This window comes from Atractosteus spatula, chromosome 6, assembly GCF_055471065.1.
Source record: "Atractosteus spatula isolate fAtrSpa1 chromosome 6, fAtrSpa1.hap1, whole genome shotgun sequence".
Classification (NCBI taxonomy): domain Eukaryota; kingdom Metazoa; phylum Chordata; class Actinopteri; order Semionotiformes; family Lepisosteidae; genus Atractosteus; species Atractosteus spatula.
The window spans coordinates 35,201,184-35,312,423 of NC_142711.1; the positions used below are offsets into that span (position 1 = coordinate 35,201,184).

General features: G+C 40.2%; 4 protein-coding genes across 4 annotated transcripts; 1 reads left to right on the plus strand and 3 right to left on the minus strand.

Annotated features, from left to right (window-relative positions):
* Positions 1 to 2,784: 2,784 nt before the first annotated feature.
* On the minus strand, positions 2,785 to 15,869 carry LOC148832823 (antigen WC1.1-like). Its single transcript, XM_088918149.1, has 6 exons — positions 15,476 to 15,869; positions 14,818 to 15,132; positions 14,322 to 14,378; positions 12,382 to 12,693; positions 4,399 to 4,497; positions 2,785 to 2,855 (listed from the first exon to the last, which is right to left on the minus strand). The coding sequence occupies exons 1-6, from the start codon at positions 15,867 to 15,869 to the stop codon at positions 2,785 to 2,787; spliced, it is 1,248 nt and encodes a 415-aa protein (XP_088774275.1).
* Positions 15,870 to 16,466: 597 nt separating this feature from the next.
* Positions 16,467 to 19,832, minus strand: LOC148832824 (uncharacterized). The gene is made up of 6 exons (XM_088918150.1): positions 18,920 to 19,832; positions 18,603 to 18,670; positions 18,179 to 18,301; positions 17,934 to 18,047; positions 17,020 to 17,212; positions 16,467 to 16,603 (listed from the first exon to the last, which is right to left on the minus strand). Exons 1-6 carry the CDS (start codon positions 19,830 to 19,832, stop codon positions 16,467 to 16,469), a joined length of 1,548 nt encoding a protein of 515 aa, XP_088774276.1.
* A 962-nt stretch (positions 19,833 to 20,794) lies between these two features.
* Positions 20,795 to 47,356, minus strand: LOC148832825 (CD5 antigen-like). Its single transcript, XM_088918151.1, has 7 exons — positions 47,246 to 47,356; positions 46,857 to 47,016; positions 33,109 to 33,417; positions 22,497 to 22,811; positions 21,956 to 22,267; positions 21,412 to 21,726; positions 20,795 to 20,991 (listed from the first exon to the last, which is right to left on the minus strand). Exons 1-7 carry the CDS (start codon positions 47,354 to 47,356, stop codon positions 20,795 to 20,797), a joined length of 1,719 nt encoding a protein of 572 aa, XP_088774277.1.
* Positions 47,357 to 48,375: 1,019 nt separating this feature from the next.
* On the plus strand, positions 48,376 to 96,027 carry LOC148832826 (scavenger receptor cysteine-rich type 1 protein M130-like). Its single transcript, XM_088918152.1, has 8 exons — positions 48,376 to 48,628; positions 75,932 to 76,240; positions 80,517 to 80,831; positions 81,039 to 81,350; positions 81,561 to 81,875; positions 82,086 to 82,385; positions 82,740 to 83,054; positions 95,921 to 96,027. The coding sequence occupies exons 1-8, from the start codon at positions 48,376 to 48,378 to the stop codon at positions 96,025 to 96,027; spliced, it is 2,226 nt and encodes a 741-aa protein (XP_088774278.1).
* The last annotated feature ends 15,213 nt before the right edge of the window (positions 96,028 to 111,240 follow it).

The window sequence follows — 111,240 nt, forward strand, 5'->3', positions numbered from 1 at the left end:
TTGATTGTTATTTTCTTTTCTTTGGCACCGCTCTAGTTCCCTACCCATGTGTGTTATTGTGTCTATTTACGTACCAGTTATTTATTCACCTTAAAATAATCACTTTTTGCACCAACCCTTGTTGTCATGCTTCCTAAGTCCCTCAACAGAACCCACCTGCATCCAAAAATTATCCTAAATGTTACACCCCTTTACCCCTAGACACTTGGGTCATAACAATGACAAACAAACATCACCAAAAGGGAAGAGAATACAGTAGTGTTACAGGAGAGACAAGAGACAAGGTAGTTACTTTCCATTGTTTAAGAGTGTAATTGCAGTGGGAATCTAGATTGAAGTCTTTTCTAGAAGGGAGACAACGGTTGAGATCTAAGGGCCCAGAGGAGTTAGTGAGGGTTAATATGGAGTTCGCTGAAGGTCTGTCTGACTGCAAGAGGTCTTCTTTCCTGGCTTGTTATGCCCAAGTGATTGGAAGTGTGTGTGAATGTGAAAAGGAAGGTGTGCTGTGTGGTTGTGCAGTGGTGACTAAGCTGGCAGGGCTGCCCAGTGTATTAATAAAGCCGTGGCTGTGGGATCAGAGACTGAAAGAATCCTGACTCTGCACCCTGACTCTGCAACTAGGAGTGTTACTGACAGTGCAAATTTATTGGGACTCAGGCTGGTTGGACATGTCAGCAGTTGAGGGCTGTGAATGGTTTTTAAAAAGAACAAAATAGTGAGAATATTAATTCTTGGTTAGACTGAAAAAGAAAATATACAGAGTATCATATAATGGGTTAAAAAAATATACACAGACAGATACTCAACATGTTCAACCAGCAGGGTAGGCTCTATTCTGTTGCAAACAGTTACAAAGTAAAGGAGGCCATAGAGTCGGTGAACTTTATGGGTGTTTCGGCAGTTGTTGATCATTAAAGAAGGCTGCACAGCCGAAACATTGTTTTTCTTTTCTTCTCTTTTCAGCATGGAATAAACCTTTACTTGTACCTTTGAAGCCTTTGTACCTTTGTAGCAGCTACCTGCTTGAACTTCATGGGTGTTACCTGGCTGAGGTGATCAGCAATAACTCCCCTTAATAATGAAGATACCAAAATAAATGAAAGAGAGTTCATAACACCAATGCAGAATGTTCTAGAAACTACAAATAGAGTAAAAAACAAGGACAGGAGGTTATCAGTCTGAATGTATGAGAGGTTTATGAAGGATCCAAAGGAAGCTTAGTAACATTTCCAAATTGACCAGAGAGAAAAGAGTCAGCATCAAGCTCCTCTGAGGAAAAGTTTTTTGATTGAAGTTGAGGAAGGAAGTAAATGAGAAGCCTGTAACACTGATAGAAAATCATTAATTGCATAAAACGACGAGAATCAGGTTTAGAGACTCAATAATATTAGTCGACAAGTATATGGGATTTAATTACTTCAATGGGGGTTCCTCAATGGGCAGTGAAGGATGTTGCTCCAATGTGAAGCTCTGAAGCCCATTTAGTGTTTCTTGGAAGTAGTGTAGAAACCAATAAATTAATTATTGATGAGTAGTAGGTTGAATTTGGTGGCAATCTGAGATGAGTATCATCAGTGGTTGGGATAGGTAGTGGACTCCCCAATGAGATTAAAAAGGATTTCATTTGACCAGCTTATTTGAACATCCATGCGAAAAGATTTCTGAGAGACAGCAGCAGAATAGATGGTAGATGTAGCAACACAGGTAGGAGCACTGTCCACATAAGAGAAATGTGAGAAACCATCTCATGAGTTTGTTTTTTCTTTCAAATCTGTTGGAGCTCTGTGATTCTATGAATAGCTAAGGACAGTGCTGCAATCCAAAGGTGCTGAAGTCAAGTTACTGTTTCATGTAGGTCTTGTGGAACCAGTGCCAAGTTGATGAGTAGTAGGTAGGATAGACTAGTTATGAGAAGAGCATAATACCTTATATCTGCCGTGGGAATTTACATCTGTTATTATCATCGCCGTCTACATCCCCCCTGACGCTAATGGCAAAGAAGCACTAGAGGTACTGTACACTGCCATAAAAAAACAGGAATCTGCACATCCTGACGCAACCTTTATCGTCGCAGGTGTCTTTAATCAAACAAATCTCAAATCCGTTCTCGCAAAATACCATCAGCATGTCTCCTTCCCAACGAGAGGAGAAAACACTCTGGACCACGTTTACACCAAGATTCAGAACGCTTACAACGCTTACAGACCACATCACTCTGTTTCTCCTCCCGGCATACAGACAGCTGCACAGGCGAGTGAAACCAGTGGTCAGAACAATGAAAGTGTGGCCTGAAGGAGCTGAATCAGTCCTGCAGAACTTTTTTGAATGCACTGACTGGGATGTGTTTAAAGAGGCTGCCACACAGGGATCATAAACCGACATACAGGAATATGCATCACCAGTCACTAGCTACATCAAGAAAATATGCTGAAGATGTTACACTTACAAAAGAAATAAGAACTTTTCCTAACCAGAAACCATGGATGAACAGTGAGGTTTGCATCCTAATCAAAGCAAGGGATGCAGCATTCAAATCGGGCAATAAATCAGAGCTAAGGTCAGCCAGGATCAATCTAAACAATGGTATTAAACATGCAGAAAACACACTCAAACAGGAATTAGAGGAACACTTCACCACTAATGACCCAAGGCGCATGTGGCAAGGTATACAGGCCCTCACAGACAACAAGAGGAAGAACATCTGTGCATCTGCCCATGATGCCTCCCTGCCTAACGAGCTCAACACCTTCTATGCTCGGTTTGAAGCCAGCAACAGAGAACCAGTCAACAGAGCTGCACCCTCTGCAGCTGACCAGGTGCTCTCACTGTCTGCAGATGAGGTGAGGAGATCTCTGCTAAAAATGAACACACACAAGGCTGCAGGACCCAACGGCATACACAGTCGCTTCCTCAGAGCCTGCGCCAATCAACTGGCAGGTGTATGACTGGCTGGTCATGAAGCACATTAAGGACACCATTCCAAACACACTGGACCTGTACCAATTTGCCTACTGGCCCAACAGATCCACAGATGACGCAATCTCCATTGTCATACACACTGCCCTATCCCATCTGGATAAAAAGAACACATATGCAAGACTAATATTCATCGACTTCAGCTCAGCTTTTAACACTCAGTGCACTCAAGAAACTCAGTGCACTGGGTCTCAACACCACCCTCTGCAACTGGATTCGGGACTTTCTGACAGGCAGACCTCAGCCTGTCAGGCTTGGAAACCACACTTCCAGCACACTAACTCTGAACACTGGGGTCCCCAGGGGTGTGTGCTTAGTCCATTACTCTACTCCCTCTACACCCACGACTGAAAGGCCAAACATAACACCAACTCCATCATCAAGGTTGCCGATGACACCACAGTTGTAGGTCTGATCACAGACAATGATGAGAGGGCCTATAGGGAGGAGGTCAATCTCTTTACAATGTGATGTGAAGACAACAACATCACCCTCAACGTCAGCAAAACCAAGGAGCTGATCGTTGATTTCAGGAGACTTCAAAACGGACATGCCCCTATCCACATCAACGGGACTGAAGTGCAAAGGGTCAGTAACTTTAAATTCCTTGGGGTCCATATCACCGAGGACCTCACATGGTCTCTCAATGCCACCTGTCTGATCAAGAAAGCGCAACAGCGCCTGTACTTCCTAAAACAGTTGAAGAAGGCTAAGATATGTCCCCAGATCCTCACTAACTTTTACAGATGCACTACGGAAAGCACACTGACAGGTTGCATCACAGTGTGGTATGGCAACTGCAGTATTGCTGACTGCAAAGCCCTACAGCGGGTGGTGAAAACTGCCCAGTCCATCACTGGGGTTGCCCTCCCATCTATACAGGACATTAATGACAGACGGTGCTTGAGGAAAGCTCTAAGCATCATCAAAGACCCCACACACCCCACCTACAGACTGTATGACCCTCTACCATCTAGAAAACGGTACTGGAGCATTCGGGCCCAGACTACCAGACTCAGAGTCAGTTTTTACCCCCGCACTATCAAACTATTAAACTCCCAGCCTCTCTCACCTACAATCTGAACCTCACAGTGCCTTCTTTCTTACCAAAAACTCAAACACGCATTGAAATCTACAATCTACCTCACATGTCAAAAAGCTCACTCCCCATAATTTTCTATCCTTTATTTCATTCTGTTGATGTATGTTTTTGCACATCTAATGTTGTTTTGCACATTACCTGTTACAGTACCTTTTGTTGTTTTGCACATTGCCTGTTGTTGTTTTGCACACTCCCTGTTGTTTGTCTTTCTTTTATTATACAATTGTATTGTTGGTTTTTTTTTGTACTACTAAGCAGTTAATCTGGTCCAAACGGTACAGAAAGTTCCATTATCTGTCAAGAAAACAAGATTCACTCACCACTATCCCCTTCTTCATTGACATGGTCATGTTCTTCAACATCATCATAATCCGGATCTTTCTCTCGAGAGTCACAGCCAACATCATCATATCCAGTTTCTGGAAGATCAAGTTACAGCACAATGAACATTAGAGCTGTTAATCATTTTTTTAATAAAATTAGTGAAATACAAACAATTTGTTAATGAAATCTATTTATAACTGCTTGAAATTTGTTATAACAAATGTATTGTTTGGTTCAGTTTATCAATGGAATAAGCAAAGGAAACAGACCAGCTCATCCCCACGAATGATACATTGTTTGATTTTGGTAATCTTGAAAGCAACAATAAATCAAAGTCAGTCTGGGATTAGAAGACAGGGACAAGCATGTGCCAATAGTGACATACAGTTAGTCATATACAGTACTGCCAGAGTAGAGAAGACTGTCCTCAGTGTACAGTCCAACAGTGATCCCTGGGACAAGCAGTGTATTCTGGGACAAGCAGAAAACTTGCCCTGTTGTCACAGAGAAACACCTCACTCCTCCACGAATACTAACCGTTCTTTAACTGCCCATCAAATACCAACCAGCTCGTGAGTATTATAGGAGACCCCGCACAGTTTTCATTCATCTGGTGCTCGTGCAGGGGTTGAAGTGGCAAGATGAACTGATTAACAACAGGTGATAAACAAACTGAGTGTTAAAAGGAAATAAATATATTCTTACCAGGCTTTATACTATCAGCTACATCATCATATCTGTCTTCTGAAAAAGAAAGTAAAAAATAAAGAAAAAAATCCTTAAGAACAGCATGTGCAATGATTGAACAAAAAGCTATAGAACTTAAAGACTTAAACATTTCTTTTGTTGGACTAGAAGTCTGTGTAAAAACTAATTTAGTGAAGTAAAAAATCAGACAAAACTGACAAATAATTAAAGTTAAGGAATGTAGAATCAGTTACTATAATTTACTATAGTCACTGTTAAAGTGACAGTCTTTAAGAAGTCAAAAACCTTGCAGTCTCACAGAGCCTTTATGTGTTTCACATGCAACAGCATCTGAATCTCATACTGCTCTAATATTATACAACAGGTGCTGACTTTATGACATTATTGCCACTATTAACCATCCATCCATTTCCTAACTGCTTCTTCCGATTTGGGATTGCGGGGGAGGAGAAGCCTATCCCGGCAAGCTACGGATACAAGGCAGGGTACATTCTAGATGGGGCACCAGTTCATCACAGGACAGACATGCATACACTCTCACATAATGTATGACCAATTTTCCCAGAAGCCAATCAACCAGTCAGTATGTTTTTTATACTGTGTGGGGGGAAACCAGAGGAAACCTATATGAACATGGTGAGAACATTCACACTCCACACAGATAACATGGATTGAATTCAGGACACGAGCACTATGAGCCTGCAATGCTAACCACCGCACTACAGTACCACCCATGACTATAGTAATAAATCGGTAAAGCTTTATTTAAATGTTGCTCCATAATAGCTTCATAATCCCTTCATAACTGCTACATAAGACATTATAAACACAAGCATTTTGTTTTGTAGGTCAAGTGCCAATGACTTAATGTGTGCGGAGGTAAAACAGTAGCATTTTGTTTAGCATTCTATGTGTCAAGCATATAAATGATAATAAAACACATCATGAGCTTGATATCAATTACTCACCTAATTTCATTTTTACAGAATTAAAGAACTATTTTACCTGGATCTAATAATCCAGATCTGTCTGGTCCTGGTTCAGATTTATCAGCTGCACTTTTCTTTGTTTCAGAGTGAGAGACTGGTTCATCATACTGTACTTCTAGGAAATGGAAATGAATTAATTGTAAAACATCAGAGTGAATGCAGAAGCTCTCTGTTTAGTGATGAAGGTAAATGAAGTTACTATGTATTTTTATAGCATAACAAACATATTTTAATTGTTTTAGATTACTGAATAAAGTTAGTTTTAGCTGTTTTAACCTGAAAACTATTAAAAGTCTTAGTTGCACCAATCAGCAAAAGGACACAGAACTGGTGTTGCAGAAAATTGAGATGAATGTGAGGAAAAGTATCAAAGAAGCATTTATGAAAAACTTCATATTATTTTAAGAGATCTGAAAATTAATACACATATTTAAGAATTATATAATAAGAAATATATCATGTTTAACACAGCTTTCTAATGACAGGCTGCAGAGCTGTGTCATCCAAATGGGAATGACTGAGAGTTCCCATGGCAACTACCATCAAGGGACCAGTGTGTGAGACAGCTGTCCATTCTCTGACACCCTGTGTCCAGGAGTGAGGTGCCAGGGGTATGGGCAGTGTTAAACTTAACCTGCAAGAGGTAAAAACTGGTGCATGGGACACTGAGCCTGGCATACCACGAGTGAAGGGCTTGTGTATTTCGATCTTGAGCATGATATCAGAGGGGATAATAAAAACTAGTGCTGAGGCATTAAGAAGAGGTATGTCATGTCTCCAAGGGTGGTGAAGCTTGGAGAACTGATTTCTGGGCCTGGGTAACTGCAAACAAGGGGCACAGATATACCCAGTCCAGCTATTTTCCAGATGGAGCATGGAAAAAGAAATTAACTGGAGGCACATCAGTTAAAACACGTGACACCTAGTATCTAGAGTTTAATCCGGAAGGGTGCCAAAGGAGAGTATGTGAAAAGGCAATATTAGCTGATATTTGAACAATAAATTTGCTCAGCAGTTTGTGGCAGGTCTGCTAACGGCTTGAACCTGCCTGTATCAATGCCCCAATTGTGAGAAGCATGTTTGGAAAGAAAAAGGAAACAATAATGACAAATTATGATAAATATAATTTCCTTCTGATAATATTATGTCTTATTGGGAAGTGCAAAGAGGTGACAATATGAAAATATGTTCACAGGAAAGTGAACCTGCGAGGTGCCTAATAGTTTACAAACCTGAAGTGTACATTTTGTGTGATCTATCCAGATGCAGCCGCTGATCAATTTCTTCATATACAGCTTCATATGTATTAGACAAACCTGTAGATGGAGTTATTCAGAACACCAGTAATTAATGTCTCTTAGTAATGTTGTTTATTTGAGTAAAGAACTGAAGTCAACTAGTTTTTACATTAATCATTGTTCAATAATTTTTTTTGTCATGCTAATATTTCTGTTCCTTTTGTGTATTAAAGATTGTACCATTGAATATTAATATTGAATAGTATCTAGAAAAACATCTCCCACTATTTTAAAAGGCAAGACATCCCTGTTTTAAAATCGATCTTAAGTACTTATTGAAATCTAGCAGCTGACAGCAGTTGGAAATATCAGCCTACCTTTATGTTTTCTGTATTTATTTCTTTTAATGAAAAAAGCAGTTGACACTGCACATAAAGGCACGCCCAGCATCAAACAAGTGAAAGTCAAACCGAGAATCCAGTTTCCTGTCTTTACACCTGAAAACAAAATGATTCATTTTAAGACTAAAGCACAAATCTTGAAATATTCTTGTGTGAAAAAAAGCTTTCAGACAAGGCTGTTCCATTACACGAAGGATAATCACCACTGGAATATTGGCTTTTCTCTCATTTTAATCAACAGAACATCATCACAGTATGTTTTTTCTATCCATCAATTTCTAACCCTTTGAACAATTCAGGGTCACAGGGGAGATAGAGCCTATCCTGGCCAGCAATGGGTGTGTATTGTATATACTGTACATTAGAAGAATTATTTAAAGTTATTCATTTTTTATTCCAAAGTCACTTTAACAAATACAGGGTCACAAAGAAGCCAGAGCCTGTCCTAGTAAGCAAATGAAGCATGGACTGGACTGTGAGAGAGCACTGTAACACCTGGAACAATCTTTTTTTATAGGCATGATATTTTCTCTGACACTATATTTTAAAACAGACAGGACTATCCATCCATGCATTATATTCCAGTCCAATCAATATACTGTAGAGAACATGAAGAAGTGCATTAAGTTAGTACCTTGAAGAAGATTTAGAGTTTTGCTTTGTTTTTGGTGGTTTAGTTTCCTGCACTATAAATAAATAGAACCCTTTGTTTTGTACCTTACTGCTGTGTTTGTATCTGTTTTCCAAGGCCTGCTGTATCACAATATCAAAAATATTTTAATTTTCTATACATAAATGTGAATTTCTTTATGTGTTTTTGAAAATGTAAATTTTAGTTATGTATCTTAGTTAAATTCTGATTACTGCAAATGACAAAATTCAATGTTATAAGGTACTGTACATAATGTTTTAATATTTGACGTTAACTCTCCTGCCTGAGGAAGTGACAGCCCTGGCTGTAAGGTAGAGGCTGACAAAAACTATCCAATGAATGAACAAGGGAGGAGGCTGCGAGAGAGAACATGTGGAGGAGAAAGGTTACATACGTACATAGAATGCTCAGCAGGTGAGAGATTTATGCATTAGAAAGGGGAATATTGAGATCACAAGGCCACCTTCTTCTGAATTTCAGTATAAAAACTCTTTTAAACACAAAAATGAAGGTCTTACAGTCAAGACAGTAGTCTTCAGATTGAATAAAATTAATATGATATTCAATCTAAGGCATGAACATCAATACACTCTTTATAACCAACAAATGTTAGACTGAAATCTGAAGTTATACCTTCCTGTTGATTAGTGTCAGGCAGAGGTGAGACAGTGGTATCAGGGCCTGTAAAACACATGATGATATTTCAAAAGCAGACAATGACTTTTGGATATTTAAAAGTACATCTACAAGCACAATATGCAGATGGAATACATTAATAGGGCACGTATCCTTGTGTGTGCTGTGTAAACGTTTACTTCTTGTTAGTTAAAGTACAGAGCCACATTTAAGCAAAGGTATCAGCCTATAGAGCTTTGTCATGATGCTGTTGTAGGGACAAGGCCTATTATTATACTTAGAATTAATGTTTTCTAATACTCTTTGTGCCGCCTTTACCAAGCAGCCTGGTGTCTTTCTGTGAAAGTGCACAGGAATGTGCTAATAGGCCACTCTGATAAGAAATATTTACAATGTAGCTGTATCAAAGCTGAACAGTGTGATGATATATTGTATATCACAGATCAAATCAATTTTTTTTTCCAAAACTGCAGGTTCAAAGTCACTGGTCATCACCTAAAGGAATATCCACCAATGAGTGATGAGCAAGGTGGGTACCAGAACTATATCTTATAACATTCTGGTCAATCACCAAGTTGTGATATTGTGTCTTAAAAGAAAGAACCCAACTAATTTTCATTGGTTACTCTACTGGCTCCTCATGTCTCCAAATGAACTGACAATCTGACTTTTCCAACTGCGTGATTGGAAGCAGTCTGAGTCAGAATATAAACTTTTCTCCAAGCTGCCAGGCCATTATCGTGAGACAGTAAAGTTCAGAATTCTGTCAAAGACATCATTTCTGCAACAGAAGAAATCTTGTGCTCCCAAACCGGCAGTTATTTTACCCTGATTTACCTAATAACCTTATCTTTTTACAGGTTGATATTGAATAACCCAGTATATTTAGAACCAAGCTACAGCCGGGATGAACCGAATGTTACTCATCTGTTATGTTGCGATACAGGAGTACTAAGAATTCACTTGCTGAGCAAGTACATGGCCAAGTTATGGAGCCTGCAAACAGCACACAGGGAATGCCCAGAGCTGTGTGTTACTGAAAACTGAGGGAGCGGGGAACACATACTCTGGGATTGGGGAGAAGACTGTTTACAGGATGGAGAAACAGAGTCTGGTACAGGCAAACACAGTCCAGATTTGCAGACCAAGTCAAGCAAAGTTTTGTAACCGGGAAGAGACTGTAACAGATAAAGCAATGGCAAATCTAGGAGACAACACGTACTTTCAAAATTAAGGTTGCAATAGAAGATACAGTACTTGTATTGTAAACAATGTTTTTAACTGGGCTAAGTGATGTTTTTAACTGGGAAGAGGTGTTAGTGGGGCCAGCAGGGGGTGCTCACCCTGCAGCATATGTGAGTCCTAATGTCCCAGTATAATGACGGGGACACTATACTGTAAAAAGGCGCCGTCCTTTGGATGAGATGTAAAACTGAGGTCCTGACTCTGTGGTCATTAAAAATCCCAGGGCGTTTCTTGAAAAGAATGGGGGTGTAACCCCAGCATCCTGGCCAAATTCCCCGGTGGCCCTTACCAATCATGGACTCCTAATAATCCCCATCTGTGAATTGGCTTCATCACTCTGTTCTCCTCCTCACTAATAGGTGATGTGTGGTGAGCATTCTGGCGCACTATAGCTGCCGTCGCATCATCCAGGTGGATGCTGAACATTGGTGGTGGTGGAGGGGAGTCCCCATTGCCTGCAAAGCGCTTTGGTGGAGTGTCCAGAAAAGCACTATATAAGTGTAAGGAACTATTATTATTATTATATAGATTGAATCAGTAATGTCCACACCTCTGTATGCAGTGAGTACAGAAATCAGCAGGAGGCAATGTAAATGTGTGAAAAAAAAAATAAATATGGCAACAACCTTAATGATTTACTAGGTATATTTATCAGTTAGGATTAACAATTATTTCTCATTTTGATATATTGTGATCTGAATCATTGTGCATATGCAGTAGAAAAATACTTTTATATTTTCTAGAGTGGACTGTGTTTTTTCTGCTTATGAAGTAAATAAATTATTTTGCCTATTGTCTGACTTCCTTTTTCTATGGAAGCCCGTTTCCGCCAGGGAGTAAAAAAAAATGCGCTATGGTATCTCACAATTGCGACTTGGTATCTCAGAATTCCGACTTTATATCTCACAATTGCGACTTCGAAATAGCCCACATTTGATTGCCCATCCTTTTGTTACTGTAACTGATTCGGGTTCTAGGGCTTGTGCCCTCGCTGCTCCCACCCTAGTTCGTGCTTCACTGCATTGGCTCAAACCCAGGTCTTGCCAGTTGAGCTAAAGAACACTTTCTTTAGCCCCGGCGGCCAGCATCCCTGTTATGCGCAGGAGAGGGCGGTGCTGTCACCACACTGCAACCAGATCGTACAACCTGTATGTCGGCCATTCCATTACACTATATTCATAAATCGTACAGGATCATAGGATCTATAGGCCTGAAGACTTGTCTTGTACAGTTCCCTGATAAAAATCAAATTAATTACACTAATTTTTAAGGAATCCCATTTCCGCCAGTGAGGCTTCCATAGTACCCGGATGGAATAGTGGACGGTGGGCTTTTTAAAATAGTTTTTATTTAAAAAACAGAAATACAAAAACGGAGACAATATGAAAAAAGATACAGAAATAGACACTTCACATCCAGAGGAATTCACAGTTATAAAAGCTGAAATGTATACATTTTTACTTATTTCCATTGTATGTCCTTTTTTACTTAAAAAAGGTTTTCTTTAGCTCAGCTAGCAAGACCTGGGTTTGAGCCAATGCAGTGGGGCATGAACTAGGGTGGGAGTGGTGAGGACACAAGCACTAGAACCCGAATCCGTCACAAGAACAAAAGGACAGACAATGAAATGTGGGCTATTTCGAAGTCGCAATTGTGAGATATAAAGTTTTTAAGTCTGAATTCTGAGATACAAAGTCGCAATTGCGAGATACCATAGTACGTTTTTTTGTTACTCCCTGGCGGAAATGGGCTTCCATATTTTTCAGTCTGTAACAGATCATAAAATGCTCTTTTGGTTACAATGTTAATGATAAGATTTGTTCAGTATCATAAAAAATTGGTTTGAGTGGAGAGCTGGTTCAATGTGTTTTGGTTGCAAAGGAAAAAGCAAAAGGTTAATTTCATGCTAAAGGTGTCTATGTGAAGACACGACAATTGAAGCAATGTGTTTCTTCTTTTCAACATTAATATTAGACAGGCTGTGGAAAAGCCTCTATGGGATTTTATTCCAACTAGGCCTGTGTTGTTGTCATTCTAATCACAACAATGACATGGGTACTGCAGTAACATTCATAATTTGGTGAATGGCAGTAAAAACTCCAGTCTGTACCTGAACAGATGACGGCAGCATCTTCTTTGTGTGTGCAGTCATGAATCCCTGGCGGTGAGGAACAGCACTCCAGAAGGGACCTCTCTGTGCCTCTGCAGTTCACCTCATCCAGCCACACTGTCCCATTACCTTCTCCAAAATGAGCTTCCTGCAGTGCAGAGAGGCCCACTCCACAGCCCAGCTCTCTGCAGATCACATGAGCTTCCTGGATATCCCAAGAGTCATCACACACTGTCCCCCAGGCTCCCCTCTGACACACTTCCACCCTGCCAGAGCACGACCCCTCTGCCCCAACAAGTCTCACCAGCGGCCCTGGATGCAATGGAGCGAAGAAGGACGGCACTGAGTTGTCATATAAATACTTATCCTTAGGTAGTATGCTTTGAAGAGTTAAGAGTGAACACATGCCAAGATCATTTTTGTTGATATAACTTTACATTTTTTAAACAGCAGGAGAAATCTACTCATGGTGAAGATGAATATCAGCATTAACTTTTCCCCTTTATTTTCAGGGTGGTGAGTGAACCGTGGTATAACAGTATACACAGCTTGTCAGGTAAAAGGATGAAAAGCAGCCTAAAGAGTGCAGCCATTCTGTGTTGTTTTGAGCCTGGGACACTAGAATCCTCAAAATCTCAATGGAGTTCTCATGCTTCCATACCTGGAAACCCAACCTTTCGCATCATATTGATTTTCTGCCTTTGGAGCATCATTGTATTTTGTCTCATTTATACCACATACTGATCAAAAACCTTGAGACTTTTCACATCCATACCAGAGAACGTGCACATTGAACCTCCAAAAAGAACAAAAAACACAAACACCCACAAGTCACCTTGCCTATACGATGTTAAACTACTGTGTCATTTCCACAGAGATCTGAAGCAAATTCGAGTCCACAAAGAACACCTAGATTTAGCTTGCCTTAATCCTGACTTTTCCTCCAGGTAAAAGACCACTGTAGTAAGTCTTCTCTCACAGGGATAGACAAAGTCAAATGGCACTTCCACGCAGCAGAGGTGAAGCAGAACAGGTTTCACTATAGCAAAGTGATGATCAATCTATTGGCTGCTCACCAGTACCTGTGCTGTCTCCTTTGATATTACTATAAGGAGGTACATTGTCCCCTTAGGTTGCATACCTTCACAAATGACTGGCTGCCAGTTCTGCTCTGCACCCTTGTCTGCTCTAGTGTTTTTCCTTGAGAAGATTCACCTTGAGGAAGCCCAAATACTGGCACTTTTCTGATCTGTTCTGTTTTCACAAACACTTTTCTGATCCAAATAAATATGACTTCTCCCACTGCTTCAGCTCCTGCTGAATCAATGAAGGGAGCTACCAATATGACAGGATCTCCTTGTCCAGCTGAATGTATGGAACCATTATCCACCCACATTACAGTTGTGTCCCTCCTATTACAGCACAGTATTCACACAAATAGTGCTGTGCTTGGGGATGGTCTCTCTTTGCTTCCTGTTCTACAACTATTTATTTTTTGTATGACATTTTGGAAGAGTGAAAGGACATCCACTCTGAAGATTTACATGGCTCTGATGTGGCCAACATGGGTCAGACAGGAACTGGTTGTTTCTCAGGGTTTGAGCTTTGCTAAGAAAAAGCATTATGCAAGCTTGTCTCCTGGTATCCATGATGAAGATCCTAACTGTACCTTTTCACTACTATAGATCTTCAATTTTGAACAATAAAGGCACCTTCCCTGAAAGCATCTCCATCAGTTTCAGCTCAAAACTAGTAAACTGAGGAACGTAAGATAAACTTCTCTGTGCAGCGCACCTTTATTCTATTTTTCTCTTAACAGGTTTGGAAGTCCTAGTGCATTCTGGATTTTCAGTGCATTCAGTAGAGGATGATCTCCTGACAACATCACTGTAAAAAGAATTTACTCTTTTTGCATTGTTCATTAATGAAATAATACTCACCTGTGCAAACATTGTCTTCAGGGTCATTTGTTATTGTTTCAGGCTTCTTTCTATATCCTGTGAAATACAAAAATAAGAACCCAATATACTGCATTGCTTGAATTCACCAAATAGGCAGTGGCACTGTGGCTAAGGATCTGTGCCTGTGGCTGGAGGGTTGCTGGTTCAAATCTCGCAGCCAGCCAAGGAATCCTACTCCTTAACCCCAGCTGTTCCAGGGGTGCTGTACAATGGCTGACCCTGTGCTCTGACTCCAAGCTTCTCTCTCTGTCTGTGTGTCTGTGTCTCGTGGAGTGCAAGCAAGCAATGTGAAAAGATGAATTCCTAATGCAATAAATTGTATATGGCTAATAAAGTTATCTTATAGGCTACTGTATAAGCCTTGAAAGTGACAGAAATGTCCAATGTTAATTCTATATACAGTATATATATATATTGCACATCCAATCATCAGGGCAACTAAAAGCCCCAAGACTAATACAAAGTCAAATCTCACCTGAACATTGAATCTCTGCCTCTTCAGAATCCTGGCACTCATTCTGCCCCCAAGGTGAAGAAGAGCACTGCCACAGGACAGACTCTTGTCCAAGACACTTCATATTGTCTAACCACTTGGGACCAGAGCCTGATTCATACTGTTGTCCATCCTGCAGAGTACCACTGTCTCCACACTGCAGCTGCTTACAGATCAAGTCAACAGTGAAGGAGTCCATTCCATTGGAACACACACTGCCCCAGGTGCCATTGTAGAGCACCTCCAGCCTGCCAGCACAGTTATACTCAGCACTGACCAGTCGCAGCTGCTTGTGCTCTGCAGAATGAAGACACAACCATTATCAGAGTAAAATCTCCACTGAGATCCTAGTATGTAATAGAAATTGATGTAATACAGTATATTGGGTTCTAATAATTTAGGTTGATAATAGATTAATGTAAGTTATGAGTTATTTTAATTACAGGATATACTGTATGTACAGTACCATAACATAATTTGCTAGACGAACTGCAGGATACAGAAACAGGAGCTATATATTTCAGAACTGTAAAAGAGTAAAGTGCATTATCAGGAAAAAATACAACTTAAGTTTTCTATTACATAAAAAACAAAAGGAATTTCTACTGTGATCTTTCTCACAGTGCCATGTACATCTTACCAGAACATACCACTCCAGCATCCTCTTTGTGTCTGCAGTTTCCTTTCTCCAATGATTCTCTGGGGCAGTTCCAGAGTGCAGATTCATTTCCTTCACATTTGACATCATCCATCCAGACAGGTCCAGAGCCCTCGCCAAACTCAGCTGATACTGCAGCTCTCAGCGCATGGCCACAGCCCAGCTGTCTGCACACCACACTGGCATCGACCAGGTCCCAGAAATCATCACACACTGAGCCCCAGGCACCATGATGATACACCTCCACTCTCCCTGCACACAGACTGCCCACGCCAGCCAGTCTCACTTGCCAGTGCTCTGTCAACAGAGACACCCAGCAAATTAATATTGTAATCTCATTCCAGCCTTTCCATAATAATTTATTTTCATTTTTCATTGTGTACAATATTTAAGGTCCTGGTGTTTGCTTAATATTTTTACTGAATTACTGACTGTTTTTCAACATTTAGTGAGAATATTGTAACGCCCTCGCCTGGTGGTGAGGAGGAAGCGCCCCTAGGCGCTCGTAGTACCGCTGGGCATGCTGGGAGTGGTAGCCGGGGAGAGTCTGAGGGTCAGCACGATGACCAGCGGCTGACCCTACCTGTGTAAATAATGTCCTAGTAATTCTAGTGCCCTGTGTAGTCCTGTAAAAGTGTAGTGTGTTGTTAGGTAATTACCACCCTAAAGTTGTGTACGTGTTCCGTCAGTCTCCTCATGTGTGCGTAGATCCTGTGTTTGGTTTTGTGTGGGAAAACGAATAAAGCTAATGCTTGTTTGTTAATTGCGTCTCCACTCGTCCTTGTTCTGAAAAGAACCTGCAAACGCTACATTAGTGTCAGAAGCGGGCAGAATGGACAACTCGTGGCAGACAGTACCCGATTCTATTAAACGCTGGCTGATGCTGGAAGAAACAGAACCCATCGGCAGCGCACATAGGGAGCCTGAGCAACTCCTGGGTGCGACAGGTGGCCACAGCCCTTACCAGGGCTATTCAATAGTGGTCCCGCCGGTAGAATTGGGGCGACCGGCCACTACTCCTGGTCAGCGAGCACCCCAGATAGAGGATACTCTCCCTGCCGGAGCCGATCAGCGATTCCCACACCCATCGGCGCGGGTGAGACCAGGTCGCTACAATGGGGAAGCGCCGTGGGAAATCTACGAGGCGCAGTTCCAGCTCGCGGCCCGGACGAATGGCTGGAGCCGGGCGGAGATGGTCGGCCACCTGGCGGCGGTGCTGGAAGGAGCGGCCTGCCAGGCGCTCCTGGACGTCCCGGAGGAGGACAGAGGCGAATACACGGCGCTGGCAGCGGCTCTCCAGCTGCGCTTCGGTGTGGAGGAGGCGCCGGACTTGATGCGGGAGAGGCTGGCCCTGCGGCGGCGCCAACCAGGAGAGCGACTGGGCCCGGTTGCCGCTGATGTCGCGTTCCTCGCCCGCCAAGGATACCCAACTTTCCCCCGGGAGGCGCAGCGGGAGATGGCTCTCCAGGCTTTTCTCAAGGCCCTCTCACCCGAGGAGCTGCGGCGCCACGTGCAGCTGGCCGCGCCAACATCGCTGGAGCAGGCCTTGGTCCTTGCTACACGGGCTGAGGCCATGTTCGGGGTGGCTGGAAGCGCCAGCAGACACAGTGCGCCCTGCCGCCTGACCGAGACGGCAACGGAGGGATCCAGCAAGGGGGAAGAGGAGCCAGCCCGGGCAGCGACCCCCGCGGAACAGCCCCGCACGCTGATTTGCAACCGCTGCGGGAAGAGGGGACACCGAGCCCGGTTCTGCCGGGCACCCGAACCTCGCACTCCTCAATCGGCGTCGGGAAACGGGAACGGGGTGGCTCAGCGTGGGGAAGGCCGCCCCTCGAACACCTCAACCCCCATTCCGGAGAGCGCTGTTAAGACCGGCGCCCCTCACGTCACCGTGGGGCGAGTCGGCTGTAGCCGGGGCCTGTACCTCCACTGCAAAATCGAGGACCAACCCTGCCTGGCCCTACTCGACACCGGTTCATCGGTAACCCTACTCCGGCCGGGCGTCCTCCCGGACACCGAGGGCACCAACCCCCCAGGATGGGAGGCCTCCAGCCTGCGGCTAAGGACCGTGACGGGACAGCTCGCTGCAGTCCGGGGGAAACAGGTGCTTGCCTTCCGTCTAGGTGCAGCGACGGTGCGCCACCCCTGCTACCTCGCACCCATCCAGGAGGACTGCATTCTGGGGCTGGACGTACTGCAGCGAGTGGGGGCCAGTTTGGACTTGAGCCGGCAGGAGTTGGTGTGGCAGGGGGAGCGACTTCACCTGGTGGAGGGCAGGCCCGGCGAAGGCCGAGGGACGCGGGCTTGCCGGAGCCGGGAGAAAAAGAGGCAGTGGCGGTGGCGGCGGCGGCGGCAGCGGCAGTCGCCGGGGCAGACCAGGCCTGTGAGCCGGGGAGCGAGCGTGCCGGATCCTGCTCCCGAGTCAGCCGGGGAGCCAGACAAGGCGGCGGCGGCGGGGGCCGAGCGTTGCGTGGAAGCGAGGCGCGCCGTTGAGGATCTCTACCAGCGGAGCTGCGAGGGCCTCGATCAGGACCAGCGGCAGCGGCTCCAGGAGCTACTCGCCCAGAACGAGGATCTCTTTGCGGCGAGAGATGAGGACTGCACCCGCACTGCCCTGGTCCAACACGAGATCAACACCAGCGACACTCGGCCCATCCGCATCCCACCGGGACGCATGATTCACGCCAAGCGGACCGCCGCCGAGGAAAAGATCCGGGAGATGGCCGCAGCGGGGGTGATTGAGCCCTCCGCGAGCCCGTGGTCGGCGCCAGCTGTACTGGTCAAAAAAAAAGACGGCTCGTGGAGGTTCTGCGTCAATTACCGCAAGCTGAACGAGGTCACCCGGAAAGATTCCTACCCCCTGCCGAGGATAGATGACGCCCTAGACTACATCACCGGGTCGACCTGGTTCAGCTCCCTGGACCTCCGCTGCGGCTACTGGCAGGTACCGCTTGCTCCCGATGCTCGCCCGAAGACGGCCTTTTCTATCGGCCAGGGCCTCTGGCAGTTTACTGTCATGCCTTTTGGCCTGTGCAATGCCCCTGCGACGTTCGAGAGGCTGATGGAGAGGGTGCTGGCATCTGTCCCGCGGAACCAGTGTGTGCTTTACCTGGACGATCTGCTGGTTCATGCCTGGGGCTTCGACCAGGCCTTGACAAACCTCCAGGCGGTGCTGGCCTGCATCCGCCGTGCTGGCCTGAGGCTCAACCCCCGCAAGTGCGAGCTCCTGCGGCGGGAGGTGACCTTCCTGGGACATGTTGTTGGACCGCGAGGGGTGGCTACGGACCCAGGTAAGGTCGCCGCAGTGAGGGGCTGGCCGACTCCACGCACCGTCGCGGAGCTGCGCAGCTTTCTGGGGTTGGCCTCGTACTACCGGAGGTTCGTCCGGGACTTTGCCAGCATCGCTGCCCCGCTGCACCGCCTCACCGACAAGGGCCGCCGTTTTGACTGGGACTCGGGCTGTGAGACTGCCTTTGGCCGGTTGCGTGAAGCTCTGGTGGGGGCCCCCGTGCTGGCCTACCCCGACCCGCGGTTGCTGTATGTTCTCGATACCGAAGCGAGTGACTCGGGGGTGGGAGCGGTGTTGGCGCAGGAGGGGCCGGATGGGGAGCGCGTAGTGGCATACTATAGTCGGGCTTTGACTAGGCCTGAGCGGAACTACTGCGTGACCCGTCGCGAGCTGCTGGCGGTGATGGCGGCGGTCCACCACTTCAGGCCGTACCTGTTCGGGACCCGGTTCCGGCTGAGGACCGACCATGCGTCCCTCACCTGGCTGCTCCACTTTAAGGAGCCGGAGGGGCAGATGGCGCGATGGATAGAGATCCTGCAGGAGTACGACTTCACTGTCGTGCACCGTGCGGGGTCTCGCCATCTCAATGCTGATGCTCTCTCGCGGCGCCCCTGCGAGGCCGCGGACTGCCACCACTGCGCCCGGCGGGAGCAGCGTGAGGAGGCTGTCCGCACCGTGGCGGGGGTGAGCACCGCGGCCACGGCCCGGGAGGGGCCGCTGGGGGTGAGCCTGCCAGACCTGGCGCAGCGTCAGGCAGCTGATCCTGACGTGGGGCCGGTGCTCCGCTGGAGGGCAGCAGGAGTGCGGCCTACGCGAGAGGAGCTCGCCCCGCACCCAAAGTCCGTCAAGGCCCTCTGCGCCCTGTGGGAGGCCTTGGAGGTAAAGGACGGGGTGCTGCGCCGGGGGTGGCGGGTACCCTCCAGTGGCGAGGTACGGTGGCAGCTGGTGGTGCCTCGGTCGCTCCGCGGGGCGGTGCTCCGAGCGGTGCACGGCCAGCCGGGCGTGGGGCACTTCGGCGGTAAAAAAACCCTGCAGTGTCTCTGAGGCCATTTTTATTGGGGTCTTTGCCACCGGGACGTGGAGCGGTACTGCCGAAAGTGTGCGGTGTGCGTGGCGCAGAAGGGTCCCCCCGAGCGCTCCCGGGCCCCCCTCCAACAACACCAGGTGGGGGCTCCTATGGAGCGGGTGGGGGTGGACGTTTTGGGCCCGTTTCTGCGCACCGAGGCCGGGAACCGCTACGTCTTGGTGGCCATGGATTATTTTACGAAGTGGCCGGAGGCCTACGCCCTCCCGGACCAGAGTGCCCCCACGGTGGCCGATGCACTGCTGCAGGGGATGTTTGCCAGGCTGGGGGTGCCGGAGGAGTTACACAGTGACCAGGGGCGTAACTTCGAGTCCCAGGTCTTCGCCAGAGTGTGCCAGCGCCTGGGGATCACTAAGACGCGGACCACACCGCTGCATCCCCAGAGCGACGGGTTGGTGGAGCAGTTTAATCGGACGCTCGCCACCCAGCTGGCCACCCTGGTGTCCCGGCACCAACGGGACTGGGACCGCCACCTCCCCCTCGCGCTCTGGGCGTACAGGACCGCGGTCCAGGAATCCACCGGGTGCACCCCGGCCTCGCTCATGCTGGGCCGGGAAATGCGAACACCGGTGGACCTGGTCTTCGGCCCGCCGCCCGGAGACGGGTCGGCACCGCCGGCTGGACCGGACTACGAGTGGGACCTGCGGCAGCGGATGCAGCGGGTGCACAGCTTTGCACGGACCCACCTGACACAGGCGGGGGTCCGGCAGAAGCGGTACTACGACCTGCGGTGCAGGGGGCCTGTCTTCCAGCCCGGGGACTCGGTTTGGGTGTACAACCCGCGCCGCCGCAAAGGCCTCAGCCCTAAGCTGGCGCCGTCGTGGGAGGGGCCCGCTGAGGTACTCGGGGTGGTGGGCGAGGTCTGCTACCGTGTCCGGTTGCGAACACGGGGGAGAGTGGTGGTCCTGCACCGAGACCGCCTGGCCCCCTACCGGGCCCGGGAGGAGGAGCTGTGTGGGGAGGCTCTAGAGGAGCAGCCGGGGCTGGAGCCGGCCGATAGTGGGGCGTCCGTGGGTCGCCAGCCGTCACCGCGGCGCAGTGGCCGCTCACGCAGGGTTCCGCAGCAGTTGGCCGAATACGAGTACAGCCTGAGGGGGGTGTTCGACGTCAGCGAGACGCCAGACGCTTCAGGTGGGGGCAGTGTAACGCCCTCGCCTGGTGGTGAGGAGGAAGCGCCCCTAGGCGCTCGTAGTACCGCTGGGCATGCTGGGAGTGGTAGCCGGGGAGAGTCTGAGGGTCAGCACGATGACCAGCGGCTGACCCTACCTGTGTAAATAATGTCCTAGTAATTCTAGTGCCCTGTGTAGTCCTGTAAAAGTGTAGTGTGTTGTTAGGTAATTACCACCCTAAAGTTGTGTACGTGTTCCGTCAGTCTCCTCATGTGTGCGTAGGTTTTGTGTGGGAAAACGAATAAAGCTAATGCTTGTTTGTTAATTGCGTCTCCACTCGTCCTTGTTCTGAAAAGAACCTGCAAACGCTACAATATATAGCAACACCCAAATGTCCCACCGTACTTGAATCTTTCAGAAACATTTGAAAACCCACCTGAGCAGAGCACCCCCACACCCCCACTGGTGTTGACTGATCCAGAGCTCAGTGTGAAGGAGCAGTTCTGTAGCACAGATTCATTTCCTTTACAGTCCACTTCAGTTAACAGCACAGGCCCATTTCCATCACCATACATAGTAGAAATGTAGGCCATCAGAGCGCCTCCACAGCTCAAGCTCCTGCAGACACTGTTGGCATCCTGTAAATCCCAGTCTGAGTCTAAAACTCTTCCCCACAAGCCGCTCATGAGAATCTCCACCCTTCCCTCACAACGACTGTGTGTACCCTGCAGACGCACCAGCCAGTCTTCATCTGGAAAGACAAGGAGCACAACTGACTCCTTCCTCACAGTAATTATTACACATCTGCTCTTCCTGAATTCCCCAGAAGTCTGTCTGTTCATCAGTAAGCAAATACTACTGATTGATCAAATACATCAGTTGAATGTTTTAATCAAATATTGGCTCAAATATTAATACATCCAGTTTTATAGTTGTCCAGTGCTGGTCAATATTCTTCAGACAGTGACAGTGGACTTTACCTGAGCAGACCACGCTGGCGACGCTGACCTGCTCACACTCCTCCTTGCCCCAGGACACAGGGCAGTCCCCCAGGCGCCCTTCTCTCCCACTGCACTGGTATCTGTCCTTCCACAGGGGGACACTTCCCACTCCATAGGGGGCTCCTCTGGGGGTGGCCTTGACTCCCCCACATTGGAGGTGTCTACAAATTACCTCAGCAGTTTGCCACTCCAGGTCGCGCTCACAGAGTGAACCCCACTGTGATCCATGGAGCACCTCCACTCGACCAGCACAGTGGCTCTCTCCCCCCACCAACATGGGACCTTCCTGTCCTGGGAACATTACAATGTGACACTGTTACACAGAAATATTCATATAATATAATATTATATAATATTCAACTGAAGCTATGGAAATGTGATATATGAAAAATAATGTCTTCTTTTCAGTTTTATTTGCAGTTCTTCTATATGGAAATGAAAGATGATTTAGTGTTTAATTTTGATTTTAAGATAATTCTCACATTGCTTTTTATAAAAAGAGCTTCATTTATATTCAAACCTGAACAGACAACACTGGCGTAGTTTCTGTGGGAGCAGTTTTGTGTTTTCTCAGTGGACACTGGACACTCGAACACAATGGACTCATTTCCCTGACAGTCAAGCTGCTTGTCCCACACAGGGCCCTTCCCTTCCCCATAGCGAGCCCCTCCAGGAATGGCCACTGCCTCTCCACACTGCAGCTGTCTGCACACCACACTGGCGTCCTGCAGGTCCCAGCCTGAGTCACACAGTGTCCCCCACTCATTTCCAAACTGCACCTCCACTCGCCCAGAGCAGGGATCCTCACCCCCCACAATCCGGGGCTCCCGGTGATCTGGGAGAAAGGGATGGACACTGGATCAGTTTACCAGTTAAGGCTTCACTCCCTAAACCCAACTGTAACCATTGAACACCAGGAGTGATGTGAAGTGACAGAGCACTTACAGTCCATGGATTATTGTGTCAGGCAATATGAATAATGTCAAGCAACATACAGTACTAGAATCAATTCCATTTGTAGAATACAAAAATACTGATCACTTAATTCTCCTCCATGCTGTGTTCCTCTGAAATATTGCATATGCCCTGTTTGTTATGGTGAAGGGTTTTCACTCCTTTAACCCCTACACAACTGATATTTAACTGGTGTGGGTTTGGCTTTCAACACTTTTTGCCCCAAGCAAGCACAGCTGATATCTAGTGGTGGTTTGCTGGACTCAATTCCATCAAACCACAGCAAGCTGTAAATCACTACCCAATCCTTCCTTTTGCATCAGGGCACTTAGCCTCAGTAACAAGGTTGCAGGTTGTTACAGTGTCTTCTGATGTCCACCGTAGAGTTCAAATCTCATGCAGGACCACTTCTAGTCCAGCCATCTGTTCACTGACTTGTGTTCCATCACTTGCATTACACATGTACTGTATCTGTTGCAGGATGTGGGCCATTGAGGCAGTAACAGGCTGGGATTGATTGGGTTATGTTGATTAGTGTCGCAGGATGTGGGTCATTGAGGCAGTTACAGGCTGTGATTGATTGGGTTATGTTGATTTCCAGGATGGTGTCAATGTTGCCTGCAGTTGTTCTAATGAATACAGTCTAGCAGGAACAGTCAGTAACAACGGTCACACCCAAGTCGCTCAGGAAGCAATTAGGTATCGATACTTGGAGGTGTGAGGAGTCGCTGAGCTAGTTTTAGCCTGTCCAAGGGAGGAAGAGGGAGAGCCAGAGAGTGAACAAAGAAGTGATAAGGGCCCATAACATCTAGCTCGGCACTCCCATACCCCAAACAACACAAGCTTCCTCCTGGAAAAATACTGGGCAAACCCGATGCTGACAGGGACAGTGGAAAAGCCCCTGAGAGGGATTGGCTAAAGGGAGGAATAAAAACAGCTGGATGGAACACAGTGTGCTCCCGATTCCCACAAGACCCTGGAGACAACACAGGCAGCACAAGGGAAACTGCATAGTACGAGACCACGGAGGCAAGGACCTATTGATCCAGGAATTGACGACTATGGGAGACATTGGCATTGGAACGGAGGTACTATACAGAGACTTTTAATAACTGAAGGCAAAGGACAAAGAACCCTGCCCGGCTAGCCGATACAAGCTGTGGGGAATGTAGTACAGCCAGTGGGAGGATTTCTAGTGTAACCTGAACGGAGACCAGGAAATTGAACTGGGTGATACCACCCTCCTTAAAGTGGCTGTTCGTGTCTAAGCCATCAACGACTTTCACCGATATTAAGAAGTAATGTTTTAGCGGCCTCTCTTCAGTGCTTTACAGAAAAGACTGCTGTCTCTCAGGATTGTGCCCTTTGGAACTATTTTTTTGTTGCTGTGGATGTTCTTTTTTTTTTGCTTCTTAGAAAATAGATTATGTTTTTTTACAGTGACTAGGAGCATATTTTGCACACATCTATGTATTTATTTTATATTTATTCTGTATTACTGTACGTATTTTAATTTTTCGTCTATTCTGATGTCTGTTTTTGCTCGTCTTGGGCTGGGCTGCTGTAACACCTCAATTTACCTTCGGGATCAATAAAGTCTTATTACTGTATCTATCATTCCTCACCCAAAGGGTTCACCTTTGGGTGACATATCTAATTCACTTAATTCCATATCAGTGTTCCTCTAAAACATTGCATATTCAAATCTACTTGATCTAAGAAAGCTCAAGCCACTATCACATGTTCTATTTACTTTTTCCACACTACAAGCACATTCTGCTTTGTCCCTGCAAATCATTACAGGCAATCTAACTCTCCCTTTCCAAAGAAGTCTGCATCAGTATTTTGAAAAATCCTTTTGGGGTTGGACAGAGCAGATATTTGACCAGTGTTGTCATTTTCTGAGCCAGGTGACTTAATGCCAAGGTATTAAGTATGCTCTTTCTTTGTATTTGTTAATTCATTTTGTTATTAGAATTTGACTAAAATACTGGGGGTAGATCAAATTTTAATCTCACACTTTCACTTTCCTACAGTACATATAAATAATTACTGGCTGCCCATAACTGCACAAATCTTTTCTAGCACGCCACTTGACACCATAACTTCTCATTTGCAGCTGCCTTCCTGGTTCATCCCCCATAAATGATTGTATCCATTCATTTTCACCAGCTCATTTCTTCGTTATTAGAATTGCACAGAACTGAACTACTAAATAACTACCACAGAACTACTGAATTAAAAATACATTTAGAATATTTTAGACATTATGAATTGATTTTCAGAAAAATAAAGACAAACTGCAGGTGAATGCAGTTTCATACTTCAAACAAGAGCAGTTCTTAATATGATGTAAAGTACAACTGCAATGGGGATAGAAGATGATTGATTCTTTATACTTTTATCGGGTTACAGTGTTTTGTTAACATCTCAAATTTTGTATTTATTCCTTATACAAATATAAGGTTTTACAATTACCAAAAAGTCAAATTCAATCTTCAAGCTTCACATTAATAAACACAAACAATAACTTTCTGAATTTAAAATGAAGCATTCTGTATGAAGGTGACAAGATGGAAATAGTATCTGTATTTCTTATTTGTAGGATGATTTAGATTTAGATTTAACACTATCAAATGGATAGTGAGTGATTTTCATTTTTCATTCATGAATATATTTTCAAAAATTTAATTAATAACTAATTTTTCAGAAACTGCTTCTGAGTTTGCAAACAAGTAATAAACCTCCCCATAAAAATAAAGGGAACTTACAACAGCTGGTTACTTACCAAAACATACAAGACCTGCGTAGCTGGATTTATCAAGTGTTGCCTGGCGTGGTACAAATAGTGCATGACAATGCCAGAAAGAAGATTCATTCCCATTACACCTAATAGGAAAATACCACAGGCCACTAGCCACTTCTCCGTAGTGAGCTTGTTTATTTACTGAGGCACTAGATCCACATCTAAGCTCCTTACAGAGAACATGAGCCACATTTGTATCCATGTACTCATCAGGAAATGATAAGATGCCTAGTTCACCCTTCAGTTCTAATCGTCCAGCACAAGGACTATTCCCATTTTGCAAGGAGAAATTCAGTGCACCTGTAAGATAAAGACAAAATACTTTTCAGAATACTGTTCAGGTGAAAAAACAGACACTTCACATGAATGTATGATTCTCTACTTTTTTTAGAACACTGGTTCTCAAAGTGTGGTCAATAGGCCAGAGGAAAGAATATTGTAGCATCCATTATGAAGTAGCTCCCCCTAGGAGCATGGTTAAGAACTGCAAGTTGTAAATATTTGGACTGTTAATCTGCATAGTAGGAGGGATATGTGTGTTGGTTCTAGGTATCGGGGTTTCACCAACTGTTATGGGGACTGTGTGTGTCCGTAATTGGGCGAGGACCAGTCTAGTCGTAGGCTTGGCTGGCTTGAGGGTCTGCTGAAAGGGCAAAGTTTCCATTTATTCTCCTTGGCTGTACCCTTGTGTTGCCTTTGTGTATTAATGAAGCTTGAGTTATGGCGGACCACCTCGCCTCTTCATTCTCCCCATCAGCGTCTAACGCTTCAATGTTTTATGCACCACGAATTAAATGATGTCACTCATTGAAAACGAGAGAGTTAGTTTGACGGCAACGTCCTTGCCGCCATGCAGCAGTCTATTGTCGTGATTGCGTGGCTACGCTGTTTACGTTTTGATACAGTATGTGAGTGTGGTTTGACTGTTGCACTTATTATTGTTCATACCATTTTGTTCTTACTTTTGAATATCTTGCTTTGAGTTTGAAAGTTCAAAGTGTAATTTAAAGAAGCAGTCAAAGCAGAAGGGTTATTATGGATCAGTGGCTTAAATCTGGGACCTGAAACGCAAATATAGAGATGATAGTGAAAGCGCAAGTGCGAGTAAGATGCAGAATAGAAGTGAAAATGCGAGTGAGGTAATTTGTGTACCACACCAGCAGTGCTGTAATTCTAATTCCAACAAATGTGATGTGCAAGGAAGCAGAAGGTGTGTTTGATGTGATGTCTTTGTCTGCTTCCGGGCAGGATAAAGACAACACAGAAAGCGTTAGCGAAGTTACGGGAAAAAGTAGTGCTACTCACTACTCAAAATCGTCAGCTTGGAAACAAAAACTGTAAGAATAAAGTGAAAAGAAAGTATAACAGTGACTAATTCAGAATATGATTTTTTTGGACAGGTAATAAAGAAGATCCCAACCCTCATTGTGTTCTATGTTACGAAATCTTGACCAATGAAGCAATGAAGCTCTCAAAGCTTGAATCCAAACACAGCCAATGCATTGGAAAACCTCTTGAGTTCTTTGAGAACAAATGCAAAGAGTTGATACAGAATAAGAAGATCATGCATTTGATTCATCTGGTGGACAAAACGCTAATGCTACAGAGCCTTCCTACAGAGTCACGCTGTTAGTAGCACAGACTGGGAAAGATCATTCTGTAGCAGAGAAATTGATAAAGCCCACTTCCAAAACAATGGTAAATGTCATGTTGGGGTAAAAAGCAAAAAATACTATTGACAAGGTACCCCTTTCGAATTATACTGTTCAACGTCAAATAACAGCCATGGCTGAAAATGTGGAATGGCAGTTGATATCATGCTTGCATCAGAACTTCACGCTTCAGCTGGATGAGTTTACCGATATGGTGGGCGATACTCACCTTCTGGCATATGTCAGGTATGAGTATTTAGGAGGAGTACATGATTAATTTCTCTTTTGCCGATGTCTGTCAACCAACACTACTGGTGAGGCAATTTTTTAGCTGCTAAACAATTTCATTGTAAGTAATAAAGTTTATTGGACACAACGTGCCAGTTTTAGTACTGATGGTGCTTCATCGATGACTGGTAGGATGAATGTCCTGACTGCACATATCAGATAAGTTGCACCATTGGCAGTAGCAACATATTGTTGCATTCAAAGATGCTAGGCAGACTTAAAACAGTTCTGGACGAGGCTGTAAAAATTGTAAACATTATCAAAGGACACCCTCTGAACGCACATATTTTTAAAGCTTTATGTGAACAGATGTGAAGTGAGCACATCAAACTGCTTTTCCATACCAAGGTTTGTTGGTTGTCTCTTTGAACTGTGCGAGGAGGTCAGAATGTATTTGTATTTGAAATGTCAGATCTGTCACTTGTCGGAATGCATGCATGACTTTTCTTGGCTTGCTCAACTGGCATACTGTATCTGGCTGACATCTTTACTATTCTGAATAGTCTGAACCTGGCATTGCAGGGCAGAGATGTCACTTTCTTTAATATTCATGATAAAGTCAAGGCTTTGTGCATAAAGTTGGAGCTATGGTGTGATCCTCTCAATCGCCGACAATTTGACACATTCAGAACTCTTAGCAACTTTCTATCAGATCGGATTTGAATGGATAAGAAAGTCATTCACAAATATTGGTCAAATAGAAGCGACCAGTCTCAGGCCGCTCAGATAGATGGACAACCTTGTGGAGCTGTCATCTGCTGGATCGCTGAAGTTATTACTTGCTGAAAAAGTTTGACAGACTTTTGGCTCCATGTACGATCGGAGTATGCTGGACTTAGCTCTGAAGCATGTGTGAAGAAGGCTCCAGGGCCAAAACATTGTGTTTTCTTTCTTCTCTTTTCAGCATGAAATAAACCTATTACTTGTTCCTTTGCAGCCTATGCATGATGACGCAGCTACCCACCTCAACTACTACAGCCTATACCTGCTGCGACCCACTATGCCTTCCTCCAAGTATTTTCTAGATCTCTTCGTCATTCCTTTTCTTCCTCCCTGGGCCAACTGCCCCCTTCTCTTACTAAACCAGCATTCCGTGTCTTCGCAGTGATCTGTTCCAAGACCAGGCTTTCTAACCACCTTCTATTCCTTTACAGATGTCGTCAACATTATATAATTCCTGAAGGATTTTTCCTGAAATTTAACACTTTTTCTTTTGACTCTAATACCACCCAGAGTAACACAGTAAACAGTAAGGAGACTTCTACAACAATTTTCTAGGAAACTAATGCTTTCTACCATTTTCTCCATCAAAAAACAGATTATCCTTTCCGACAACAACATCAAAGAGGCTAAGGAATTTCTACGGCTGACAGCTCCACATCATCTTCCCTTAACTAACCTCATTAGATCTCTCAACTCCAAACTCTACCAGTTTCTCACTACACACCTGACGAAGGCTCTTTTCAGCATGGAATAAACCTATTATATGTGTAAATGAGTCGTTACTTGCTCTCCACATGCCCTCCAACAATGTGAACTGCTTCCTTTTTGTTTTGCTTGAATTTTAGGACTGATAAAGAAACAAGTCATCCTGTAGTGTCACAATATATGTTGTTTTTGTAGTGAGTTAGTCATGAGTTTCAGCTCTGAGCAGCATTACTAATTAGTGTTATCAGGCAAGACGTTTCATTCTAAGGGAAAGGAATCTAACCGTGTCCAAAGTAGGCATACTCAGGAGTGGAGCTTCTCATTAGAAATATATGCATTGCTGAGTGACTACAGTCATAGGAGCTTTGGGTCTGAACAAGCAACATTTGGGGGCATTGCTTAAGAGTATTTCAATGAAGCAGAAACTAGGGAGTCATCTAAAATGTTAGTCTGAGCTAGACTCACACCAGAGAATGAGGAAGATAATAGCTACTGTGTTATTAGCTGCATCTGTGAGTAGCCCACCCAGCACGTGCAGGCAGAAGAGCTAGCTGAGCAGAGTGAGTAGGGCCAGCAGATATATGCTCTGTGAATGCTTATGTTATGTTGAAGCATGGTAGTGAAAGTAAAGTTCACAGTTTTAGTTTTCTGCAGAAAGCTTGGCAAGCTGCATCTTCCTCAGTGTTTATTGTGTATTCCCCAAAATGGGAAGAAGCATAGAAGGAATCTGCTGTGAAATGGAGGAGCTATACTGTAGCTGCTGCAAAAGCCAGAGAAGACAAATAATCACCAATAAATTGAATATGGAAGTTAATTAGGAAATCCAATGAAATATCTCAAGATAAGACAAAACTGTAAAAATTGCATTAGCACAAATGTATTGGCATACATACTGTAACTTACACTATTATGGCATTGAAGTGGAGCCCCTCTTTAAGCCATTTTATAGTTATAAAACATTATTTTTATGTAGCAGTAATTCATGCATTTAGAGCTGCTGGAACACAATGGGAGGATCTGGCAGCAGGTCAGGACAAAATACAACAATATTATCCAATTCTTTACTGTGCAATACAGTGTAGTGCAATCAAATAAATTAAATTATTCTCACCGTTTAGCCAACAAGAAGAAGCATGAGCAGAGTAAAACTGGAAGAGTAGGACTCATCATCAATGCAATAAAGAGTGTATTCCTTTATTGGGATTTTGCCTTTTTCCCCAAACTTTTTTGGTGTGAATCGAGTAATAATTCCTTACACTTATTTTCTTACAGCTCTTTTCTGGACACTCTATTCAAAGTGCTTTACAGGTAATACCACCTTCACCACCACCAATCTGTAGTACCCACCTGGATGATGTGAAAGCAGCCACAGTGCATCAGTACGCTCACCACACATTAGCTATTAGTGGGTCGGAGAACAGAGTGATGAAGCCAAGTCAAAGATGGGGATCATTAGGAGGCCTTGGTTAATAAAGGCTGAGGGGAAATTTGGCCAGAATGCCGGAGTGAATCTTTTCAAGAAATGCCCTAGAATTTCAATTACTATGGGTGAGTTGCAGAAACTCTTAAGCCAGATAAAAATATGGTGTAATTGTAATTGAGAAAAAAAACTAAAATGAAATTACAAAAAATATATACAGTATCATTAAGGAGCTGTGGTAGCTCAGACAGCAAGGGCATCTAGCTCCTGACTGGAAGGTCCTGGGTTCAATCCCAGGTAGGGGTAAGTGATGTAGCTTGCTCTAAGTCCTTCCAGATAGCTCCTTAGTCCACTTAGCCTGCTTTCCAAATGAGTACTGGGGGTTAATCCTTCTTTGGGTAATAGGCCAGTTGGAGTGTGATGCTGACCTCTACTTCTAGTGTTGGATGGTTGAGGAAAAAATGGTGGCCCATTCCCCCATGGGCCTTTATGGCCTAAAAAAGGGGACCCTACCTACCTTTATATCTTTAACAATGTGGTTATGTGGAAAGAGGGATATTACATGTGAATGGGAAGACCTGGGAAGAACAGCTGGCAATGTTATGCGACACAGCAATGATGTGACAATGATAGGGATACTCTCAGACAAAGTCATGTACATGTTGCTCATTTGACACCATGTGTTGCAGATTTTTTTAACATCAGAAACAATATGATGAAAACTGTACATTATGAACTCCTATGTCTAGGTAACACCCATTGAAGACCCACGGTTAAACAAGGGTGATATGTCAAGGGTAAGAGACTTTGACCCTGAGATAAATACAGTAGCTTAGATAAAACAAAAAAACGAAATTAGATTTTACGCTTTATGTCCTATTTTCGCTAATGAGGGGGATTGTGTTACAGCATCACTCTCATAGGTAAGTGTGTGAAAAAAGGAGAAACCAGCGGAAAGTCTGTAAAAAGCTTTCCCAACAGTGTGTGATGGGTCTGTCAGTTACTTTGGATATGCCCAATTTGCAACCTAAAGTGATGGTTATGTCTCTGTTGTCACAATATCTACCAATGTTTAGAAACTGGAAAGGACTTACCTTTACATACTACATGAACATTCATATTGTAATCACATTCATGGTGACCCCAGGGGTCTGAAGAGCACTCCCAGAGAGATGACTCATTCCCACTGCAGTGGACTCTGTCCAGCCAAATGGGGACATCAGTAGTTGGGATTCGCATTCTGCCATATGTATGAGCCTCCCCACATCCTGCTTGTCTGCAGGCTACATGAGACTCATTGAGTCCCCAGCCATCCTCACATATTGTTCCTTGCAGACCTCTGTAAAACACATCCACTCTTCCTGCACATGAATTGGCAACCGTCGTTAGGTATATTTTTTTTTCATCTGTAGAGAAACAATTCAAGTTGCAGTAATTTAAAGCAGAAATTAATTTAAATGTATAAAATTAGTTTAAAGTTAAATTACCTGTTTTTTTCAGGGCTTCTGTTCCTTCTGCAGACTCTAGAATATGATAAATATGACTGTAAGATTTGTCTGAATCAAAATAAACAAAATAATAAGTGGACCAGAATAAAAACATTAAAAAGCATATAAACAGAGGAAAAATAATGGCCTTTGATTTTTTCCCCCTCCAAAGCGTTCAGCCCCATACATAACTGACATTGCTTATTTTTTTTGGTGATGCATCTGGAAATTCATTCTTATTTTCCTAAATTCAGCAAGCAGCAGTTCTTATCCACATTCCGTGTTAGGCTTCTCTTCTGGTCTACTGCAGTTCTTCCAGTCACCAGTGGCTTCTGCTGCCACCTGAGTTCCAATTTCAAACTTGCACAGCCACCTGCTAACCAGATTCTCCCTTCTGCTTTCCTTCAAGCTACTCTTCCAGTCACACAATGTCTTCCGCTGTGTATTAATCTGACTCTGGCCTGGGGTCATTATCTGTGACCTGCCTTGAGGGAATTTTAAACAGATGTATGCTGATGTACGTGACACCCCAGCTGAAACATAGGGTGACCAGAGCAGGACTTGAACTACAAAATCCTCCATAACACTGCTGTAATTCAGTCCAGTGTGTACACCTGGTGTGTGTCTTCTCCCAGTGTTCTTTGAAAATGGCCTTTTTTTCACAATTAAATTAATCACAAATCTTCACTGAACTGTGCTGTGTCTCCTTTCATCCCTACAGCTGCCCACCACAAAGTTATTAATGTCTAATTAGTTAGTACTGCTATCTGCTAATACGTAGCCCTCCTCCTGCTTCCACTTCAGGCTGCTCTTCCCATAGTCTTTTGCTGTCCACCAGTTCCAATTCTTCACCATCACCAACAGTCAAAGCTTGTTGAACTCTTTGGGATGAAAATTACTATAAAAATGGAAGGTACTATGGTAGTTATTCCTCATTGGAGGAACACAGGCAGTGCTTTCAAAGCAGAGTAGTTTCATTCCAGTCCTTGAGAGTCTTAAGAACATAATGAATTAAACCCCTACATGATAGCTCCAACTGGCCGTGATGTAACTTTCCTTAGAAACTAGCCATCTTAGGTAGCTGTAGTCTCATTTACCTGCACAAATGACTCCTGCATCCCAGGGGTGCTGACAGTCCTTGGACCCCAGACGTCCAGCCCTGCACTCTCCCAGTTCTGTCTCATTCCCCAGGCAGCCCACCTTGTTCAGGACCCTGTCCTCAGGGGCAGTCTGGGGGTGGGCAAGATGGGGAGCAGACATAGCCGCCCCACAGCCCAGCTGTTTACAGACCACCTCTGCATCGCGCAGGTCCCAGGAATGACTGCACACACTGCCCCACTGGCCCTCAGACTCCACCTGCACTCTTCCAGAGCAGCTGCTGCCATCCAGCCTGATCTGGAGACCCCCTGGACACACACACACAGGGTGAGACAGCAGACAGAGTGGGGATGCTCTACTTCTTACTAGTCCACCTGCCAGCAGAGAGTGGCCTGCGGCTCAGGATCTCAGCAATTTAACTGAAGTCAACATTTTAAAAATGTTGTCTTTTTCAATTAAGAATGTATAAATTTGAAAATGCCTTTTCAACATCACAGAACTAAATGAAGAATCACCATCAGTCAAATCTTGATGAAATGTTTGGGATGAAAACTTCTACAATATTGAAATATATAAATAATAGTTATTCCTCATTGGATGAAAACAGACACTGCTTTTAAAACAGAGCAGATTCATTTAAGTCCTTGAGAGTTTTGTTAAGCTCCAACTGAGTATTCTGTTATGCTCCAACTGAGCATGATTCAGAAGGGGACCATCACCTGGAAGGGGACAATGACACCCAACAGAGCATTAAGTATTAATATGGAATTGTGTGACTAAAGGGAAATTATGTTAGCTGAAAATGAAAATAAGTTTCTGGATGTCATGAACTATATTAATTTAAGTGGCATTTTCCACTTTTTTTCATAAATATCTCTGACCAGTTTCTCTCCGTCACTTATTGTAATTATTTTGTAAAAGTTTTGACATGCTTGTTTTAACTACATCTTGCTGTCGTTATTGTTATAGAAATTAAACTTTTCGTAGCTTCACTGAAACTCTTGTAGAAAATGAAAGATATAAGATGTACTGTAATTCCTGTGGTTTTTAATTTAAAAAATGATGTTTTGGTTCAGTGGTAGACTTTTCACTTGCTAGAAGTTCCCAGGTTTGATTCCTGTTATATGTTTAACAGATAAAACATTTTATTTCTAAAAAATAATATGTACAGATATAAACTAGTAAATTGTAACAAGCTGCGTTGTTGTTCGAGTGAGGAACCCTATGCGGAGTAGGGGAGCCAAGTCAGGAGAGATTTCTGACTAATCCAAAATGTTAGTCGAGGGCGAATTCCAGGTTCGATACCAAAGGTTATTCAAATGGAAAAAGGCAGACAAATCCAAAGTGACGAGACCGAGGTAAAAAATGTAAGATCTGGGTCCGAGTATCCAAAAAGGCAAGTGGAACTAAATAATGCGAGGCAAGGAGTTCCAAAGAAGCTAACAATACCGAGCAGGGTTCAGTGAAAAGGAGAAGGCTTAAGTAAGTCTGGAAGTAGAGGGTGTGTTAACAAGTGAGGTGCTCAGATTGGATAAAGGGATAGATTGGCGGTTTTTGCGGCGATTGCCTCCAGCTGGTGCTTAATTGGGACGAGACCGTTTGTGAGGAGGGTTCAGATTAGCTGTGGGTGTGACATAAATATTATGTACACTACATTGACTTTTTATTGTTTTTAAATATCATAGCGTGTTCAATGTTAAATGCTATTATTTAAAAACATGAATGAGCAAACGTGGATACTGTCAACAGTGGGAGTTCAACCGGTTTAATTCAATTCAATTCAAAATTTTATTCATCCCAGTGGTGCAATTTAACACAAGCCTTTACAACAAGCCTTAAAACAAAATCATTTATGTTATAATTATAATCAGGAATAACACAGTGGTAATAAAAATACCACTGAAACTATAGTAACATATCTGATCATTATTAATGATATTAATTTATTAATAACAAATAAGAATTTCAAACGTCTTTTTTCAGGGTCATTTGCTTTCTCCAGTTTTCATAACCTTCCCTTTCTTATTAAAACACCTATTTATGAGACACATAAATACTCTCTTTAATTTGTGAAACTATTTATGTATTTTCCGTTTTTACTCAGATAAGAATAAACTGCAAATGAAATTATTTTGACAAGAGGAAAGATGTTCTGTGCTTTTTCACCACATATGGAATCGTGTAACTAAAGAAATTAATAATGATATTAATTTAAGGACCTAAATATAATATATTTATATAGCTGGTAGTATTACCTGAGTCCACTTTCTTTATAAACATGTATTTTTTTTCTTTGACTAATTCACTCATTATTACTTTCTTCTAACAAAGACTCCTTTTTAAAAAATAAAATAGTAAATATTATGTACACTGCATTAACATAATAATGTATCTGATCATTATTAACAGTATTAAATAATAATTTCAAACTTCTTGTATCTTTTTCAGAGTCATTTGTTTTCTCCAGTTTTCATTACCTTCGCTTTCTTATTAAAACGCCTATTTATGAGACACTGTGTTTCAGATGTCAATAACTTTGTGGAAAAATGACAGAGCCTTGGGTACTTTAAGGATCACTATTTGTGAAAGTTTTCACAGCTTTTATTTAAACAATATCTAGTACCTGGTTGAAGTTTTAGAAACCTTGGTTTAAATAAAGCAGAACCCAGGTGTAAGCGAGTTCATAACGTGAGAACACATTATGCTCCATTTTTTATGCATAAGTCAAAGTGTTCTGAAGTTTTTCAAAAATTCTCTAAAAACGTAACATAAAACCGTACAGCACGATGGGGAACTGATTAGAGAAAATAAAAAATAAGTAACAATGGCACGTCCCTGCCTAATTTAGACATTGCATGACTTTAAGAGCTATAAAAAACGGGTTAAGTTAAAAACCACATTTTTTGAGTGAAATAAGAGTGATTTTTCTTCCTTATGATCAGCTTAAAATCTTTGTGTATGCTGTATTAATAGTGGGTTTTAGTCTCTTGGCTTACATGGTACATATCAGATGTTAAATGGAGGAAGGGAGACAATCCCCAACCCCCAGACAGATGAAGGTGATAAAGGTAATTTAAAAAAAAAGCCTCTTGTAATGCAAGGTAACTTTCTGCTCAATTAAATGAAAGCTACATTACAGTCAGACAGATTTTAAATTCTCAAAGCAAAATTAACTGTCAAAATCAGCTATTTTGCAAGCAGTACACAACTTTTCAAAAGGTACCTTTTTCTCTTGTGCAAACTCATCTATGTTTTTTTTTAATTTCGAAAACTTGGTTGGTATACCTCAAGGACTAATTCGTAGTATAATCAAAACAAAGCCCCTGCTGGGTCTCATCTCCCAATGTTCCACACACGCGAATCCCATGAAGTCAGAAATTTACAGATATACCAAAATAGTAGCGTAGATGTCAATGAACTGCAGTGTGATCATATACCGTATAAATATACTGTATATATAGTATGATACAATATGGTTTTAAAGCCACTACAGTACAGTGTGTGTGAAATATTTTTCTTAATCAAAATTCAAAGTTTACAGCTCGTTTATGGTCATTCATTATTCATATTATTAATAATATATCCCATATTGCATTTAAATTGAAACATGTTTACAAGTATAAAAAGAGGTGATTACACAACGTGCTCTCTATAACTCTCCAGCTTATAGAAAAATTCCCTCAGAGTCACACAACATCGTTCATGCCTTTCTTGTTCATGCCTAATTTCCAGGGAATAACCCTATAACAAAAAGGAACAGCACATTGGTCCTTGATTATGGTTAAACATTACATACGATGTCTGGAGTTTCCGCGTTCACTTTTCTGTAATCTGTATAGGACCATGACATCCCATCAAGGTTTGGTACCAATAAACATGGGGAACTCCACAGACTTGCTAGTTTGAACTAAACCATGCTCCAGTAAATAATATGCATTATATTGCCTTCCACAATGCTATTACTTTAGCAGGATTAAAACGATAAGCACATTTCTTTTAAATTGGGGTGGCATTACCCACGACTATATCCCTGTACTACACAGGTTTGAGTTGGAGTGTCTGTTAATAAAACAGAGCGCCTTCCAATAAATTTGACTACATCTTCTTTTTTTTGCTTCAGCTAAATGAGGCAAATAAAAAGTCAGATCAATCAGTATCTTGGAGTTTAATAAGCGTTCTAAAATACTTTGCATAACAAAACTGTCCGTATCTATTCGTCACTGGCTCACTTAAAGGTGTCTGTTAAACTTTTTTACAATAACAACAAGTAGTGTTCTTACTACTGTCCATATTCTTAGAAAAGGATAAAACATTATAGTTTTTATGAAGTACAGTATATAAACTTGATAATGTTAGAACAAGCATGTTAAAACTTTTCCAAAATACCCACCGTAAGTTACCAAGTTAATGAATTTGGTGCATAAAATGTTCATGAACAAGGTGAAATACTATTGTGTGCTGTTTTATATTTAGCTACCACTACTATCTACTGCATTAGGTATACTGTATATTACTTTATACTTCTGTTTTTATTTTCCTCTACCAAAATTTATCATTACATTTTCTCAATGCAGATGTAAACCTGAAAGAGGCACATCATGTTCACAAGCTACAGTATAATAATAAAGTATTTTTATATATACAACTAATTTTGTTTTTTATCAAATAGACCTACCGTTAATTAATTTAATATTTAACATACTGTAATACACAGTTTAAAATGAATACATTTGAATGAATGGCTGGATCTTTACATTAAAGACTGCAACACCGGCAGTTTTAGAGGGTGCATAGTCCTGCATCAGATAACTTAAAAAATAAGAAGGGTTTTTGACTTTACCCGTCAATTTACTGCGGTATGTTGGTGCATCACCGTTTGTATAGGGAATGAATTAGATATTAAACACAATACAAACTGTGATGCACAATAGTGTGAAATACTTCCATGACCTGGGAACCCGCTAACTGACTGCAGTGCAGCTAATGACAAGGACATTTGTTTCCCACTTTTCAGAAATTATTACATAGTGTTAAACACAAAGGTATAAATCTGTCTTTCACTCATGCTGTCTCCCAAGGCTTTATTATATATTTTGTCTACTGTCTGGCATGTGTATTTACAATACTTTTGTATTTTGTGAGTGGCGTTTATTAATTTTAAATTTCTAAATAATTGTATTTTTAGTTTTTTAAAGATCTATTTAAAATGGTATAGGAAGTGTGTCCTTCACAGCACATACTTTATAATTTGGGGATGTGAGCAGAATATATGGACAAAAAAAACTACTTTTCACAACGTGCCACACACATTACAGAATCCCATGAACTAATATCTACTGATATCCATACTGTACATCAACTACAGTATAGTATTAGTTTCATTCTTGCAGACTGCCTTCATATAGATGCCTTTATTTACACCACTGTTTTGCAAGCAATCACTATAATTATATTAAAATGTTATATTTAAATTATATTAGAATATCCAAAGCCATGCATATTGTAAATAGCAAATAGTTAAATTAACAATATATTGATCTAAATATAGCGCACCTTGTATCAGCTACAACTACAACTCAGTTTGCGGCAACGTTATTCAAATTACTATTCAAAATGTTTACTTTAATCTTGACTCTTTTTGTTTTGATGTTAATTTGCTTTTAAATACAAAACTGTACAATGTTTTAACACCACTTTATTTAATATATATTTCTATAAATTTAAAATAAAATTGTTTTGTAATTACTGTTTATTCACAATTACAAATAATTCTGTATACTGTATGCAATTAAAAATGATAATTAATAAACTACGTGTATTAATAGTCGTGTATTGTATTAATAATAATTAATACACTAAGACATAATGTATTTTAGAGATGGTTGCAACATGATAAAAGCATTAAGTCTCAACAATGTAATCATTGTATTTATTAAACTGTCACTATGCAGTATACAGTATACATGCAGTATGATTAGCACAAGTTAAATTAACATTTTATATTCTACTGACCTGAAAGTAGAGATTTGATTCGATCTGAAAACCACACTAGCTGCAGTACATTAAGGAATCATTTTACAGCCTGGCAGTTTTACAGCGTAGTGTACTTCCACATCAGATTAATCAAAAAAACAAAATTGCCTACAACCTTATACTGACTGTCACCACACACACTGGCTGCATCTTTATAGCCTGAGAAGTAAACTCAGGTGAAGTTGTTCAATGCTTGTCAGTCAGATATGTTTGAAATTTCTTTTGATGAAGTTCATGTCAGAAAAGCAGATTTGCACAGGTATGTTGAACCAAACACAGAAACTTCTTTTCATGTTATTTGTGTGCATGCTGTACTTCTCTTTATCTACAAGGATCCAAAAATCTTGCTGCAGATTGACATGTCCAGAGACACAGAAATAAGATTACACAGTTCTTCTGCTAAGAAATGTCAAACGTCATGTTCTCAAACTGCTAACCAGGCCAGGTCAAGACATCACTGTACTTCTGAGTCTTTAAGACCCAAGTTTCAGCTTCTTTTTCTATCAGAATTTTGAGCACAGAAGGTACAATCTAATTTCTCCCTTACAGCACTTGGTTCAGTTTAGTAGAAACTGAAACTGCATTGGCTGTTCAGTGGGTGAATTCTATTTAAATCTTTTTAAATCACCTTTGAAGCTTCTGGAATGCTTGGGAATCTTAGTAATTACATACTAATTACTAGCACAGTATCGACATTTAAAAAGGTAATTGAACTTAATAGTGACGTCTAGGCTTCTGTCGGTCGGGGTTGACCATGGTATTGCACCCTGGTTATTGGTCACTCTGTGACTGGAACAGCATCAGGAGTGGCTGATGAGGCCAATGCAGGATTAATAGTGACAGAGGAAATTAAATTACGCATCCATTCAGAGTGACCAATAGTGCAGTGCAGTGTTCAAAGCTCATGAAGACTTTGAAGAAAGATAGCAAAAGCGAAAGATTTTTCAGAAGGCAATAACATATTTGTGATGATGTATTCTAAAACTGAAGAAAGAGCATTAGTGCAACATTTAAAAAAAAAGAATAAAGAAGCATAGTTAAAGTCTAATGTTTCATCAATCTCAAACAACCTTTATATAGGTTCATTAAAAAATGCTCCTTGGGGATAATCAAGACTCTAATGAGAGATAAAAATAATCATTCTTTCCCCTTTCAGTACAGTACCTGTACACATGTACTTTAAGTAAAGTATCTGTGACAAGTTATTCAGTACAACAGCAACCAATTAATGCTATATCATAACTTTCAACACAAGTCACACAACTATCATGTGTGTTGCACTTCAATTCAGTTATCCTTTTATAGGTCACCCTATATCACCTGTTTTTTAATGATTAAGAACATATATTTAGCAATTGATCAAAGGCTGAAGGATATTCAGATTTTTTACTGAAAGACCTCTAGATTTCCTCAGAGATAGACTCTCCAGGATTACTGTTGGAAACACTTGCACTAAATTTCCAATGATCATTCTGCTGGAATATTTCCTAGCAAGCAATAATTGTTGTAACTAAATGTGAAAACTACATGTATTCAAATGAAAGGTCTGGAAATTGAATACAGAATATAGAATGTTTGAGATAGGAGAGAAAAACTGGGTCTACTGAGAAAAAGCAAATGCATTTGTTACATTTCCATTGGGAATAGAATTTCTAGGAATTAAAAAATAAAAAAATATATGATAACAAAACATAAGTATAATTTATTTTGGATTTACATAATATTAATTAGTTTTCTTTTGAAAATCAAATAGAAAACATAAAGTGATTAAGTGGTAATATTTTACAAATGGATATACAGTACTGATATATTCCATCTGATTCTTAGTACAACATTTTTTACAGTTTAACATATTTTGTATTTTAACATTAAGTGAGGATAAAAAATATAAAACATCAGAGATGTTATTGTATTCTAATGTACAATTGTATTGAAATAAAATATTAAATACACTAAATAACCATGAAAATGTAGTATTTTAGTGGGAAATGAGTAACAGTTCAAAATAGCTTTAGAAGAAAATTAAAGGATTCTGAATCCTTGTTTGAAGGAAGTCCAGTTTTTAAATTCATACAGATGTGTTTTTTCTTAAGACTTCTCTCATCAATAGTTTCATGTTTTTTTTAGTTCTAAAATTTACTGAGAAGCACGTTCATGAATGAGTGCTGTTTATGTCTTTATTTATTATAACAACTTTTCTTTAAAAATGAGATCAACTGAACTCACTTTTTCTTACATTAAATTCTCATTTATAAAGATTTTTAAAAGATGCTTTCTCAGAATAAAAATCAAATAGGAAATCTTGAAAAGGCAAGATATTTACATAACCTTATTATAAAAGATAATGAAGCAGTGCTATAAAATATCTTTTTATGGTAGTAGTATAATATTGGTAAACTATAGATAGAAATATCTCAAATTATAATTCAGTAAACTATTAATGTGGCACTATTAATGTAATATTTTTAACATACAGCACACCTAAACAAATCAAGTATTTTCTTCACAAACATTTTTTTACTCACAAACTTCAAGATGACCTCCCATGATGATCAGCAAAAGACCCCACATTTTTCCAGTTTGTTTGGAGTCCATTCAGTTAAAACATTAAAATGTCAAAATCCTTGTTACATATACTTCTGAAGAAGGAGGGGGACAATAATTCACCTAGTGTTCACAATAGATTTGGAAACACCTTTTTTGGTGACGATATGATGTGGAATGGGCTCATTGGGAGCCAATTAAAATGTGAAGTTGAAAATATAACCTTATATATAAAAGCACATGAGCTGATAATTCTGTGTTAAGCCTGAGCTTTACCAAGAGGAAAAAAAAATGTTTCTGAAAAAACAGAAACAGGTATAGAGATGCTGAATTAAAAGCAAAGAAAATAAATACTATCTTCAATAGATTAGGTCAATAATACAGTGCTGTGCCCCCAACCCCATATAGTATAATGTACTGTATGCTGTCAAACATCTTGTTAAGTGGAAATGAAAGAGTAAGTGTTTTTCTATTGAAATGCACTGCTGGCTGTAGAGATATTGTTGAAATGGTAGAATGTACCTGAGAGCTTGCTGCTAAAGATGCATTTTATTTTGAAATGTATAAAAAAAATATGACAATAATGAATTCACCAGTTAAGATTTGGTAGGTCACGGCAGTGGGGCCACCAACTATACTGAGAAATGATGCTCAGGCCCCTGCATGTTGAGTTATGAGTTATGAGTTATGAAATATATACCCTTTCTGTACTGATACAGAATGAGAACACAAGTTACAACAGTAACCGATTGGATTTGATGATATATTTCACATTTTATATAGCAAGGAGCCACCAAAATACTAAATTTTAGCCATTTAATTTAATACATTTCTTAAATGCTCAGTGTTTGTTATATGCATAGAGCTAAAAGTGCCAAAATTAGTTGTTTAAGAATCTGTAGCATTTGACATTTAAGACAGGATATTAGTTATTACAAGGTCAGAAAAGGATGCAACCATGCCTTGCCTAATTAATGAAGATCAACTGATTGGTATATGCATTAAAGAAGTCAGCTTTTCTATGAGAGAAGCTGCTCAGAGAGTGAAATTTAGTTCTTCAACAGATGGCAGTTGAAACCAGAAAAAAAAGGAAAACAGCTCTATGAGGTAAAGGCCACAACAAATGCCTGCAACCTTATAAGAATCATGATTATATTCTTAAAAATACTTTATATTTTAAAAAATGTGTGGATTTTCCATGATACACAAAATATAATATTAAATTGTGCTATATTTTTACAAACAAGCTAGTAGTACATTAGCAAATATCTTTTTTCAACAAGAGAAAAATCAAATAATGCTAACCCTGAATTTTGACGTGTATCTAGCTTATTATGCCAATTGTTTCACGTTATCAGCTAATGAAAAATTTAACTGTTAGAATAATTTTGTATTTTGTAAACAAAATATATTTTTGAAAGTACTTGATTACAGATAAAACAAACCATGAAGCATGCAAATGCCATGAAATGATACAGCTTTAAGATGTTGTCTTTTCTCAGCTGAAATCTTAATGAATTAGACATTTGAGATGGGCGAGAAACACAACTCTCTAACAAGTTTCATAATGTTTGCTTCATTGAAACATTATTGTGTTTTATCCACTGAATGTCAAATATTTAGAAATGATAAAAAGCTATAACTTATATTTGTTTCATTAAATGCTATTTTCATTTCTTTTGAAAATTAAATAGTAAAAGAGCATGAAAAGCCTTAAAACTTTTATTACTAAAAGGCTCAGTGCCTTGTTAAAATATGCAGAGCCTTGTACAATATTCAATTCTGCTTAAACTTACATACATGACAGTTTGAAATACAGATTAACATTTGATACATAACTGAACTACATCACACGTTGAAACAAAAAAAGTAAATAGTTCAATAATGCTAGTGCTTGGAGTAGAGACATGTCCACACTGAGCTCACTGCTTTGGGTTGATCCTGATTCTGTACAGCATCATTTTTAATTTCACAAAATGGAACTCAATAGAGAGGATCTGAATACTTTTGCAAGGCACTGTAGCAATTTGGGAACACAAGACAAAATGTGGATAACTATTAATTGCTAAGTGTTAAAAATAAATGATCATTAAGCACTTTTTTTCTTCTAAATAAAGTCCTGTTCTAGGTCAGCATTTCCTCTCTTGTCACATCATTTCATGTCAAACACCCACAGTAATCTCTCAGGTCCTCACAGACTCCCTTACATAAAGTTATATGCAGACAGTGTAACATAACTCTCATCTTGTTCCAGCTATTAACCTCATCCTGCTCTCTCTCTGCAGGTGCATTCTGCAGTAGATTCTTTGATCAGAAAACCTCAGAAGCTCTCCAAGATCATATGATGCTGTCTGAAAGGCACAGTGTTTTGTTCAATATGCTGGCCTGTCTATGTTGTGCAGCTGACTAGATTTAACATTGTATAAGAACATAAGAAGGTTATAAATAAGTGATCATTTGGACCATCTAAACTATTTCGTATTTAGGTAGCTGATTAATTCAAGACTCTCTAGCTATTTATTGAAAGAAATTAAGGTATTGTTTGTGAGAACATGGCAAGGTAGCTTGTTTCAGACTCGAATATCACTTTGTGTAAAGATGTGCCTCTCTTACTCAGTTTAAAATGTATTTTCATGTACTTTCTACTTTTCCTCTAGTTGATTTATCTTGTTTATTGGTTGGCTTTGTCAATGCTTTTGAGGACCATGGTAACTTGAATCAGGTCCCTTCATACCCTTCTCTGATCAAGGCTAAAAAGATTAAGTACAGTAGATTCATTTAAATCTGGGGATTGTTTGGTGAAATGTTTGAAGTGTTTGGCCTGTTTCCAAAGTAATGATAATTTTTTGTGATATCCTGATCAAAACTGTACACAATTTTATCAGTGAGGTCTTACTAGTGCATGTGTCAGTGAGGTGACCCCTCAAACATGAATTATTTCCTGCCTCATATATGACTACGCCACCTAGCAATACAAATGGGGTACTAGGTCCTCTCTACATTACCACAGGTTCTGTTTATCTCCCAGAATCACCAATGCACACACAGACCAGCGATATGCATTTGTATCGTATAAGTGCCCTTTTTATTTTCTATCCACATTCACTATCACCCAACGAAAACAGAATTCGCAAACAATTCCAAGAGTCATAATGAATCCAGAGGGACAGCAGTCTTTTCTGTAAAGTGCTGAAGAGAGGCCACTTGAACGTTTCTTCTTAGTACTGAAGAAACATTAAAATAACAGAATTTGGATGCTGGTGAAAGAAGATCTCTTTATTCGTATGCATACGGGGGATCAGCTTGTAAAAGCTAGTCTCTCCAAATGATGCTACTCAGCATTTTTTATACACAGTAACAGACAAACTTCCTGCCTTTAACATAGATTACCTAATCCCTCAAATGAACCATTAATTTTTAGTCAACCTTGGATAGCGGAAAACAACTCCTTATTGAGACTTTCGTTATTGCTTACATTTGCAAAACAAGACATTCTACTTCCCTTTTTACTATATTTAAGACATGAGCTGTACTGTAGCTGTAGATGCCCCCCTGGTATGTTTCCACTTGCCAGGGTTATAAGCTGTTAGGAAACTAAAAGATAAGCAGTTTGTTAGTTTTTATCAAATTTATAACATTCCTTCAGTACCTGTAAAGTATTTTAACACCCAGTCCAATTTCCCCAGTCTCCATTCAGGTTACACTAGAAATCCTCCCGCAGGCTTTATTACATTCCCCTCAGTTTGTATCGGCTAGCCAGGCCGGTTTCTTTGTTCTTTGCCTTCAGGTGTTAAAAGTCTCTGTACAGTACTTCTGTTCCAATGCCAATGTCTCCTGTGGTCCTCAGTTCCTGAACCAACTGGTCCTCACCTCTGTAGTCTCGCCCTCTGCAGCTTCCCTTGTGCTGTCTGTGTTGTCTCCAGGGTCTTGTGGGAATCGGGAGTCCACTCTGTTCCAGCTCAGATGTTTCTATTCCTCCCCTTAATCAAACCCCCTCAGGGGGTTTTCCACTGTCCCTGTCAGAAACGGGTTTGCCCAGTATTTTACCAGGAGGAAGGTTGTTGTTTGAGGGGTGTGAGAGTGCCAACCTTAGGTGTTATGGGCCCTTATCACTTCTTTATTCACTCTCCAGCAGGGTGATACAGCTATTGGCTTATTCTAAAATTACAATTAACTAAATAATCCAGTATTCTGTGTGCTTTTTTATTGCTTTCTTACTAACCATATTCTTTAGAAGATGTAAATAACATGTCTAAATAATGATTAAAGCTCTGGACTCCAGACTGCATGATCATGGGTTCATTCCTAAATAGGATGCTGCTGTTGTACCCATGCAAAAAGTCCACCACATTCTGTATATCTACTGTACAGATACAGCAATCTTGAATGAGCATTAAAATTTGCATTAGTGGAAAGCGCACTGTGGTAAGCTACAGTTGTGTTCGGAATGCTGAATTCAGTCCTTCACTGTTCAAAGAAGATGAATAGGTGGTACTTGTGTTTTATTAGATGTTACTTAGTCTACAAGTCATACTGTACAGTATGCTTCATTCAGTCATGTTCTAGATCACACACACAGTTAACTCATATGTACTTAATGGACTCTACCACAGATATAAAGACAGACAGCATAAGATGACTCTCTTCGTGTTCCAACTAATTCTGCTTTTTGATTATACCGATTACCGATTTGATTATTAGGATTGGATTGTAAATTGGAGGGGTGCACCTATGCTGGCAGGACAGTCAGTTAGAGTCCGAGCCACCCACTTTTGCACAGGCCCACCCAAAAATCAGTTCCTGGCTATGCCCCTGTGTGTACAGTGTCAGGCGCACAGGACACGGCGAGGTCTTCCTGTTTCCTGTTGCTGTGTTTGTCTGCGGAGAGAAAGTTATATTTTGTTAGATCTGATTTGGATAAAGGATATGTTTTTATTATCAATCTGTTCATTATTTTGGTAAAATACTTCATCCACAAAAGTAAATGGTCTAATACTGCTCCCTCTATTGCTTTTAAGGTTAAATTCCTTTTTTATTTAAATACTATTGGAAATGTAAAGAATCAAAAGTCAAGAACTACAATGGCAATATGTAAAAAGTATCATTTTCAGGTTTTATAATTCTGAATTCCTCTGGCTGTGAAGTGTTTATTTCTGTATGTATTTAATACTGTCTCCTTTTTTGTATTTGTGGTGTTTGAGCTCGGCTCGGCGGTGCCGCGGAAGATCCGCTACAGAGTCCTGGTCTGTCTTGGCGCCCAGTCGGGTGGAGGGGATGAAGCAGGCGGCCTTGTACCAGGATCCCTGCCAGCGTGCAGGCCATCCCGCCGGCTGAAAAAAGAACCTTTTCCAGATAATTCCCCCAAGAATTTCTCTCAACTATGGGTGCGGTGCGGTTGACTGCGACAACAACAACAACAACAACAACAAACAACGATATATTCCCGTCCTCCAGCCACCCGGACTCCCCACGAGACCCCCCCGGAGCTGCGTCGCCACCTGTTGTCCCTCCAGTGGTCTGGTCTTCCTGCCTGCTCTTTGCTGCTCCCAGATTTCTTACCGTTTCCCAGGTCATCATCTGAAACCACACAGCGCCGAGCCTGGTCTCCCGTCTCCTGGGTGGAATTTTAATGAGATAATGGGGCTCCAGCTGCTGGCCCGGCGCACACATGAGCGACCCCGTACGGACAGCACAAATGGTGAAACACCCCTCATTGGTCTATGACGCTGAAAGTAGCGTTTGTGCTGCTTTCGTTTCCAAGATATAGCACTTTGCTTTTTCAGGTAATCATGTGACTATCTACAACGAAGTTTACAGGTACTCCTGATTGTGATGAAAACAAAGGGTGCAGTCTGTCTGGTTGGGTGGGGTGGATGTTTCAATATATTTCAATATAGCGCCTTCTTTTCCTGGCTGTGATGTCACTCGGTGACGTATAAAAACAGCAAGATCAAGACCACCAGATCTTTCAATTGTGATCCTTTGATCAGTTGACCCCAGCCTTTGCAATTTCCCACCTTTATAGTCTGGGAACAATACAGAGCTTTAATCCAGTACGTTTCCCTGAACAGTGTAACACACCAGATATGCAATTTTATACTAAACTCTTTACTCTGTTTTGTGATGGTAGAACTTAATAAGCATTGCAAGAAAACTTTTTCTTTGGATTTTATAGCAATACGCACAGTTTACTGGATATGTTGTAGAACATCGGTCTCTAAATAGTTAAGGTTATCTTTACAACACACAGGCAGCAAATAGACAGTTTACCTCATACCCTTAACATTTTAAAGACAATCAATATCCATAAACATATGAGCCTCCTTAGATATGAACGATACTAAGACATGACGTATGTCACAGAGTGAAAAAGAAAGTGTTATATTGAAATATTTTGAAACATCCACCCCACCCAACCAGACAGACTGCACCCTTTGTTTTCACAATCAGGAGTTCAAGTATCGAGTGTGTTGGTACCTGTAACCTTTGTTGTAGATAGTCACATGATTACCCGAAAAAGCAAGGTGCTATATCTCGGAAACGAAAGCAGCACAAACTGCTACATTCAGCGTCACAGACCAATGAGGGGTGTTTCACCATTTGTGCTGTTCGGCCGAGGTGCTGGGAACCCGAGAGGAAGCCGTATCGCTGCCTAGAGAAAGGAGACGGGAGCTGTGTGGTTTTGGATGATGAGCCGGGAAACAGTAAGAAATTCGGGGGCACTGGGGAGCACGCAAGGAGACCGGACCGTTGGAGGCAGAACAGGTGGCGATGCAGGGTCTCAGGCAGAGGATGGGAAAATATCGTCATTTGTTGTTGTTACGGTCAAAAACGCCACCCCCGGAGTTGAGAGAGATTCTGGGGGGAAAAACATGGAAATGGTCCTTTTTCAGCCGGCGGGACGGCCTGCACGCTGGCGGAGAGACCCATTAGGGGATCTGGGTACACAGCCGCCTGCTTTACTCCCTTCCTCTGACCGGGCGCCGAGACAGACCAAGAGGCCGGTAAGATGTTACACAACCCAAACTGCGGCTCCAGGACTCTGTAACAGATCTTCCGCGGCACCACCTAGCCGAGCCGTGAGCACCTCGCTTTCTTTTTTTAATATTTTTTTTAGTATTTAAACACCACAAATACAAAAAAGGAGACAGAATATTAAAATAGATACAGAAATAAACAATTCACAGCCAGAGGAATTCAGAATTATAAAAGCTGAAAATGATACTTTTTACATATCGCCATTGTAGGTCTTGACTTTTGATTCTTTACATTTCTACTAGAATTTAAATAAAAATTCTACCTTAAAAGCATTAATAGAGGGAGCAGTATTAAGCTATTTACTTTTGTGGATGAAGTATTTTACCAAAATAATGAACAGATTGATAATAAAAACATATCCTTTATCCAAATCAAATCTAACAAAATATTACTTTCTCTCCACAGACAAACACAGCAACATGAAACAGGAAGACCTCACCGTGTCCTGTGTGCCTGACACTGTACACACAGGGGTGTAGCCAGGAACTGATTTTTGGGTGGGCCTGTGCAAAAGTGGGTGGCTCGGACTCTAACTGACCGTCCTGCCAGCATAGGTGCACCTCTCCAATTTACAATCCAATCCTCAAGCGGTATAATCAAACAGCAGAATTAGCAAAACCTTATATATACTGTACATACTGTACTGTCTCTCTCTCACACACACAGATTAAGCAACAATTACCCAGGCTGCTGAACGCTACTGTGCCACGGACACAAAAAAAATCAGTGCCTACCTCTGTTGTGAGGTTTTAGTCTTCTAGACCAGATGTAGACGTCACGGCTTGGAATTGAATATGGTGATAATCTTGTCACTGTCTAGAAAGTCGACAAATTCCCGTTCAAATGACTAGTTTGCAAAGGTCTCTCATATTAGGACTTTGTCTTTAACTAAAGGAAAGCTGCAAGAGCTCATTTTCACTTGTTGCTCCTCACAGTTTTAAGCTGCTTTTAGATTGTTCAGTAGTTTTACTAGTTACTCTGAAGTTTATATTTTATTGCAAAACACAATGAACACAACGCAAAACGCAAGATTCAAAATCTTTAAAATACCATGCAAGGTTTACCTTGCCTATATAGTCGCATTACAGTGTAATACAGACTTTTGATGTCATAGCTTCCACAGCGCATTCACGACTCCGATAGCATGTCATGATAGGAGTGTGCGCATCACGATCACATCTCAATATCTATTGCGACTGGTGCATTACTGTCATGGTGCCACTGTCACGAAATTAAGTCCATACATCTCAATATGACATACCCAAATAAAACGCGTCTGCCCCAATGTTGTGACATGGAGCCCGCATATCACGATATGGCATACCCCTGACAAAATGCCCACCCCATATGATACAGTATTAATCAACCCATTTTACAAATGAGGAATTCTAATATACTGTAACAGTGATGATTTTGCTGTCATCTTGCATCTATTACATTCATTACATTCACAATTTATTACATTCACGAATATTTGTATAATAGTTTAGTCTCCAAATAACACTCCTAGATTTTTAGATGAAGAGTATTTTTACAAACTAAAGTACAGCTCATACATGTTAGTCTTGAAAAAATCTAGGAGCATTATTAGTTAAGTTAGTCAAAACTGACATGTATGAGCTATACTTTAGTTTGTAAAAATACTCTTCATCTAATAGTGTCAGAATTGAGGAGAAACTTATGGGGATCTTTAAAACTTATAAACATGTAGCCCGTTAACTATATCGAATTGATAACTCTGGAGTATCAGTGTGCCATGTGGTTGAATTAATTTGGGAAAAGGACCTGGCTGAACATCTGGAGCCTGAAAAGAGGAATAGGATCTGGAAAGACAAATACAAAGTGTCTGTTTCTGTTCATCATAAGCATCTGCAATTTAATTTTCAGCACAGAGTGTATTTGACGAAAAATGTCATCAAACAAAAACTGATTTGCAGCTCACAGTGCAGCTCTTAAAACACTCTTCACACTTTAATAGCATCAGAATCGAGGAGAAGCTCACGGGGATATTTAAAACTTATACACATGTAGCCTGTCAACTACTGTATATTGAATTAACAAGAGCTCTGGAGTTTATGTCACAGTGAGGTGCAAGAATTATTTCCTGCCTCATATATGACTATGCCATCTAGCAATGCAAACGGGGTGCAAGGGCCCCTCTACATTACAGGTGTGTTTATCTCCCAGAATCACCAGTGCACACACAGACCAGCGACAAACATTTGTATCATTTAAGTGCCCTTTTTATTTTCTATCCACATTCACTATCACCCAAAGACACAACGAAAACAGCATTTGCAGCAACAAAAGGTCCTTCCAAGGGTCATAATGAATCCAGAGGGACAGCAATCTTTTCTGTAAAGTAATGAAGAGAGGCCACTCGAACATTTCTTCTTAGTACCTGTAAAGTCTTTGATGGCCCACTTGAAAGAGAGGCCAGTCCAATTTCCCCAGTCTCCATTCAGGTTACACTAGAAATCCTCCCGCAGGCTGTATTACATTCCCCTCAGTTTGTAACGGCTAGCCAGCTTGTTTCTTTGCTCCTTGCCTTCAGGTATTAAAAGTCTCTGTACAGTACCTCTGTTCCAATGCCAATGTCTCCTGTGGTCATCAGTTCCTGATCCAATAGGTCTTTGCCTATGTACTGTAGTCTTGTACTCTGCAGCTTCCCTTGTTCTGCCTGTGTCATCTCCAAGGTCTGCAGACTGTAAGGAAGACAGCACAAAGTATCAGTAATGTCAGCCTAGAAGAAAGTGTATATATATACAGTATGATCTCTGAATACAAAAGAAGGGTTTGAAGCTGACACTGGGAGGGGATACAAGTGGAAACTGATTGGCACTACCAATGGAAAAAAATGGTAAGAAGCCTATACTGGGTTGGCAGAAAAACACTTGAGTCAGTACTAATGTGCATGAAGGATATAGAGCAAGATTATTACTATATTAGCACCATCATTACTGCTGCAGTATCGCTCTTTACCCATGCCAAGTATGAGATTCTGTTTATGTCCATCAGTACAGACTTCTGTGCTTCTGTCTGTTTCTCTCTGCTCACTGTCAGGGATGTGCTTAGAGATGAGATAAGATTAATTTATTGGCCATATACAATTCCTAATACAATTTCTTGTATTAGGAATTTTGTCTTTTCGCATAACCCAACTTGCTCTCCATGAGACAAACATATAGGTAGAGAAGCTTTGGGTCAGAGCACAGGGTCAGGCATTTATACGGTGCACCAGGAGCAGTTGGGGTTAAGGACCTTGCTCAGGGGCCCAGCAGAGTAGGATTTTGTCTGCCAGCCATGGGATACGAACCGGTAATCTTCCAGCCACAGGCACAGAGCCTTAGCCACAGAACCACCATACCGCCGTCCTTAAGAAAATATTAAGATGTTCTATTTCAAGGGTGCCCAACATTTAATAAGATTGTAACATGTATTGTAACATGTAAGATTTACCTTTTCATTTGCTAGTCCAGCGTGATCTACCAGTGTGAATTTCAAGGAAAAGTTCACTCCCCCATCTACATAGAAGGGTCTGCGGTGGAGATGGTGAATAACTTCAAATTCCTAGGTGTTCACATCTCTAAGGACCTTACATGGACACTGAACACCTCCAGTCTCATCAAGAAGGCACAACAGCAGCTGTACTTCCTGAGAAGGCTGAAGAAAATACACCTACACCCACAGATCCTCACCAATTTCTACAGAGTTACGGTGGAGAGCATACTGACCAGCTGCATCACAGTCTGGTACGGCAACTGCACCACATCCGACCGTAAGGCACTACAGCGGGTGGTCAAAACTGCCCAACACATCATCGGCAGTGCCTTACCATCCATCCAGGAAATATACAACACCAGGAGTCTGAAAAAAGCCACCAAAATTATGTCTGACCCCACTCACCCCAGTCATAACTTGTTTGTTCCCCTACCATCTCGCAGAAGGTTCCGGTCACTCCAGTCGCACATAACTAGACTCCAAAATAGCTTCTTCCCCAGAGCTGTCAAGTTGGTGACGCCCCCACTCCCTTCCACCTTATTATGATCTCTCCTAACATCCTCCTGTACCCACAACCACTGTACTCCTACACCACCACACACACATGTAAGCCAAAATTGTACTGTCCCCTCGATAGCCCAGTAAAATTGTAACAGGCATAATAATATTTAATATTAATTAACCATACTACTTTTAACCACACTATTTTTTTGCACTGTTCCAAGAATTACCTTGCACTGTTTTTGTCCTGTTAAATTTTCTCCGTTTGCGGAATTTTGCACAGTTTTCGATTACATGTTATTTATGTTATGTTATAACATGTTGTTACTATTATTGCTATTGTGTAACTGTCTATTGTCTCATCTTCTGTCCTATTTATATACTGCACCTGAGTGACTAATGAGAAACACTTTTCATTATACTATGCACCTGTGTAAGTTTAATGACAATAAAGTTGAAAGTTATGCTGTGATAAAGGGAAAACAGACTGTGGACACATCAGTATGTAGTGGCAAGGCTTATTAATAATACAGGAATTAAGTTTGCTTTTCCCTTGCCAGTCTCTCTCCCTCATCTTAGTGGTGCTGGACACAGAGAGGCCATTCCATTTGGTTCAGATTTAAGGTGTTTTTCCTGATAAGGAACAACTCCCAAGGCTGAGATTCTCCAGCCACCCTAATAAATGGTAATCTCTGGTGCCTTACTGTCTGGGAGATTCCAAGGGAGAGTCTCATCCCAGGTTGTTTACAACCCTAATGTCAGAGGCATTGTTACTCATCCTCCACCTCGATCAGCCAATCAGGAACTGGTAAGGCAGGGTAACCCTGTGTGGGTCTCGAATGCCCGTGGAACATTCAACCAATGGACGACCGTAGTTCCTCCAGATAAAAGAGGCAGCACAGGGCCCAGAACGTGCCCCACTAGGACATTCTCAGACTCAGCTCGGACAATCACATGATGGCCAGTGAGTCCGAGTGCCAGGACTTTACTTTGTTCTAAGAATCGAGAACAGAGGTCGCCCGCACGTAACCAAAGGATCCACCCAAGGTGAGCCCAGCAGCAAGCCTCGTGAACCGCCAGTACCCCACCGCGAACGCTCACCTGATCAACAAGTGAACTACTGTACGGTCGGAACTGTCGATGGCTGAATCTCAGTACTCAGGACTAGCGCTACTAGTGACACCCTCACTATAAGATCTGTTATGTTTATATGCACATTTTATATATTAATAAGTGTATTCTCATGTATTAGTATCCGTGTGTGTGCGTTGCTGAATTATTCTGCAAGGTCGGTTTTCTAATAGCCATCAAAGAATCATTTTGTGACTTATTGCTACAATTAATAATTGTCCCAGTGAATGCACAAAACCCCTACAAGTACAATAACGATACCCATCACTAAAATGACAGCAAATAAAAGCAAGTGACTCATGCTACAGTGAACACGTAATGTTCCCCATTTTAGAACATTAGCACTGAGAAGCTTACTTGTGAGCACTTGTAATTTTTTTTAACGTGTTGACACTGCTGATCATGTTGATGACATTTTTATTGTGTCCCTGCACCTCGAAATTCAGCTCATGCAGCAGTTCAGTCAAGTTTGTGAGGAATGCTAAATCCAGAAGCCACTGGTCATCCTCTAATTGGGCATATTCACCATGTTTAGACGACTTGAGAAACTCTTTGATTTCAAGCAACAGCTGTCTGAACCTTGCCAAAAATGTTTGTTTTTGAAATCTCCAAAAAGCAAGTCAGCAAACATTTTTTTATTACTTCTCAATCCCTGAATAACTTTTTTTGTTTAGCCAGAATGTGGCTCACACAGAAAGATGCGATGATTGCCGCTTTCCCTCTTGTATTAGGCCTAGTGAAAACCAACTGCTGCTAAATTTTAGCTCCACATTATTCGTTAGTGCTATGTTTGTGCCGGTTTGTGCCGTTGAAAGTAGTGTTTGTGCTGCTTTCGTTTCCAAGATATAGTGCCTTGTTTTTCCGAGGTCGTGACATCACTCAGCCCCCCTACAATGTCGTAGGGGAACTGGACTGGTCTCATTCCTTAGAGCTACGTTTGTGCCAGTTTGTGCCGTTGAAAGTAACTTCCCAGCTGCTTTCGTTCCTGAGATATAGCACCTTCTTTTTCAGGGGTGACGTTACTCAGCCCCCCTACAATGTCGTAGGGGAACCGGACCGGTCTCAATCGTTAGTGCTGTGTTTGTGCCGGTTTGTGCCGTTGAAAGTAGCGTTTGTCCTGCTTTCATTCCCGAGATATAGCGCCTTGTTTTTCTGGTGATCACATGACCATGCACAGTGACTTTGACCTCCAGAACACAGTCTGCCGAGTTCAAGCGCCCTGTTATCAGCGAGAGAGTAACAGTTCTGCAGCTTTGTTCCTCTGTTTGCCCGGGTGGGGGGCTGGCAGGGGATTTTGCATTTAATATCATTATCTTCTATGCATTTGTGTGAACAGGAAAATTAAATTTGTCTCCAATATCATACCCGAAGTAATCAGTTTCGCATTGTCTCCTTAAATAAACATAGGCATCAAGGGACGTGTGAAGATTCAACCTGTCTGTCGAGCCACATATTTAAAAAGACTTGAATTTGCAACTTTCTGAACCATTGTTGCTCTTTTTTATGCAAACCACATTTGCCAACGTGAAAAGGAACTAGGATTTCGGGACTTTTTTTTAAAGGGGCACTATGTACAAAGTTTACACAATTCATAACACATCCGAGAAACAAGAGTCTATCATCTTACACATGCAGACCACGACAATATTGGAAAATATTTTTATTTTCATAGAACAGAAATGAACATATATCTAGGTTCTTTGAAAAACTGGCATTATCAATGTGTTTGTATTTACAGAGGTCTTATGCGTAAACATGAAACGATTAGCTCACAGTCCTTTTATCTTTGTGTTTCTGGTCAGTCCTTGGTGTAGAATACAGTGTGAGGGCACATCTTAACCTCTGAAGACACAGATATGAGTGCCTTTGTTAGATCGTCAAATTTCTCCCAAGTGAAGTTGTGTCTTTTGCAGAATGCAATGTAATGACCCAGGACATGTTTGCTGGCAGGTGGGCAGAACGCAGTGACATCTCCTAATTTGAAGGTCTCCCCATTTAATTCCAGGTTATGTGGAAAATCTGAAAGTTGACTTTCAAAGATATTTTGATACTGGACGGTGTTTTCTTCATGACTCAGCCAATCTCCCATGTTACAGTCAATGACAAGATGTTGCCCAGTTGACAAACTGTGCTTTACAGTATTATTACACAAGATGTGTTCTGATAAAGTTGGGTCATAAACTTGCATTTCTACCGGAGTGTTCTGCACATCTCTAATTTTAGAGAGACATTTGTATTGGCCTAATTTAATTTGTTTCTGTACAGCCTCCTGTAGCACTGCTACTCTTCTTGATCTCAGTGTATTCAAATCTACAGAAACAAATGGGATTTTAATCCCTAGCTAGACCCATGGCCCAGGTATTATGGGAAATGTTTAATGCAAAGTATAGCGAAGTCCGATTAACACACAAAAATGTAACAAAAACTATAATTTCACCAAACCTGGCTTTAACTGTACTTCTTCCCAATTTTCACGTGATTAATAATAATATCCTTTCAGTTATATAGCGCTTCTCTGGAAACCCCAGTGAAAGCACTCTACAGGTGTGGTGGAATTTGCCAGGAGAGGTATTCTCATTCACTCAGTAAGGTCTTTATTCATATTGCAATATGGGAAAAAGCCATCAGCCGTCTGTGCAGAGAAGTGAAAGCTGATTCAAAAGCAAGCAGGGAGAGCCCTTGTTTTATATCTTGTTTAAGCTGATGCAACACTTCAAGGACAGGCAAAGCAGTAATTTTCCATTACTTATAGGTTTTTGCTTTTAGCAAAGAAGAGCAATTGTTCAAATAGTTTCTCATACTCCCTTCTTCAAGCAGCAGAGATAAACATTATTAAAACATCCCGTGCCCTTGACGAGTTGAGTGCTATCACACTTTGTTCTAAGTATCCAGCTGCTTCTGCAGCACAGCTCTGTCCGTAAACAACATTTTTAGGATAAAACACCTTTTCTCAGTAACTTTCCATTACACAGGTAATGGGGACTTCCTTCCACCGTGTAAATGAAAATAACTACGTTTTTTACATTGTTACGGATTACAGTTTAAGTGCACATTAAAAAGTTGTTATATATGTAGATAGAAATTGATTGATTCATACATTTTTAGACCCGCCTACTCACGTTTCATCATTTGTGCTGTCTTGGTTGGGGAGGGGGGAGACTTAATGGAGCTGGGCAAGCAAACATGTCCAGGGTCATTACATTGCATACTGCAAAAGACATGACTTCACTTGGGAGAAATTTGACAAACTAACAAAGGTACTTATATCTGTGTCTTCAGAGGTCAAGATGTGCCCTCACGCTGTATTCTACACCAAGGACTGATCAAAAACACAAAGATAAAAGGACTGTCAGCTAATCGTTTCATGTTTGAGCATAAGACCCCTGTAAATACAAATACGTGGATAATGCCAGTTTTTAAAAGAACCTAGATATATGTTCTCTTATGTTCTGTGAAAATAAAAATATTTTCCAAAATTGCCGCGGTCTGCATGTGTGAGATGGTAGACTCTTGTTTCTCGGATGTTATGAATTGTGTAAACTTTGTACATAGTGCCCCCTTAAAAACGTTTCTTTTTACGTTGGCGAATGTGGTTTGCATAAAAAAGAGCAACAATGGTTCAGAAAGTTGCAAATTCAAGTCTTTTTAACGTTGCTCGACAGACAGGTCGAATCTTCACATCTCCCTTGATGCCTATGTTTACTTAAGGAGACAATGCGAAACTACTTCTTCAGATTTTTTAAAAAGGACACTGCTACGAGATAATAAGATGTGTTCGTTAAAGCCTCTTTGTAAGAACATACAATTGTTTGCTAATGTTCGCTTTTAAAGGCTACACCTGCAGCTCTTCTGATTCGGGTATGATATTGGAGACAAGTTTAATTTTCCTGTTCACACAAACGCATAGAAGATAATGATATTAAATGCAAAATCCCTTGCCAGCTCCCCACCCGGGCAAACAGAGGAACAGAGTTGCAGAATTGTTACTTTCGCGCTGGTAACAGAGCGCTTGAACTCGGCAGACGGGGTCACTGGAGATCAAAGTCACCGTGCATGGTCACGTGATCACCGGAAAACCAAGGCGCTATATCTCGGGAACGAAAGCAGGACGCTACTTTCAATGGACAACCGCAGCACTAACGATTGAAACAATTCCGGTTCCCCTACGACGTTGTAGGGGGTCTGGGTGACATCACACCCAAAAAAGAAGGCGCTATATCTCGGGAAAGAAAGAAGCTCGGAAGTTACTTTCAACGGCACAAACTGGCACAAACGTAGCACTAACGAATGAGGTGGGTTTCATCGTTTGTGCTGTCTGTAGGGGGGGCAACTTCACGGAGCTTTAAATTTTTCCACTTCTCTTTTCAACTCACTTTTAGCGGGAAAGTCTACATCATACGTTTTGTGTGCAATTTTGAAATGTTGTATATTTCCCTTTTTCGCGTAGACTCTAGCATTGCAGATTTGAATGCGAAAATACAAAAAATAACATGCTCCCATTCATTGTGGTAACGGTAATTTTTCGTCTCTTTGCTTCATCATTTTCGTTCAAACACTACAACTATCAAAAAGGCAATCAAACTTATCAAACTGCAGCTTTACACATTTTAATATGTACTGGTAGTTTTTGAGCTGATGAGTTTTCGTTTTATTATTTTGTGTCTAAAGAGGAAAAATGTCCAATGTAAAAAAAAATGGTGGGTAGCTGCGTCAGCATGCGTAGGCTGCAAAGGAACAATAGGTTTATTATTCCATGCTGAAAAAAAGAAGTAAGAGAACACAACGTTTCGGCCGTGGAGCCTTCTTCATGTGGCATAAGGTAGGAACGTGATTCGTCTGCAAAAAAAAACAACGCGCCAGGCTTGCTTTCGGGATGTTTCTGTTAGGAAGAGCTATTGGCGGGAAAAGGAGAAAACTTAATACAACAAATGAAACCTCACAAAACATGCATATATATATGTGTGATGTTTAACTTATGGTTGATCTTTAGAAATGAATTATGCAACTTGAAATTGCAGAAAAGAAGGAGGGCATACGTTTTCGTCGGAGTCTCCGAAGAAATACCGGACAGGACCTAACATGAAGACTATGCTGGAAAAGACAGGTTTATACAGTATTTTACCTTCGAACAGTATGTTACAAGGCAGTATACTGTACTGTGCTCCATACGTGCAGTGTGAAACGATCATTTTAATGGGAATATTTCCAGTAGGTTTGTAGTAAATACTGCACATATTGTAGTATTTGCCTTGGTGCTTAATGGGTTTTGGGCAGTGTTAATTTGACTGAGGAAAATAATGTAAAAATGTTCGTCAATTACTGTAGGTGTTTTTATTAATTTTCGCCAAAAATGACAAAACGCTCATGAAAATAATCCATGAATTTGTAGCGCCACATGAATTAAAAGCACTCATGCACCTGTGCACTGATAAAATATCTTTTTTACATTGTAGCTAGTTTAGCATTGTAGCTAAAACCATTTTAAATTTCACGAGGAATGACAGCAGCCGAAAGCTTGGGAGAAATTAGAATCGTTTATTGTGATGTGGAGATTTGGCGTAACCCGCTTGGCTGAGGGCCAACCTCCCTGCCGTTGGACGGGGAGGATAGGACCCCCATGCGACCAATGGGGTAGCTGCAAAGGTGGAGAGGGGGTGGAGGAGGGATGCAGAAAACGAACGAGGAAGAGGAGAGGGTGACATTTGATATTTATGGAGACCGGTTGCTTACGTCAGGATTAGTGAGAATTGCAGCAGCTGTGTCGAATGAGCGCGGCTGCCTTCATTCCTCCCGAACTTTCATTAAAAACTCCATATCAAACGAGAGACGGAAGAAGAGTAATTCGTATTTCATAATTTGCGGGTTAGAAGATTATTAATTTGATGTCTTGGCTAATGTGTAATGTTTAATACGTTACTATTTTAAATGTGAGAGATGGTCGTATATGATGTGCGTGCTGCATTTCAGCTTTTTAATTTGATTTGTCAGTACTACCAGTAAAGTGTCTGCTCCACGAGGCTGAAGTTGGCTTCTTATTCGCGTTTTTCGTTCCACCTTAAATGCTGCTGCTGTGATGTTATGTCCCTTTTCGCCTTTTGATGGCTCTCTACCCAGGGCCACCGCACCCTGATTCTGGCAGGTGTGAAATTCTGAGGTTAGATGTGTAAATTTGGGGAAGAATGTTTCTCTATCCCAGAATATTTGTCACAGTGCAGTAGGAAGTGCACCTCTGTCTCTGTTTCTCCCCGCTGGCAGTGGAAGCACAGCCTGTCCTCTCTGGGCAGCCAGGTCTGTCTGTGTCCAGTTTCCCTGGCCAGGCTGTGTTCACTGAGCCTGTACTTCCTCAAGGACTGTTTCTGTTTGCTGTTACTTATGTTGGTCAAATATTTGGCTATTGTGTATTGTGGTTTTAGCTGTCTGTAGGATTCCAGTTTATGTTGTGGTTGTGTGTGTATCCCAGTGGGTAAGGTGGTGTTGTGATTTGGATGATTGTGATTGGTGTTGCTGTAGCTGTGCTGTCCTGAGGTTGGCTGGTATCAAGACCAGCTGTAGTCTGGGATCAGCAGGGCCTAGTGGTGGTATGAATTGTGGTCTGTTTCTCAGGTGTAATCAGTATTTGATTACTATCTTCTGTATTTTTATTAATAGTGGGTGTTGGCCTAATCTGGACCCGCACGCGCTGTTAGGTGTGTTTCTCTGCACATGGAGGATGTTTCTACAGATTGATTAGAGTTTCTACAGAGTGTACTTCTGGTCTGTGAGGGGGCCCCACACTTCACTGCTGTATAGGGCAATGGGTTGGATTACACTTTCAGATATTTGCAGCCAGATTCTTGTCGGTGGGTTGATGTTGAAGAGCCTCCTTCTTATTGTGTAGAAAGCCCTGAGAGCCTTCTCCCTCAGTGCCATCACTGCCAGGTCAAAACTCCCACTATCATGAGCTGATAGTGAGACCGAGGTGTGTGTAGCTGAATGTGTGCTCCAATGTGTTGTTGTTGTTGAGTGTGAATTTTTACCTGTTTCCCTGAGGTCTTGCTTTCTTCTGGAAAACCATAACTCTGGTCTTGTCCAGATTGACTGTCAGTGCCCAGGTCTAATAATATGCTACCTTAATGTGAGCATTGGCACTGAGAAGCTTACTTGAGACCTCTTGTAATTTTTTAGAACGTGTTGACACTGCAGATCGTGTTGATGGCATTTTAATTGTGTCCCTGCAGCTCGACATTCAGCTCATTCAGCAGTTCAGTCAAGTTTGTAAGGAATCCACAACAACCCCAGTTAAAATCCAGGTCACAGCAGGACGGGCGGCCGCTTTTACTGTTTGCAGGAATGAAGGAAAACAAAAAAGCTGCATAGCAAGTGTACTGTAAGGTTTCACCCAACTGATGTTGCCCCACGTAAGTGATGTGAAAGAACAGCGCTTCACAGAGGAGTCCATTTCAATCACAGAACAGGAGAGACTTGTTTATGTCGAGAGTAGTCGAGGTATGGAACAGTCTGCCCAGGCCTGTTGCTGGAGTTGATATCCTGGCTTCCTGATGAAATCTTTGGCTCACTAAGAAGCCCCCGGTGGTTTGTGATCTTTCTGTTGTTCTTTTCAGTTGCTTTTGAGTCGACATAGCTTGTCTTGGTCTCTCTGCACAGCAGAATTGTAAATGATCAGCTTAGTGTACAGAAGGAATGTGCATTTGGTACAAGATGCCATGAAGGCTCCAGAAATACATTGGAAACAAATGGCCTGTCGCTAGGGACCAGTATGCAGTAGAAAAGCATGCGAAAAGAGGTGGCTTGTTTCCACCTGGTTTTGAACCTGGGACCTTTCACATGTTAGGCAAATTTGGTAACCACTACACTACAGAAACCTGTAGAAAGTGCTGCTGCTGGTGACTCTTGTTGGGAATACAAAGGAGCTGCATTTTTTTCTCACATCAGTAACCAAAAGTGCCACTTTGGGCAGGGGACGCTGGAGAGAGGAACAAAGGGCGTAATGAATCAAAATGCCGAAACCCGGTATCAAATTTTCAATCCCATTTTTTTTTGCATTCTATTTAAATGTACAGGAGGGCTGGGTGTCCATAAAAAGTTTCCCTCAGGGGACAATAAAATCTTATCTTATTCTTTTCTTCTTGCCACTGCAGTTAAGCCTTAGACTTTTTAGTTGTGCCTTGTATAAAACCATGGTGATTTTCTATTAGCTGTGGGTCTATAGAATAGATTTGAGGTATTTTGGAGAGGCACAAATTTTGGTTTAGTCAGGAGGGGAGTGAGACCACTCCCTGTCCCTCACTGCACGGTCCCAGTCTGGGAACAGCAAGTGGTCTTATAAACCCCAGCAACCTTAGCAAACATACTTATCTGACAAAACCATTGTTATGTACTATTAGCTGAGCGTCTGTAGAGTAGATGTGAGGTATTTTTGGAGAGGCACAAATGTTTGTTTGGTTGGGAGTGGAGTGAGACCACTCCCTGTCCATCACTGCACGGTCCCAGTCTCGGAACAAGAAGTGGTCTATAAACCCCAGCAACGTTTGCAAAAACACTTATCTGACAAAACCACGCTCATGTACTATTAGTTGAGGGCCTGTAGAATAGATTTTAGTTACTTTTGGAGAGGCACAAATTTTTGTTTTGTCAGGAATGAGACTTTTTCCTGTCTAGTTTTGAGGACGTACAATTGTTGTGCTATAAATGTGACTTTACCTGGTCCAGGATGTTTTTTTCTGAAACAGGGTTTAGGGGACATTTATTTTGAAAGATGCTGCCAAGCTAGCGTCGCTTACTGTAGCTAGCACCACGCAACTCTCTTTTTGCGAATGAAAAGGAGATGCGTTTTTTTCTCACATGATTTGCGTTTCATCACTGTTAGCGAAAATGAAAACAAAAAGACAGATAATTGACTAACATTTTCGACATGGCTTTCGTCGGTTGAATTAATACTGCCCAAAACCCCAAATTAAGTACCAAGGCAAATACGTGTATGTGTAGTATTCAATACAAATGTACTTGAAATTATCCCATTACAAGGACTGTTTCACACTGAGGTTATGAAGTATACTCCCTTGTAACACACTGTAATGAGATAATTAAACACCAAAGTACTGTATCAGTCTGCCTTATCACCACGATCTTTCTGTTCTGTGCTGTCTGGTATTCCTTCTGAGACTCCAATAAAAACTTATCCCATTCTCCTTTTTCACAAGTTCCACAATTAATTTATAAACATCAGCCATACGACAAACATCACACAAGCATGCATATTTGTAAAGTCTCATTTGTTAAATTTAGTCTTCTCCTATTCCAGCCCATAGCTAATTGAAACACAAAAATCTGAAAACAAGCCCGATACGTTGCTTTTTCTGCAGGCGAATCATGCCCAACCTCATGCCATGTTGTACAAATGTGTAATAAGTGATCCATCCACTCCCGTGAAAAATGGTTTCGTTTTACGTGTGGAGCTGTCCTTCTAATGAGTTTGAACTTAACCAAAAATCAATTCTTGACAATTTAGATCTGTCCTTATTACACCATGTGAACTCCTTTAGTCCTGGGTGTTTGCATCTCCATATATCAATAATTCCTAAGCCTTGACATAACCTGTGCAACTCCATATCAGGTACAGGGAATCTATCCATCATGACATCAAAGACTGGGTTAAAATCACCCCCTAAAATAATTTCAATATCCTGAAATGTTTCCTTCATCTTATTCACTTCTTCTACAACTTCAAGAAACAAATCTGGAGCAGGACCTCGGTTTTACGTCTAATCCGAAATTTTTATTTTTAAAAAAGGGTGTTGAGAGATCACTTTACTGGCCATATACAATTTCTTGTATTAGGAATTTGTCTTTTCACATACAACAACATGCTCTCAATGAGACACACGGAGAAAAGCTTGGGGTCAGAGCGCAGGGTCAGTCATTATACAACATCATTCTGAACATTGTTGATAATACATGAGTCTGTATGCAGTCCTGGTTACAATTGTTAATGTGAGATGCAAAACGTTGCACAAAGGTGTTTATTTCAGCTGAAAATGACATTTTGTATCATTCTGAACATTGTTGATAATATCTGACTATGCAGTTCTTGTCACAATAGTTACAGTGGGATGGAAAACGTTGCACAAAAGCATTTATTTGAGCTGAAAATGACGTTTTGTAAAATTCTGAACATTGTTGATAATATCTGATTCTGTATGCAGTTCTCGTCACAATAGTTACAGTGGGATGTAAAATGTTGTACAAAAGCGTTTATTTGAGCTGAAAATTATGTTTTGTAAAATTCTGAACATTGTTGATAATATCTGACTTGTAACTATAGTGACCAGAACTGCATACAGACTCATGTATTATCAACAATGTTCAGAATGATACAAAACGTCATTTTCAGCTCAAATAAATGCTTTTGTACAACGTTTTACATAGCACTGTAACTATTGTGACCAGAACTGCATACAGAGTCAGATATTATCAACAATGTTCAGAATGATACAAAACGTCATTTTCAGCTCAAATAAATGCTTTTGTGCAATGTTTTACATCCCACTGTAACTATTGTGATTAGAACTGCATACAGTCAGATATTATCAACAATGTTAGAATTTTACAAAACGTCATTTTCAGCTCAACTAAACACTTTTGTACAACATTTTACATCGAATTGAAAATAGTTTGACCAGAACTGCATACAGACTCAGATATTATCAACAATTCAGGTGGGTAGCTGTGTCAGCATGCGTAGGCTGCAAAGGAACAAGTAATAGGTTTATTCCATGCTGAAAAGAGAAGAAAGAAAACACAACGTTTCGGCCGTGGAGCCTTCTTCAGGTGTGAGAAAGACAGGGCAGTAAGCAAAGGTAATGTAGCGGGAGAACAAAAGCTGGGAGAGAGGAGGAGCGAGGGGTAGGAGCGGGGGACAGAAAGAGAGGCCAATCAGGAGGTGTGATTTCACACCTCTCTTCACCTATCTTGACTTTACACCTCCTGATTGGACTCTTTCTGTCCCCCGCTCCCGCCTTTTGCCTGCAGATGGCTCTCTACAGTCATTTTTAAATGTACTAATCCAGATGGATTACTGTACATATCCTCAGTGAAAGGGACTATCCAAATAAATAGCAACTGTACAAATTGCATTTTTTATGGAATATATTTCAGAAAATCGCAAACCAATTTTAAAAACTCACAGTAACACGAGCTTACACTGGCAAAAGGTGATTTTCTGCTTATTACTATGGCCCTCCCCCTGATTATAAAAATGTCTCACAATTTTAACACCGAGGTGTGAGAGACACTGTAACAGACTCTCAAAATCCTGAATTACAAGAAATTTTACTGTACCGTTTTTGAAATATGACCCTCTGAACATGGCATGAGAGAATGCATTGTGAAAAAGTGATTGCACTTTCTGTTGAATTGTTATGGCCCTCCTGTCTGATTATAAGATCATCTCACAATTCTAACACAAAGGTGTGAGAGACAATGTCTGTCAATGACTGTCAAAATCCTAAAGTACAAGAAAGTACAAGTACAAGAAATTTTACTGTAGCATTTTTTAACACTACAGTGGTGGAGCGGTGGTTCTGTGGCTAAGGATCTGTGCCTGTGGCTGGAAAGTTGCCAGTTCAAATCCTGCAGCTGGCAGAGGAATCTTACTCCATTGGGCCCCTGAGCAAGGCCCTTAACTTCAACTGCTCCAGGGGTGCTGTACAATGGCTGACCCTGCACTCTGATCCCAAGCTTCTCTCTGTGTGTCTCATGGAGAGCAAGTTGGGGTATGTGAAAAAGACAAATTCCTAATGCAAGAAATTGTATATGGCTAATAAAGTGATCGTATCTTTTAAATATGACCCTCTGAACGTCGGACTAAACACTGAAACACTGAAATAAATTATTTGCAGACAAGGACGTCGCAGTTGTTTGCAGTAGGACAGAACTGACACCATTTTCTTTTTGTCTCTGGCAGCCGTTGTGCTGAGAGGTGTTTTTTTTAATAAGACAAATGTAAATGACCAGTGTGATGCATTGAATTTCATAGAAAACACATATGGATCAATTTTGACTCCACATATGGAAAATTTGGATAGTGATACAAGATCCCGTTTAATGTAAAAAATAACTGACGGAGAATGAATAGTTCATATCACCTTAATTAAGGATGTCATGGTATTTAGATGATAAACATTTAATTTGAAGAGCAAAATCTGGGTCATTTTTGACTTATATAGCTATATTCTAGAGTGACATAAGCTAGTGCTCTACCTCGCATGACAAACCGTTTATGCACTCTCAAAGGTTGTCAGTGTTTTACACCAAAAATAAGCTTTATGTTCTCAATAAAAAAACACACAAAAGAAAATCATGTCATTTAAGTCGTCTTTAAATGTAATACATCCTCCTCGCATATCTCTAATCTATTAGCCTAAAGTAGCGCACTAGTGCATATTTTTTATAATACAAACAGACACAGAAGGCTAAAGCATTTTTCCTCATTTAACGTCTTTCCCTGTAGTCTACCTGGGCCACCCTTACCCCATCTCCCACACCACATTTATGCAACTGCTTTGTATATGCAACACACATGAAGCAAACATTAATACAGCAGTGAAATTACACCTAAAGAAACTTGCAGTTGTGAATACTAATAATACAACTCATCTAAGAGTGCTTTTTTTTTTGTTGTCACACCTTATGTCTGCACCCCCACCCCTCTCTTCAATACTAATTCTTTACTGTTGTAATCCTAAATGTCATAACCAGAGCTGCCATTTGCAATACAATATGGAAAAGACTGTCCTATTTTATGTGCTACAATAATTGTAAATATTGCTATTCGTGCACTATTGTATGTGCTGCTCGCGGCTATGCTATCCTGAATCATATCTGTCTGACAAAGATGCAATCCTTGGGCAAATCTAATTCAAGAGTCAGTGAGATAAATCAATATATTTGTCAATTTAAACTATTTTCTCTTTAGTTTTAGGGATTTGGTTTCAGATTTAATTGCCAAATACAGTATGTATATTTACTTTAGATTCTATCCAGATCTAAACCATTCAGTGCTTCCTGTGATGTTTTGAAAATTAAACTTAGTTTTAAGGCTTCATAACTTTCTTGACTATAGTCTTTTGCTTCACATACACAGTACATGCATTTAATCCAGCATCAGGTTGTTTAGGTGTCTTTTCTCATTTTAAAGTATTCTGAGCAGTGGATTAAATCATAAATGTGTACTGATACTGAGTAATAGTGATGGAATTTTGTATTGTTAAATGGAACTCCTTGTGCAGGTACAAAGGACCAAATTCAAAAGATATATTCACCCAAAATATTATGCAGTGCAATGTTAGAGAAGCAATTGGCAAATCTAATCAGATTGCAAATTTTCTGTCTTAACTATACCAAAATCTAGGCCAATATTTAAATCTATGCAGGCCAGCTGGTTCAAGTCCAGATTGGAATAGAATGGGCAGACACTTTAGGTATGTTTTCATGGGATACATTTTTAGTCACCATGTAATAAAAAAAAAGTTTTTAGTTTTAAATTGAGGCATGTTTTAAATTAAGGCATGCAGTGTCAAGTTGAAAGAAACTAAATAGAAATGAATCTGCTAGACAGCTAAAATTAGACAGGTAGGAGGTGTAATGATTCTAATTGAGATTTGAATCAATGATCCTTGGGTTCACTTCATTTACATCTTCTAAACAATAAGGATAGTAAGAAAACAATGAGGAAAACTGAATTTTAGGAAAGTTGAAAGTGGAATTTAAACCAAAGTTTGATATATTAAAAATGTACATGCAATAGATCGCATTCCGAACATTGTGTAAATATGCTGTCACTGTGGAATTAGTCCAAGCTTGTTTCCCAGTTTTTAAATGTGTGTACTGCATTAAACAATTTTGACCTTATTGTTAATTTTGAATCTTCAATTATTTAAAGATACTCAAAAACATTGACAAAGCAGCCAATTGTACATCTTCAAAATTAGCAGTGAAACACAAATCAGAGGACAAGTGGGCTCTACATCAATGAGCATTTTAAGGTGAGTACAGGAGGTATTTATTTGCACACAGTTTGGAGAAAGTGTGAAGCAAGATACCCAGCCATGATGTTGAAGGCGATACCTTGGCTTTTTTCAATAAGCAGAAGAAGAGGTCCTTGGATCAATCAGCTACCTAATCACCAAATGGGCTAAATGTGCCAAATGGACTCTCATTTTTTTACCTTTCTTAAGTTCTTTTTTCTAAAGGAGTCAGCAAAATATCAAATCTAAAATAATAATGAGAGAAAATGGCATTTCCAAAGAGTATGACATTATCTTGGAGAACATCTGAGGTTTTATGATCAAAGACGTTTTACTGTGTGATACACCTGTAAAGAGAGAGAAAAAAAGATTAGGTTAACAGTTGGAACAAGATGTGATTCGTCCTGAACTGTCTGCATGTAGCTCTGTGGGTGAGAGTCTGAGAGCACATTTGAGTTTACTGTAGATGTGTGTGTAACATGACATGAGAGGAAACACAGATGTAGAGCAGATGTAGATTTGGAAACCGGTACTAGACTGGGTACTATTCTGACTTGCCCACTGAAAGACATTCCTTTTGTTCCTTTAAACAACTCCAGATTTAGCACAGCGCTTATGATCATTGTGATGCTGAAATGAAATTTTTCCCAATTTGTTGTTGACGGATCCGCATTTTCTCACATAGCAGCCATTGAACGTCCTGACTCTTTAAAAGATTGGAGATACAGCTTGATCTAAGCAAGTTCTTGGTGCCCTCCACTTCTTAATGATAAGAGATATGAATGATCTTTGAAATGTTTTTATACCCTTCTCCTGATCTGTGCCTTTATACTACTTTATCACTGAGTTGTTTAGTAAGCTCCCTGGTCTTCATGGCTGAATCTTCGCTTGCCTGAGGTTCACTACCTGCCTGAGGAGCCTTGCAGAGATAAGTGTGTAAGTAAATGTAACCACTACTATTGCACACAGAAAACACAGTTTTCTTCTTTCTGTTTTTTTACATTCGATGTGTGGAGTAAGGGAGTAGTGTAGAAGCTGTGCTGGTTGAAGTGGACTGTACTACCCGGTATCATATAACCTACTCAACTTTAACGAGCATCCATTAGGTGTCTTTTCTCATTTTAAATTATTCTGACCAGTGGATTGAATCTTAAAGAAATGTTTGTTGATTCTTTGGAAATGGTGATTGATTTTGTTTTATTACATTTAACGTCTTAACATTTTTGATCACCATGTTACAAAAGAGATATTGCTACTCTGGAATTAGTCCAAACACAGTTCCTAGATTTAAATTAATTTGCTACATTTAACCTTTTTAGCCTTTAACAGGGGACAGTATAAATAAATTAATTCAGTGATTTAAGATCCTCAAATGTACTGTATGTCTTTAGAATCGTGAAACATGAGTCAGAGGACACCAGTGGAATCTACAGTTCATGGAAGTGTATTTTGAAATGAGTGCAGTAGGTATTTCTTTACACAAAGTCTTGTGGGAGTGTATAACAAGCTATCTCAGCAATACTTCTACCCCAAATGGGCTAGAAGGATCACATGACCTCTGTTTGTAACCTTTCTTATGTTCTTATAAAATTCCTAATCCAGCCATCGGAACAACAGAGACTGAAATAGTTCTGTAGGCTACAATGTAAATAAACCTTTGGTTTTTCGTATTAGTATTATCTCTAAGAGCATCTAAGGTTTTGTGATCAAAGACCTTTTTGGTAGGATGCACCTATAGAGAGAGCATGATATGGTTAATAGTTAGAACAAGTGATGTGTCACCCTGCACTGTCTGCGTGTAGCTCTGTGGATTAGAGTTGGGGAGCATGTGAGTTCACTAGGAATGACACCGCCCAAGATCAAAGCGTGATGAACTATTATGGAGTGGATATTTGCTTAACCCGCTTGGCTAAGGGCTGACCTCCTGGCCATAGGACAAGGAGGCCAGGTACCCCACACAGGGTAACCAAGGGGTAGCTGCAGAGGTGGAGGTGGGATGAGACAGATATCACGTTGGTATTGAGGAATGTAGAATAAATGCTTTTAACAATTTATCTCCTAAAGATCAAGCTGCATATTCTTTGCGTGTCAGCAGGAAACGCATAGCAAGTGCTGTCCGTTCATGATTTCACATAACGTCTATGCGGAACTTGTAACATCCTGTTTTGTGAATGCTGAGTTCTGGCAAAGTGCCATATAAGGAGGTATTTTCTGTTAGACCAGCAAAAGAACGGAAAGGACTGTGTCGACAGTTAGCAAGTCATATGATGTATGTGCTAATACTTTGTTTGTTAAACTGTATAAAAAGACTAACTTATAACCGTTCGGGGAGACTGGCTTTGGTAAGCTACTCCCGCTTGCAGCGTTATAAACGACTTTTCTTTCACCAACATCAGGACTCTGTCATTTTATATGACACTACAGTATTTATAGCGTTTGGTGGAGGAAGGATGATGGGAGTGATTGCTAATTACTGACAGCTGGGTACAATTGAGCATGGTTGTTGTCATCCCTCCCAAACTTTCGTTATAAACTCCATTTTGTTCTATAACACTGGGTATTTAGACCAAAAAGTTCCAGTTTTGTCTTGTCAGACCACAAATCCTTTTACCATATGTGTGAAGTATCAATTAAATACTTTGCTGTAAACTCCATGTGGGATTTGAAATGGGTTTTTCACTCTGCCTCACAATCCAGTTTGGAGTGATATTGATGTCTGATGCATACAGTATGTGCTCCCATCCCAGTTGTTGAACTCTGTAACCATTTCAAAGTTGCTATTGGATGTGGTAGTAGTTTCCTCCTTGCCTGGTCTCTCAGATTGTAGAGATGTCCAGAACTACGGAAGGCTGTGTCTGGATGCCTTCCATTTTTTTAATGATCAACGTCAGCATGTTCAATGAAATAGCAAATGATATTTAAAATGTTTTTGTAACCATCTCCTGATCTGTGCTTTTCTACAACTTTATCTTCTGGTTTTTATTTTTTTTTGGTCTTCATGATTAAATTCTTGATTACCTGACTGAGGGACCATACAGAGACATTTATTCAGAAATCATGTGACCCACTACGATTGCACACAAGAGGCTACTTATTGTGCATCTAGTGAAGATATTTTTGTGCACCTAAATTAATTTAGTTTTTCACAGTAAGTTATTTCGTGACTTATGTCATTATTCATTTTCATTTTCATATTCATTATCTTTATTTCTTTTTGTAATTTGATTTGGATTTGTGGAGTGCCTTAGGTCTAATAATAATTAGCACACATCTATTGTTACAATGTGTTTTTCAGTGAGTTAACACTGTTGAAAACATTGTTTAATACTTTTGTACAGTATATGGAATCAGATTCTTATAAAGATAGTGTTATTTTGTTTTATCAGCACATGCTCTGCAGAAACAGAGTTCTCAGAAGTACAGGAAATTGAACGTGATAATACACTTACATATTCTTCATTCTCTGTCAGAAATAATGTAAATATCAAAACACACACATTTGCCCAGCTGCCTTTGTGTAGATTGTCCTTTTACTAATTTACTTTAAATTATTAATAAGGATTCCAAACTCTGCTCAGGTACATAGTGTTGCTCTCTCACAGCTCTTGTTCCTGAGTTTGATTTAGCTTGCATATTCTCCCTATGTTGTGTTCGTGCCTCACAAAGATAATACACCTCATTCACATAGTGTTCATAATTTGTCCCTGTGTGTGTAATTCCAACCTTTCACTCTAATTCAAGGACCGACTCCAGATTACCACAACCCTTATCAATAATAGCTTTCTGTTGCTGTATGAATGAAACTCTATCTATGGAGAACATTAAATTGATATTTGAAAATAAATAATTTAGAATGGAGCATTGTTCCAACATTGTCTGTGTGCGTCAGGGGTATTCATCTTTGTGGGGATGTTTTTTCAGATTTTGCCCACTCATTGATAGTAAAATGTTCCCACCACGCCAAATGAAATAATGATTTACTATTTACACTCATTTGTTTGTGGTGGAATTGGAAGATTTTCAGGTTTCATTCAGGTACAAAGGGTGAAAACAATCATGCAGATGGATCAGATGGATGTGATGCTGCGTGACCCTCTGTGTTCAAGTTGTGGCCTGCCCCTCACTGTTTAATCTGCTAATTGTTGAAGACAGGTAACAACAAGACAACCTTCATTACTTACAGTACGTTATTTTTAAACATCAAATTCTAGAGATTGTTAAATAACAATCTCTGAATATAAATAAATTGTTAAATAATTCTGCAAGTTTAATTTTTATGAAATCACTGCCTTTCGGTATTTTGCCTGAATTTAACACAGCCTAGGGAGTGAGTGCCAGAACATTGAAAAACAAATCAAATAAGTGAAAAAAATAAATTGACACCAAACTGGTAGGCTGTTATATTTTTATCATATATTTCAGAATAATATCAAATTTTAGAAGTAAACACTCAAATACTTCCCGCCATTTTAACAGTGTCTTGATAAGCCAGACATGCATTTTCATTACAGAAACAATTTTCTTTATCTTTCACAAATACATGATGCTTGACAACATGTATAAGTGTGGATCACAGCACTGTAATACATCTTGGTGAGTTCTGTTAATATTGTTCTTTTGATTACTCCTCTACAAGTAAGCTATACACTAGCGCTATTAAGATAAAACACTATTGCTGTTTTAATTCCACATTATCTTGTCAATACCTGGTTCCATTTTGAGAAAATCAAAAAATTGTTTTCGTCTGCATTTCAAATGATATTCTCCTCTTGTTAAAGCTTGGAATTATCACAGAACACCAGCAAATATGTTATCTTCTCCTTCACTTTTACATATAAGGTTCAATTTTGAACTGCAAATTTTAATTGGCTCCTAATGAACCTATCTTGTAACATATCTTCACCAGAAAAGGTGTTTCCATACTGATAATGAACACTAAGTGAATTGATGTTCCCCTCCTCCTTTAAAATAGATTTAACAAGAATTTTGATCAGAATACTTTATATACTTAAAACATCCTGGCAAAATGTTGGGTCTTGTATTGATCTTCACAGAAGTTCATCTTAAAGTTTGTAAGTGAGTTTTTATTGTGATTTAATAAATCTTAAAAAGAGTTTGCCAAATTAATATTTTAAAAAGTTAAAGTTCAAGGTATTACTGCCAATAAGTGACGTATATCAGACAGCATGAGAGATCAATTAAATGTAAGTTGGGTTGAATGTAATATTTCTAGATTTCCTGGTTGCTTTATGTCTGATAGAAGACTTTGAGTTGATCTTTTTTATTTAAGAAAAATATTAATAAAATATTAACTATTCATATCTTATTAAAAAAATAATGATTTAATATTATTACAGAAGGAAGATTTAATATGAATTTGCTCATATGAATGTACATCTGAGAACTGATATAAAATTAAAATAAAAATATGTTTATCTAAGCAGTTTTAAGGGGGGAAAAAGCACTATGACATTATGATAGGAAAACAGACATAGAACAGATTCATTCCTTACAGTTTTTGTAGGAATATAAAAATATGCCTGGGTGTACTTTTAATAAGGCTTCAAAATATTTTTTTTTTCTTGTAATGGTATTTTACACTGTGCTTCTTATTTTCAATTAAAATTGTACATACTGTATGTGTGATTATTTAGTGCATTCAAACATTTGAAATATACTGTACTGTATGTACTCCATTACAAGTACAGATTAGATTACAGTACATCCTTGGAGTTTTTATTTTTTCCCATCACTATTAAAATACAAATGTGTAAAATTGTAAATCATATACTACCGAGATTCAGGTAGAACAGACATTGTAAAACATAACTTGTGTTGTTTTCCTCTGCCACCTCAAATGTTCTCTATGCTTCTTTAGCTTTTTATATGCAGAAAATAAAACAGAACTGAAAACTTTATGTTTAGAAATAATTTATTTAGAATAATTTATTTTCAGTACATTTATAATATTGATGTGAAACAAATGACTTGATAAGCAGCACACAAACAATACTTTGGGATTAATGTTTAATTAATGATTAATTAGAAGATTGTACTACCAATATCTGTAATTATCAATAAAAAGTGTCAAGATGTATTACATTATATTAAAATTATGTGAGAATATAATAATGATTCTTTTAATGTACTGTATACATAGAGCTTCCAGACATTTATTTTGATGGTGTATAGTTCTCACAGTCAGTTAAAATACTGGTTGCTAATTATCGCTTGCTATGAAATGTTCCTAGTGAACAATCATTTAAAATTTGTAGTGCAGGTCGTGGAGAATCGGTCTCTAGAATCATTTAGAAATCATTTGGAAGACAGAGTATGCTTTAGTCCTCATAGACCAATGAAACACTGAAACATTACTTGCTCAATTGATCATTTGCTTGAAAAGAGTATTTAATAATCAAATAACAAGTGATTCCTGTTGACCCAGAAGGATAACTGGATTGGAGTGTATCATAATTAAAATGGATAAAAAAAATAATCTCCTGCCTGAGTTATGTTGAATGCTATGGTAAAGTATTAATCGGTTTCTAAGTTACACGTCACAAACATAGAGTGGAGGGAATGCTTGTTTTAATATCTGGAGGTTAATGGAGTTTGGAGAAACATTAGACTTTTACTTTGCTTTTTTCATTTTAATTTTAAAGAAGACTGTTGCATGTCTTGGCTCTTTTCTTCAGTTTCAAAATCACTGTCCCACCTTCAGAAAACCTTTTCACAGAGTCAAGTCACTCCGACTGGAATCATAATTTCATTTAATCTATTACTATTAAATTCAGTTAGCTTTTAGTACAATTAGCACTGAAAACATGAAAAAGAAATTTAAATATTTTTTGTAGAATTAGGAATCACTAATATTATCATCGCAGTGCAAGTTTTCAAGTCTAATTAAATGTCTTTCTTTACCAAGTACTGTAAAGGAGAAAGTATCATCCCCCTCTGTGCTCATAATACTGACAGAAAAATAAGCTTTAATGGGGTTCTTGGACACAGGAGTACGCCAAACTCTTGCCCAGGCCTGAACAGTAGACTAAGAACAAATTAACTGATTTCAAAAGCTGGAGCACTGTATGATGTTTGTTTTAAACCCTTCATGAAACTGGATATTTCTGAAATTTCTGAACAGATGGATTTGCTGTATAATCTCAGTTCTGTGACCCTGGAGATTGTCTTCCAAACGAAATCTAGTTAAAAAGTCACATCAATCTGCTGATCTTGAATCCTTGTGAATGCAGAAAAATACCACAACACGTGCACAACCGTTTTGGAAGTAGTTTCTCTGTTTGTCTCAACATACCTGGGCAAATGTACTTTCTCTGACATTAACTTTTTCAAACCAAAGTTCCAAACTTGTCTGACTGCCAAACAGTTGGACAATTTCATTAAAGTTAACCTCTATATTCCTAATTACAGCACACTGTTAGAAGCTTCAAGCTTCTCATTGAAATAAAGATATGTGTACATTTATAAATATTGCAAGATCTAAAAACTGTAGATCTTGCAACTGCACCCTTCTAAAAATACATATTGGTTCCATGATGTTTTTCATTACTTGAAATAGATCTCAGCAAAGCAAAGAAACAGATATTCTTTCTATTGTGAGGACGCAATAAAAAGACACATAGAATGTTTGGAGATACTAAAAAACATGTCATTTAAATCAAGAGATGATAAGCTTTTGTCCGATTAGGCAATGCACTAGAAAGGCCTCATGTAGAATGAGATAATGAATTGATAAATTAATAGAATTCGTAGAATAAATATCTGCTGTGTTTGAGGGTGGAAGCTTGAAGAGGGAAACTGTCACCGACACTGCATCACTTGGACGCCAACAGAAAGTGGGTAACCTATGACTGTAACGGCGACAGTAAAGCAGGGTCACGGGGTGTAGGAACAGAGAAATAGAGAATTGGGGCCTGTTGTGCAGTGGTTTGACACTTTACCAGAAATTGAGAGAAAAAGGTGGCAGGTGGACTAGTAAGAAGTAGAGAACCCCCACTCTGTCTGCTGTCTCACCCTGTGTGTGTATGTCCAGGGGGTCTCCAGATCAGGCTGGATGGCAGCAGCTGCTCTGGAAGAGTGCAGGTGGAGTCTGAGGGCCAGTGGGGCAGTGTGTGCAGTCATTCCTGGGACCTGCGCGATGCAGAGGTGGTCTGTAAACAGCTGGGCTGTGGGGCGGCTATGTCTGCTCCCCATCTTGCCCACCCCCAGACTGCCCCTGAGGACAGGGTCCTGAACAAGGTGGGCTGCCTGGGGAATGAGACAGAACTGGGGGAGTGCAGGGCTGGACGTCTGGGGTCCAAGGACTGTCAACTTCCCTGGGATGCAGGAGCCATTTGTGCAGGTAAATGAGTCCCATTTTATGAGGCACAGACTGAAAATTAAAAACAAAAGTTACAAAAAATACTGAACATTAAGATACAGAATTTATGTGAACACATTTTCTATTACTGAAAATTTTCAATACAACATCAATAATGTTACAGTATTAGTAAAAGATGAAGGAAATTCAATGCAATAAGTACTGATGTCATTTAAAACAATCTGAGCTGAGCTCTATACTAATGTCTTGCTATTTTATCATCTAGACTCTCCAGAAGGACAAAAAGCACAGAAAAGGCCAGGTAATACAAATTCAATATTTAACTATATTTGATGTATATTTTAAATACCTTATTGTTTACATTTTTAATGTTTTTCTTGTCTCTCTGTAGCCAAAAAAAGAATACGCATGGCAAAAGTTGCCAGTTCATGCTCAGGAAGGCTGGAGGTGTATTACAGAGGCCAGTGGGGAACAGTGTGTGAGACTGACTGGGGACTCAATGAGTCTCATGTAGTCTGCAGACAAGCAGGGTGTGGAGAGGCTCAGACATATTCTAAAATGCGAATTCTAACTAATGACGTTCCCATCTGGCTGGACAGAGTCCACTGCAATGGGAATGAGTCATCTCTCTGGGAGTGCTCTTCAGACCCTTGGGGTCACCATGAATGTGATTACAGTACAAATGTTCACATAATATGTATAGGTAAGTCTACTCCAGCCTCTAACACAGGGAGATATGTACAGTAAGTTATGCATTTCCTTGCAAAAGTATTCAGACTCCTCCAAATGTGTCCCATTTTGTAAAATTATATATGATGCACACACCTTTATTTAAACCTAAAATCTGAATGCTCAACCTACACTTGTAATAGCAACATCATATCATTTCCAGTAAATGTCAGGAAAAAATAAAGTGAAAACATAATATGTTGATTACCTTTTTATCCACACCCTTGAGCTTGCTGTCTGATGTAAATTTGGTGGAAGTACCATAGGCAGCCACTACAACTGCATATGTGGAAGTAATCAACTTTTCACAATGGCTTTGTGCATTTTTTGCTCATTCCTCCCGGTAGATTTGCTCAAGCCTTCTTAAGTTATTTACTCAAGCGCTCTTATGGACAGCCACTTTCAAGCCTTTCAACAGATTTTCAATAAGATTCAAGTCAGGTCTTTGATTGGGCCACTCAAAGACCTTCTCTCCCTTATTCCTAAACCATTCCTGTGTACCTTTGTCCATGTACTCTGAATCATTGTCATGCTGAATAGGGAATTTTCACCTATTTAAAATTTAAGTCTTTAATAGGCTGGATCAGGTTTTCTTCTAGTATTTCCCTGTACTTTGCTCTGATCATTTTTCTTTAAATCTTAACAAGCTTTCCAGTCACTGCTGAGGAGAAGCATCTCTATAGCATGATGCTGCCACTGCTGTTCTTGACCCGAGTGAATGTCTTCAGGTGTGTGTGTAGGTGTATGTTCCAAATGTTGAATAAGTTGCATCAAACTCCTCGTGGGATCTGAGATGGATTTACCTCTGCTATTTAGGCTAACTTTGTAGAGTGACCAAGATATTGTTGACTGATGCACATTTTCTTCCATCTCAGCCATTGACATTTGTAGCTCTATCAAAGTCACTGTTGACTTCACAGTGGTATACCTCACCGATTTCCTTGTTCAGTTTGGACAAGTGGCCTGATATAGACAGTGTCTGGGTGGTACAATCCAACTTAATTTCTTGATGATTGAGTAGACTGTGCCCATTGAGACTTAAGTATTTTCTGAACTCTGAACTTCTCTTGATCTTTTCAATTAATCTATCTCTGACTTGCTTTAAAAGCTCTTTAGTCTTCATGGTTGAGTCCATCCATCCATTTTCTAACTACTTACTCCTAGTGAGGTCTGAAGTTTTAACAGGGTGAGCAGGGCAGACCAGAATTCCCTTTCCCCAGCAAGCCTCCAGTTTCTTCTGTTGTTTAAATTAAATAGTATGAATCCTGACATGTTCCTGATTGTGTGATGAAACTCATCTTCTTTTAATTTGATTTGATAATGGTGGTGTAGTGAAGTTACAGTAGCAGATGCATTTATTCACATTCCTTATTCATATTTCTTATGTTGGCCAGGACCTCAATACAATTAAGCACTGCAGTGCACAGATATTTTTGTAATTTTATTTTTTATTAATATAATTTCTTTGTATACTGTATAGACTAAGGGGGGAACACATATAAGTGTGCATATTAAAAATGTACAGAAATCATAACTTGTATTTCCTGAACTTTAATAGAGTGAGCTGAGGTAGCCAGCAGCCATATCACCCTGCACCTCTCAACTGGCTACCCAATACAGCTAAGCAGGGTTGAGTCTGGTCAGTACCTGGATGGGAGACCTCCTGGAAGTGGTGTTAGTGTGACCAGCTGGAGGTGCCCACCTTTTAGTCTGTGTGGGTCCTAATGCCCTGGTATAGTGGCAGGGACATTATATTGTAGTGGGCGCCTTCTTTGCTGATGAGACATTAAACTGAGGTCCTGACTACAGTGGTCATTAAAGATCCCCGGGCATTTCTCGATAAGAGTAGGGAGTTATCCCGGTGTCAGGGCCAAATTTCCCCTCTCGGCCTTTACTGTGGCCTCCAAATTTTCTCCATGTATGATTGGCTTGCATTTGCCCTGCGATGGACTGGCACCCCGTCCAGAGTGTACCCTGTCTTGCACTTGTTGCTTGCCAGGTAGGCTCTGGCTTCCTGCAACACTGTATGGTATAAAGCGTTTGGTAAATGACATGACAACTCTTTGAGTTGGAAATTTTTGCATTGCAATATGCATTATAAGTATATATAATCAATCTTTTGAACTACTTTGGTGATTTCTTTCTACACTATAATAAAATAAAATGACTAATAATATGTTCTTATTAACTCTATTTTCTCTACTTATGATTGACATGACTTTATATTTTAACCTTAATGAATTCTGAGTTTAATAGAGGAATGGAACATTATGACAAATAGATACAGTCGGAATGGTAGAAAACTTTTTAAAGGTATCTCGTCTTCTCTGTTTCATCAAAACACAGAAAAATCACAAATTAATATGATGTGGGTGTCTGTATTTCACCTCTATCCTGCCCTCTCTCACCCTTTTCTGTTCCATTTGATCTTTAGGTGTCCAGCCCTGTTGTTTTGTCTCTCCCCTTCCCCAATCCCCACTTTTATTTTAATATCACATGAATATGATGTGGGTGTATGTATTTTACCTAATCACAATTTTCTGCGTTTTACAGGATCATTCACCTTTTCTTTAACAAATGGGAATAGTCCTTGTGCTGGACGATTAGAAATGAAGTCAGATTTAGCAACCTTTTCATTTCTTGATGAACACATCCATGAGAATGTGGGTAATGTTCTCTGTAATGAACTAAAATGTGGATCTATTGTATCAGTGAAAAAACAAGCTTACTTTGGACAAGTGGCTTCTTCTGTGTGGAACAAAGCTATTGAATGCAAAGGGAATGAATCTACATTCTGGCAATGTTACACAGAATTTCTACCAACCTTTGCAAGACATGATGAGTTCAGTTATGCTGGACTGATTTGTTTCAGTGAGTAAGAAACTGATTAATTGCTATAATAATTCTAATTATTTTATATTGTGGCTTTCAAGAACAATTCTCTCAAAGTGCATTGGAATACTGTAAAAAAAAAGACAAAGACGTCATCAGTTGATATGGGTATGAACACATGAATACAGTAACTGCTGAAAAAAGTCGGAATAAAAGAAAAAAATTGAATGACATGCAAAGGGCAATTTAATATTCCCAAAAAATCCAGTCATAACTCTATAAGGATCAACTTGTATAGTAACATCACTCAGGGCAAGGAATTAGCAGAAATCCATAAAATAAATATACACAATGTACAAATGTACATTAAAGGTACATTAAATGTATTAACTGTACAGTATACAGGTAATATCTGAATATAAAAATAATTTATTTCACTTTTTCCCTGCTGCACAGATAATTTACGTAATCTTATCCGTTAACACTGATATTATATTACTCAAACTTTGTCAACATGCAGTTTAATTTTCTTTGCAGTTGCACTAAACAAACATCTTAATGCTTACAATTCACAATTACATACAGTATATACTACCTCATAGAGTAAGACATGGACTTCAAGTGCTCTCTATCGATGTGTCTGGATGCACCCTGGTGGTGCCGAGTGGTTAAAGCTGAGTTTAAGACTCAAAGTCTTAACTGCTAAACTGATCCAGTGTCCATCCCTTTCTCCCAGATCACCGGGAGCCTCGGATTGTGGGGGGTGAAGATCCCTGCTCTGGGCGAGTGGAGGTGCAGTTTGGAGATGAGTGGGGGACACTGTGTGACTCAGGCTGGGACCTGCAGGATGCTAGTGTGGTGTGCAGACAGCTGCAGTGTGGAGAGGCAGTGGCCATTCCTGGAGGGGCTCGCTATGGGGAAGGGAAGGGCCCTGTGTGGGACAAGCAGCTTGACTGTCAGGGAAATGAGTCCCTTGTGTTCGAGTGTCCAGTGTCCACTGAGAAAACACAAAACTGCTCCCACAGAAACTACGCCAGTGTTGTCTGTTCAGGTATGAACATTAATGAAACTGTTTTCATAAAAAGCAATGTGAGAATAATCTTAAAGTCAAAACTTAAACACTAACATCTTTTATTTCCATATAGAAGAACTGCAAATAAAACTGAAAAGAAGACATTATTTTTCACATATCATATTTCCACAGCTTCAGTTCATGTGAATATTTCTGTGTAACAGTGTCACATTGTAATGTTCCCAGGACAGGAAGGTCCCAGGTTGGTGGGGGGAGAGAGCCGCTGTGCTGGGCGAGTGGAGGTGCTCCGTGGATCACAGTGGGGTTCATTCTGTGAGCCCGGCCTGGAGTGGCAAACTGCTGAGGTCATTTGCAGACACCTCCAGTGTGGGGGAGTCAAGGCCACCCCCAGAGGAGCCCCCTATGGAGTGGGAAGTGTCCCCCTGTGGAAGGACAGATACCAGTGCAGTGGGAGAGAGGGGCACCTGGGGGACTGCCCTGTGTCCTGGGGCAAGGAGGAGTGTGAGCAGGGCAGCATCGCCAGTGTGGTCTGCTCAGGTACAGTCTGTAACAAAATATTTGTCTTCACTGAAAAATTCTCTAGTAATACTTCTCCCAAAATTTCATTAAATCATTCCAGTGATTGATTTGATCATCCAGTAGTATTTGCTTACTGATTAACAGACAGATTTCTGGGGAACTCAAGAAGAGCAGATCTGGTATTATTACTGTGAGGAAGGAGTCAGTTGTGCTCCATGTGTTTTCCAGATGAAGACTGGCTGGTGTGTCTGCAGGGAACAGAAAGTCACTGTGAGGGAAGGGTGGAGATTCTCATGAGCGGCTCATGGGGAAGAGTTTTAGACTCAGACTGGGATTTACAGGATGCCAACACTGTCTGCAGGAGCTTGAGCTGTGGAGACGCTCTGATGGCCTATAAATCTACTATGTATGGTGATGGAAATGGGCCTGTGCTGTTAACTGAAGTGGACTGTAAAGGAAATGAATCTGTGCTACAGAACTGCTCTTTCACACTGAGCACTGGATCAGTCAACACCAGTGAAGGTGTGGGGGTGCTCTGCTCAGGTGGGTTTGCAAATGTTTCTGAAAAGATCATCTGTGGGGCATGTCAGTTGTACTTTAGACACTCTATTAATGTTTATAAAACTGTACATAATAAGATTACAAGGTAACATGAAAAAATACATATCAAATACTAATCAACACAAGGAATAATAAAAATTATTTGGAATGGCTTGATGGAGGATACAATATTTATTGGGTGTCTGTTGACAGACCATTGGAGAGTGAGATTGGCTGGCGGGGAGAGTCTCTGTGCAGGGAGAGTGGAGGTGTATCACCGTGGTGCCTGGGGCTCAGTGTGTGATGACTTCTGGGACCTGGCTGATGTCAGTGTGGTGTGCAGACAGCTGGGCTGTGGCCACGCGGTGAGAGCTTCAGTATCAGCTGAGTTTGGCGAGGGCTCTGGACCTGTCTGGATGGATACTGTCAAATGTGAAGGAAATGAGTCTGCACTGTGGAACTGCCCCGGAGCTTCATTGGAGAAAGGCAACTGCGGTCACAAAGAGGATGCTGGTATGATATGTTCTGGTAAGATGTACATGAAATTGTAAAAAGGATTGATACTTTTGCAATACCTCTTGGTTTTTATGTAAAAGAAAACTTAAGTTTTTTTCAGATACTTTCCTCCATTGCAGTTCTTAAATGTGCAGTTCAGTGTTTCTGTACTAGGCATCTACAGCAGTTTATTTATGCTACTTACAGTATAAAGTCCTCAGTCACAAATTACCCAGAACATTCAGCAGTTTGTGCTGACATTCTTACATGAAATCATTAGAACAAAGTGTATTGTTTTGTATGGATATATTACTATTTTTAGGATTGTGATAAAGATAGGACTCTGATATTGGTTGTGTCTTTGTTCTGCAGAGCACAAGCAGCTGCGACTGGTCAGTGCTGAGTATGACTGTGCTGGCAGGCTGGAGGTGCTCTACAATGGCACCTGGGGCAGTGTGTGTTCCAATGGAATGGACTCCTTCACTATTGACTTGATCTGTAAGCAGCTGCAGTGTGGAGACAGTGGTACTCTGCAGGATGGACAACAGTATGAATCAGGCTCTGGTCCCAAGTGGTTAGACAATGTGAAGTGTCTTGGGCAAGAGTCTGTCCTGTGGCAGTGCTCTTCTTCACCATGGGGGCAGAATAAGTGCCAGGATTCTGAAGTGGCAGAGATTCAGTGCTTAGGTGAGAATTGATCATGTATTAATGTTGGGGCTTTTAATTATTTGCATTTAATATGAATACATTAAAGATTTATTGAACATTTCTGGAACAATGACTGATTATAGCCCATTAATAAATATATTCATGACAGGGCTTAAAATTGTCTGGATTTAATGTAAATACTGTATATTGAAGATGTTTTGTACATATAGTATCTAGCACTTTCAATATTTTGGTCAATTTCAACAGTATCAGCACATTATGTTTTATTTATCAGGGTTTATAAAAAAGTCTGCAGCAACAAATTGCCCTGAAGTCAATGTTTGCACAGGTGAGTACAATTTCATTTAATTACAAACATAGAAAAGTAAATTCTGCTGATGGGAATTGATCCTCTCCTCTAATAACTGATTGCACAAGGACTACCTAACCTGTTTAGAGATGAATGGCATTAATGTGAACAGGTTGGAGGAATCTGACTACACTCTTTATATCAGTAGCTTTTAGATGAGACTCAAAGACAAGCATGTGATTCCAAATTAGTTAGATAACATAACATATCAGGATAATGCAATATCAGGTAACAGAAACAATTAAATATTATTAATATATTAAATATTATTAAAAAACATAAGTGTGTATTTATCACTTGTACTGGGCAAAGCAGGTAAAGCTGACAGATGCTCTCTGAAGTGGCTCTCAGAAATTATGTCTATAAGGAATGATGCCTTTGTTTAAATTGAAGGTTTGCAGCTTAAAGAGGTTCAGTTAGGATCTCCATCAGTGGAGCAGGACACTTTGTTCACTGGGGTTATTTTTTGTGTAATATCAGTCCATTGGTTCTTGTAATATAACTATGTTTACAGTATCAGAATTTCATCATTTTACTTAAAGAATTTAATTAAAAAAAACTGGAAAAGATCAAATCCAAGTCTCGAATTGTAACTCTTACACACAAATACAGTATCAGCACACCCACAAATATCTTGCCTGGGTTTCTTACAGTTTCACCAGTGCAGATACAAGGCCAATAGGCCAATTTAGAATTAAGCGTTATTAAATATTTCTAATAATCATTGTTTGCCTTGTTAAAGCAGCCTGGTGCCTCTCTCTAAATGCAGAGGAATGTGACTAAAGAGGCTCCCTCTGAAAGGAGACATCATTAGGCAACAGTGTAATGAGATATAACACAGATGAGCTCCAATCAGTCTATTCATCATCCAAAGGAAGGTCCACTAGTGAGTGATAAGCAAGTAAGGTACCAGAACCAAACCTAATAACATTTCAGCCAACTAGTGATGTTGTTGTTATGACGCATCTGAGTGCTGTGGACAACAGTGGCAAAATAACAAGCTAAAACCCAGTTGATGAAGTTGTGATGCTGCTGTGAACTGCAGGTAGATGCAGAGGATTATTGGCTGGATCCCGCGTTCTTGTACTAAAGGGTTTTTCACAGGTTTTCAGCATCTATCAGAGACAATAGCTTACTGAGAGCAGCCAAAAATGCAGTGAGGAAGGCACTGGCTGACAGGGAGCACTGGTAATAGGCAGCTGTGGTCTGGTGGGGTCAGCAGTGATGACCCACAAAAGAGTTGTGATCCCGCATGGGAATTTCATGGTCTCCCAGGGCAACTGAGGACTTGGAGCTGCCACCAACTTGGGCATGACAGTTATACCTTTAAAGCAAGAACTCATTTTGGTTGGTAAACCTACTGGCTCCTCATCTCTCTAACAAACCAAGTTCCCCTTTTGTCTAACTTGTGGCTAAGCCCCAAAAAACAAATCATACACAGACTTTTAAAAGTCTGTCAGTGTCACGCATTCCACATGCACTCACACTGCCACGCATTCCACACGCTCTCACAAACGCTGTCACGTTCCTACGCACACCTACTTAAACAGACGCTCACGCTGCAACTAATCTTCCTGTCACCTTTCACACCTGTTAGTACTTTAACCCTCCTTTTTTCCCATACCATCTCTCACTATTTCGATTTCTCTCTCCCTAGTGTGCAGACCCTCCTTCAAAAGCTTGTTTAATTCCTTAATTCTTGACTAGATTCTGACCATGTTTCCGCCTTTACATTTTCGGATTGGTTGCCTCGCTGTATTGTCTCCACCCAGTCTTGACTATCGCCTGCCCTTTGGATTTCGGAAATTAGGACTTGTGTTTCTCTTTTGGTAGCCTCTTCTATTTGGACTTCCTACTACTGTTCAGGAAATTAACCTACTTGAGCCCTGCACAGGGTCCTTATTTTCAGCATTCATAATTGCCAACAGTCAGACATTGACTTTGGCAGAGCTGCCTGAGGCCAAAGCAAGCTGCTAAGAAATTATTATATCTACCCAAGAAAACAGAGGCTTAATCAATGATCCACTAACTGAAAACAAACTACTTTCCCCAAAACCAAGTAACATAAACCCCCCCACATCCCCTGGGAAGGGGAGGGTTAATAATAATAAGATGTAGAATTTTATTTATAAAGCACCTTTCCAAACTCAAGGACGCTGTATATCATCAATAAAGTAAAAGACCAAAAACGTACAATTAAAAGAAAAAAAGAAAATATAAACAAGAACATAAGTTTTTACAGATGTAAGCAATCAAATGTACCTTGGTAAAACCTTGGTAAAAAGAAAGTTTTAAATTTGGATTGAAGGAGAGTTTAAAAAGTTGTCTCAGTGAGGTTATTCCATAACCTTTGAAGCACTAATCACTAAGTCTGTGATTTAGTCCTGGGGACAGTGAGTAGGGGACCTGCCCCAACAGAATGGAGCCTTTGGTAGGAAGTGTAAACATGGGGGAGGTCAGACATGTATGATGGAGCCAGATCTTATATTGAATATGTGATTTTATAGGCAACCAATGTTGAGACTTACGTGTAGGAGTGATATGCCGTCAGAGTCTAGTCTGAGTTAGTAGTCTAGCTGCAAAGTTTTGAACATATTGCAGCTTGATGAGAACAGAGATAGGGGGCCCATAGAGGAAAGAGTTGGAGAAATCAGGCCTTGATGTTATAAATGCATCAATCAGGCACTCAGCATCGGACATTTATAGAAATTGCCTAATGCAGGCAATATTTCTAAGCTGAAACAAAGATGTCTTAATAAAATTTTTCATATGTGGCTTAAAAGACGAGAGGATCAAGTTTAGCTCCCAGGTTCCTGAATATAGCTGACACGTGAATGGGATGCCATCAACCATTACTGTGAAACCCTTACGTGAATCTAGCTACTAGATTAATAATTAGCTAATAACAACTGTTAATTTCCAGAATACATCACCCTCTTTCCCCCCTTGTCCACATAGTCCTTGATACACAGAGGGGCACGATGCTGACATCCCAGACGTGGGTCCCTAGGCTCTACAACTGCAGGTTATGTGACAGTCTACAGTATATTGAAACAGGGAGAGAGGGTGTGTCAGAGCGGATGGAGTGGTCCGAACATCTAGAATCCTTAATACTGGACAGCTTTGGCCCATAACGCATGACTGGAGCTGAGGTCATGGATGGGGCAACAGATTCTGCAAGCTATCAGGTTTACCTGGTGACCATACTCGCATCTGATTCACGTGGAGGCAATGAATGTGACCATCAGTTGTTACTGCCCAGTATGACAGTGGTCTTGTCGCCTCTACCAATGCAGCTGGTACCCACTTTGGGCCTCCAGTGTTACTACAGATATGCATCATGTGGTTCAAATTTGTGAACTACACTCTTTTGGCCCCTCTTAGGTTGCTTGGGTGTAGTCAATCCTTGCTGTTCGTAGTTTGCAATTCACAAGCTGGATAGCCAGGCTCTGCCCTATAGTTGAGTTGGGAGTGGTATTCTGAGAGATCAAGAATGTGGCGTTGTCTGACACAATTGTTTCTGGTACACCATGTGGTGCAGAAACCAACATAGTATCTCAGTCAGAGCCTTTGAAGAGGTGGATGATGTTATAACGATTTCTAGTCACTTTGCGTAGCCATCTAAATGGCTATGCCCAATGACCAATAGCATCTTACCCATTACTGGCCCTGTAAAGTTCAGGTGTAGTCGTAACCACAGTTTTTTAGGTCACTCCCTGGGATGCAGAGCTGCCTTTGGTGGTGCTTGGCGAGTTTGCTGGCGTTTTGTACACCCCCTTACCACCACTACTTGAGTGTCCAGACCAGGCCATCACACATAGCTTTTTGCAACCTAAGAATGCCGTCTTTTGTCAACTCTGGAACCACCACATGACAACCCCACTAAATACTTGTTGTGAGAAGGGAGTTCCCTCTGCCTCCAGAAAAATGGTGTGAGCCAGCAATCATTATTTGCAGTCGGCCATACATACAGAACCTAATGGTGCACATATGACAAGATTGTGTCATGTCAGCAATTGTCTTTGCCTGCAGTGGTGCATCCACTTCCAACAAAAGAATCTTCAATGGTGGTGTTTCGGATGACTCATTTTTCAAGGGAAGATGACTCAAAGTATTAGCATTAGCCAGATATCTGCCAGGTTTGAAATCAAATGCTCCTAATGTCATACTCCATCACAGCATCCATAGAGACAATATTTAGGGCATTAGCTCTAACAGCGGCTTGTGGTCTGTATAAATTACAAAATGTCACCCCAGCAGGTAATGGTTAACATTTTTAACATTTTTAACGATGAAGATGATCACTAGTGCTTCTTTATCAATCTGTGCATAATTCATCTCAGTTACAATCATTGTGCAAGAAGCAAAACTCAAAGGAACTTAATTTCATTAGATTCCCCATGACTCAGAACTCCACCCCCACTCCACAGGGCGATGCATCACAAACCAGCACCAGAGACTTCCTGCTATCATAACATGCCAACTCCATCTCTCTGAAGCAGCTGGTTTGCTTGAGAGTATGCTGCATTGTGTTTTGCTGTCCATGTCCAGCTGTCTAACAACAGGTAGTGGAGTCTCCAGCACAACAGCCTTTTTCTTAAGAAGTAATTGAAAAAGTTCAGCATACCCAGGAGAGCTTGCAGTTCGGTCTTGTCCTAAGGAGTAGGGACCTCTTTTATTGGTGTACTTTTTTCATCAGTAGAGTGAAGACCTTGAGCATCTACCAGAAAACCACAAGAAATCCAGTTCTGTAGCTGGAAAAATGCACTTTTCTTCTTGCAGGTGTAGCCCCAGTTCAACAAGTCTCTTGAGTACCTCCTGTAGGCATTCATTGTGCTGCTGCTCTGTCCTTCCATCAAATGATGTAATCAAGGTAGGACTTCACAACCAGGATCCCTGATAGCAAAGTGTTCACTAAATGCTGAAAAATGCAATGAGGTCTGAAAAGACCCTTTGTGTTAATGGTCAGCAATTCAGTCAATTTCTCTCACAGTCAGCTGTTGGTATGCCTGTCTCAGGTCCAGTATGGTGAACACTGTACCTCCTGCCAATGGAGCAAAATGTTCTGAGACAGTAGGGAAAGGGTAAACATCTGGCTTGTGTTGACCGTGCTTCGATAGACCCCAAAAATCCTTAAAGTCCCATTTTTCTTTGCCACTGGGACAATAGGCTTTGCCCATTTAGAGAAGTGGACTGGAATTAAACTCCCCTGCTGCACTAAGCTAATTCCTCATCTACCTTGTGGTGTATTGCAAAAGGTACTGGAACTGGTTTCAGGAATCTGGGGGTGACTGAAGAGTCCACCTCAATGGTCTCTGGTGGGCTATGATAGGCTCCCTATTCTTTGAAAACATCTGTATGATTTAATTTACTCCTGTAAATGCCCAGTGGTTCAACCCAATAACCCCCCAGCACACTGGACCCTTTGCCTTTAGCAATGAGCAGCGGTAATTTGTGCTGTTTATCTTGATCTTCTACATCTACCCTGATCTCTCTGGTTAGTGCTTGAGACCACTGTTTGAGCATTGGTCTGATTTCAGGTGGTGCATTAGGCCACAAATAGCGATACATTTAATCATTTATGAGTGAGATCCCAAATCCACTTCCATTTTATGCTTCTTGTTTTTTTCAGGATTCTGTGTAATAAAGCATTCTACTTTGTTCTCTTTGATGTATGCTGTTAATTCCATATGCAAGGCTATCATTGTGGACACTCCCTGTCTGTCCTGTGAGCTCCTCATCCTCTGTTTGAGTCACTGATAGCTGTTTTACTGAGCTCTGTCTCTTCCAGCAAAGTTGTGCAATTTGACCTCTCTCGTTGCAGTTGTAGCATATAGTTATAGAAAAGTCTCAATCATTTGGATTGTGTGAACTTGAAATGGTTTATCTTCATGTTCTCTGCTATCATACAGGGCCCTGTTTTGTCTGTTTTGGTAGGTCTGGTCTGATGCACCTCCACTGGCCTTAGAGTGCTTGTTTCAGGTTCTGTCCTCAACTGGCAAGAATGTATGGTGGCTCTTTCTTAAGCCAGTGTTTTTTCCTCGACCATTTTAAAAGTTAGTGTTGGCTCTGCCACGGACTCCATACACTAACCTGCCATGCAAAATGTCCTCCAGCTGGTCTCTGAACTCACAATGCACCAACAAGTTCCTCAGCTCCACTATGTAGCTTGCTGTGGGTTGGTCTGGCTGCTGTTTACAATGATGAAAATGAAATTGCTGCACTATAGCGGACGGCATCAGGTCATAATGCTTCCTCAAGCACTCAATTAATTCTCCATAAGCCTCTTCAGTAGGTTTTCAAGGGGCTATTAAAGATCTGAGAATTTAATATGTAGCTGCTCCACACACTTAAAGGAACTGAACATTTTTATCCAGTGCTCACAATGTCATTTGCATGAGAAAAACACTCCAGCCTCTCACATGTTCAAGGCACAAGCTTTCTTTGCTTCCTGTAAACTCTTCCATGCATCCAAAAGGGTTAATCAATGCTTATGCTGTCTGCACAACTGGTTTAACATGCAGCTCTCTAACTGCATTTCTTACCCTGCTTGAGCATGATATGTAGAACTTCTGCCTACGTTTACCTTCCACCGTCAATTACTCTTATAATTTACCGTCATCATTTCTGATTGTAACTAAATTTAAAACCCCATCACCTACACCAGGAACATACATTGCTCGCTTTTTACACCTTTCATCCTCGTTCACACTTGGATCAGCTCCCACCCAAACAGCATTCACTGTTCTTGCTAATACAGCCAGACCTGCCAATCCAACCACAGTTCACCTCCTCCAAACTGGATTGTAGCTATTTTATTGTTCCACTTCAAACAAGCAACTCCTCAATTTCTAACTCTCCATGGCAAACAACTAATCAGGAAATATGCTCTTCTCTTGTGGTATTTTTTATGTCAACACCTCTCGTGGGAAACAGCTGCAACCACCTCCTCTTCTTTTCTCCCTGTATCTACCTTACTTTGCACTCCAAATCAGAGCACCTACAGCCCCTACCTAGTTCTTATGTTTCCTCTCTCCCCTTCCCCAGTCCTTTTTGTTGTCCTCATAGGAGCCCTCCCAGTCACAGAAGCTCACTCTGCCCCTACAGCATCAGTCTTGTACCAAACCCGGACTTCTTGTTCACAACATCTCAAGGCCCAGTGCCCTTGGCATTACGTGCTCACCCTATGGTCCATGTGGGTACTAATGCCCCAGTATAGTGATGGGGACACTATACTGTAAAAAGGTGCTGTCCTTTGGATAAGACATAAAACCGAGGTCCTGAATCTCTGTAGCCATTAAAAATCCCAGGGCTTTTCTCAAAAAGAGGTGTAACCCTGGCATCCTGGCCACATTTTCCATTGGCCCTTACTAATCATGAACTCCTAATAATCCCTATATGAATTGGCTTCATTACTCTGTTCTCCTCCCTGATCCTCCTGATAGCTGATGTGTGGTGAGCGTTCTGGCGCACTATGGCTGCCGTCACATCATCAAGGTGGTGGTGGAGGGGAGTCCCCATTACCTGTAAAGCTCTTTGAGTGGAGTGTCCAGAAAAGCGCTATATAAGTGTAAGCAATTATTATTAATTATAATTTGCTGCTCTTGATGATATGGCAAAAGGTTCCCTACTCTATGAAACTCCTCCACTTGTGTTCAAGTTGTGTGGTTTTGTCCTTCAACTCCCCCCTTCAACTTTTAAAATATCTCTTTAGCTGATTTTATTTTCATTCTGGGGTTCTACATGAAACCCATCCTAATTCATTCTATTACATAAATGAACCAACATAGGACATTCACATTCATGGTCATCAAGCCCATGTCTGTTAGCCATATGAGTACTTTACTCCTATTACTCTCCATGCCATTCTGCCTGCCATAAAGATGCAAAGATATTTTATTCTAATAAAGAATCATTTGATTTTCAGGGATAGACACAGGAAAATGGATTCTGGGTTTGACTTTTACCTGTTTGATTCTGGGAGTGTCTTTGTGTGCAGTGTCAACTGCTTTCTTCATTGAAAGAAATAAATACAGAAAAGTCCAAGGTAGGCTGACATTTCTCACTACTGTGAGCTATTCCCTTTCACTCATTATCAAATTTAAATTTTAAACCAGAGATACCTGTCCTTTTAAAGATCTATATAGAACATGTCTATTGAACACTATATATACAGTAGATGTTTTATATACTGTAGACATACCTAATGCTTAATATTTTATTGTAAAAACTTCAATAAACAAAATGAAGGCCCCTAAAAACATTAGCATCACAGAAACAAATGCTTAACAAAATCTTAAACACATTAATTTTTAAATTGTATTAGTTTAAAGTTTTACCTCAGTTCTTTAAGCAACTAGCAGCATTAGTAAGAGAAGTACTGAAGTTTGGAATGATCTGTTCCATAGGATTGTCTGAAGAGTATGAAGCTGTTTATGAAGAACTTAATCATAGAGTGCATCTAGATCAATGTCAGGAGTCAGGTTTGCAATTTATTACGCTCCTCACAATTGTTCATTTTAAACATTTTCATATTGTTAGCTGTCTGCATGTATGACACTATCAGAAGAAATGATAATTGTAATTGTTTTGCCATCCAAACATTCTTGTGTTTATAGAGATGTATTGAATTTTTTAATGTTATTGAAATCATGTTACTGAAATATTTGTGTAATAAGATATTTTGAAGTGTCTTTAAAGAATACAGTATGTAGTTTTCCATGAATCCATAAGTTCTAAGAGCAGCACTGGGTACTGTGTGTCTTTTTCTTAGTTAAGGAAAGCAATTAAAATAGTTTACAGTATGAAAAGATTTTTAATTGCTTCCAGGAGAAAACAACATGTCACTCAATATTCTTAAAAAATAAAATAAACTTGTTGTGCTTTAAAATACATAAAGTTATTCACTCTCACCATTAAACTAAGTGCTGCTGCATTCAATGTGAGATTTTACAATTTATTAATTTCCATTTCGTAGAAATACAGTATGATGAGTCAGTATTTCACTGTGAAATAACGGACATTGTCTCTGATAAATCTGAATCAGGACCAGACACAGATGGATTATTAGACACAGGTAAAATAGTTCTTCTTTGTTTCTTTAAAAAAATAAATTAGGTTAGTTATTATAGTTTTAGATTAGTTAGAAAATCTGTACCTGCTCTATATTGATATTCAACTTGTGTGCCACAGAAATAACAGAAGCAGAGGAAATCTCTGTTTACTCAGACTGTGAAACACAAAAAGGTTATGTAAGACAGACATTTGTATTTATTGTCTGAATGGTTCAAGTAATTGATTGTACATTTTTAACCTTAATTATTTATCATACATGTATTATTTTCATTTGCTAAATACGTTATTGCTCTCCATTCAAAGGCAACAAATACAATGTGTAATGTTGTTTTTTAGATGATCATCAAGAAGACACATATGATGATGTAGCTTCTATACAGCTTGGTAAGAATTATTTTATTTCTGTTTTTACCCAGTTTAGTGATGACCTGTTGTTAATCAATTCATCTCACCACTTCAACCCCTGCAACAACACCAGGGGAATGAAAACTGTGCAGGCTCTTCTTTAGTACTCCCCTGACAAGCTGGTTGGTATTTGACTCACAGTAGTATTCATTGAGGACAGAGGTGTATCTCTGTGGCAGCAGGGCAACTTCCCAGGTGCTCTGCATGTCCTAACGAACACTACTGGGCTGTACATATTGGGTAATTTTAGTCTGTCCTACTCTGGCAATACTAAGCTAATTGTGGGCCTTTTTTTACAAATGCATGCAGATGTATTAGATATTTATGAATGTCACCTTCTTTCTTCTTTATTATTAAATGACAAGAAAAAACAAAGACACACAAATATACATACAAATAGAGGAAAAAAGACATCCACTGACAGAAATAAAAAATGTTTGAGTATCCTTGTCAAAGCCCACTAATTGCAGTGCAGACTCTAACTAGAGATGTATGGACTATTGTTCTGAGAAATACATCTGATATCTGAGACACTCAGGGGTCAATAAACTATAGTTTCTTTTTATAATGTATTATAATTTTGTTTTGGTTTATATGTTATGAAACATTAAGTGATAAAAACTCTTCTGAATGTTTAGTGAAATTCTTATGGAGAAAAAAACATGTATGGAATGTGTTATTTCTGACAACTACTGTATTCCTTTTTAATCTGCAAACATTCTTACAGTTATTGCAGTACATACTGTAGTCTGCATCTAACTTTTCCAAAAGTATATTAAGGAAGTGTTTGATAAAAAAAATCAAAGAGGTGGTAAAAAAATCTAAAGGACACTTCCTTGGGTCACTTTTGTTACCAATCTAAAAATGAAAATAATCACTTAGTGAATGTTTTGGTATGTGGTTTTTTGTCAGTGCAGATTGTGAAATGTTGAAAAGGTGTGGAATCCCTTAGTATCGCACGTTGTCCTAGCTGTATGGTGGAATGTATTCTTTTTGTACATCTGCTAGATGTCACAACCATTGATTATAAAGACGAAACAGACAATTGGGATGGGAATATGGGGAATGTTGCAGCAAATAATTTGCACAGGATGTCAAAGCCATTCAACATTAAGGCCACTGGAAGAGTTAGTGATCAAGTTCAGTGTCAGCATGTGGAGGTTGCAAAAGAACAAGCAAAGGTTTATTCCATGCTGAAAAGAAAAGAAAAAAACACAAAAGTTTTCATTGTGGAGCCTTCTTTGGGTGTTGGAGGAAATAAATAAAGCATGAGAGAACAAAAGCTGGGATTGGAGAAGAGGCAGGAGCAGGAGAGAATCAAGTGATGTGAAATCAAGAGAGGTGAAGAGAGGTGTGATATCGAAACCTGCAAATGAATAGAAGGAAAAGAGTCTGCCGTTGAGAGAAGGGGGAAGGTGTGATCCTAGTTTCACAACAATTTTGTTTTTGCATGTCTTTTTGCAATAGGAGTTCCTAAACCTTTCTGTGAGAACGCAGACATAGAGATTAGTATGATCGTGGCCGTTAGAGGTGAAATGAGAAACTATGGGTTTTGAGAGGTCCTTTGATCCTCACAGAACTGACATGTTCTCTGAAACGGTCTCCCAGTCTCCTTCCTGTCTCACCAATGTAAATAGCTGGGCATTTTCCACAAGAGAAGCAGTAAATAAGGTTGCTGGAAATTACATCTGTCATCTGAGTGATCCAGAATTGTCCAGAGGGGCCTGGGATGTGTGTGGTATTGGATATATATTTACAGGTGATGCAGCAAGTTGTGTGGCACGGGAAATTACCTGGTATGGATGATAACTGAAGGTGGTCAAGGGAGCTCTGAACAAGAAGGTTCCGCAGATTAGGTGCAGAACCAGCAATATGAGATGATGGGGCAGTCAGAAAAAAGGGTACCAATGGAGGGATCACCCTGTAAGATGGAAAAGTTGTCGTTAATGTTCCTGGGGACAGAAAGTGTGTTAGGGTGGTAGGGATGCATCAATGGAAATGCAGTTGTAGGTCAGGGAATCTCTAATTGGGTTGATGATCCTAGGGCTATGTTTTTTGTGTGGGAGAGGGCCCTATCCTCTGTTAATAATGATTAGGAGATAGGAGGAGTTAGTGATCATCCTATTGACAATACTGGAAAATTATTCTCCAAACCCTTCATAGCCTGTTTCAGAATAGAATGAGTGATGTTATCAGGAATTGAAACAGGGCAGGTGCTGACAGAATCATCCAATTAAGTCTTGGAAGAATGAGGACCATGGTGTCATGGAAAAAACCTTATTTGTCAGGATTGGCTACACAGCCAATTTGCACAGAACTATGTTGTTGATAAAGACACGTTTGGTGGAGGATGAATTATGGAGTGAGGTACAATTAATGCTCAGTTCAGATCAGAATGTCTCCCCGGTGCTGTGTAGAAAACCGTAGGCAACCAGTCCCCACCTATTGTTCACGTGGCTTGGCAGAGATGGGTCAATTTCCAACACAAGAATGCACACCATTAACAATTACACAGTTACAAAAGCAATCCTTCAGATTAACAATGTTGGCTTGGCTTTCATGACCAGAGAAAAATTAAACATTTCTGGGGATGAGTTGGGTCATCATGTTTAACAGCACCATACTATTGCAGAGTTGTTACTATCTTAACAACATTACTAAACAGATCTCTCAAAAATCTGTGTGACATGTGTCTTGCTTGGTGCCTCACTGACTTCAGGCATGTGTAAGAGCTCAAGAGCATGCTCTTACACATGCTCAGGCATGGTTACATGGCTACATCCATTTCTAGGTATCAGTGAGCTCTGTTTTTTTTTCTCATGATACAGTATATATTATGTCACAATCATTCCTTTGCCATTTAGTCTGTGGCTTTAGAGGTACACTACCAGTGTAGTCTTTTCTCCGCTTACTGCATTGATAAATTGAACCAGGCAAAACATTTTGTCATAACTTTCATGGAGTTACAAAATGAGCTCATTTATACTATTTTTTAACAATATATAAACCAATGTAATTGCTTTATTGTGATTTGTGCTGGAACCTGATCTTCCAGAAGCTGGATATGATGATGTTGGCTGTGACTCCAGAGAGAAAGATTCAGAATATGATGATGTTGAAGAACATGACCATGTCAGTGAAGAAGGGTACAGTGGTGAGTGAACCTTGTTTTTGAACATAACAGTACGATTTGGCCTGATTAACTATATAATTGGTGGTAGAGGATTACAAAAAGTGAGTATTTTTCTTTTTACTTATTACTTATTTCTGTACCATTTTCTTCACTATTCCAATAACTCTGTAGAAAAGGAAGATTTACTGGGAAAGTACTGATGCACCACTGTAATTGAATGAATGATCTTTATTTTGTCAAATCTAGCAACAGAGATAAAGGCAGAGACAAATCAAGGTGTCATATTTAGGCCCGATTTTCAGACATACTGTATATAATGTTTAGTTGGTTCAAATAAATAGTGTGTAGCTGCTTTTGGAAGCAAATCAGACAGTCCATCTGTATGCCTACATCTAGTGAGATTATGTCTCTTTCCTTTCATAAAGCCTAGACAAATCTTTGCCTGTGCTTTAGTCTCTATACCATAGATGTCACAAGCCATCCCACAAATGGTCAATGGGACTCAAATCTGGAAAATAGCATCAATAGAGTAACTGTAAAATTTTCATTTCATAAGAAAGCCATTGTAAAATGAGGATGTTTGATGTCCTGCTGGAATCTTGTCATATCTGAATGAGCCCACAGAAGAGGCAGCAGTGATAGCTGACTACTTGTTCAAGGTAGTTTAATGCAGTAAGGTTACTATCAATCATTGCAATTTGAGTTTTGTAGCAACTGAAAACTCCTGCCCAAACAATCACACTTGGAACTCTTTATCAATCTAGGCAGGATGTCATTAGTCATGGTCTTCTAAATGATGTCCTGTCAGTGATAGATAGCTTTTGGCTGTACAGTAACATTGTGCCCGGTTAGAAACTGCCGACTGCGAATATACCAGACAGTCAGTAACAGATTCCGATAGACTGTTGGTACAAAAGCAGTATTCTCTTTATAAACCATATTAGTACTTAGCAAATTATGTTTTTCAAAGAAATTACAGTACGAAGTTCTGTAATTTTGCCCTGCACGTGAAACCCAACATTCATTCACTGAGAACTATTGCAACTCCATGTGATATTTCAATTTATTCTATTCAAATGAAACAAAAATGTAAATTAAAATGTTACAGTCTAAACATTTTGTTCTTTCTATAAAATAAGTAACTGTTCAAAAATAAACTGTACTCTATAGTTTGGGTTTAGAAACTTTGGAAATTAACCAGTTTCAACATGCTTTGAATGAAGAATTAACATGTAATAAGGCTAATTATGAATTCAAAATTTCATTTAGTCCTGTTTTATTTTTTGCTATTTCCATTCTATACTCTAATAATAATCTGCTCAGTCCTCATTTTGAATTCAGGCTTTGACCTCCTCCTTCTTAAACTTTTCATTCAGCTGAGTGACATCTCTAAGATAAAATATCATTCAATTTCTTTACCTAAATGACCTAAAATTAAGGGTATCTGTTACATGCTGGTTAAAAAAAATGACAGTGTGACAGGGGAAAGTACAACAGCACAGGAGCCCTCTATTCTTTCACTAAAAACAGTAAACTCAAAATAAAAACAAAGATCATTCTCATAGTTTCAGCCATTGGCCCCTCAGACTGCTTCAGTCAGGCTGACCTCTTGAGGCTTGTTCATTCTTTTCATTCATGCTGTCTGCACTTCTTGCTGCTTCTCTAAGCAGCTCCATCATTGGCTCATCGGCTTGTTGGTGTGTGGCATCTCTGGCTCTTCAACAGCAACCTCACACACCTACTGAGGAGAGCAGCAGTTTTAAAGAGGCTATCAGGGCAGTAACTACCAACAGCTGTTGGCAAGTCCCAGCAGAATTTAACAAAGACCAGTATTTTAGCAACATAGTATTTTAGCAGTAAACGTTATGCTATTCGTTAATTCTCTATTAATGTCATTGTTAGAATCCAAACCAGGAACCAGAAAACTTGAGAGAGGAATTTTAATACAGCCAGCTTTATTGAATTTGCAAAAAGGGAGGTTCTATGGTAACAGAGTCCACCATCATATAAACATTTCTCAAAAATCAGTAGCAGACACAGTATACCTTATTTGAGTCACAAATGCTTGTTTGTTTTCCAAAAATCTATTCATTTTAACAGATGTTTTTACTATTTATTATTATAAATAGTAAAATCATATCTCACCTCAAAATCATATCTTACTGTATATCTCAGGAACCCAGTCAGGCTCATCCTGTCTTCCACTTCTAAATTACACTCCCCTGGTTTATTCTTTCCTGTGTATCTTCTGTGTTCCTAGTTAGTACGGTACATCTTTCCCATGCCTGTTAGTATGCTGAGCTTCTGTAAGTTCAAGATTAGGTGTTCAGCCTGCACAGCCCATGTTTTTCAGACATACAAGTGTTTACAGTAGCAAATGATGCTCAAGCCTAATATCTGGACAAGCCTGCCTTTACTAACTTATAATCTGCTACTCATAAATAATTCTTATCCTAAATACTTAATAAAGAGCACATTATACCAGGTAGGCTGATAACTACTCTGGTATCCTGTGTAGTGTGAAATAAAAGTATAATATATTATAACAGTTTTGCAGAATATTTTCATTTGATATTTTCATTTGGCAGAGGTTTACAAAGTAAGGTAACACTTCTTGAAATATATATGTAGTATCTTTTACAAATGTGACTTTTCAGCCAGATGTTTCCAGAACATCAGGTATATGTATCTTTTATATGTGGGTCTTGTGGGTGACACAGTGGCACAGTGGTTAGTATTGCTGCCTCACAGAGCTGGGGCCCTGCATTTAGTTTTGGAACTGAAGAACTATCTGCATGGAGTCTATATGATCTACCTGTGTTTATGTGGGTTCTGTTTATGTTCAACAGGTGTATCTCAATACAATATTGGAAACAACATGGAAAAGGATAATTCAATTTCAGGTAAAGAGTTAAATTATTTATGTAGAATTGCAGCTAACTGACACACAAATTAAATAGAAAGACTCATTTGAGATCATTTAGTTGTCATGGTTGTCCCAGGCATGTATCAGAGACTCTAGAGATGTCTGCATACTACCCCAGCTGTCTACGCACAGCAACCTAACACAGGCACAATACTACTGTTATCCTCTGTCTACCCACTCTACACACTGACTTAAACAAGATGGCATGTTAGTGTAACCTATTGAGACAAGGTCATTACTGTATAAAGTAGCATGTGAGTCATTTTTATGTTTCTGGGCTCTAACTCAGGTCTGCAAAATTTTTGTATCCCAAATATAGTATATTACATGGCGTCTGTAAAAAATTGTAACACGATTTGATGTTAAAAGGCCACATCTAATTCAGCAAAGAGAGATGTGTTCACAGTACCCAACCGCCTGAAGTAAAGAGGTTTGTGTATAGTCAATCATTGTCTCCCTCTTCATTTCCTCACATGTGTCTCTGTGGATTTCTTTCACATCTGACCAGAATACTGAGTTAGGAAATGATTCTGAGACAAGAACTCAGAATCACTTGCTGCACATCAAATACAATCTGATAGAAAAAGTAATTAACAGCTCCTTTCCAGAAAGACTGGGGAGCAGCCTTCCTCTTCTCTATGCCATGTAAGCCAAGTGTAGAGCTAGGCTCTGATCAATAGGCAGAGCTCTCTATGAGGAAGAATTTAGTTCTTATTTAATGGCATCAGGATAAATCATCTTCAGGAATCAGTGGAATTTTGTACATCATACTGTCACACCCCGTACACCTAGAGGGCGCTCTACTTCTGTCCTGTTCCTAGTTCCCTGTGATTATTCATGTCTTTCTGGTGTGTCTTGTTGTGTAGCCTATTTATTTCCTGCTTCTGCTCTGATCCTCGCTCAGCATTGAGGTTCGGATGTCCTGAAACCTGCCTAGGACCAGGTCGCCCCACGTCCGCTACCTGAAGGCATAGGTTTCTATACGGCATTTCCTGAACAGCTGAGCCCGGGCTAACCCCCGTCTCGCTGCTACGCATAGGGTCTTTTTCGCTCTCCTGCCATTCCACGGTTTATCCCTTCAGACACCCGTGACACATACAGACAGAATGCTAAGCAGGATGCTAAGCTACAGAAATTGACTTATATATTCAGAAACAATAGGAGAAGATCTAGTAAATCTTTATCACGCTTACAAATGCCCACTAATGACAGACAGCTACAATACAATACAGTGGGGAATATTGCACAATATACTGTACAGTCAATGTTAAATACGCATTTCAGGACACTTGTTGTCACGCCCTCTGCAGCCAGAGGGCACTCCTACTCTGTCCTGTCCCTAATTTCCTGTGCTTTGCTGTCCTTCCAGTGTCACTCTGTCTGGGGCTATATATTTCTGGGTCACTCATTCCTCTCCTCTCAGCATTGACGTTGGGATGTCCTAACACCCGCCTAGCACCAGGTCGCCATTCTGTCCGCGGCCTGAGGGCATAGGTTTCTTTACGGCATTTCCTGAACTCCTGTACTGCTGAGCCCGGTCTAACCCTTCCGACATCCATGACAGTTGTTGACTTCTTCATTGTTGAGGGTTGATGCACTTGGCAAAGAGGAAGTGTGACACACATTGACAGGACTGTCACATTTACTGTTATTTCTTATTAAAGATCCCTTCATCTCTTATTTACTGATTTTATTTTTCAGTTATGTTAGATACCTAGCTAAACTGCAATGTAGCTCTGGTCATTTTACTCCTGTTTTCTCAATGATGCTGTTAAATATGATTAAAGTTTATAATGTCTAGGACTCACAAATTCAAAGAAAACCAATGAGTATTCTTCATGCAGATTAAAATGTTGGAATATTTAATAAGTCTTCTGTCATATTTTCCTTATTCTCATTCTAGTGACCTAAGCACTGTACAACTCTTAATCTCCAAGTTGGATTGTGTGGCACTTCTTTCTGCAAGATGTAGTGAATTCTGCAGGCGTGGAATTTAGTAACTTGCATGTAAGGATTGTATATTCCATCAGTAACACTGGAACAAAAGTTATGAACATTTTGTCCTGTTTTTTTTAAACCATTTTGCTTTTCAGCTCCAATTTTATCATTTGTATTATAATTCTATTCATTTTTCCATTGCAAAATTGTGACTTTATATACAGTAAGTCTTTATACCATTCAGTGAGTCTGTACTAGTACCATATTGCCATTTAATTTAATTACTGTAGTAGCTGTGCCCTTAATAAGTCTCTCCTGCTCACAGCTCCTGCTGTGTGGTTTGCAGTAACTTTCATACAACAGTGAGTGCAGCACTGTCCTCACTGTCAACATCACCATCTTACAGATGAGCAGTATGTTACAAGAGTGACTGTTTGTGTCCAATGTGTGATGAGCTTCTTATTGCAATTTCCAGCTGAGTGGATGACCTAAATCAGCTCTGTGAAACTCATAGCAACAAATTGTGCAGCAGAGTGTAAGTTCATACTAAATCAACACAGTACATTACTCATTAGTGCTGAAAAGATTCAGCTGGTTCCTAGCATCTGTTAGACTTAATTTTTAAAGTTACAGATACTGACGTTTTAGAATTAGAATTGCCAGTTCTTATTTTGTTATACTCAATTGATTTTGCAAAACCAATTTTGTGCTTTTCACATCAAGTTCAAGTTTATTGTCATTATACTCATACACAGGTATATGGTATAATGAAATGCAATTTAGCTAGGTCTCAGACAGTAGGTCAGACAGTAAGTAATACAATTGTATAAGAAAAGAAAGACAGAGGCAACAGGCAATGTGCAAAACAACAACAGGTAACAGGTAACAGCATCAGTTGTGCAAAATCATACATCACCAGAATGAAATAAAGGATAGAAAATTATGGGGAGTGAACTTCTTGACATGTGAGGTAGATGTAGATTTCAATGTGTGTTTGAGTTTTGATAAAGAGAGAAGGCACTGTGAAGGTTCAGATCATAGGTGAGAGAGGCTGGGAGTTTAATAGTTAGATAGTGTGGGGGTAAAAACTGTCTCTGAGTCTGTTAGTCCAGACCCAAATGCTCCGGTAACATTTTCCAGATGGTAGAGGGTCAAACAGTCTGTAGCTGGGGTGTGTGGGGTCTTTGATGATGCTTAGAGCTTTCCTCAAGCACCATCTGTCATAAATGTCCTGAATGGATAGGAGAGCAAACCAGTGATGGACTGGGCAGTTTTCACCACCCGTTGTAGGGCTTGCCATTCGCAATACTGCAGTTGGCATACCACACTGTGATGGAACCTGTCAGTGTGCTTTTTGTAGTGCATCTGTAAAAGTTAGTGAGGATCTGGGCAGATATCTTAGCCTTCTTCGACTGTCTGAGGAAGTACAGGCGCTGTTGCACTTTTTTAATCAGACAATTGGCATTGAGGGACCTTGGTGATATGGACTCCAAGGAATTCGAAGTTACTGACCCTTTCCACTTCAGTCCTGTTGATGTGGATAGGGGCATGACCATTTTGCAGTTTTCTGAAATCAACGCTCAGCTCCTTGGTTTTGCTGACATTGAGGGTGAGGTTGTTGTCTTCACACTACATTGTAAGGAGATTGACCTCCTCCCTGTAGGCCCTCTCATCATTGCCTGTGATCAGACCTACAACTGTGGTGTCATCGGCAAACTTGATGATGGAGTTGGTGTTATGTTTAGCCTTGCAGTCGTGAGTGTAGAGGGAGTAGAGCAATGGACTAAGCACACACACATGGTGGACCCCAGTGTTCAGAGTTAGTGTGCCGGAGGTTCAGAATTAGTGTTCACATCTCACATCTCACAGTTGAAGGCTATTATTCTCAGGGAGAATGAGTGTAGTGTAGACTTCTCCCACCTGTCCACCTTCAATACAATTTTAACATCTTTTAACACGTCATGGGCAGCATAGCCCTGTACTGGAGGTTCAGTGCTGATTGGAGGAGACACAACCCTCACCAACAGCACTGCAGGCCTGCAATTCCCCTGGAGGCCACAGGGGTTGCTGTGTCCTTGTGAGCCAAGAGCCCTGGCAAAATAATCCTGATTGACTAATCCAACCTTTCCCTATGTGCACCACTGCTGGAATAATCCAGGTCATAATCACTTATTAATATTACCCAGACTTGTACTCGCGATCAAAGACCTTAACCAATCAAGATGCCTTGTTATTCACTTTATTTTAGAAGACAGCAAGGGATGGAGCATGTGCAAATTCATTTTAAATTTCCCACTTTGGTTCCTTGCTAAAGTCATCATTAAAGAAGCCTGTGCAATTCTTTTTAAATCATACATAAAATATACATTTGTGATTAATTAGAATAGATACTGTACTGAGTTGTATTAATGATTATATAATATACTGTACATATTTGAAGAGTGTTTTTTAAAGTTAGATCAAAGTAATATAGGGACTTTAAAACATGTATCTCCAACCCTAGTCCTAGAGAGCTCTATTCCAGCATTTCCTAGGTAGCAATATCTAAAAGCCCAAAACAATTTAATTATGATTAATCAATAGTTGCTATTTGCTGGGTAGGTGTTGGGTTCAGTTTAGACATTTGGAACAAAAATTAGAATATCCTTCAGCCCTGAAAGACCAGTGTTCCCTTTATTGAAACATGCTTAATCATTCGTTTAAAAAAGCATTTCTAATCTCTAACTAACAGGTCATTCAGGGTGATGGATATCTGAATTGTGGCTTTGCAGGACAAGGGTTGGAAACTCCTGCATTCTTTGCATCTTGGTTTCCTGGAAATGTTTGATACTCCTCACTGAATTATTTCATTTTACCTGCTTTATTTTTACTTTATTCCTATACTACTGTATATATTATTCTGATATATATCATGCTTGGTGATTTTAATTAAACTCGATGTTAATGATTCGAAAATTACTTACTATTATATATTACTTATTGTATTTTTTAGTTGATGGTAATATTATGCATTTATTTCAACATTAGTTTTAGATTTTTTTAATGATACCGAGCCGTGGACTTAAGCTTCAATAAAATTTTACTGCTAATGAAAATATTTTGTTGGCTTTTTTCTTACTAAATTTAACTTCTAATTCTCCAGTGCATGTACAAAGGACAAAACAAAAGATTCATCTAAAGTATGATAAGGTTCAAGGAAAGAAATATGATATATGTATACTTAATTAAATTGTACTACAACATTCATTTAGGTACACCCTAAACCAAATACAGATCAATGATTATATACAGTATGTGGTCACTAGCACAAATGTCTAGAACACACCCCAAAATGTGAATACTGTAAGGTGTAATCATGGCATCTTTTAAATTTAAGCACAGTCTGCTTTAAAGGGGATGTTGAATGATCTTCACTTTAAACGTGTTTGAAGCCACAAATTATTATAAAATGGAGATGAATCTGCAACCCCAGAGAAAACTTGATAATGACAAGGTTACAGTACAGTAGTTCAGTAGTACAGTAGTTCAGGTGGGTAGCTGCGTCAGCATGCATAGGCTGCATAGGAACAAGTAATAGGTTTATTCCATGCTGAAAAAAAGAAGAGAGAAAACACAACATTTCAGCTGTGGAGCCTTCTTCAGGTGACTTCACACCTGAAGAAGGCTCCACAGCCGAAACGTTGTGTTTTCTCTCTTCTTTTTTTCAGCATGGAATAAACCTATTACTTGTTCCTTTACAGTACAGTAGGTTCCCTGCCTAGAGTGGAGCAGCTTGAGCTGGAGTGTCAATAATAGTTTAGGCCACTAGAGGGACACTCCACAGAGAGCAAAATAAGATTCTACATTTGCCCAAGATTATAAAAAGGATGACTCCAGCTGGCTTCAGAATGATTCCTCTATAAAAAGGTTCAATATTCTATAGATGGAAGACATGGGAGGTTATAGGATTCAAGGTGCAGACTGTGAAGAGGGAGCAAGTTCACCTCAGGGATAAATTAAGGTTCAACAATAAAGCAAGGATGCAGGGTCACTGCTGAAAACTAAAAGATGCATTTACACATAAGTGGCACATCTTGAGTGATTGTCATGCACTAAGCAATCTTTACAGTACAATTCTAAGAATTAGAATAGTTACTGCTATAACTGATCAAAAGAAGAATCAGTCTGATCAAGACTGATTTGTGTGTCTCACACAAAGTACATTAAAAAAGTCCTGCGCAAATGCATACCAGTAAATGGATTCAAATGCATATAATGTCATGATCTCTATTACAGAGCACAAAGAGTACCTAGTTATGTACAAGCTGTCTTCATTTCTTTGGGGAAAAAGTCACAGATTTCCAGCTCAGCTCAAACAACAGGTGCACTTCACTGCTAAGAAAAGAACAAAATCAAGAATACACTAGGCCCTGCAGGGGTTATTTGAAACCCCTGCTTTATCTGGAGAGAACTCCTTCTATTACACATTTCCCCATCTATTCATTTTTCTGTCAGTTTACAATCTCGCTATAAGCAAATATGAGCATGAAGCACTGGTGCTTGGTTTCCGCTACTGCTAGAACCAGAACTACATTGCATTTTAAAGAATGTGAACTCTCACAGTCGAGGTCAGTGTTGGCCAGTTTTGGCCTCCAGTTTTTTATTATACTTGTGATCCCAGCCAATTACTGTGGACCAATTACTCACTTAAATGTGCAAATCAAACATTGTTTCCAGGTTGCGAGCAAGCTTCTTCTAGTTTCTTCAGAACTGCAGCTCTCCAGCTCAAGGCTGACACACCACTGATTAATGGACGAGACAAATACAGTGTCTTCACTCTCTCAAACCGAGCTCTACAAATATTATTCATTGTTTCTGTTTTAATTCTCTTAAGGTCCCTTTGGAGGTATATCTTTACAAAGGAGACAAGGTTTGTCACAGATATTGCCTAAACTGCAAAACAACATACTTTCTGACCATTTTAGATCTGAGAACCTGACAAAAACCAACAGAGACCATATAAACTCCACATAGATAGCACCCCAGAAATTGAATTCAGAGCCCCTGGACTGCAAGGCACCACCACTACCCAGCTGCTTAGATATTTTACATAAATTCCAATTGCGTTAATTGAGCCCTGTTCCTCTGAATTTACATCCTAAATGTTCTTAAATGATTACGTTTTATTATTTTTATACAGTATATCATACTTTTGCTATATTCTGACTGTACCTTGTTGTAAAATGACTCTTAAAATGTTCTAAATTAGTATACATGATGTATAGGAATTTAATCCAAGTATGACTGTCACGGAAGCCGGGTTGGTCTCCCATGGAGGGTGATGTTTTAGACTCTATGCAAGGTGGCAATTCTGGAAAAAGGACCATAAACGAGGTTCAGAAAAGACAAACAGGGTTTATTTGTGCTCACAGTGAAGAAGGGAGGTTTGTGCAGATGTGCGGGGAAAATCCATAAGCAAAGATATCCAAAGAAGTCCAAAGGGAAGTCAGGAAGCAGTCCGTAAGTCCATTGCCAGGAGATACATCAGGAGATGCAGACAAACAGCAACACAGACGAGATGACACGAATCTAGGAAATACAGGGCTCTCTTCAAAGCCCTGGGCTCATGGGTCAGGGAGCATTAACAGGCCTGTGCTCTCACGCCACGGACGTGAGGCAACCTGGTACTAGAAGGGCCATCAAGCTACTGTGTACCAAAACTGAGCGCCAAAGGCAGGAATGATTAAACTTAAATAGGGAAACTAAAACAAGGCACACCAGGAAATAATGCAGGTAATTAAAAGAACTAACGTGAGGAGGTTGGAGCGCCCTCTGGAGGAGAGGATGGTGACCGTGACAATGACATGTTGTTTTTTCTGTTAAGTCACCCTAAAAAATTCAAGAAATTAAAAAAATTGATAGCCTTTGAAGTGCTCATTTAACTCAAGCAGTAGTTTGTCCGCAGTGCTTCAAATGAGTTTTATAATGTTGTTGAAGAATACTGTTAGTTGAGGAATTTGATCGTTTTGTTCTATACCAGCAAAATGTTCACTGTAAAGTGTCACAATATATTTTTCACCAACTGGCTTCAGGGCACTAAGTTAGATTTGGCTCTTTCCCCATAAAATGAGTTCATTTAAATGCTTTTGTAGCAAAATGCAAAATGTGTACAAATCAATATGCAGAACCCTAATTCAGCAGATAATGATTTTCCTCTATTTTAATTTTCACATGCCCTCATTGACTTGAGATTGTTTCATTCCCATCTCTGACTCTGGTTGCAGATTTTCAAGTTAATCAGATAACATGCTCTGTAGGCAGGAGACCTACAGTACAGCCCATCTACAGTAGCACATATAGTAGTTCTGTTTTGTGAAAGTACATTAATAACTGAGAACAGAAGGTACGTCTACACACAAAGGACTGTGAACGAAACAGATAAATAGTTAATTCCATGCTGAAAAGAAAAGAGGCACAACGTTTCGGCTGTGGAGCCTTCTTTAGGTGCAAGGGAGAGAGGATCCTCTCTCAAGGTTTGAGAAAGTCTGGATACCCAGTCATGGTGTTGAAGGTGGTACATTTGCTTCTTTCAAAAAATGTCCAGAGATCCTTAAATCACTTACCAACTAACTAATAAATAAGATGAACAGTCTGAATGGCTTTCTCTTGTTTGTAGCTGTTTTAAAATTCTCAGTAGCCAATTAATCCCAGGAATTCATCCCATTTTTCTGGATGGAACAAGTATGGAACAAGCTATGACTGTGTAGCTTGTACCATACTTCCACAGATTTTTGAGTTTGAGACATTGGATTATTTTGAGATTATTGGATTATGTTTTTAGTCCCTTCCCTTCTAACTGCTTTAAAATACAGGTAACTGTCATGTGTAAGAATTCATATAATACAATTTAATTAATCCAATTTATTTATAAAGTAGACTCCCTCTTCCATAAACCAAAACTTCAAAATATATTGATGTTATGAAGCCTGATGAGGTTCTCAGGGGAATCAATTACTAAAAACTCTACAAGGGTCAGAAGACTAATGGTCTCCTAGGACTCATAGTCTGTCCTGCACTCTTTGGAGTTTAGAAATCAGAAGACTTTCCTCCCATCAGGGAATAATCTTATTTTCTGTTTGATATTAACAACAAGCAGCCAGGGGCAGCTGGCAGAGGAGAAGCCTGTACTGACACCAAAACAGCAAGGATTACCAATGTGTAGAGGAGCAGTGTATAATCCAGTCACAGGTGACAAGGGGAGAGCAAAAACAAACACAACAACATTCGATCACTCTAGACGTTAACAAAAACACAAAGCAAAAGGGGTGTTGTGTTTTTAAATTTACATTTCCATAAGGGCCTTGTGCAGATGATTAAAAGAAAAGGATGAAGCGTTGTAAGCAAAGAAAAAGACACAAAAACATTCAAATCATAGATCTCTTTCCCGATATTTCTAAATAACACTGAATACTTCAGCATTCTTATGAGCATTTTGTATCTCATTGTATCCCCATCTAAATGTTAACCAAATTACCTTAATTTGTTTTAAGAAATCTTTTATTTTATATTGTGTATTTTTCAACACACTACTCATCATTTGTAAAAATGTTTTTTCTTATTTTGTTTCAGTTTGACCTAGAACTCTTAATTCTCCTTAATAATGAATATGGCTTTGTCTGCAAATGAACTGTCTTCCCTAAAGGAGTGCTGGACTCTGGGTTTCTTGGCACATGTCAGCCCTAATTAGACTAATTAACATCAGAAACCTATCCAGAGCAAGTATACTTCTGATATTCCTTGTAGCTCAGTTTGCATGTTTTAGTTTTACCTCCTTTAGCTATCCGATTGGAACAACTGGGCATTCTTCAAGCTGCGCTTTATTACCTTTATTACAATTGTTTGTAAAAGATGGGACTTATCCAGCTCCTCTTTCTGCACATTCCCAGTATTAAATCTGATGTGCTGAAGCTAGAGAAGAACACCATGGTTACCATCAATTGCATCAATTGCACTTAAAATTGTTCTTTGATGGTTAGATAAACAAATTGCTCAAACTAATGTTCAAAATATAATAAGGACTGTGGTACTCCAGGCCTCAGCCCTGTGCTAAACTAATGACCAATGACTGAATTAGTGTTTCCTGACGCTGTGAGTGTTTTATAGCAGCTGTGTAGATCCCTTCTGCTCATCCTAAGGGCTCTGGGCAGAGGGCCACAGCAGACAAGCTGCTGCAGGAGAAGCAGCAGGACAGAAAGGCTCAGCTCATAGGCTCTCCAACAGTTGATCCATAGTGACCAACAGACCCGCACATCCACATTCAATCCCACAACTCAGGATCAGACAAGCTGGTTAAACAAAAATGCTTCCAGATTTTCTCCTTAATAGCATGACCTTAGCTGGTTTTCCCTGCAGCAGTGGGTTACAATCTTCTTCCAACACTGGGTCAGATGGTTTTGTTCCCAAAATGTTCCTACAACATAAATCCCTATGATTTCAGCTCCAGCATTAACACAATTTATTTTTAAATTAATTGCAGTAAAATTGCCATGCACTAATATTCAAGAAGGTTACCACATAACATATTGGGCTGTGTTTGCTTTTTATAGTAGGCCTATTTGCATTTCCAAAGACATGAAAAGAACTGATTGGTTTCAAAGCACATTTTCAATCTACAATTTACAGGGATTATACCCCAGTACTACAGTATATCTTAAAGGTTATCATCCATCATGCTTTCTTTCAATGACCTCTGTTTGTTTAGTTTTCAGGTCAATATTTTGATTTTAATTAGAAAAATAATTTGCTTGGTACTTTAGGCACTTAATTAGTTGTGCTATCACTGCTTCAAAGGTAAGTACTGCATGTCAAACTGAATCATGGGTGTGTCCTTGTTGGTGAAAGATCAAAGTTTAAACTTTACGTGACACTTTACATTATGACACTCTGAACCTCATAATGATAGGACAACTGAGAATAGGCAAGACTACAATTATGCAGTCCATGGATGGGACTTGCAATGTCTCTGTTTGTTTCTGTTTTTTCCACCATTGTTAGTGACCCTGCTGTGTGTGTGTGTGGCCTCTGGACAGATTCCAGACCAGGAATATCTTTTTTTGTGACTCTACTTTTGCTATGGTTACAAATGACTGCATTCAATTACACGTCATCTGTCATGAAACATTAGCTATCCAATGAATGCAAGTATATCCCTTCTCATCAGGTACTAAGGCACAAGCTACATGATGGAAATTAAGACCATGCAAACATCACTGAGATATGTTTAGTTTTACAGTAAAATCTCAAACCCTTCACATGCACTTTTTAATCAATTTAACATGGTTTTGACTGTGATGGATTGAGATGGTCAAAATTGAGGACAAGAGAGGTACAGTATATTCTATGCATATTCATGTCCTATGATTTATGACATCAATTAAATACTGTAAATGTACAATCAAATATGAAATAAGGAATTCATATTTTTCTTCTAGTGCTGATGTGAGCCTTTTGGCAAGATTTGCACTGTGAAACATAACCTGTTTCACTTTATGTGATCTGGCTAAATTAAATCCCATGCATTCATTCACATTTGTATTCCAGTTACACTGTACATCCTTCAGTATCTCTGTCTAATATCGCATGTTTCATTACACCCCTATATGCATCCCACTGTCCCTCTTCATTCCCCACCATTGTACCCTGACCTCATTCAGACCACCACACACCCCTACTAGTGAAATAAATCAAGCCAATGGTTTAAGTAATTTTAAGAATAGAGCTGCTAAGCCAGTTCCACTCTATTACCTCTCCATCACTCCTTCTCCTTCTTCTCCAACCTACACTTTTGGTTTTCTTGAATGCTGATGTCTAATTACAGTTTTATCAGCATTGGAACATTGACCACTGTTCGGCGATCTTGCAATCCTTGAAGTTTACAGCCTGTGTCCAATTACAGAGTAACTAAAACTGCATAACACTCAGTGCAGCTTGCAGAAGAATTGTTTTTGCTACATTTTTCTTCATCTCGGTATATGACAGTTGTAATATACAGTTTTGTTGTCAGATGACAAGTAAAACGATTGCATTTGACATCTGTGATGTCTGGTTGTATGGTATTGGCGCAGCTGGTATACAATATGTAGGTCATCCCATGTTATCTGCACTTATCTGTTCTTTCTATTTACTACCCATTAACCACTTCTTAATCCAAGTGCATTCCTACTACCTATGGTACATTTTAAGCTTCAGTCTTTTAGAAGAAATGTTATTTGTCACGAAGCATAGTTCTGGACACTATGCAGACAGTATAATCCGGAAGTGAGTGGAGTAGGACAACGGGGAGGAGACGACGAAGATCAGGAAGGGTTGACAGACAGGGGGGCATGATGATGGTGAACTG

What these genes read in the sequence shown, in the direction of transcription:
- LOC148832826 (XM_088918152.1), top strand. Translation starts at nt 48,376, where the DNA reads ATGAGCCGGGAAACAGTAAGAAATTCGGGGGCACTGGGGAGCACGCAA. An exon ending in CGCCAGTGTGGTCTGCTCAG is followed by an intron (nt 81,351 to 81,560) that starts GTACAGTCTGTA and finishes TGTGTTTTCCAG; the next exon opens with ATGAAGACTGGCTGGTGTGT. An exon ending in CGGTCACAAAGAGGATGCTG is followed by an intron (nt 82,386 to 82,739) that starts GTATGATATGTT and finishes TTTGTTCTGCAG; the next exon opens with AGCACAAGCAGCTGCGACTG.
- LOC148832825 (XM_088918151.1), bottom strand. Translation starts at nt 47,356, where the DNA reads ATGTGTGCGCCGGGCCAGCAGCTGGAGCCCCATTATCTCATTAAAATT. An exon ending in TGCAGGAGTCATTTGTGCAG is followed by an intron (nt 22,812 to 33,108) that starts GTAAATGAGACT and finishes CCTTTCTCCCAG; the next exon opens with ATCACCGGGAGCCCCGGATT. An exon ending in CGCCAGTGTTGTCTGTTCAG is followed by an intron (nt 22,268 to 22,496) that starts GTTTGAATATAA and finishes TAATGTTCCCAG; the next exon opens with GACAGGAAGGTCCCATGTTG.
- LOC148832824 (XM_088918150.1), bottom strand. Translation starts at nt 19,832, where the DNA reads ATGGCCTCAGAGACACTGCAGGGTTTTTTTACCGCCGAAGTGCCCCAC. An exon ending in CAAAACGGCGGCCCTTGTCG is followed by an intron (nt 18,671 to 18,919) that starts GTGAGGCGGTGC and finishes CGGCGGATGCAG; the next exon opens with GCCAGCACCGCCTGGAGGTT. An exon ending in GGCCTGCTCCAGCGATGTTG is followed by an intron (nt 16,604 to 17,019) that starts GCGCGGCCAGCT and finishes TCCCCATTGTAG; the next exon opens with CGACCTGGTCTCACCCGCGC.
- LOC148832823 (XM_088918149.1), bottom strand. Translation starts at nt 15,869, where the DNA reads ATGAAAAATGAAAATAAATTATTATGGAAAGGCTGGAATGAGATTACA. An exon ending in TGAAGACAATGTTTGCACAG is followed by an intron (nt 12,694 to 14,321) that starts GTGAGTATTATT and finishes CATTGCATCCAG; the next exon opens with GGCCGCTGGTGAGACTTGTT. An exon ending in TGCTGCCGTCATCTGTTCAG is followed by an intron (nt 4,498 to 12,381) that starts GTACAGACTGGA and finishes TTGATCTTCCAG; the next exon opens with AAACTGGATATGATGATGTT.